Here is a 144,179-nt window from a genome sequence, read left to right as displayed (position 1 = left end):
CAGCTCCAACCCAAGTCCTCCTGGTTCCCAGTCCTGTCTTCTTTTCTCTACACTCTGCCCTTTTCCTATAGTCATTCTCTCCGAAACATGGCAGCTACCTAAACAACTATTCATTTAGCAAACATTTATTAAATATTTATTAATCTCCCTGCACTGGGATACAGAGATGAACAAGACACAATTCCCTCTCTGGTTGGGGAGCCAAACCAGTAAGTCAACATTAATAACACAGGTTAGGATGGAGATGTGACCAGGTACTGGGCAAGTACAAAGAAGCAGCAACTACTGGCTTGTGGGTGAGGGCAAACTCAGAGAAGAGTTACCCAGAATGTCTTTTTAGTGAAGAGCTGAGGGGGAAACATATAGGTGGGAGAAAACATGGTCTACTTAGGGATTGCAAATTTAGGGCACAGGATATTTAGAGGGAAGTTTGAGGAAGGATTTTAGGACTTTTGCTCTAAGGCAGTGGTTCTCAACTACATTTCAATCACCTGGATATCTTTTATGAAACCCCAATGTTTGAGGCTATACACCAGATTGCATCTACCAGGTTCTGGGCTGGTAGGATCCCAGCAGGAATAACTTTTATATTTCCCCAGGTGCTTATTTCAATGGGCAGCCAAGATTGGGAACTAGTGGTTTTCAAGGTGTGTTCCCTGAACCAGGGGCACCAGAATCACGTGGGAGTTTGAAATGCAGATTCTCTGGCCCCAACTCATACCAATCCCCTAATTATCACCCCACAAGTGATTCCAAACTATATGCTACAGGTTGAGAACCGCTGGCATCAGAGGGAGCTCAGCGCTGAGACTGAAATTGGGGAAACCTAATTTGAACAGGTAATAAAGAGTGAGATTTGAACCAAGCCACGGGCAAGGGGTGCACACAGAGGAAAAATCCATGAGATATTAGAGAAGTAGGATCGACAGACTTTATGCACATAAATGAAGAGGAGACATGACAGAAATAATCACAAATGCAGAAAATATCCATTTTTTCACTATGCCCTTAGTAATAAGTCAATCAGGGATTGAGTACTTTCTCTGTGCTGTGCACTCTGCTAAGGATTTATACATGTTAAGTCATTTTGGTCTTTTTTTAAGATTTATTTTTTTATTTATTTCTCTCCCCGTTCAACCCCCTCCCCCTACCCTCCCCCTGCCCCCCCCCCCCCCCCCCCCGGTCATCTGCTCTCTGTGTCCATTCGTGTGTTCTTTTGTGTCCACTTGTATTCTTGTCAGCAGCACCCGGAATCTGTGTCTCTTTTTGTTGCATCATCTTGCTGCGTCAGCTCTCCGTGTGTGCAGCGCCACTCCTGGGCAGGATGCACTTTCTTTCGCACTGGGTGGCTCTCCTTACAGGGCGCACTCCTTGCATGTGGGGTTCCCCTATACAGGGACACCCCTGCGTGGCAGGGCACTCCTTGCGCACATCAGCACTGTACATGGGCCAGCTCCACATGGGTCAAGGAGGCCCAGGGTTTGAACCTTGGACCTCCCATGTGGTAGGCGGACGCCCTATCCATTCGGCCAAATCCACTGCCCCACTTTGGAGTTTACAACAACCCTATGTGGTAGAGAATACTCTCCTTAGCTTTTGGATGAAGAATTGGAGAATTTATTCTTGATTCTTGAATTGAATTCTTGATTCTGGCCAGGGAGTGTCAGAGCTGGGATCTGAACCTGGGTCTATCTGCATCTAAACTCCAGCTCTTTCTTAAACACCACTCTATGATTAATTGTCATATGCTATTTAGTTAGAAATTTGGGGGGAAATTCAGAAAGGCCAGCTAGTTGAATTGAGGCGAAAGATATGCCTGGCATCCACTATAGTCTCACGGAAGGGATATGTGTGGGGACACTTCAAGAAAAGGCATACTCTATTGCTAACGAGGGCTTGCACCCTAGAAGCCTCGATGGAATCCCTAACCCTTTCTATGCACAAGGATTCCTTTGATATCTTTGATCTAAGGACTAAGGCCAAGCCAGGAAAAATGGCCTCCTTGCCATTTCACCCAAGCCTCAAACATTAATATTGACGTTCAGTCTTTTACTGCTCAAAGGGCAAAAAGATGCAAGACAGGAAGAGATGAAGGAAAAGCAACTAAAGGATAGAGTGTGGTTGACCCAATACATGATTATTTACATTCCTCCTGCTAAAATTTCAGTCCCTAATAATGAGGCCTAGGAATGTCCTTGACCCTAACTGACATTATCTTTCATTCTCAGGAAGAATCCTTGCATTTCTCTGTCTTTCACTCTACCCAGCAGCCCAGTGGTAACCACAGGAGCCTGAAACATGCTGAGGGTCAGGGAAAAGACTGCCTGAATTCAGAACCTGCCCAGGGTAATAAAAATTTGGGACTAACTATATATTTGCCATCAGATAGGCTGATAGCAGGTTGACTATCCATCATGCACAAGTACTGAGCCCATTCTATTTGCACTTCTTCAAAACTATTAAATATGTTTTAGACACTAAATTATAAAAGCACAGAAATATATTGGTTGATAATTCCTCTCATGAAAATAACTTTTAAGTATTAGCTCTTCTCCCATTCAGAACTCCACTCTTTATTTAGTATCAATCTTTAGTATTTATGTATTCAGATATCTTGGTTGGACAGGTCCTTGGGGATAAGATAGTTCTGATAAAGAAAGTTGGACAAAACTGCCTCCCCCTTGTATCTATTTGGGTCTTCTGTTTTGCATAGGGGCTGAGAAGCCTCCTGGAGAAAGTATTTGAACCTGCCCACTATTGAGATTCAAGTGAGTATGACCGTGTCTAATGATCCGGGGAAGCCCCAGTGGAGACCAGATGGTAGGGAATGAAACTATGAGAGTAGAAAGATTCTGACACAGAAAGCAGTGCTGGCAACATGGCGTGTACATTGGAGGGGAAAGGGGTTTCAGATACTGTGTGTTCTTTGATGCCAAAATCCTCCTAAAATCAACCATAATGGAGGCCTGGATGCTCCCAGGGAAACACGATGGCATTTATGCCTTATAAAAGCCTTCACTGTTACGCTTTAAGGTGAATGACATTGATTTGAGATCCTTAGCAAAAGGTTAACACAGTAGGAATGTTTTTCTCACTTGTGGAGAGAGGAGATGAAATCGAACGATCCATTTCCAACAAGAAATGAGGCCATCGTTTATTCTGAGAAGTGCTGCTCTGAAAGCAAGAATCACGTATGACTGTCCCACTCCATTTTAATCTCCAGCAATAAGGACTGTCCTTCCCACCCCATAGGCATTCAATAAATACTTTACCAATAAATGACTTTACCAAAAATTCAGATTTTCTTCATAATGTAAAATCCATTAAAAAAGAAAAAAGCAGCATGTTCTTTTTTCAAATCGGACAGTTAACCAGTCCTCTACCTTGGCAATGGCAAAGCTGGGCACTGCTGAAATACTTCCTGCAACATACTTATTACTGACATTTACGTTTTTCTCTCTTGCAAACATTTCTGAAGAAAAATCCATGTCAGAGACTGATTTATCCTCATTTACATCTAATTCTCCCCAGACTACACTCCATGAAGGAGTGTTAGAAAAGGTTAGGGCATTGGAGAAATGTGAGGACTAAACAGCCCTGTAAATAGAGGGTTTTATTAGCAATTAGTCAAGTTGAAGAAAAGGACAAAGAAATCAAAGGCTTTTTTCAAAAGGCAGTTAAGAAATATCCATTGTGACTGAGAATTACAAATGCAAAGAAAAAGGATTCTCCTCTGGGACTCAAGTTCTTGCACACAAACCAAGCCAGAAAAGTTCTAAGGTAGCACCTGAACAGGTGAGCATGACAGGAGGCCACTCATCAGAGCAGTCAGAAACCAGAATATTCTGGGCAATTCTGACTTCTCTGAGGAGGTCCATCTTCCTTTTAGTTAGCACCATCTCAGAATAAAGTGCTCCTAAAGCACCTGCTGGAACAGGTTGCATTTCCTATGGGTCTAATAAATAAAATAGTGAGAAACTGGTATTTAGGAGCTTTCTAAGAGTCTGAGCCAACCAAGGTATTTAACGAAAACCAAACTGATCTCAAAACAACCATTCCTTAATTTGCACACAGACATTTCCACAGAGTGCTCAGTGGATAGGATGATAGAATATACTGGTGCTGAACTCCTATAATTTCTACTTTTTGACTCAAAAAAAAGTTTTTTACATCTCAGGACCCCTCTAGTCCCTTCCTTTGCCATTGCACCTCAGAGAAAGTCTCTCTCCATTTTCATACCCTCCCCCGGTAGGAGACGGACAGCTCTGACTTGTTTGATGCTTACTAGCCCGGGGGTGAGGGTATGGGGGCAGGTACTCTGTTGTTCTGGCTCCACGTCAGTCTTACACAGGCCTATGCTTCTGGAGCTCAGGGATGGGGTCTACCCAGTGATCCTGCCCCTTGCCTAGCAATAAAGGGCTTCTGATGAACTGGGTAACGGGACATGTTCCTGCCCCTCTCCTGTGGATAGAGAGGTGTTTTCTTCTGTTCCCCTTCCCCAGCTTCAATTGGTCTTCCCCTCAGTCCCCAGGGTGCACAGTTTGCTGCCCCTCCCCCAATGGCTTAAGGCTCTTGTGCTGAAGGTGAGATAGCTCAGAAGAATCTGAGCAAGGTTTTGTGGGTTTGTGCCTTTCCCACAGTGGCTGCTGTCTCCTTCTTCCAGGCCTGTAACACAAGAGAGATTTGGAAATCTCTGCTCAACCTTCCTCATGAGCACCCAGTGAGGTCTGAGAAGAACCTACAAAAGGGTCAAAGTTTTCCTTGGGTCTATGACTCACACTGGTTCTATACTTTATATTAGCCCATTCTCAGATATTAACAACTCGCATATAAGTTTAGCTGAATTCTCTGTCCAGGCTATGAGGTATCTGGTATCTGTATAGGTAAGCAAGGGCTCACATTTCATTTCTCGTCTGAGATAACAGTTTTTCCTTAGCTTTATGGTTAGTTGGTAGCCCTGCAACCTCAGTTTTGTGATAGTTTCAAAGAAAGTTGTGATTTTGCAAATTATCTGGTTTTTTTGTCATCATAAGGGTAGGAGCAAGCTCTCTCCAACTTTCGACATTCTACGCAGAAGGTGGAGGTCTCTCCATTTATTTTTTTGTTTTTGTTTTTTCAGGAGGTTCTGGGGATTGAACCCAGGGTCTAGTACATGCAAACGATGGTACCACTGAGCTATATCCCCTCAGCTTCATTTGGTTTTTTATTTTTTTAGGAGGTACCAGGATTGAACCCAGGACCTCATTCATGGGAAGCAGGTGCTCCACCGCTGGGCTACATCTGCTCCCCAATGAGAGTTCGTTTTTTGTTTATTTTGGGTTTTTTGTTGTGGTTTGTTTTTAGAAGGTAACAGGGATCAAACCCATGAGCTCGTACATGGGAAGAAGGCACTTAACCACTTGAGCTACATCTACTCCCTTCCATTTGGTTTTAATTTACCTTTTTTCCAATGATTAATGCTGTTGAGAAGTTTTCCATCTGCATAATGTCATTTGTATCTCATTGTTTTGTGACCTGTATAATCAAATCTTTTAATTTGGTTTTAGTCTTTACTATTGAGTTGTAAGAATTCTCTATATATTCTAGATACACATCCTTCGTCAAATATATAGTTTACAAATAATTTTTCCAGTCTCTGGCTTGTCTTTCTGTTTCCTTAACAATGTCTTTTGATGAGAAGACTTTTTTCCAACTTTAATGAATTTCATTTTATCAGTTTTTCTACTGCAGTTCATGCTTTTTGGTTCCTGTTTAAGAAATCTTTGCCTAACACAAGGTTGTGAAGATATTTCCCTATGTATTATTTTAGAAACTTTATACTATTAGTTTTTATATCTAGGTTTATGATCCATCTGGAACTAATTTTTTTGTACGATGTGAGATGGGGTTTGAGGTCCATATTTTCCCTGTACATGTATGCAGTTTTTCCAGATGCATTTGTTAAAAGATTTTTTGTCCCATTTAATTGATTTTGTGTCTTTGTCAAAAATCAGTTGACCATATATGCATGGATCTATTTCTAAATTCCCTATACTGTTAAATTAATCTGTTTGTTGATCCATAGCACCTTGTGCTGTTGCTTTAAAATAAGTCATGAAATCAGATGGTGTAACTCCTTCAACTTTGTTCTTTACAAAGTTGTTTTATCTATTCTAGACTTTTGGCCTTTCCAAATAAATTTTACCATCAGAAGCAGTTCCTTGTTGGAATTTTAATTGGGATTGCATTGACTCAATAGATGAATTTTGGAAGCTTTCACTATTTCCTAAAATATATTTCCTAGCTCTCTGTAGAGAAAGAGCCTCTAAGCAATGATACCTCAGTAGCAAGGAACACACCTAGTATTCATATATGGTTTCTAAATACCACTCACACTATAAGGAAACACAGTTTCTTATAGCTGTGTTTGATACCTTGTCTCAGGTGGTTAAAAATATAAGAACCTGGATCATCCTGTTTTACGAGAAAGGAAGGATATATTTAAAAACTAATAGAGACACATCAAAGGACATAAGAGCTAGCTTGAAGAGTCTCCTTTGGACTAATTTGGATCATTTGCAAATAAAAAATTAATGACAGTAATGGATTATAACATGGAGTCTTAAAGACGAATATCATGGTGATATCCAAAAATGAGGGGGAAGAGAGATTAAGGGGAAGCTCTTTTCCATAGAAGAAAGTCTGGCAATAAATACAGAAAGAATTATAGAATTAATCACCATTTCCAAACCCCTACTTCATAATTTTTTCAAGCAAATATTGTCAATAAATGAATGAAATCAACCACTGGATGAAAAGTTAATAGGAAACAGGATATTCACATGCTTTCAAAATATCGATATACATTTATGGTTACTAAGGGGGGACAGGTACTTTACAATGGAGAAATCTCACAGATACCACCTTACTGTCATCATTGATGTGATATTCTTGACAAAAATGCTTAACCTAAATCTAAACATGAGAAAATAGAACAATCTAGAATGTGGGGCATTCAAGAAGACACCTGGCCTGCATTCTTCATAAAAATCAATATGTGGAGAGAGATAAAGCAAAGTTGTAATAATTGGTTAATTTAGTAAAGAGCACACTGGAGTTCATTGTACTCTTTTTTTACTTTTCTGGAAGTTAGAAAATTAAAAAAAAAAAACAAGCTGGTTGTAAAAACCGAGTATATAGAGAGTCATTTGGGCAACTCCCCCACTTAACAAAGGAAGAAGTGGAAGTTACCTTCATGGGAAAGCACTGATAAGCTGGCCTTTTCTTTAGTAACGAGGTCTGGATGGTTGAAAAGAAGGATGAGCCACTCAGGAGTGAATATTATTGTTTTGAGAAGTCTCCTTTTCACTTCCGAATTGCTTCAGTGCCACTTTAGAGAGTAGTGATATTCTCATTAGCTGCTCAAGTTCATCCAGCACTCTGCACTCACTCTAGGTCTGATGTTAGCAAATCTTTCTGAAACGCACGTACCTAACCACATGCCTGATGCTTACCAAAACGGCTGTTTAAACCCTCCCTTTCCTACAAGGAAACTTAAAAGAACCCCAGCGAGGCTCAGTGAACCATCTATCTGATATACAGAGGATGAAATGAGAAGAGTAATTTTATTATTCCCATGCCACAGAGTGGGAAAATGAGTCTCAGATGAGCAAAGAGAGAAATAAACTTGGTAAATGTTCAGAAGGCAGAAAATAAAATATGATCTATGCTATGGCATACATACAACCCAAGCTTCCTCAACTGAGTAACACAGGACCTCTAATACCACACCATCCTCAAACCCCATTGAGCTATTTCTGGAATTATCTTCCATGAGCTATGGAGCAACACTGATATATTCTTCCACTCCTAGCCCCACCCTCTCCATTGTTATAACATGGATGTTCTTTCTAAATCTACAGACCCTTAACGGACCAATGTGCCATTACTCCCATTAGTTTCCACTGAGGTAAAGTCAAGCTGTGTTCCACAAAGAATAAAAATGCTGATATTTCTCATTTTCTTAGGGCAAGCTCACTTGCCATTCAGTCCTCTGATTTTTCACACTGGTCTACAAAATCATTCCCATGGTAAAGCCATTTCTAATCAGTGCTTTCTGTAGCTGGGCTTCCCAAACCTTAATGCACATACAAACTACCTGGAATCTTGCTAAAATGAGGATTCAGGTCTGGGGTAGGAGCTGAGACTGCATTTCTCACAAGCCCCCAGAGAGGCTGACACTGCTGGTCCATGGACCACACTTTGAATAGCAAGATTCTGTAATACTTGGTACCTCTGTTCCTCGCACATAGTAGGTATCCAATAAACATGTTTTGAAAGGAAGGCTGAATTTATTGAATGTTTCTACATTAGTAATATAGGGGAAAAAGCTTTATCAGGACATCTACCTTTCATCATACTCATTTTTGTTGGAGTTATGTGGCTGGAGTTATGTGGAGCGTTCTTAGGTGAAAGCACAACTTGGCCTGTGGAGCAAAACAAGGGAGAGCTTTAATAGTTGGGAGTTCTATCCATTCTGCCCAGCGGTCCAGTACCCTGGAAACCTGTTGTTCCTACTTTCTGAGGCATCCACTCCTACCCCAATAACAGTCACTGGCCAAAATTGGCAGATTTATTCATTGCGTGTTCTATATTTCCCCCAGTTACAACGCTCACACACATACACACACACACACACACGCAAGCACACTCCATGTAGTTCAAATTACTCCTTCTGTTTTTGTAATGAAAATGTGTAATTTTACACTATCAAATGCAGACTATTAGCAGAGTTACTGCCTTCTAGCCTAGCCCTAAATCAAAACAGAACAACATACACATCCTTCGCCCTTCTCTGATTGTCAGAAATAAAACATAATGTCAGTGGAATCTGACTCCCTACACTTGTCTTTTTTAATAAATATGTAATAATCTCTCGTTTTTATTTTATTGCAATATTATTATCTTCAATTATAGGCTCCATGTCTGCAAGAATCGCTCACTCTTGGTGCAGACTTCTGTCCTAATGGTCAGAAATATAGTCATTCAGCTTTGCAGAAGACAGGACCCTCAAAAATGTTAGTGGCAGGAAGCCTACTCATGGTAATCTGCATATGATCCTACTTACGTGATTTAATATTTCAGTGCCTCAGTTCCCTTTTCAGAAAAAATAAACAGATTTAACTAGAATATCTCAGAGATCCCTTTAAAGCCAAACATGCTATGATTCTAGATAAGTTCACAGAAACAAAAGCATTTAAAATATCTGGTCAGGATACGTGATTGCAACTAACAAATAACTATATATGTACATTTTTCTAGTTCTATCATATTCTAGATCTTTCAGATTAAACAGATTAAAATAAATACCAGCAGACCAGGTGTAGCTCAGTGGTTGAGCACCTGCTTCGCATGTACGAGGTCCTGGGTTCAATTCCTAGTACCTCCTAAAACTAATTAATTAATTAATTAATACCACACAGGCCTAGGTGTCAACTTGCATGCTTTCCTCACTTTGCCATGGATTCTCTGTGTGACTTTCAACAAGAGTTATAGACACGCACCCACACACGCATTCATGCACACACATACACAAACACACAAACCCAGCAGCAGCACCCATCATATTTCTGTTTCCATTGACCCATTCCCCTCTTCAATAATGGCTTTTTTCAGACTTGTGGCTTAGAAGGGTTGTTTATTTGGTTTTGGGCTATGATTTACTTTGTTTTAGTAATAAAAGCCTTGTTTCAAACAAAATTTTCGGCAGAACCCCACTATATGAAAGACGTTAAAGTAAACAGTCTGATTAAAGCATGGACGGCAACCTGATGAAGTTCATTTCCTCCTACGTCACCTCACTGCTGGAATCCCTCATGGAAATATTCCACGGAACCATTGCCCACTTTTAGAGGTAGGGATAGTTTTTCTTTTAGTAATTGTGGGGGTGTCTAACAGCTTCAAGACTAAGAAGACTGTGTCCCTCTGTAAGTCACATTTATTAAACCTATTTCTATCTGCTGGAATCACATTGTTTAAAAAAGTCAACTCCCTTCTCCACTTGAAGCCTTTCCCACATGGGCTAACATTACTCCCCCCGTCTTCTCTTTTTCAGGTGAAATTTTCCCAGTGTATTTGGCTTTTGTGGCATCACTTTCAGGTCCTCCATGGTCTTACTCAACCTCTTCAAGTCAAGCTCCAGTTTATAAACATCACTTTAAATATATGATACCAAAAAAGAACTATGCTCTGACTACATATGTGACTTACACAGCATTCTCAAAAAAAAAAAAAAAAAGCAAAACAGAGTTTGCATGTTTCATTATCCTTTTATCTAGCGCTTTCGTCTCCTCTCGATGTGGACACCAGAGATGGAAGCATTCTCAATAGTAAAACTTTACAAAGAAAAGTATGCTATCTATTTAGCACATAATGGCAAAGGTCTATTTCGATCTTTGTAGTGCATTTCTAGATCCATCTTTCAGATGGAAAACTGATTTCTCAAAAGGTTTTTTCACTCATCGTGAAAGCAGATTTACCATTTTTAGATTTCGGTTTCCACTCTGGGATATGCACACAGTCGTGATTCTTGTTCCACCAGGCAATCTCACTTCTATGATAGAGAATTTTCTCCATACTACTTCGACTCTATTGTCCAAGCAATCAATATTCCTTATATGGATTACAGTACATATTATCTGTCAGTTACAACAACAAGGAAATGAATAACTCCACCGCCAACTGGAATTTCTAAGGAAGTGAGGGGTAAGTGCCTTGTTTCCACACATCGATGTGATGTGTTGTGATGGTTAGGTTCATGTGTCAACTTGGCCAGGTGATGGGGCCCAGTTTTTTGGTCAAGCAAATCCTGGCCTATTTGTACTGTGAGGACATTTCATGGACTTCAGTCATCGGTAAATTGATTGCATCTACATCTGATTACATCTACAATCAGCTGAGGAGATTGCCTTTGGCAATGAAAGCCATCTCATCCAATCAGTATAAGAGAGTTCCTTAAAAGGAGAAGGGATTTAAGCAGTCAGAGCGAGAATTCCCATCTGTACATCAGACAGCTTCTTCTGGGGAACTCATCAAGGACCTTCATCGGAGCTCCTGGCTTGCTCCCTGCCCAATGGAATTTGGAGTCATGCATCCCCATGGTTGCATGGGACAATTTTATAAAATCTCGAAATATTTATAAATATCTCCTGTCGGTTCTGTTTCCCTTGAGAACCCTAATACATGTGTGTAAAGGAATAACACTGTAAGATATTAAAGATCTGTGTGTTCTTTCTCCTGATAGCACATTTTTCTTTCCCCATCTCATACTCAGATGGTGGGGCTAACTTTTTGTCATTGAGTCGTTGAAGGGGATGTGGCAGACAAATAAGAAGTCTTTCTGACTTTAGTTTCCAAAGACTGAAGCACAAAAGAGAGTAGAGGGCACTACTAGCATAAAGCAAATGTTTGGGAGAAACATGAGTCTAGCAACAGTCTCCCCTGTCCAACTAAGGAGAAAATTTTCACCAGGTTAAAACTGAGTGGTACCCAATGCCTCAGGAACTGCTGTAATTATACACTCGCTTCCTTTCCTCAAAGCTTTCCATAGATGTGTCATTTTTCTCTCTTCTGAGAGTGACTTCCTCCTGTGTCTCTTCCTATCTCTCCACCTCTCACACAGCTTTTCACTAATAATCAAAAGATTCATCTACAGAGTAACAAGTACATGGACAGTTTTACTGTGGAGTCAGCAGTAAATGTGTGTGCTCTGTAAGGCTGCTGTGAGTTCATCCTTTTCCTCTCTTTTCCTTTGCTCCCAGCAGGAGACGCAGGGCTATTGGGACAGAGGGACCTCTTAAGCTGGGCAGCTGGTGTCATTCTCACCGGTCTGTACACACAATTAGGGCAGGGTTCCCAGGTGAGTATGGGTTTTGGACCAGCAGGTTCCCAAACAGCCTGGGCAGCCTCCAAAAAAGGACAGCATCATAAGTCTACAGAGTAACCTCTAAGAAAAACTGTGTATGAGCCATTTCATGCTTTTGTTTTTTTAAATGAGAAACAGAAGGAAACAGGGGAATCAGATGTGGCCCAAGTAATCAGGCCTCCACCTACCATATGGGAGGACCCAGATTTGATCCCTGGGGCCTCCTAGTGAAAAAGAAGAGGAGAAAGCGTGCCCGCATGGCAAGGCAGTGCCCGCATGGCAAGCCAAGTGCCCAGGCGGCAAGCAGAGTGCCCATGTAGGTGCCCATGTGGTGAACCCAGTGCCCACACGGGTGCCCGCATGGTGAGCCAGTGCCCACACTGTGAGCCAGTGTCCATGCAAGTGAGTCACACAGCAAGATGATGATGCAACAGAAGAGAGGATGGGGAGAGTCAAGGTGAAGCATAGAAGAGACCAGGAACTGAGGTGGCACAATTGACAATGCTGTAATCAGCTCACAATAGGTTGGCTCGAAGGGAAGGCAACGCAGAACTTACAAAATAAAGGGACAAAGAGAGAGACACAAGAGATAAAGATTGGACTAGGGGACTCACAGCTTCTGGAACTGAGAGCCTCGACCCTAGTTTCCACCTCGTATTTATTGGAAACTACCAAGCAGCTGTTTGCTATTAGAACTAGACCATCATCTCTAATAGGGAACAACTGCAACATCTACAAGAGAATAGGTGTAACATTTACAATAAGGAATATGTAAGCCAGTTTCCCACAACATGACAAGGAACCTCTCTCCGCATCAGAGGTCCTCAGGATTGAATCCAGGTGAGTCCTAGAGGAGAAAGGTGAGAAGACAAAAAAAGAGAAATAGATTCAGAAGACCACACAGCGAATGGACACAGCAAAAACAGCAGGGCGGGGAAGGGGGAGGAGAAGAAAAAAAAATTTTTTTTTTTAAAGTGGTGGAGGAAAACTTAAAAATAAAATCAGTGCATTTTCATCTAAAAAAAAAAAAGGAAGGATATCATCCCAGATTCTGTCATTCCAAGAAAAAGAGGGGAAATTTCAAGTTTCTCAGGTGTTTTTAGAGTAACTACCCTGCCATCTATCTACAGGAGTAGGATCCAAAGAAGACTTGACTCGTGGAATGTGCACTAGGAGGTCCGAGAGGGCCCCGGCAGAGGCGGTAGTCTCCAGTGGTGGTGGGCTGTGCTGGGGTCACGGGCAGAGTTGGTGTCACCATGGATGTGTGACAGCCACCTTGTCTCTGGGTTCCACATGTAGCATCCCTGTCCTCTACTCTTGGCCCCACAAAACACAGAGAAAGAAGCTTCTTGAGAACTGTGACATTAACCTGTTGCTGTCTGCTCTTTTAAGGAAGTGGGGGAACAGCTAGCAGAGTTTCAGTGTTTCAACCCTGGTATCATCTGGGGAAGGGACAGTTTTATTGAGAAATGCTTTACTGTTTCTCTATAACTTTAGCAACTCTCCTTCTTGTCTCCACCCTCAGAGCTTACTTATCATTTTTTAATCTTCTCGAATCTTTACTCCTAAGTCCCTTCTCAGGGCTGCTCACTTGGGGTCACCAGCATTCGTCTGACCCATATCCCTCACCTACTTCTCTTCCAATGAAGCACCCACTGCTGGACCTGTAATGAACCATGCCCCAACTGCAGCTCTTCTCTGCCCCCCACCCTGCTTTCACTGCCAAGCTGTCCCTGGATGCATCTGGGTCTGCTGAAGCCACACAAATTCAAATCTGCCTGTACGGTTTAGAAATACCTCCACTCACACCTAGTCCCATTGCAGAGAATTTGTCAAAAGAAAAAAAGAAATTTTCTTTTCATTTTGAAAATTCAATAGAACATCCTGGATGCTGTTAAAAACAAGATGTGGGAAGCAGATATGGCTCAAGCATTTGGGTACCTGCCTACCACATGGGAGGAGGTCCCAGGTTTGGTTCCTGGTACCTCCTAAAGAAAACAAGCAAGATAGCAAGTTGATATGGTGGACTGGCATGATGAGCTAATGCAACAAGATGATGCAACAAGGAGATACAATGAGGAAACACAATGAGAAACACCAAAAGTAGGAAGCAGAGGTGGCTCAAGTGATTAGGCACTCCCCTCCCAAATGGGAGGTCCTGTATTTGGTTCCTGGTGTCTTCTTAAAAAAAAAAATAAGACAAGCAGACGCAGAGAGCACGCAATGAACAGATAGTGAGTGCAAACAATGAGGGGGAAGGGGAGAAATAAATAAACATAAAATAAATCTTGAAAAAAAAAAAAGATGTACCCTTCAGGTGTACCTGCCTTCAGAATGACAGTACTTTCTCTTTGAGAAAAGAAAGGAAAAACAAAAAGGTCCAAAAAAAGTCAGTGGTGGGTGGGAGGAGAGGGGATATGGAAGAGGCATTTGTGAGAACAGAAATGTCAGTGGGATCAAGCATGAAGGAGAGGGATTTCATAGCCAAGGGCCAGCAGAAACCCTGTACGCCTGTGCATTAACCTGACCAGAGGCCACACAAGTGGTCTATTCCCTTTCTCATTTCCTGGTTTAAGGTCCTCCCAAACATCCGATGGTTCTCACTTGGCACATTTGAAAATCTACATTTTCATATGTTTAAATACAATTAGGTAATCAATTTTGGCAAAAAATAAAAAGGGTCCAGCATAATCCATACAAAATAAATACATGGTATTTCTACATGTTGGCTTCTCCCTAAGTCTACAAATAATTTTTTTTCTGATTATAGAATTATGCTCATTATAGAGAGCTTGAAAAATCTTTTTTTTTCTTTTTTTTTTCTTTTTTTTTTTTATTGACTTTGTAATAATATTACATTAAAAATATATATGTGAGGTCCCATTCAACCCCACCCCCCCACCCCCCCTCTCCCCCCCCAACAACCCTCGTTCCCATCATCATGACACATCCATTGGATTTGGTAAGTACATCTTTGGGCACCTCTGCACCTCATAGACAATGGTTCACATCATGGCCCATAGAAAAATCTTTTAAAATATCTACTTTATTTGTTCTAGGATAACCTACAATCTCACAATCAGAACTATTAAAATAATAATTACAATATTGGTATATATCTTTTGATATTTTTTTCTATGAAAATCATAACATAATTTGGATCACATTGTACAGTATATCCAGTTATGGATCCTACATTGTCACTTAAAATATTATCATGATCATTTTTCTTTAGCATGAAAACTTGTTCAGAAATCCTATTTTTAATGACTGCATTAACAATGCCATCATACAAATACCTTGCAATTTATTTTAAAATTCCCCTACAGTTTTCCTGTTTTCATTTGCTATTTCAAATAACATTCTAATTTAATTTAGATGTAGCAATGTAGGTCTGATCTTAAAAATTAAGATTCCTGGGGATTCCTCAGATCCTGAAACATGAATCTATATCCTTATCTCTGATTATTTTTTAAGACTAGATTTTTCATAGAAAAGAAGTTATTGGATAAAAAGCAAATGAACTTTTAAAAAGATTTTTGATGAAAGCTGTAGCAGTTTGATATGGTTATGAATTCCAAAAATAGATTTTGGATTGTTTTTGTAATCTGATCTATACCTGGGCATGATTAAGTGATGATTAGGGCTTTAATTAGGCCATGTTATTAGGGCGTTGAGTCCCCACCCCTTGGTGGGGGGGGGGTGACTCACAAATACAAGGCATGGCAAAGGACAAGGTGAGCATTTTTTTATATTGGAGTTCGATGCTGAAGCCTTAAGCTGGAACCCCAGGAAGTAAGCCCACAGAAGAGAGAGAAGCAAGCCCCAGGAAGAAAGGAACCCAGAGCCCAGGAAGAAGCAAGCCCTGGGAAGAGAGGAACCCTGAAACCCAAAGAGAAGCAAGACTTTGGGAGGGAGGAACCCAGGAAGCTTGAACCCTCACAGGCGTCGGCAGCCATCTTGCTCCAACACGTGAAAATAGACTTTGGTGAGGGAAGTAACTTATGCATTATGGCCTGGAGTCTGTAAGCTCCTACCTCAAATAAATACCCCTTATAAAAACCAACCAATATCTGGTATTTTGCATCAGCACCCCTTTGGCTGACTAACACACAAATAACATGTGTAATCTTAATTTTCTTAATAGCTACATTTTAAAAAGTAAAAAGAAATAAATGTAATCAATTCTAATAATAAATTTCATTTAGCTCAATATATCCAAAATATTACTATTTCAATATGTAAAGATGAAAGAAATGACTAATGAGATATATTTTTTGGTACTACATCTTTGAAATCCACTGTGTATTTTATACTTAGAACACATCTCAGTTTAGACTAAGCACATTTCAAGTGTTCGACAGTCGCACACAACTAGTGGTTACCAGATAAGATGGTGCAGAGCTAGAGGTTTAGAGGAAACATTTCCTTAGAATGATTGTAATAAATAATTCTCGCTATACAATCCCAGAGGTGTTGACTATTTAGTACAGCCTTCCAAATCATGTAAAATAATTCTACCATTCTAGTCAAATATTTTTAATTTTACCAAATTCCCTAAGTTCTCCCAAGGAGCTTATTTAGCATTTAAAACATTTTCAAGTTCTTTTCATTACAACATTTAGTCGTAATCCACGCCAAGCACAACACTAGTCTATAAAGGTACAAAGAAGAGAGATACTGAGCTGGGAAGGAATCCTTTGCCTTCAAGAAACTCAAAACCTAGCAGGGGAAACAATTGTTATCAACTGTGAAGGAGTATCATCAAAACATTACTACTAACTATAGCCAATATCTTACTTTTGGTGTATTTTTCCCTCAACCCATCCTGTTAATGACACGCTGTATTAGTATTACACACTTGCTATTGTTCAAGAAAGAATGTTCTCATATTTGTCCCCAAGGTGTTGGTGGTAATGTATGAGAATCGTGTATGATGATATGCATGTTTGTTTTGTAAGCTCACAACATACACTATATACTTATTGTTTATGGATGTTCACGTGTAAATGATAAATTTCAATTTTTAAAAGTTAAAAAAAAACTAGTGGGGGAAACAGGTAAGTAAAGAGCTTGTTACTTTTAATGAGATAGTTGCTGTAATAGGAGCACAAATAGATTTATCAAAACATGAAGCATCTACCTCTACCCAAGGCTGTGTTTAAAACTCACTGTTTTTATGCAAATGAACGCAATAGTCTGTGTATAAACTACATTGTGAAGTGAGAGTCCAGGTAGTCAGAGAGACAAGTAAAAGCCATACTATTTCTTCCCATCTAAAAAGTATGTCAATCTTGAGGTTGCTGGACACCTCCTTACCTGCAGGGCTGATTCAGTGCTTCTGCCATAATAGCATAACCATTGCACTGCTGTCACTTCCAGTCCTTTCTGTGATCTAGGTTCTCCAGCACTTCCCTCGCACAGGAACTATCTTTCAGAAATTAGTTCACTGAACTTTGTATCTGCTTTGAAACCAGCAGCAGCAGTGGGAACAAGTGGGACAGATTCCAGGTCCAGGTGTGCTGCCGATTTAGCAAAAGATTTCTAGTTCTTTCTGATGGACATTTTCTTTAGGTTTTGAATCTGTGTTTTGAAATTTTTCAAGTAGAAAGATATCATAAATAGAAATATATCATTTTAGGTCTCATTTTATTTTATTTTATTTTTTAAAGATGTATTTTATTATTTATTTCTCTCCCCTTCCCCACCTCCCCCCGGCTGTCTGATCTCTGTGTCCATTCACTGTGTGTTCTTCTGTGTCTGCTTACATTCTTGTCAGTGGCACCAGCAATCTGTGTCTCTTTTTTGTTGCATCATCTTGCTGCATCAGCTCTCCATGTGTGCGATGGACAGGCTGTGCTTTTTTTGTGTGGGGCAGCTCTCCCTGCAGGGCACACTCCTTGCATGTCGGGCTCCCCTACATGGGGGACACACCTGCGTGGCATGGCACTCTTTGCGCATGGCAGCACTGCGCATGGGACAACTGTTTGAACCCTGGACCTCCCATATGGTAGGCAGATGCTCTATCATTTGAGCCCTGTCCATTTCCCCATTTTAGGTTTAAAAATCACCAAACTCAAGGAGAAGAATGCACATTCATTAAATATATTCATATAAGTATAGAAGTCTTGGAAAGGCTGAACAGTTCCTGATGGACTTTTGGTGGCTGGTTGACAGATAGGGCAAAGTTCTTGGGAACTGTGGGGAAAGATGCAGCTACCTCTATCAGGGCCACACGAAAGAAAGAATCAAAATCATTTTGCCTAAAGAAAAAAAATCCTTTTGCCTCTCTCCAGGGAAGGGGAGGACATGTGCTTTCTTGGGACACCGTGCTTGGCTGTTCAACCAGCCACCTTCCCCAGCGTGGAACAATCACAATGGTCTGTTCACTTGATTTGCAGACAAATCTAGCGGATCCACTTAAAAGAGATAAGTTTTACCCAATGACAAACGAAACAGAAACTTTTCAGAACTTCTACACAAAAGTCTGCACAGATGATACCATCAGAGGTTCAGGGAGGCCAGGTCTCCACCGAAGCATGGAGCTAGTGACAATGGGGCCAGGCCAATCAATGATTCTGCCAGTGCAGTAAACTCATGCCCTCCTTGCCACTGCCCCGGTGCCAGTGAAACTGGTTTGGAATCTCTGGCCATGTGCCAGCAGGTTCACCAGGTACAATGCTGAAAACAAAACAAAAAACCACCACCTTCCTATCTGCTGTGAATTTTAGTCAGTTTTCCTTGGCAAGCCTAGGCTTTCGAGTTGTCTGGGGTCCATTTAACTGCAAGCATCTTAAGGCTAAGGAATCTGTTTATCCACTGCTGAGTCCCTAGGGTCTGAACTTTAGTAGTGACTTGGCAAATATCTGATGAATGAATGAACGAATGAATGAAGACAGGGAACCAGAAGCGATGACTGAAAGTTTTTCCTTGGTGGACACCAAACCCCTTTATCTTTCCTTTTCCCTCTCTTGTGGTGTAATAGAAATAACACAAGAGAAATAGGGACTTTTGATTTGGCCAAGTTGGCAGACTGCAATTACCAAACACTTCCTGCTACAAACACAGGGAAATTACGGAAAAGAATGCAACATTTTAAAATGTTTTTCTGAGCTCACAAGGGAAAAGGATGGCTATCCTCTGGTCCCAAGACACAACGGAACTGAAGATTAAATTTCTAAATGCATGAGCTGTTGCTGCAATTGCCCAGGAAGAAGAGTAGAGGGGCACTGGTATTAATGTATAAATGGGGCCAGGGGAAGGGGTCTTGGGCATATGCAAGAATTGTTAGAACTGAGAACCCTGTAAAAAGCCAACTCTCTACAGGAAAACAACCTACATAAGATGGTGGACTAGAACAACATTTCACCCACTGGCACAGGGAAATTTGCCTCTGCCTAGTTTCTAGCAGAAAGAGAATCTTCACCCAATCAATTAAAACCCCAGTTGTGCTCCTCAGTTTAGGATTTGAATTTATCACTATCTTCCTGGTCAAGGAACTCCCCAATTGAGAAATTAACATAACATTGACTCTAAGCAGACAAAATACCTCTGGGCCAAGTAGAGAAGCATAATAAAGCATTCTACAATAAAAGCTGTTGTGGATTTCTGTAGCTCTAAAGATGAGCTAGCAATCCAAATTAATATCTATGCAAGGAAACAATCCAACAATAACGAGAATCAACTAATGGAAAAAATCTGAAGGACTGAAACTCCAAGAATTTCAGATAATAGGACAATCTAAAAAGGATTATAAAGTATGCATATTTTAAATTATTAAAGGCATAAAAGAGATAATCAAAACTATAATAAAAGCATAGACAAATTTTAAAAACAGGCAGATTTGGAAAATATTTTTTAAAATACATAAAACTTCTTGAAATAAAAAATACAGTAAATGAAATGTGAACCACCATAATAATCTAAGCAATGGATTAGAACAGATAAAAAGGGTACTGGTGAATCGGAAAATAGATCTGATAAAGTTGTAGAATACAACACAAAAGACCTAAATGAATAAGAAGGAAGAGATGAGAAATATGAAAAAGAAGTTCAAATATTTAGAGGAAAATTGAAAAGTCCTCTGTATCATTAAGGATTCACCTACTTAACTTGGGCCAACTCAACCTTTAACTTTCCTCAGCCTCAAACAAATTTATCTTGTGCTCAACTCCAAACCGGAAACATTCGGGGAAATATAATTCAGCTTAGCCATATTGACAGATTACAAAGCTACCGCAACTTTGTACATACATCTAATAGTGCAGCAGGCTAGATAGGGAATCAATAGACAGATCTGGAACCTGGCAGAAAAACTGCTGCCATTGACCACGTGTTCTTCATTACCCCATTGGCTGCTGGAAGACCGTCACAAGATTCTCCCATTCAGGGTGAGATTCCTCTGAAAGCCAAGAGAAGCCCCAGATATTCTCCAGAGGCCTTATCATTGGGCCATCCAGGGGGATTGATGGGTGGGGTAACCAATCAAAACAGCAAACAGCTGGAATTCCTCCCATGCCATTAGCAAAGGGCAGAATTATTAACAGTTCAAAGGCAAGCGTGAAAGCAAACTGGCCCGGTCCCTGTGCCTGCTCCTGCCCTATTCTGGCCTTATGGCCCCTGCCTGATCAACATGCAAGTAAACCTGGGGATTTATAATCTATAATGAGGAATTGTAGTCTATAAATCAGCCCTCTTTATTACTTTTCAGACCTTTCCTCTCTATCTGGGACCCGTGATCTGTTTTTTATGCCATTTCTCCCCACACACACACCTTAATAAATTACTGGCCTAATCAATGTGACTTGCTCTTGAAATTAATTTCTTGCAGCTTAGTCAAGAACCTAGACAAATTCCAGTAACAACAGGAATGCCTAAAGGAAATAATAGAGAATGGGGGAGAGGCAATATTAAAGAGATTATGGTTGATAAATTTCCCAAGTTGGTGAATTAATGAATCCTCAAATTCAAGAAACATATTAAATCTCAAAGGTAAAGGAAAGATGACAATAAAAACATCCAGCAATAAAAGACAGATCATCTAAATTGGACAACATTTAGATCTACAGAAGACTTCTCCACAGCAACAGTCCCTACCAGACTGTGGAATAGTGGAATATTATCTTCCCCATCTGTTAATCTAGAATTTTATGGCCAGATAAATTATCACCTAAGAGTGAAGACAAAATAAAGACATTTTCAGATAAACAACATTAGGAAAATTTATGATTTCTAAGCCTCACTGAACAATAAAAGTAGGTCTTCAGGAAGACAAATTGAAACCAGAAGGAAGGAGTAAGATTCAAGAAGTCATGGTAAGCAAAGAAATTTACATATGGGTAAATCTAAATGAACACTGATTATATGAAACAATATAAATAACTGATTTGGGTGGAAGAATGACCACCTTGAGAGAAATGAAGTTAATACAGATTTAAAATATTAGACAACAGTAACAGGTATGAATAAAGAAAGGGGATTGTCACAGTGAGTTGGTCTAAGATCCTTGTACTGTGCAGGGGAGTGCAGCCATACTGATGAGCTTTGAACTTCCTTAAGTCAAATGTGCATGTGAAAAGTCTAAAGATAGCCATTAAAAGAACAGAACAGAAATAACTTCAAAAACTGAGATAAAGTATATATGCCTAATGAATGAAAGGATAAGAAGTTTTAGCAGAGAAATAGAAAATACATGTATAAAGGAGAATTAGGGAGCAGATGTAGCTCATGTGGTTCAGCACCCTGGTACCTCCTAAAAACAAACAAACAAATGAAAAATCCAACTCATTGGGGAGTGGATGTAGCTCAGTGAGTGGATGTAGCTCAGTGGTTGAGCGCCTGCTTCCCATATACAAGGTCCTGGGTTCCATCCCTGGTACCTCCAAAAAAAAAAAAAAAAGGATTAAATGGAAATTTTAGAAGTAAGAACTATCAAACTTGAAATAAAAATAAATGAATGAATGAACTTAAGAGCAAATGGAGGGAAGCGGTTGTGGCTCTAGTGATAGAGCATCCACCTACCATATGGAGGGTCGAAGGTTAGATACCCAGGGCCTCCTGACTCGTGTGATGAGCTGGCCCATGGGCAGTGCTGATGTGTGCAAGGAGTGCCGTGCCACTCAGGGGTGTCCCCCATATGGGGTGTCCCATGCACAAGGAGTGCACCCCACAAGGAGAGCCACCCCATGTGAAAAAAGCACAGCCCACCCAAGAGTGGCACCACACACACGGAGAGCTGATGCAGCAAGATGACGCAACAAAAAAAGCAACACAATTTCCCGATGCCACACAAGAATGCAAGCAGACACAAAAGAACACACAGCAAATGGACACAGAGAACAGATAATGGGGGGGGAGAGGGGAAAGAAATAAAATAAAAATTTTTAAAAAAGAGCAAACAGAAGAAACAAAACAGTCATTGTTTTCAACCATGTACAAAAACCACAGTATTGCTTTTAAATTTAAATAAAAAATAATATCTTAAATTTTTTTTTAAAAAAAGAGCAAATGGACATGACAGAGAAGTCAGTGAGCTGAAAGTAGAAATTTAGAAATTATCCAATCCAGATAAGAAGAGAGAAAAGAGACAGAAAAAAAATTAACACAGCCTCAGAGACATATGGGACAATTTCAAAGGAGCTATGATGTGGGTAATTGGTGTCCCAAAAGGAAAAGACATACTGATTTGGGCAGAAAATATATGAAGAAAAAATGGTAGAGAACTTCCCAAATTTGGTGAAAAACATAATTCACAAAGACAAAAAGTTTAGCAAACCACACACAGCATAAATGTGAAGAAATCACACATAGGCGCATTATAGTCAAAGTGCTGAAAACCAAAGAGAAAGAGAAAATCTTGAAAGCAGCCAGAGAAAAATGATACATTGCAAAAAGGGAAACAATCTGAAATTTTTATACTTTTCACCAGTAACTTTGCAATGCAGAAAACAGTGGAACATCTTTAAATTTCTGAAAGCAAAAGAATATCTGTCAATCCAGAATTCCACATCCAGAAAAAACAAATACATCCCTCAAAAATAAAGGTACAATGGGGAAGGGGGTTGGGAGGCAGTATATTGGAATCTTGTATATTTTTATATGTGTAAAAGATGGGGATCAGTTTGTTTTCACATAAAGGTAATATAAAGCAGGGAAGAAGAAAATATTAATTTATGTAACCTGGCAGCCTATTGCCTCAATCTCCCACTCCGGGTTAAGCAGGAAAAAAGAAACCAGCTTAAACCACTCCTATAGCCAGTAAAAAGAATGCACAAGAAAGAGCTAAGTCAGTACCAATTCAGCACTAAATTCTATTCCTTATTTGACAAAAGGAGCAGGTAAAAGCCAAAACAGTTAGAATGCGACGGGGGGGACTGTTAATCTTAAACTGGGGGACTTGCACGGGAAAGTTAGACCTCTCAGGTAGGCTGTAACCTCTAAAGAATCCAATCTATGAAGAAACAGGAAGAGCTTGCGTGCTAGGCTTAGGGGTATAAATTGTGTCAGTTTCCTTTGTTCTGGTTGTGCACCCCTTCTTGCAAGATTGAAAATAAATTCTTTTCTTCTTCACAATGGGGTAAGTCTTATTTTCTTCCAGACGAAGATTTCTTTCTTGCATATGTAAAACTAAAACTTCTCTAATTTAAAAAATCACAATAACTAAAAAAAAAAAAATTATGCTAAGTGAAATCAACCAGACACAAAGTACTACATATGGTATGATTCCTTATGTAAAAAATGTAAATATAAATAAATCTATAGAGACCGAATTAGACAAGTGGTTATGTAGGGCTGGGGAATGGACAGAGGGATTGAGAGGTAACTGCAAAAGGGTATAGGGGTTTCCTTTTTGGAGTAATGAAAATGTTCTAGAATTGATTGTGGTAATAAATGCACAACTCTGTGATTATAGTAAAAGCTATTGATTGTACACCTTGGGTGGATTGTATGGTTTGTGAATTTATCTCAATAAAACTGCTTTAAAAAAAATAAAGGTATAATAAAAGGAAAATGAAGATAATACAAGTTTTGGTTTGCTCAAGGCTGCCAAGGCGAAGGACCAGAAATGGGTTGACTTTTTTAAAGAGAAACTTATTAGGGTAAAAGCTTACAGTTCCAAGGCCATGAAATGTCCAAATCAAAGCATCAGCAGAGGTGCTTTCTCACCAAAGGTCAGCTGCTGGCAGATGCTGGGTCCCACCACCTGGTAAGGCAAGTGGCAGCCAATCTCAGCTGAGGTCCCTGCCTTCCCCGCCAGGCTCACTGTCTCCTAGAGCTCGGCTGTGTGTGACCACACGTGTGGCTCTTTCTTGGGCTCCTCTCTCAGCCTCAGCTGCTCTGCTTTCTCCCCAAGTTCAGCTGTAGGCATGAGGCATAACTCAGGGCTCCTGTCCTCAGCCTTGAGCTGTGCTGTGGGCCCGGTGAGGGCCTCTTCCCATGGCTCTGTGCTCTGCTGATTCCAGACTCAGCAGGATAGATTAAAAAGTACGACCCACCTATATGCTGTCTGTGAGAAACATGCACAGATAGACTGAATATACAGACACAGATAGATCGAAAGTAAACAGGTATAAAATTATATCCATGCAAACAGTGAGCAAAAGAAGGCGGAAGTGGTGACATTAATATCACATAAAGCAAACTTCAAGAAGAAGAGTATTACCAAAGATAAAGAGGAACACACCATAATAACAAAAAGGGTCCCTTTGTAAGGAAGACAAAACAATTATAAAAGTTCATGTACCCAATAACAGGGAGAAAAGACAGTTCCAAAATCCTCATAGGAGATTTTAATACTCTCAGCAACTGATAGAGCTACTAGACAAAAAAAAAAAAAAATCAAGTTTTCTTAAAATTCCCTAATATCTTTTTCCTCTTACTGACTAGCTCAGATGTTGAGAAAATTATAGAATTATTATATATGTAAGTACTTTGAATATGCTGGAGAAAAGAGTTTTATAAATACAAGTAATTTCTATTCATATATGAAGCTGTTCAGCAGCTTTTCCCACCCTTGCTCTCCACATATTCTCTACGGAGCACCTATTTCCCTAAACAACATTCTAATGCTGAATTCATAAAACTTACCAATAACTCACTCAAGCCACAGAAAGGGGCAAGCATAGCAGAATGCTGCCATTTACATCTCATGATGGGTAGGGAGGGAAATCATTGTTTACTAAAAACAACACCCGGGGGGATTTTTGCTCACTAATCACCCTCTTGCCAGTCTAAGGCTATTTTCAATCCTCTATAAAATGCAGCCAGAAGCAGCTTTCAACTTGTAAAGTAATTAGACCATCTTTGGAGGTTCTAATCTCTAAGAAAAGCTTATTTAGGATGGCAAACTTAGGAAGTTTGTAAGACATTACCAGTGGAACTCTCCCCATTTACATGCTGCTGTCCGGAGAGCTACTGGAAGTCACTGGCCAATGCCAAAGCCTGCCCAGGACAGGCCAGTAGCAACTGGCGAGCATTCCTCTGAAAGGGGAACCGTGGGCTCAGAGGACAGCTACGGACACAGAGTTGCTTCAGTCCCAGCAGAACTCTGGCGTCAGAGGAGGAGATTTTTTAGAAAGCTCCGAGGAGGCAGGACAGCTCCATAAGAACTGAAGAAGCCGCTGTTCATTGTCTTGCTTTTTTAACCCCATACCCTAGGCCAGTTCTCAAGTGGGAGAGATTCTTTCCGAGGAAATACTTGTCAATGTCTGGAGACATTTTTGGTTGTCATGACTTGGGGGGAGGAAGGGGAAGTTGGCGCTACTGGCTTATGTAGGGGCTAGAGGCCAGGGAAGCCCCCAAGCATTCTCCTATGTACAGGACAGCCCTCTGACTCTGGCATAAATTAATGCCAGTAGCCTCAAGCTTGAAAGACCCTGCTCTAGGAGAACCAAAGTCTGATATCCTCACTAGACTGCCTCCCTGGCATCCCAAAATCATAACTGGCAGAAAGGTTTTTAAACTCAAGTTTCCAACCATCTACCCCTCAAACCACATAAAATTCACTATTGCTTTATCATATGAAATGGAAAAACAAAAGACAAAAAAATTCTTCTCCCAAAGACCAGAATATGTGAATGAATAAATGACCTAATGAATTTGGATTATCCCAGATTTCTCAGTTCCAAATTGGAAGCCACATTGCCTCTAATCTCAAGAGAATCTCAGCCCAGATAGCACTGGAAGAAGGTACTTAGAACAGGTGCAATTTCGCATCTCCATAAAAACTGCTAAAACTCTCCTGGTGTCATTCTCAACAATGGCTTTCCATTTGCTCCAAATACCAAAGGCCATTGGAGAGTTTTGACAATTTCAGAAGTCTACCTACTTCCTCATCTAGCAGAATTTCAGAAAGAGGCTTCCTGTCTACGATGGGTAATTGTGGTTGCCTGAAGGCCTTGGGAGAACTCTTGTGTGACCTCTCAGTAATCGTTTAAGTCCAAGGTGAAAGGCTGTTAAGAAAGCAGCAGATCTCTTGTGGGACTGAGACTCTCATCCTCACTCTTGCTGTGTGATCCCAGCGTCATTTCTCTTCCAGACTCAGCTTCTTCCTCTCCCCCCCCCCCCATCTGCCCATTACATGTGAAATAAAACCAAACAGCCTGGTATTCCAAGCAATTCTCAGTCTGAACCCAGACTCCTAAGCCGCACTGCCTTCCTAGCCCCCCATCCATCTTCCCACCAATCCCTCTCTTCCTTTTCACTCTCTGGGTCAGACTCTTCTTTCTCTTTGAAATCCTTCTGCTCTCCTTTCCTGGTGTATCTACCACCTGTCTTGAGTCTCCAGGACAAGGGTGCTCCTTTCTGTCCTATGGCATTTGCCACACTGAAACTTGTTTCTGTTGTTCCATATCTTTCTAGCCTGTGAGTGTCCTGTAAGGCAAGGGGTCTCAACCAACTTACTTACCTTTGAATTCCTGAGGGCCCTGGCAATATCTGGCACCCCACAAATACTCAATAGATACTGGATGAGTTTATGAATAAGTGAGTAAAAGTTCAAGTGGTTTCACATTAGAGGCTGGGACAAGGGAGCACGCACCTTTGCACGCCCTTTATAAAAAACAGACATAACAAGCAATGTGGATAGCCGGACAAAGCACTGTGGAAGCTGCACCCACCAAAAATACCAGACAAGTGGACATAAAGTCATCTTCTCTCCTTTCAAAGAAGGTCTCAGCTACAGATTTCCGAAAGGAAGGTCGGATGGAACGAGACATAGGCAAGGCTGAAATCAGTAAAAAGTAAGATCAGTAATATAACTCTTCCAAGAAACTGCTTCCCAGTTTATCAGCGTGGTTTTTTTTTCCCCTTTTTTTAATCAATGAAGCAAGTTGCTAGGGCAGGAGGGAGACATGGGAGGTCAGGTTAGAGCTGGGGGGGGAGGAGAGTGGGAGGGGTGGAGGACACCGAGTGTCTGCCGTCTCACGAAGTGGACAGCTGGCTCTGGCTGCATTTTCAGTGAAAACACATCCCAGTGAAGACACCACGTCTGGAATTACGATCCACCCCGTGATCTGTCACTTTTCTATATACGCACAAGGGAGTGGAGCGGTTTCCATAGAGAGAAACTATCACAGCCCACTTAGGAGCAATACAAGGAACGAAGGAGCCAGAGCCCCCGGCGGAGACAAGTTCAGGGTGATGTTCCCGGGACCCACCTCGGGGTCCTGAAGCTGCTGCCTGCCTCACCAAGCAGTTCCACTCCAGGGAAGGACATTTACAGGTAAGATTTGGGCTGGAGACTGATTTATGAAGGATGCATTTCTGGACAGTTTGCAAGTGCCCCTGGGTGTGAGCCCAAGAGAGCAAACATAGTGCTGAACTCCACAGTCTATGTTTTCTAGGAGGAGAAATCGAGCCCTATGGGATAGATTTCTTAGGGGGGCAAAATGATCATCCTTTTGTTAGTATAGAGAGACCTGTTTCGCAAAGGGTAATAATAGATCCAGAGACAGAATGTGAACTTACAAATCAAGTTGTCTAAACAGAGTTCGATTGTGAACATGAAAAGCAGCCCTTGGTGATAGTTTACAAACCAGGGGGTGATGGGGAACAAAGAAAGGACAGGATATTATTCCCTACCACCTGCAGAAGCAGGGAGGACACTTGCATTTATTGTCTGCCGTGTACCAGAGTCTGCCACCTATGTCATCTCCGTTCATTCTCCCCACACACCTGAGGCAGGTACCATCTCTGTTTTACTTAAACAGAGAGGTTAAATGACTAAGGGCAAGTAAGGGGCCGAGGGAGTTTTTGAGCGCAGGTCCTCCACCTCCAAAGCCCAGAGACCTTTCCACCTGGATATGCTGGGGAAGCTAGAGGATGTGTGGTGAGGGGACGGCAGGAGACAGATCTTTACCACAGCTAAGAACTACCTGTGAAGGGGGGACCATAAAGATGGATATTTCATGTCTAAGAAGTGCCCAAGTTTTCTGAGAGATCTTGTTTGCAATCTTTTCCTCAAGCATAGCTATCTAGGGAGAGAAAAGCTTCTGAAGGTGGATTAAAAAAGAAAATGTATACAGATACTGTAAATAGCCAGTGTTATCTATACTATATCAATTTTCTCCTGGTTGTTCCTTGCACTGCAGTAGACGTGCCTTTCTATTTGCTTTTAGGGTGAACTGCTCAGAGGTTCTAAATAATAGACCTCTAAGCGTATGGATGTTACACTTAAACACTTCTACAGCTTTTCAAAAGAAAAAAGCTTATCATTATAACACTCTTTTGAAATGCCTAGAGGTTTCTTAGATTCTGCAGCCACTGGCCTACAAGCCATGCCTGTAGGTATATCCTTCATTTTTCAATTCAGTTTCTTAGCATTTGCAGACAACCCAGACAAAACAGGGAATAGGTTTGCCTTCCTTCCTTGAAAACTGGGGCTAGCTTAGCAAAGCTGTGGAATCAGACGCTTTTGCCTCCTGGTATCACTGCCCCATACTCTTTACCCTTCCAGTATCTTCTCCCTGGTGGGTCATCTGAACTTTAGACAGGTCCCTCATTGCCTCACATTTTAGGGCTTGGTTCTGTCTGAGAAGTAACTGTTTATCTTTAAAACCCTCTAGAAAAAAGTAGTTCTATAGGAACCTAAAGGAACTGTTGAGTTTTGGGTACCAAAAAGTGAAAAATATAGATGCAGAGCTTTCCTAGGCTCAATAAATGTACTTATGATGGTGATTGCTTTTTTTCATGGCAGTTAGAAGGAACTCTAAATTTTTGTTGTTTTACTAAGGCTTATGGTAAAAAAAAAATTTTTTTTTAATTTGTTTTTAAATCCAAAGAATGTCAAGAGAGAAACTTGTTTAGGAATTAGATTGCTAAGTGGGGAACAAAGGTTGTCTTTTCTTTGTTGAGGGTTTCTATTTCTAAAAAAATCCTAAAAGGAAAATTTCCAGAAAGAGATCCAACCCTGCCTATCCTCTTTTGACCCCCTCCACCTCTGCAGCTACTCACTTTGATGGTGGAACTATCTAGGGCCACAATGACCCCTTCTATTTTAGACCATTTAGAACTAAAATCAACACAGGGATTCTAGATCATGTACTATTACCTATAGTTCTATTTACTTTATAATTTTCATCAGTGCTAAGACTAAAGGAGGCACCATCCCAAACCCTACCCCATGCTAGAGCTGAGAGGGTTTGCAGAAAGAAAAATACCTGCTACCCTCAGAACCACAGACCCTTTTTACAAATAATTTAGACTCTGTTGGCATCCTCTCCACAGTTTCTTGTCTGCTGCAAGATGTGGGATTTTAAAATAAAGTAACATTTTTAAAATATTTTTTTTTTACAAGTTGACTATAAAACATGCTAAACAGTGAATAAAAAGTTAAAAGGGATCTCCCTTCCCCATCCCCAAAGGATTATTTTTGCAACTGAGGTCAGATTCTTGGTGTTTGCAGGGGGGGAATGTCCAGAGGTTTGCCCATTGCAAAAGAAGACCTACTTAATTCTATCTTGGGAAAACTATAAGAAGTTATTTAGGCAAGCCTGCTTCAGAAATGCTCAAGGGATACCAAATATATAAATCCTTATAAAGGACTTTTCTTCTACAAAAGTGATAGCCTATGTATGCAGAGAGAGTACACATACAAAAAGAGAATTTAAAAGAAGTTGTTTTGCCTCGGAAAATTGGTTTAATTAAGTGCCAAGGAAAAGCATGTCTACATACTAATCTGAATTTCTACAGGTCCTTCAGTTTACTTTAACAAATATTTATTGAGCTTCGTACATAAGGCATGACAGACTGCTTCAGATTATCCTCATCATCCCAAGTGGTTCAGCTGAGAGCCAAAATGACCCAGAGGGACCATCTCTGAGTAGGGAAAAGTTTGTCATATTGTAGCAAAAACAGAGATGCCAATGACACCCAACGCTCAAAACGCCTCAAGTCTTTAAGTGGTTAAGGATATAGAGGCAGGTCAATTCACACCAACAGAGCAGCCAGGGTGAGCAGAGATAGAGCCCCAAGACTGAACCGGCAACTAAATGTATTCTGAGTTATTTGCAGTTATTGGATAAAATTCCAGGAGGTAGAGGACCAATGCAGAAAACTATCCTGGGCAGGTGTGAAAGAGGAGAAGGGGAGAAAGTGTTCTTCTCAGTGCCTGTGGGCTGAAGTCAACCTTCTACTGAGGGGGCAAAGCCAGTGGAGGGAGGGTGAGCTATGAGGAGAGCCCAAGGACAGCGCCAAAACTGGATCTCAAGATCCCTATTTTAACTTACACTGAGCTCTTCAGTGAAAGTTACATTTAACTTACTGAACTCTTCTTCATTGGAAGGAAATAGAGAAACCATTTAAATCTCCTGGTCCCTTGTGTAGGGGTGCCTGTTGCTTTCACAGGCAGAAGAGGAAAACAAATAGAACAAAGAGATCCTCTAAGTCAATCTCATAGATAAAGGCACTGAGATCCAGAGCATTTGGGGGACATGCCTAAGTCACAGAGCTTGTTTGTGAAAGGAACAGGATTGAGAGGCAGGTATGTGAAAGGAATAAGGGGACAAAGGAATAGAGGGATGGAAAGAGGGAAGTTTCCCTACAACTTTCCCTCCAGGGTTAACCCTTTCTCTTGTGAATTGGGCTTTGGTTGTTTAAATCCTTTCAGGATTAAGAAGTCATTCAAAACTGTTCCCAAGCTTTAAGATGCCTTCAATATACAAGGCAAGTAAAACAATGAATCATACTATATTTATCTAGGAACAGCACAATAAAACTGAAAGCCTGGTTATCAAATGCAATGTTTAAAGAAAGAAGAAGTCCATGTTTTCCACAGAGGCTGTCAACACATACCACTGGTAAAATGTTCTCTAGAAACTTTGGCATACAATTCTAACAAACTCAGAGATGGCCTCAAATTATGATCCTTGGCCAGTAGCATTAGCATGACCTAAGAATGCAGTAGCAGTTCAAATTCTCAGGCGCTGCATCAGACTTTTTTTTCCCCCACTAAAACAAAACTAATTCAAGTATATCACTCATACATGCACATTAGACCTTTTGGTTTGGAAACTCTCAGGATGGGTTCAGCCATAAAAAGGAATGAAGTTACATGCTACCATGTGAATGAACCTTGAAAGCATTACACTCAGTAAAATAAGCCAGATACAACTCAACAAATATTGTATGATTCCACTTATATGAAATATCTAGAATAAGTAAATTCATAGAGACAAAAAGTAGAAGTTACCAGGGGTAGGAGTAGGGGAAATGAGGAGATATTGCTTAACAGGTACAGAGTTTCTGTTGTGGGTGATGAAAAATGGCAGGTGATGATGGTAGCACAATGTTGTAAAAGTAATGCCCCTGAATTGTACACTCAAAATGTTTGAAATGGCAAATATTATGTTATGTATATCATATATGATATACATATTACCACAAGAAGAGAGGGAGGAAGGGAGGGAAGGAGGGAGAAAGGAGGGGAGAAACGCTCTTGGGATTGGGGTCCTGTAATCTGTGTTTGAACAAACCTGCCACATGATTCTTAAGCACTCTAAAGTTTGAAAATCACTTACTTAGATTAAAGTAAAGACAAAATTAATCTGCCTAGGGTGGGGTGGTGAGGGTGGTACATAGCCAAGAAATACAAGCCAGAAATACAATTCAACAAGGATATTGGTCTGCAGGATCAAATTACTAGATCAAATTACCTGGTTTATGTATAATAAATGCACTTCTGAAAAGGTTGTACATAAATCAAATCTTATGCTGAGAGGAACCGCAGATTATTTATTAAATGCCTGGTTATACCAAGAGCTTTCACATATTGATCTTTCACAATAACATTAATAAGGCAGCTATTATTATTCCCATTTATCAGATGATAAAATCAAAATTCAGAAAGGCTAATGACCTGCCTGAGGCCTTCAAACAAATAAGAAGCAGCATGGAATCTGGACCTAAATCTATCTAACTCTATGGTCTGTGTTGTTTCGCTGCCTGGTGTTACATGCCCAAATGTAGCTAGTCATAAATTTAGATTATTTAAGGGAAGGATCATGTATTTCTTTATTAAATGTTAGAAGAAAATAAGCTCCAAAATTTTATAATGAAAAACAAATGAACAAATAAAACAGCCTGTTTTCTTAGAAAAATAAATTAAAGAAAAAGAAGATACTAGCTATAATGGAGAGTACCTAAGAAAGCAACAGATTTCTACAGAACACTTGCCAAGTAAATAAGTGTGTGTATGTGTGTGTTTGTCTCCAGAGTAAGTAAAAAGCAATGATTTATGTGATCTTCTTTTAGAGAGAAAATTAGCCCAGTTTTTTGTTGTTGTTGTTGTTGTTGTTTATTAAGGGTCCAGTCTAGTCTCCTTCTGTTCACAATATAAAGAAGTTTGGAAGGGAGCTTGAGTCTATTCCCACTCATTTTACAGGAAATGACCTGCCCCAAGGTCACCTTGACAATAAGCTGCAGAGCCAAGCCTGGAATCAGGTCTTTGACTGTCAGCCCTGTCTTGCCACTACCTTGCACTATGACTGAGGAAACAAGATGACCCAGTGCCAGTCAAGCACTGCTAAATGTTCAGTGGAGGGCGTCTATCAATTTATCTAATTTATTCCATTTTTATTACTTATTCAACACTAAATAAAAAAAGAATTATCCCTAATGTCGTAATTAACCATATCCATTTTGCTTCCTTTTGTGGAAGCCAAGTATGTCTTAGGTAGCAAAATAAACTACAAGCTGTTCACCCAAACTGTGAACAGTTCAGCCTTTCACTACTTGTGTGTCAGGATAGTCCAGAGGATATTTCATTCTGACAATACCACTTGAGAAAGAGAGTATGTCAGGGTGTCAGCACATCGGAATAGGCAGAACAGTTGGCCATGCTTACTGTAGGAGGAGTTCAGGTGAAACCCCAGGCATTTTTGACCTCACGTTTCTTTTCTCATGCATGAGGAAGTATGCCAGTGAAGTCAATGAGCCTCAGGTCCTTATTTTAGAGATGGAAGGAGTGTGTGCCCACCAGGCAGGCAGGGGGGATTGAGGGGCTCGGGCAGTCCTAGGGCACAGGAGGTCAACTCTGCCACTCCACAATTTTCCTAAGGAACTGTCCCCACAGGCCACCCTCACTGTCATTACAATCTCAAACAAAAGTGTGCAAAGGAGACTGGGCAGAGGGCATGAGTGGTTCAGTAGGAGCCTTTCTCCACTGCTGGGAAAAGCCATTCAAGGTTCCTGTCTAATTGATGAGTGGGCCAACAACTTTGTGTAAGAGGGAAGGTTTGGTTCAAGTATCAGACCTTTAAAGCCCCAACAGCCTGAGTTACAGGAGGGCCACTGATCTGGACATTTTCATTGGCACATGTTTCATACCCTTTAAGGCTTTGTTGTTCCCTTTATCTTTCTCTCTTTTTTAAAAAATAGAAGAACAGATTCAAACGGTCCCTATAGACTACGATCCTTCCATATGGTAGAGTATCTCCACCTTGCCCTGGAGACAAGTGTACAAACCACTCTGCACTTGGAAATACCGATGAACAGGCACCTGGAGAAGGCCATCAGTTCATTCCCAGGAAAGCACTCTCCTGGCCAGTAGTGCCCTAGGTTGAATCTGAGACAATCACTTTCATTCAGTCTGACTTATAACCAAGGACACAACATATTAGAGACAACAGATTAGTTTGAGGACTGAAGTTCCATGACTGGAGAGAATACAGGTTTTCTCTGTGAGATATTTCAAAGTCTCACATGGAATCAAACTGGCTTTGGCTTCATTACTTCTACAGGCAAACCAACCAAATTAACAGGCCTGATTCTTCTTAAGAAGAGAAGCTATGCTGGCTAGCAGGAGACTAGTCTCAGAGATCTGCCTCAGGACCAATGATTAGATAACCAAATGCAAAGCTTTAAGCATAGGTATGCATTGAGCCAGCCTTACTAAACGAGAGAGGAGTAAAAATTTGCTTGGCCACTAAAATAAACCAAGTTAGGCTGCTAAGTACTTACTTGACATATTTGTTATTCACTTTGGGCCAGTGGCTACCTACAATGCTGAAGTAAATAAAACCCATAGGTACTAGTACAGAAATCATTATCCAACTTTCGTATTCCTCAGAACCTCCTGAGAGCTTGTTAACCCACAGATTTCTGGGGCCTAGAGTTTTTTATTTACTAGTTCTGGGGCAAGACCGGAGAATTACTTGCATTTCTACCAAGTTTCCAGGTGAAGATGATACTGCTGGTCGGAGAACCATACTTTGAGACAAAGTGTAGTAGAACATTAGCTACTGGATTTTAACCTAGGTCCACTGGACCCCTGAACCCCTCATACACCCTTTCTCACATCACTATTTTCTACTACAGGGAGAGATGCTGATGCCAGCCCACTTCCTGCTGCTCCTGCTGCTTCTCCTAGGGGCCCCAAAGGCAGGCCTCTCCCATAACTTCTACAAAGCCGAGTCCATCTTCAGCTGTATCAACACAGCCCTGTCTGAGGCCAAGAAGAGCCAACTGGAGGATGCACCCCTGCTGAGCAAAAGAAGCTTCCACTACCTGCCCAGTCAAGACCCATCTTCAGGAGAGGAGGATGGAGAGGAAGAGGATGACAAAGAGGACAGGGAGAAAAGGACCTTCCCTAGCTCTGGTGGTAGGGGCGGGGCTGGAAGCACCAGGTACAAATACTTGTTGTCCCAAGCACAGCTCAGGGAGAAGCTGTACCAGGACAAGGCCAAGAGTGACCAGCACACCAAGTTCACTCTGTCCCTCGATGTCCCCACAAACATCATGAACATCCTTTTCAACATCGCCAAGGCCAAGAACTTGAGAGCCAAGGCAGCTGCCAATGCCCACCTGATGGCGCAGATTGGGCGAAAGAAGTAGAGGTAGAGACAAAGCAGAAGGGCAGCACATCAAGGACAGAGGGTAAAGGCGGGGGTCAAGGTGGAGGACGAGGGGAGACCAAGGTTTTGCCAATCCAGTTGATTTGTATTTTGAGGGATCAGTTCAGTTTTGTAGGCCATTTACTACTGAAACCCTCTGATCTTTTCCTGCCTCCAACCCAGTTTCCTTTCTCTCTGTAAATATACACAAAAGTGCAGTATTGTTCAACTTTTAAAGATACAAGGCAGTTAATGTCTCTCCCTGCATTCTGTGTCTCCTTTCTTCTTTCCCATGACAAGAAGCAAAGTTCTCGCATGCCTCTCTCCAAACTACTCCCTGTTGACACCTTGGCAGAGAGGAGAGCAATCAGATATCCTCTGCTTTCCACGCACCAGCCCCAGCTGAGACAGAAAGCTGAGAGGATGCGCCAGTCGTCACCTTGTCGCCAAACCATGCCCCCCCAACTTCTCACCCACTCCCATTAAAACCAATGGTGTCTTGAACTCCTGGCTTATTTCAGTTCAATTAACACATTATTATGTAATAGATATTCTTTTCGAAAATTTCAGAATAAAAAGAAGACAATCTGTCTTATAATGGTTAGTAGACTTCCCAAGAGTCAGAAGAATTTATGAAGGACTGTGACTAAATTTGCACTGAGGACCTTCCTTTAAAGCAGATATAAATTTAAAAATAAATATAACTTTAGCTGTTGTCAGTAGAGAGATACTGGATTAAATGCTACTAAAGGAGATGGTGAGCTTTCCTGCAGCCAGCTGCATTCAAACCTCTAACACCGGATTAAGGAAAGCTAATTTGGGAGATTATTGATATCAACTTCCAATCTCTCGCAGGAGGCGATTGGTTCTTGGAGGGCTTGGGAGGAATAAAGGCGAGACCAAGAGGTTGAGAGCAGTCGAGCTGGCAGTACTGTGTTAGCTGTTGTTACCAGATCTAGAGACACTTTCACAGCCTAACCTTGGATCTGTTTCAGAATTGGCATCTGGGCTAGTGGGAGAGGGAGCTTTAAATTACCCCCCTCAGACATCCCAAACACCTGCATGGCTCTCTAGGGCCTGGGGCCATTAATTCTTTAAGAAGTTCTCATTGATCCCACAGTCACTGCCCAGCTCTGTGCTGGGTACTGAGGGAGGTACAAGACATAAGAGGTAAGACCCTGCTCTACCTGAGCCAGCAGCCTAAGTGAGTAGAAAAAAAACACCAAGATTCGAAACAGAATCAAACACTGCCAGGGTAAGTGATGAACTGCAAAGTGATTGCAATTTGTGTAAATATATATACACTAAGAATGGACATCAGCAGGAATTCTGACGGCCTCCTGGTGGCAAAGCCCAAGGACCAGGTTTCCAGAAGAGGATCTCCAGTTCTACTACCTCCTGTGTGGTGATAAATTAATAAATTAATATACCAAAAGAAAGAAAGAAAATGAACTGCGGAGTGAAATACAGAATACACACAAACCAACAACTACCACCACAACAACCAGGAGCAAAGTCAAAAAATGAATGTCAAATTTGGGATCATACATGCTACTCGTATCAAAGACAAATGGCTTATTGATCAAATGCATAAAGAGCTACTAAAAAGAACAAATTTAGGAGAAAATTAAACAATGGACATGAATAGACAGATCTCACACATAAACACGCAAATACAAATGACCCTTAAATATTTGAAAAGATGGTCAACGTCATCCATAATAAAAGAAAACAAATTAAAACTGCACTAATGTACATTACTCACCTATCAGATTGTCAGAAGTCTGTAAGTCTGACAATATGTTCCACTGGTGAGGTTAATAGCCTCCCTCTTCCACTGCTGGCTGGTGGGTGTATAAACCATAGGGAGACAATTTGGCAATACTTATCAAAATAATAAATTCATTTTATCACTATTCCAGCGATCTTACTTCTGGCAGGCCTTATTGAGAAAAGTTAAAATTTAAATTAAAAAAAAATGTTCCAAGTTGAAATTTTAAAAATATTCCATATCCTAAAAAGACCAATGCTCAAAAAAGTGATGCAATATGCAACTGGAAAAAAAAAATCGCATGATAAGAGTAGAAAAATCCTAGCCTGAGATTCTGTCCAAACCTGCTAAGGATGATAAGTCCCTGAGCAAATTCTTTAATGTCCCTGAATGGTGATGTTCCAGGAACTCTGCTAGGTGCTTTAGGAATATTATTGCATTTTATTCTCACAAACACATTTCAACGTAGCTATTACTTTTTCCTTGTTGAAAATGGAGAAATGGTTTCCCAGCTACTAAGTGGCAGTGTCAGAATTCAAACTGGGCTCTGTCTGGCCTCTGCTCCTTCCTCCATGCGGTTCTGACCCACCGTTTGTAAAATGGGCATGAAGAGGCCAGCCCCGCTGTCTTAGGTTCCAAGGGCTGCTGTAGCTGAGTCCCCCAAACACGGAGGCTTCAACCAACAGAAACCTATTAACTCCCAGTTCTGGAGGCTAGAAGTCTGAAATCGAGGTGTTGGCAGGGACATGCTCCCTCCGAAGACTCTAGAGGTGAGCCCTTCCTTGCTTCTCTAAGCTTGTGGTGGATGCCAACAATCCTTGATGTTCCTTGACTTGGTGGCAGTAAAACTCCAATCTCTGCTCCATCTTCCCATGGCCTTCTCCCTGGTGTGTCTCTGTATCCAAATCTCCTCTCCTTTCTCTTATGCAGATACCAGTCATTGGATTAGGGCCCACCCTAATCCAATAAACCCTCACCTTAACCTGATTGCATCTGCAAAGACCGGGTGGTCACATTCCCAGGTCCTTGGGGTTAGGACTTCAACATATCTTTGGGGGAGGATCACTAGGTAACCCACTGGACGTTCCTACCTATTGGGGCTATCATGAGCCTCAAGTGAACCATGAATGTGAAAGCAGTTAGCAAAGCACCACACAAATATTCAGGGTTAGGATTAGTATGTCCCCAGCAGGTGAGTCTGTATTTAGCATGCTTTCAGAGCCTCGGAGGTGATTTCAAGTGGGAGCGTAATCGCCCGGTTGATGTATTAGGGAGAACTTGCAAAAGCTGTAGCCTGCCAACAGCAGCTGGGAAAGCACATGGTTCCTGCTGGATGGGCAAGCTCAGCCATCCGCTGCCTGGAATCAGGCCCTGAGATGGGGATTTGAGGGCAAGTTGTGCTTCTAAACCTGTGTCCATAATGACATCAATATCGCATGGAAAGTAGAGGTAGCCACGTCCAAGGATCACCACCACCTTTACCCACCACTCCTGATTTCACTTTTGGTGGGACAAAAAGGAAGAACGGACTCTGAGACTTATTTCTGGAAAATGAAGAAACTCCTGATCCCCACTGCCTTCTTCTCAGTCGGAGAAGGAAAAATACATACACGGAGAAGAACCAGCCTCACCAGACACCAGAATCTAACAATCCAACGAGTTGCTATGGCTAAAGAGTATTTTATTAGAGCACAGCAAGCATTGAGTGGCACGGAAGAAACTTAGCACACAAGGCTTTACCTTTGTGGTTGGGAATTTTCATGAGTCCTTGATGCCTTAATATAATGATTTGTCATTTTGCAGAGGCACAATTTTGAATTACCCTGCCAGGCAGATGTGCACAAACATCAGGTGAGCAAGCCTAGTTTATTACCCAGCATTTGTGTCTCCAAGCAGACTGGGTTCTCTCTACTAATTGTTACAAATGCCCCTTATCATGAAAGGCCTGCAGAGGGTTACTTAGGTGTTATAAGATGTGTATCACTCATTTTGAGAGGAAATTGCTGATGAACAGAGCAATGCACAAAGGTTTTCAGCATATTCTCTCTGTGTTCAACCTAACAAAGAATCCTAAAAACAAGTACCAACAGCAAATGAAGCTGTCTGCTTCATGAGAGTAGAATAATCTTGAAAGTTGTAACCAAATATTGGGGAAAAATGGGAATGATGATCAGAATTCAAATCGGATGTTCTACATAATTCCAAGAAATGGGAGGGAGAAATATCCATGTTCAAGGATATTTAGTGTTAAACTAAAAAGACATTGACATGGATTAAGAGCCAAAGAAATCCAGACTCCAATCAGATGTGTAGCTAGCTCTGATGGTAAGACTCACAGATGCTAATCTGACTTGAAAATTAGATAAAAACAAGGCTCAAATCTACGAGTCAGCTATTGGACCACTGAGTGAACCACTGGGTTCCTTTTATAGACTATTGCTAGAGTTCGGCATGTCCCATTAGAGTCACCAACAGAAAACCAGTCACAGCCTGGTCAAAACCACTAAGAAACCTCAGCAAGCTGAGAAGACAAACGAGAAAAAATACATAGATAGATAGATAGATAGATAGATAGATAGATAGATAGATAGATAGATAGAGATATAAATATAGATTGTAGATGTAGATGTAGATATATTTTGGGACAGTAACTCAAACCTATGAGATGACAAATTGTTTTTAAAGTATAGTATATTTAATTCCAGGAGGTAATACAAACACACACAAGCATGTATGCATGCACATACCCATTGCATGTCCTGACTGATCTCACTTTAAAATCACAAGACTCATCAGATATGAACTCTTTATACTGTCCAGAACTGATCAAACATTTCCATAACAGTCACATACCTTCGATCCTAGTTTGTCACTCATTTTCTTGTTCCTCAAATTTCTAATATATCCTCCCCCAGCCAATCTCAGCTGATGGCTTTGCTTCCTATTTCACGAAGAAAACTGAATACTTCAGAAGTAGAATTTTACAACAATCTCACCCGCATCTGTCTACCTAACAGCTTCTGTACTCATGTACTCCTTTCCCTCCTACTAAGGTGAGTGAATTGTCCATGCTCCTACTTCAGGACACCCATCTCTTATGCATTAAGTTCTCATCCCCTCTTGCCTACTTAAAAACATTGATTCAGCAACCTTTCTTCCTCCTACATTATCATTACCCTCTCCACTGCATCATTTGTATCAGCATACAAACTCATTTTTACTTCTCCCATATTAAAAACAAAATACAACAAAACAAATGACCCACTTCTTCTTCCAGATAGTACCACTTTGGAGCAAAACTCTTTGGATGGATGACATCTCTGAATTCATTTTTCTCTTACTCTTCATTAAACTCCTATTAGTTAAGCTTCCATTCCCATCATTCCACTGAAACAGCTCTTGTCGTGGTCTGCCATGACCCTTACATTGCTAAATTCAATGGTCAAGCCTCAGTGCTCGTTTTACTTGATCTATAAGCAACATTTGACACAATGGACCACTACCTTCTACTTGGTATAGTTTTGTCCACTCTGTTTTTCTCCTTCCTCAATGGTACAGAGTCTCAGGGAATTGAATCTCAATGCAAACGTACAAACATTCACATTATTGGTGTCCCAGAAGGAGAAGAGAATAGAAAAGTGGCAGAAAGAATATTTGAGGAAATAATGACTGAAAACTTCCCAACCCTTATGAAGGATATAAATATCAACATCCAAGAAGGACAATGCACCCCAAACAGAATAAATCCAAATAGACCTATCCCGAGACATGCACTATTCAGAATGACAAATATCAGAGATAAAGAGAGGATACTGAAAAGAGCAAAAGAAAAGAAAAGCATCACATACAAGGGAAATCCAATCTTCATCAGAATCCATTGAGGAGAGAAGAAAGTGGTATGATGTACTTAAGGTACTGAAGACAAAAACTGCCAGCCAAGAAATCAGTATCTGGTGAAGCTGTCCTTCAAAACTGAGGGTGAGATCAAAGTCTTCACAAACAAAAACCAATAGAATATGTTACCAAAAGATCATATTTATAAGAGATATTAAAGTGGGTTGTATCAGTCAGCCAAAGGGGTGCCGATGCAAAAATACCAGAAATCTGTTGGCTTTTACAAAGGGTATTTATTTGGGGTTGGAGCGTACAGTTGTTACCAGGCCATAAAGCATAAGCTACTTCCCTCACCAAAGTCTTTAGCCACGTGTTGGAGCAAGATGGCTGCTGACTTCTGTGAGGGGCCAGGCTTCCTCGGTTCCTCTCTTCCTGGGGCTTGCTTCTCTTTCCTCACAAGCAAGCTCCTCTGTATGCTTATTTCCTGGAGCTCCAGCTCAAGACTCCAGAATCAAAACTCCAACAGCAAAACTCCAACTTCAAAATCTCCAACTCTGTCCTTTGCCATGTCTTTTATCTATGAGTCCCCAGTGGGTGGGGACTCAACACCTTACTGATGTGGCTAAATCAAAGCCATAATTATAATTTAATCATGTCCAGGTACAAACCAGTTTACAAACATAATCCAATATCTATTTTTGGAATTCATAACTAAATCAAACTGCTACAGGGGTGCTGCAGTGTGAAAGTAAAAAGCAAGGGTGAGAGATTTAGAAAAAAGTTTAGAAATGAAGATTATTAGGAAGGGCAAACTAAAGGATAAGAAGAAAGACAATATAAGATATGACAACAGAGAACTGAAGGACAAAATGGATGAAGTAAGTAATGCCTTTACAGTAATAACACTGAATGTTAATGGATTGAACTCCCCAAACAAAAGACATAACTGATAGAATGGATTAAAAATTATGAGCTGTCTACATGTTGTCTACAAGAGACCCACCTCAGACATAAAGACACAACCAGGTTAAAAGTGAAAGGTCAGGGAAACGGACTTGGCCCAGTGGTTAGGGCGTCCGTCTACCACATGGGAGGTCCGCGGTTCAAACCCCGGGCCTCCTTGACCCGTGTGGAGCTGGCCCATGCGCAGTGCTGATGCGCGCAAGGAGTGCCGCACCACCCAGGGGTGTCCCCCCGTGTAGGGGAGTCCCACGCGCAAGGAGTGTGCCCGTAAGGAGAGCCGCCCAGGGCGAAAGAAAAGTGCAGCCTGCCCAGGAATGGTGCCACCCACACTTCCCATGCCGCTGACAACAACAGAAGCAGACAAAGAAACAAGATGCAGCAAATAGACACAGAGAACAGACAACCGGGGGAGGGGGGGAGTTAAATAAATAAATAAATCTTTAAAAAAAAAAGTGAAAGGTCAGAAAAGGGTATTCCATGCAAACAGGAACCAAAAAAAGCTGAAGAAGACCAAATAAATGTAAAATAATAACATTATATTATATGAACAATAATTACCTAGTGCAACTGGCAATTTGTTCCTATGATTTGTATTCCATAATTTTTTACATACATAATAAACTCTTCCTTTTAATTGAGGAGGACTGGAGAAAAGACATTTTTGGATACTTCATTTTTCTTTAACCATTTCTTATTCATACTCTTTAATTAAAATAATCTGTCTGGATCAATAATGATTTAGCATGACTACTGTTGAGCAAGATTTTGAGTTTTTCTGTCTCATAAAACTATGCAGCAAATTGTTATATGCTGTAATTCATTCAAACGAGATGTGAAGAATTCCCAAATAGGAAATTGATTATCTAGAAAGAATTTTGGCCTAAATGGAAATTAAATAACTAAGCCAACAATTTATTTCATTCTTAGAGATTATTATGAGCAATAGTTAGAGCTGTAATATAAAAATTAGAATTATGTTATAATTAATTTCTATTATATTTGAATTATTATTTACATTTATAAATGTTTGTTGCTATGCTATTTTTTTTTATAATTGAATATATTTTAATATATTAAATCTAACCTGGCCTTGCACTCCCTTTTAAAATTTGTAATTTCTTTCAATCTATTTTCCTATTTATTTTATAATTTTACAACCAAGAACTTTTTAACAACTAAAAAAAAAGCCATTGATTATACACTTTGAAGAGATATATGGTATTTGAATATATATCAATAAAACTGCATAATAAACAAATAATAGCTAGGAATAGCTATGTACAGCAGGGGATACAGAAAGATTAAGAGGTAAGGAATTTTCTTGTTTGTCTGTTTTTTATTTATTTTATTGAAATCATGAAAATGCTTTAGTAATGATTAAGTGATGAACACACAACTATATGATTATACCAAATACCATTAATTGTATTTAGGATAAATTGTTTGCTTCATTAATATGTATCAATAAAATTGATTTGTTTTAAAAACAAAACAAAACTGCAGTCCCTTATCCCCCTTATCCTGCTCAATTACTTTCCCAAATAACACCTATTACTGTTTAACATGCAATATAGTTTACTATTTATTGTGTTTTTTGTTTGTCTACAAAGCCTGCTCCCAACCCAACTACAATACAGACTCCATAAGGCAGGGATTTTTGTTATTGTTGTTGTTGTTGTTTAATGTTGTATCCCAGTGACTAGCACGATAGATGCTCAATAAATAATTGTTGAAAGAGCAAATCAAATAAAACTGTATTGTAAGAAATCTGTGCATATGGCATTTAAAGTATGGTATTTTTAATACCTAAGAGTATTTGGCCTAATAGAATAGTATTCAACTTTGTATTTATAATTTTAAAATATGTAAACTGAGCAAATAACTTACACTTGTGATATTAAGTAGACATCTTAGGATTTTATAGACAATTTGGGAATATTTGAGAATAGTTAATCACCATAATTAGCGTTATTTATTAGATCTTAAAAGAATTACTTAAGATACTTAGGAAGGCTTGTCAGACAATTGAAGTCCATAAAAGAAAACAGAATATATTAAATTTATAAATACAATCTAAAATCCTTGAAAGTTTATCTAAGACTGTAAAGAGGACCAAAAAATATGTATATTACCTTTAAAAGGGAATATTTACATGTGCTAGACTTAACGATCAATTTGTAAGCTGAATTAAATATTTAATTAGGATTTTAGTGTAATTTTAATAGATTAACTATTAATTTTTAAAAACAAAAGAAAAACTCTAGATGGTCTTTTCTAGGCACGCACACACAGGTATGCACAAAGGCCTTCCAGGACATCAAAAACCTGTTTTTTTTAAGCATTTCAATAGTGCCCTCCAGCGTCTGAAGAGAGAAACAGCACATGAACTTTAAAGAAAATCTTTAAAGACTTAGTAAAAGCCTAATAAAAGTCCAAATCATTGTGAAGGATGTGAAAAAGGAAAAAAAAAATTATATCAATGGGAGATTTCAGAACTTCTCTCAACTACCTTTAAATCCTGGGTGGGAGCAAGTGAGTGATATCTGACTGCTCTAGTAGCTCAAAAGAGGGCACACAAAAGAAGAATCCCAAGAGACTTCATGGAGCAGGTGACATTTGAACTAGGCTTTGAAGTAGGAATTAAATGGCAAAGTTGCAAAGGGAAAGAAGAAAGTAAGTAGTGAGAATGAGGACAGGCATAGGTAAGAGAGAGAAACATACATTTTGGAAATGATGAGTCGTTTAGTAAGATTGAAATGAATAAGAGAACAGTGAAAGATGGAACTAGTTGGGGCAGGCTCTAAATTCCATGCACAAGAGTTTAGACTTCATGCTTAAGGCAGTGGAGAGTCTTTGCAGCTTTGAGTAAGGGAGTAAAATGATCCCAACTGTGCTCAGTCATAGGGTAATGTATAGGATGGATCAGAAGGACAGAATTAAAGGCAAAAAAGCACTTAGATACTAGTGCAATGGTTAAGGGGAGAGGATTTGATGACTTGAGCTAGGATGGCTTCATGAGAAGGGGGGAAAAAGGAGCTGATTCCAGAAACATTCCAGAAGTAGAATTGATAGGATGTAGAGAAATAGGAAAAAGTTGAAAATAATGGTGTTACATTAATGTAAATTGTTAATAGTAGGGGAAACTGCACTTGGGGGCATATGGGAACTCTGTACTTTCTGTGCACTTTTCCTGTAAACCTACAATTGCTCTAAAAATAATGTCTATTTTTTCAACTTAAACAAATGTTTATTTATTTTTAAAAACTCAAAGCAAAAATTATCTTTATGAGATCATCATTGAATAGAGCATACTTTTTTCTTCTTTAGGAGTCCACAAGAGACATTTTGAACTAACAAACCTCTTAGCCTGAAGGTAACAAATTGGTTTCCTGGCCTATTAACAAAGTCACAGTCAGGGTGCTCACATAACTCAACATCAGTTCCAAGCAACTTTTTTTTTAAACAAATCAATATTATTGCTACATATTAACAAACCATACAATTCATCTAAAGGGTACAATCAATGGCATTTGGTATAATCACAGTCGTGTGTTCATTACTTCAGTCATTATTATAGCATTTTCATTATTTCAATAATAAAAAAAAAGACAAGAAAATTCCTCACCTTTCAATCTCTGTTTCCCTTGCTGTACAGAGCTGCTATTTCTGACTATTCTTGCACAACTGTTTATTTAGTAAGCAGTTTTAATGAGATATATTCACATACCATGTGATCTATCCAAAGCGTATAATCAAAGGCTTTTAGTATAATCATAATGCTGTACATTCATCACCTCAAAAATTTTAGAACAATTTCATTACTGAAAAAGAAAGACTTGGGAAACGGACTTGGCCCAGTGGATAGGGCGTCCGTCTACCACATGGGAGGTCCGCGGTTCAAACCCGGGGCCTCCTTGACCCGTGTGGAGCTGGCCCATGCGCAGTGCTGACGCGCACAAGGAGTGCCCTGCCACGCAGGGGTGTCCTCCATGTAGGGGAGCCCCACACACAAAGAGTGAGCCCTGTAACGAGAGCTGCCCAGCATGAAACAAAATGCAGCCTGCCCAGGAAAGGTGTCCCACACACAGAGAGCTGACACAACAAGATGATGCAATAAAAAGAAACACAGATTCCTGTGCTGCTGACAACAACAGCGGACAAAGAAGACGCAGCAAATAGACACAGAACGCAGACAACTGGGGTGGGGTGGGGTGGGGTGGGGGTGGGGGGGAGAGAAATAAATAAATAAATAAATAAATAAATCTTTAAAAATAAAAAAAAGACTCCATGCCCCTTAGCAGTCCTTCCCCAGCCCTACATAACCACTAATTTAATTTCATCTTATAAATTGATTTATATTTATGTTTTATATAAATGGAATCATATAATATATAGTACTCTGGTCTCCTTCACTTTGTATAATTTTTTGGTCTGATATTTACATTTTGTAGTATTAACCTATATTTGCTTAGCTTCAAAGAAAAATGGTCTTATATATGCATTTTTCAAAAGTCTGTTTTTAAAAATGATGTTACTTAGAACCTACTTAAGTGGGAAGATGATGACATAAATAAATTAGATAGAGAACACCAAAGGAAGAGCAGGTTTCTTAAGAGGAAAATGGTAAGTTTTCTTGGGCGAAGATGTAAAGGTAGGCTAAGCATCTGTGAGAACAGGTCAAGCAAGGTGGTGGAAATTCAGGTTACTTGGAAGCAAAGCAGGTGGGGGGATGGAAAGTACAAAAAAATAGTATAAGAGACATTCAGGGCTATGTGAAAATATTTGACATATGTATAATTGGAGTTCCAGGTGGGGAGGAGAGAAAAATTGGTTAGAAACAATATTTGAAGAAATACTGGCAAAGAATTCTCCAAATCTGACACAAGACATCAAACTACAGATTCTAGAAAGTCTATGAAGCACAATAGGATAAACACAGCAAAACTCACACCAAAGCACATCATGTTAAAATACCAAAAGGGAAAAGACACTACTTTCAAAGGTGCAACGTAAGACCAACCTAGTACTTTACCTGAGAATACAATTCCCCCTGTCAACTTTTGCCCTATTGTATTAGTCAGTCAAAAGGGGTACTGAAGCAGTGTCAGAAATCTGTTGGCTTTTATAGCATTTATTTGGGATAAAAGCTTATAGTTACAAGGCCCTAAAAAGTCCATCTCAAAGTTGATTTCTCACCAAAGTCAGTTGCCGTGTGTTGAAACAAGATGATTGCCAGTCTCTGGAGGGTTCAGCCTTCATCTCTCTCACCTCCAGGCTGGCATAGGGCTTGTTTCTTTCTGGGATTTCTCAGCACTGCTAACTATCAGGCAAATGGCTCATCTCTTTTTCTGGGGCCACAGGATCAAAGCTCTTTCCTCTGCCCTATCTATGGAGCTCTCTCTCTCTTCCTGTGTATCTTCTTCTGTGTCTTCTTGAGCGAATGCCCTTTTATATCAGACTACCAAGGGGGCAGGGACTTAACCTGAATTACACCCTACTGATGCGATAGAATCAAAGCCCTAATCCTAACATAATTTTTTAAAAAGATTTATTTTATTTATTTCTCTCCCCTTCCCCCTGTTGTCTGCTCTCTGTGTCCATTCGCTGTGTGTTCCTCTGCATCCGCTTGCATTGTCAGGCAGCACTAGGAAGCAGAGTCTCTTTTTTGTTGCATCATCTTGCTGCATCAGCTCTCCGTGTGTGCGGCGCCACTCCTGGGTGGGCTGCAATTTTTTCACATGAGGCGGCTCTCTTTACAAGGTGCACTCCTTGCATGTGGGGCTCCCCTATACGGGGGTCCCCTGTGTGGCATGGCATTCCTTGTGCATGGCAGCACTGCACATGGGCCAGCTTACCACACAAGTCAGGAGGCCCTGGGTATCAAATCCTGGACCCTCCATATGGTAGGCAGATGCTCTATCAATTGAGCCACATCTGCTTCCCAATCTTAACATAATTTAACCAAAGATATCTCAGATGAATCTAATACAATCAAAAGGCATCACATCCAGAGAAACATACCAGTTTACAAACATAATCCCTATCTTTTTTGGGGTCCATAAACAATCTCAAACTGCCACAACCATCATCTCTGCCGACAAAGCCTACTGTGAGCAGTTCTCAGTGCTAGACATCACCACTGCTTATTTTGATTTCTCCAACCAGCTGGTCAAATGTGATCCTCAGATTGGGCAGTACCTGGCCCGCTGTCTACTGTACAGAAGGGATGTGGTCACTAAGGATGTGAATGCAACAATTGCAGCCATGAAGTTGAAGAATGCTATTCAGTTTGTAGATTGTTGGTGCCCACCGTAAAACCAGTGGGATACCAATCAGCCTCCATCGTGGTGCCAGGAGGGGACCTGGCCAAGGTACAGTGGGCATTCTGCATACTAAGCAGCACCACAGCAATCACACAGGTCTAGGCCCACCTGGGCTACAAGTTTGACCTCATGTACACCAAGTGGGCATCTCTGCATTGGCACATTAGAGAAGGCACAGAAGAAGGGGAGTTCTCAGAAGCCAGGGAAGATTTGTCAGCCCTGGAGAAGTATTATGAAGAAGTGGGGTAAAGTTTCTGATGCAAGTATGACTGGTGAAAACCAATGTGAAGTTAACATATCGTACTTTCTTTTCAAACCATTATATACTTGGTAGATAGAGTTTCCTTGATTAGATTTTTTTTTCAAAGGAATGAAATCAGACAAAACTATGAGCTCCACAACAAATTAAATGAGGCAGTACTAACAATGAACCTATTTCCTTGTCTATCAGTGTTATTCAGCAACTGCTCCCTGTGAACTTGCTAAGGTTTGGAGTCCTTTATCCTACTGGGTCACTCCTGTATTTATTATTACTATGTTGTTACTATATACACAGGTATATAGTACTAGATTGGTCTGGAATTCAGATCCACATTCCGAGGCCCTTCAAACCAGAAGGAAGCAGTAATGGAAGAATCCGCATGACCTATCAGCCTATTGATGTCATCATAAGAAGGGCGTTCAACATCAGGCTTCCATGGCACAGGTCATAGACGGCCTCATCGTCCACCGTGAAGGCACAGTCTGAGTACTCCGTGGTTGAATGGGTGGTGAGGATGGAGTTGTAAGGCTCCACTACAGCAGTGGAGATCCTGGGGGCTGGGTAGACAGAGAACTCCAACTTATATTCTATATTCTATGGAGAGCTGCTCCATTAAGAGAAATGTAAATCCTGATTCAGTGCCTCCTTCGAAAGCTCTGGAAAATCAAAACTCCGCGGAATCCATTGTACTACTTTGCCCGGGGGAAGATAAATGGAATTTGAGAACTCAATCAAATAAATCCACAAACAGCAGTAATGGTAGGATACAACAAGCTCCCCCCAAAACATTTTCAGAAAGGACTTCTTTACCATTAATCCTACTGCAAATGGGTCTATTTTGAAATATACTTGGGTGGTACTTCTGGAGTGGGGGGGGGAGGAGCTCCTTGGAATTTCACTATAAACAAAGAGTAAACATACAGCCGTCTGTCACTACTCTTCATGAATGCATCTGTATGTGATCTAAAGCAATGCCTTTTTCAATAACAAAGAAAAGGAAAGGACCAAAGAAATATTTTTTTAAAGATTTATTTGTTTATTTCTCTCCCCTTCCCCCCACCCCCCACCTCAGTTGTCTGTTCTCTGTGTCTATTTGCTGCGTCTTCTTTGTCCACTTCTGTTGTTGTCAGCTGCACAGGAATCTGTGTTTCTTTTTGTTGCATCATCTTGTTGTGTCAGCTCTCTGTCTGTGCAGTGCCATTCCTGGGCAGGCTGCACTTTCTTTCGCACTGGGTGGCTCTCCTTATGGAGCGCACTCCTTGAGTGTGGGGCTCCCCTACGCGGGGGACACCCCTGCGTGGCATGGCACTCCTTGCGCGCATCAGCACTGCGCATGGGCCAGCTGCACACGGGTCAAGGAGGCCCGGGGTTTGAACTGCGGACCTCCCATGTGGTAGACGGACGCTCTAACCACTGAGCCAAGTCCTCCGCCAAAGAAATATTTAAATGAATTTTTCCTTCACAGTTAGATGAAGTGTCTATCCCTTTATGCTCAATCGACTCTATGCTGGTTTAAAAAACATGGCTGGTGATTGTACTAAACACCAAAACACTTACTAGGCAAAGGATTCACCAGGCTCAGGTGCATAAAGGTGAATTGACTGTTGGTGAGTAAAGTAACTAATTTCCAGTAGGGAGTGTCTCCTGTAACTTTACAAACAGTGGTTACTCTCTAAAAATGTGGGAGTTCCTGACAGCAAGATAAATCCCGTCCAGTGTCCAGGGTAAATAGAGGCTACGGCAGTAAGTGAGAAGGCTTCTTGCGTCCTTCCTACATAGCAAAGCGCATTCAAAGTCAAATTTAGGACACATCACCAGCTGTGAGCATCCACCCTGATGCTCCAAGGTGAACAGGCTGGGTGGCAATGGAGGTGATAGTGGGTGGTGGTGGTAGGTGTTCTGCTACAGCAGATGTATGATAACCTAGGAGGAGTCTTGCTGATGAATCAGAAGCGCCTTAGGCCTGGCCAAATCTAAAGAGAAGAGGAGCCACTGCAGCTTTCAGGTCCTTTCCAGCACAAGGTAGATGGTCTCTGACCCCACCAAGTAGAGACCTCAGGCATAATTGTTTGCAGCAGCTTCCTTTCCGCTGAGGCTGCTCAGGGTGGAAGAGTAAAGAGTACTCCCCATCCGAATCCCATCTGCAGAGGGTGGGACGAGGTCAGTGCACTCGCCCAATTCAGCTCTTTAACCTTTTGCCAATACTTTCACTGTCCTGTACCGTGACCTCCATTCTTTCCCCTACAAAGTCAGCTTTTAATAAACACAAAAGTGTATTGATCTTCCTGGCAATTAGAAGACTTATTCAGCTCTTTGCTTCTTTAAAAAATTTTTCAAATATTCTACTCTTTATAAACAAGTAATGCCAAATTTTCCAACTCAGCCAGTAGCATCCAGCAACTGGCTCTCAAATCCAAGAAAAGATTTAGTGTTCTGCTACAGCAGATGTGTGTGAAAAAATTAACACGATTTTAATAGTTTCATCATAAAGAAAATGAAGGCTAACTTCATCTTCCCTTTGGGTATGTTTATCATGTTAATTACCCTAAATGACCACTGAGTGATTCTTTAAAGTTGGAAAAGGACGGTATTGTCCTATTCACATAGAGTAGTATAATCTGATAATTCCACCCACTGATACTTGATTTGTTTGTTTTGATTATGGATGGTTGATTAGCCTGGAGTTTAAACTTTCATTACCTTTAAGAGTTGGTTCCAGGTCCATAAAGAGTACATGCTTCCCAGCTCTTTTCTCACAGAAAGTATTGAAAGATGTATTTGTATGCTGCATTTTAGCATTTGCCAACTGATCCTTTGTACTGTCAAGAATGATGCCATTTGGCTGGATTCCATAGTCCAAGCAATTGAGTTTCCAAAAAGCACCCCCAATCTGGATGCCAGCTTGGCCAATGGGAATGGAAAGGCATTCCCTCTGAAATAAGCCATAGTAAATTATAACTGAATGGGCCTTCTTAGATGAGATGACCTATGTTACTCAACACTTCTGGTTAAAAGTCAAAGAAGCCAAGCAAACTTAAGCCAACAAGAGAAATTTAATATAAAGCTAATTAAAAATTTCTCCTGGGAAACAAAGGCCAGGGTAGAGCTAGGCTTCAGGAACAATTGAAACCAAGGACTCAAATCCATTAAAAGGTTTCTTCCAACTAGATAAATTAAGCAACTACTGTATACCTGGCTAAGAATTGGGTTGAGACTACATATTCTGGGTTGACTCACCCAAAATAAATTTAACTAGTTATTTAAAAGAAAAAGAAACCAAAACCAATGGGTAGCCTTGTCACATCTTAAAAACTATTGCAGTTCAATTTAAAATCTTAGCTTTTTGTGCCTTAAGATTTTATATTTACTATTCATCTGGTCTATGAATAAGGATGGATATTCTAATATTAAAAGTAACAGAAAATTTACCAAGGAAAAAAGCAATAGATTTAACAACCCAAAAATATAACACTTCTATACCACAACAAACACACACTAAAACTGGGCAAAAGTTTGCAATAAGCACAATGAAAGGTTACATATAAATCAATTTTTATGACTTCAGTTTAAATAACACCTGAGACACCTGTTAGATATTATGTACACAAACAACCTAAACAAAGGGATTACAAAAGGAAGAAATAATCTTAAATGCAAAGATTTAGCTACAATGGCATTTACTGCGTTATATTTATAAGAGCAAAAAACAAGAACCAACCTACTTAACCATTCACCTATTGTTAGGCATTTAGAGGATGGCACATCAATTCAATGGAAAGTTATGTAGCCCTTAAATGTTTACCAAAAAAACTGTGTGAAACGGAAAGTGCTTATGATAAAATATTAAGTAAAAAACGTAATTATATAGAATATGAGATTAAATACATTTAAAAATAGGCATAGAAAAATCTGAAAGAAAATGTATCGTAATATTAACTGCTGTTAAATCTGGGCAGTAAATGATTTTTTTTCTTGCTTAAACTTTATTGTTTCCCTCTATCCTCACCAGTCTGTACCGCCCACTGTATGAAAACCCTAGGAGTATAGATTTCACTTTTAAATCAAAATTCACTTTTTTTTTTAAGGACAAACGCCTTTTTTGGCAATTTGAAACAGACATAAATGTATACTCCTCCAAGAGGTGGAAAGGAAAAAGCTAAAGTTAAATCCTAAAAAATCTAAAGTGGCATCAATGGCTGATTTTAATAATGGTGTGTTTTGCTTGTCAGTGGCCCTGGAGCAGGTGAATGGAGGGGGCCTGCCCTGTAAGGAGCCTATTTTCTGCTCTCTCAGTTTGACCTCATAAACTGACAGGCCACCCTGAAGTCTTCCATGGCTGCACTCACCCAACGTCTGAGATCCCACCACACAAAACCCCAACTCTCCTAGGTCAGTCACTGGCCGGAAACCTCCCCACGCTCAGGGAGGGAGCTCTGGCCGGTCACACCCCCGCCATCTGACGAGAACTCTGCTCATTCTCAGCGGCATGTAACTCTTGTATTTGACACCATTATTCAGAAGGAGACTGCCTTGCTTTATGAGAAGTTAAAAATCACTACTTATGTAGTAATTCCACCTGGTGTCTTCTCTCCATAGCTCAGTCTCTTGTGTCAAAGGCTGTAAACTTAATTTAAAAAGCACTCTGCTTACTACCAACTAATTTTTGAACCTCTATCTGGTACATAAAAATCAAAACAATACAGTCATTCTAAACAGGCTGTTAACACCTTTTTCTGCGAGGCACACTCTTCATCCCTCTCGCCTACTGTTGGACTTAATCTAAATACATCAACTATGGTGATGAAATCAACACATGGTTCCTTAGAGTCAGGTAAAACTAAAAAAAAAAAAAAAATGGTGCATTTCTATAACATGACAGTTTCTCAATCTAAAAAGTTTGCATGCAGATTTCTTTTCACCAGCAACCTTCCTTAGCTGTTTATAGCTGAGTCCTCTAGCCCACTAAGTAAAATCGGAATGCACACATGGTATTTGCTCACAGTATTCACAGTAAAAACAGTCCCCAACATGACAAGCCAATTCATATCGGTCTTTTATCCAAGCGGTTTAGACATCAGAGTGATGCTGTTCTTTCTGAACTCAGCAGGAATATGTAGCCAAGAATCAATCTTGGCCTTCCTGGTTTTAGATGCAGTTAAATTTATAACATAACTGTCCAGGGGTATGCAAAGCTTGCTTTACATTATTCATCTCCTAGCCTTTCCTTCCTTTCCCAACTATCTATGAAAACATTAGTCAGTCTATAAAACACTATAAGATCATAAAGTGCCAACTAAATATTAATACTGATGTCACAGTGTATTAATAAATGCTGAAAAGCTTACTTGAATTACTAGGAAAAGTATAATTTTTTATTAAACTTTTTATTTTGAGATAAAAGTAGATTCGCATGCAGTTGTAAGAAACTATACATAGAAATCCCATGTTTCCTTTATACGTTTCCCCCAATGGTAACATCTTGCAACACTATAGTAAAACACACCCAGCAGTTGACATTAATACAATCAAGATATACTACATTTCCTTTGCTACAAAGATCCTTCACGTAGGTAGGCGTAATTTTTATAAGCAAAACAGTATTTAAACATACTTAAAATGCCCAGTGGTATGAGGATCAAAGCTGGAAAATCCATGGGAAAACTTGCTTCCATTTAAGAACTAAAAATACTAAGATACTAAAGATTACTGTGACTCACACATAAGAGACTAAAAGGGGAGATGAATCTAAAAAGGTGGTCCCAAAATAGAAATATTGTAGGTAATTATATTTATTATCACACTCGAAGAGCCAAAGTCAGTAGAGGACAAAAACAGTATTCTGCACACTTTATCCTGCAATACATTTATGAGCTTAGCAATGGAAGCAAGGGTCAGAAGTCCTCAAAACTCTGTTCTTAACGAAAAGTGAGGCAATCCATTTGTACAGAAAACCAATACAGCAGGTCTAAAACAAATGTAAAACCAAAGGAAGGTTACTGCTTCAGTGCTTCAATTAAAGGCAGTGAATGATTCCAAATCAACTCAGCTTTACCGTAAAAGAAGCAAAACTACAGATGAGTCAATTAGAACTTATTCAAATCTGCTTCAAACTCACAGGGAAGTTGAAAGAAACAAATAACTCTGTAAAATCATCTTTTCGTATTAAGAATTTATTAAATTGTTCAGTGGAGGAAAGGGTCAAAAATGAGAGTAAACTTTGCTACAACAGCGAAGCAACACTGTCCGCCATCTGCAAACTGCGGTGGCACTTACCATGCTGATCTCAGTGCTCACACTACCCTGTGGAAATGAATGATAAGCATCCCATGGAAACTTTATCCTACAGCCAGGAAATGACTATACCTGAGAACTTTCTTCAAGCAGTATAACCTCTTTTTAGTTCATTAAGTTCTCTAGTCTCAAAGTAGCTGTGTTGAGCTGAAAAACCTGTGATAAAGTTTCTGCACAAATGTAGATAAGTAAATTAGAGCTTATCCAAATCTGCTTCCAACTTATAACTATATTAAAAATCCTCCACTGGTAAAAGATCTTATTAAGCATCATTTGGTGGGGGAAAAGGAGAGAATATGAGTAAAATTTGTTGCAACATGAAATCATGTTTTTCTATTGCATGAGTAATTGGTGAATATCTTTGGCTTAAATAATTTTCAAATGATTCCTAGATGCAGTTGAGCAAACCAAGCAAGTGCCCTTTTTAGCTCTACCTCTTGGGCCTCTACTACCAACACTTCCAAACGTAAGGGGATTTTCTAGGAGATTTTCTTGTTTTCTCTGGAATATACTCTATGATTTTTTTCCCTTATGTGTTTGTTAAAACTTCCTTTATATTCTACTATGCGGTCAATTCTGTAAATGTTTCTAGTCTTCTTTTGAATTAAGTTTTTTAATGTGGTAATTTTATTATTTAGTAATCAAAAGGCATCTCTGAAGATGGAATTGTCTGCTTTTAATTTACTAAATACCATTTTAAAAGTCAATAAATTCTGGTATATTGCATTGGCAGACTTTAGCAAACTCAAACAATTTGAGTATCTCATATCTGGTTCACTGACAAACTGACTATTTTTCATTAATGTTTTTAAAATTGTTAACTTCATTTGGAGCTATGATTAACTTAGATTTGCAAGGGATTCCGAAGAAAATTAGAAAACTCTCCTTGGTAATATAATTTAAGAAATTAATCTCATATTTTCAATAATTTCTTTTTTCTCTGAAAATATGTCTTAAAGGAATAAAATGTCCACAAATAATAATTATTGAAATTTCGAGTCTGGAGAGGTCTCTTGGTGATGGTCCTCAGGTCCTGAAAGAGAGTGAAACAACTTCCAGGTGATAAAGTGTGATGTTTACAGTTAAGAATTTCCCTTTTTTCAAAGTTCCTTCATATGTATTTTTTTTTTAATATGGACTATCAGTTCATTGGAAAAAACTACTTCTTTCAGCTCTGAGAAATTATTCCGAGTGACGGATGGTCTGACATTTATCATGACGTTTTCTTTGATAATTCTCTGTTGGCAGCCCTGGGTGCCACAATCACTTCCATTGTCAGTCCCACCCTACTCACCCTAGCCTTCCCTTTCCCTTCCTCCAACCTCCTCCCCCATTGCTAACATAATTCCGCATTTTAAACCTTCAATGGCCTCTTAGTAAGATAGTTTAAGCATGAAGGATATTAATCTCAGTCTATTTCTCCTTAATAAGGCCTCTTTCTGGCTCCACAATTTTCTTCTGAAGTTTCATTCTTTTTTCCAAGAGCTAATACTCCAGTTTTAGATTTTTTTAAATTTCCCTCATCAAAATATCTGAAAGCAAATCAATTTAGTTAGAAAGAAAAAGAAAAACACAAACACCACATACGTACCCAATCATTAACCCAATGGTAACAGATTTTAAGGGACAAACCTGATTTCCAATATTCTACACAATTGTGTCTATAAATATTCTTCTGTTTATCAGACAAGATGACTGAATATTTTTCTTCAAAAAAGTTTACCCTAAAAGGAACCTTCTCATTGGTAGCTTAAGACAGATCAGAGCTTCTGTAGCTTTAACAACATCTTTCTGCAAAATATGAGTCTGAGGCCTTAATGAAATAATTGAAATATTTACAATGCAGAGTGGTAAATGAGAGTCTTAAAAGCAGGAGAATAAAAAGAAAACAGAACTGGCAAGAGGACTTGTGCATTCCCAGGGTTTTTCCTCTAAAAGTTCAGTTCTAAATGGTTGGTACATACCAATATGACCACACTGATAATTAACAAATTGAAGTACTTCCATTCCAGTTGGTCAACAGCTGCTGTTCAGAGACCCCTGAAGTCTCTCCTAGATCACCCCAGTTGCACTCCTGGGGACTCCCTTGCTATATCCCTTCAAACCATCAACAAAGGAAGCCTCAGGGGCCAGCTCTAGCTCTGATTGGTGAGTGTTTGTCCCAGTGAGTGCTGAAAATCCAACTTCCTGGCACTGGCTCCCCTTAGGAACCCCCAAGGGACAGCTAGTGCCTTCCCCACCCACTGTAATCTTGGGCAGCACCAGTGGTCACCATTAGGGACCCACTAACTAGTCCTCTGGAACTCACGTCATCTCCCATCCTTGTGCATCTCCTTGTCCAAGCAAGATCAGATCCCAGAGTCCTGGCACCCCAGCACACCCTGGCACACCACGGCACACTTCCCAACCTATAGTCTCCTACCTCTGGCAAGCAGTCTCTTTATGATTTCCTTAATATTCCCCCAACTCCCACACTTGGCAAGTGGAAAAACATCAGATTTATTTAAAAAAATAATCCATTTGAGTACAGGAGTTATCATTACCCACCCTACATACCCGCAGTCTACAGATGAGGGAATGGAGGTTTAGGAAGGTTACATATATTAAAGCTGAAACCTAATCAATTTTTCAACCCCTGTCCTGAAGAGGGGGGTGGATTGCACAAGCTGAGAAAAAGAGGATTCAGAGAACAGTTATCAGTCACTTATTTGGCATTGCCCTAGGCAGAGTAAGACACTAAATTTGGGGTCAGGGGTCCTCAGGCCAGCAGAAAGTTTACTTCTTATTGAATCAAGACACTGCACCAGACTTTCCCATGTCTCCAATGACCAACCCTCCAAATAGTCCACTTTCCTTTGCTCTGCTTTCTATGGTACCAGGAAATTTTCTTGAATGCAAAATTGTCTTCTAGTCATTATTACTCTTGTATCTAGCACAGGGCCTGGCAGATATTATAGTAGGAATTCAAAAATTACTTGTGAATAATTGAACAAAATAGTAAATGTCTGTTAACTGGAAAGGGGTGTCCTAAAAACAATAGTGTTCTGATAACTGGAAAGAGATGCCTCCCACTGTGATCCCCCACAGTGACACTCTGGATTATCTGTCACCAGGAGTTGGTTCTCATAAGTCCCCAAAGGACTGGCCACCTCTGATAACATCCTCAAAAACAGTTTCAGGACCTGCAGAGCTGAGGACACAGTGATTTGGAGGATGTCACCAAAGTATTAGGTTGAAAATATGACACCACTGTTTCTATAGGTTAAAAAGGGTCAAATGTCAGCAGTTTCACATGGTTCCATCTATAGGCATGTATCTTGTCAAGCTGTGTCTGGGTGGACCCCAACTCCTTAGGCCTCATTTTGTATCATTGTATTCTAACTGCTACAAAGCAATACTTCTCTAACTTTGAGGGAGGGAAGGATAAGATGGAATGGGGTGGTTCTCATGTAAAGGCTTCTTACTCTCTAATTTCCTACCATTAAAAAAAGAAAAAAAGTTTTTTTCCTCATGATATAAATGCAAAACAAGTCCAGTATCTCATTATTTTTTAAAACGTAAAATATGAGCAAGTAGAAAGACGAAAATTTTAGAAATACCCAAAGTCTGATAACTTAGACACATTTTAATACGTTGGCTTCATATTTTCCTCTGTGTAATTTTTTGTAATCCATAATTCTGAATATGCTGAATATACCTCCATATTTACATTTTTATATAAAATTATACTATCCTATTGTAATAGCCTATTATAATACTTTATTATGCACTTTATAGATAATTTTTATTGGCTGAAAATATTTCCAATGGATCAACCATAATTAGGCATTTTCCCATCGCCATTTTTTTAGGTTATCTTTAAAATTTTTTGACATGAAAAACAATGCCCTTAATATCTTCAGGTATAAAGCTGTAGATCTTTATCTTATATGACTCTCTCTCTCTCACACATACACACACACTTCCTGCCACCCCCTTTTAGGATAAACTCCCAGAAGTAGAATTATAGTACCAAAGAACAGGCTATTTTTAAAGGCTTTAACATATGTCAAGCAATTTATAATTTTTTTTAAGTTTATCAACTGTCTCTCTTTTTTAAAGGACCTTTCCTTATGCTGTGAATTTTGCTGCCTTCTTATAAGCAGAAAATAAATGCACTTTCACTCTGCTTAACTAAGAAGAGACTGTTCGGTTTTAGGAGACCTGAGGACACAATTAGATTTCACTGGTTCCCTAGAGACAGCCCTGAGAACACATTTCCATTATCTCTGGTAATTGGAGACATAGCTCACTTGAATAATTTAGCGTGCATATATGATCAATAACCAAACCGCGTTTTAAGACTAGAGGATTTAGCGATGGAATCCGATTTAAATCCAAATCCACCCACAAATCTGCGGGTTTTTGCAAGTTCCACTTTACAATCTTGCCTTTACCGCTTCTATTTAAACATCTGGGCCGGAGGCGGGACTCCAGGCCTCCTAGCAACCCCTGGCTGGTCCCTGATTGGCTGGTCCCTTCGCAGCCGCCATTTTCAAACCCCGGATAAAGGTGGCGGCGGTGGCTTTCCCCTGACAGGAACGTTTCTCCCTTCCAAAAGCTGTCGGGCACGGTGCCCGTTCTTCCCGGTCTCCCGGGCATCCGGCCCACCGCCCCACCCCTCTTTTCCACGCCATGGAGCCAGAGCTGGCGGCTCAGAAGCAGCCCCAGCCGCGGAGGCGAAGCCGCCGGGCCTCTGGGCTCAGGACTTCGGGCGCCACTCAGCCTTCGACAGACACCCCGGCGGGTCCAGACCCGGACAAGGGGTAAGTGCCCGGAAGCTGCGGCGATGTAGGAGCCCGGATTTGATTAAACTTTCCACTTCAGCCCCCAAAGAGCTAACTTCCAACCCTCCAAACGCGGGGGAAAGGGGGTGAGTGGGCCGCAGGGACGGCAAGGGAGTTGTCAACAATCTCGACTCCCTTCCCCAAGAGTGAGCAGGGGCTTAGAAAAGGTGACAAGCGTGCGGTTCGGAACAGGTATAGGCAGGAGTAGTGGCTGGTTGCTAAATTCAAGCGACTAGACCGAAACTCCCCAAGACCTCGTGGGTGTGGGGCGGGGGCGACTTCTAATAGACGACAAGGTTTTGCCTAAACGCGAGTGTTCAAATGAAACGTTTTGCAGAGACCAGAATCTTTCTTCGCGAGAACTGGCAAGGTTGGTGTCTAGAGGCACAGCTTATGGTTTTCCGGGTAAAGAGATAATGGTCGCTGACATTTTAATTATTAACAAATTTAACATTCTTCCTTATATATTCATTATGTGAGTCTGGAAAGGGTGGTTGCGTCTGACAAAGCAGCAGTGCAAAAAATACTGAATACATTGCTTTCCCACCATCATATTGGAGTTGGTGGGCTCAAATTCTTGGTTGTGCAAAGTTGGTCAAGTTCCTTAACCTAAGATTCTATCCTCATCTGTAAAATGGGGATTATAATAGTATCCGCTTCATTGTAAAATTCAATGAGCTAATGCTTGTAAATGCTTTGCATAGTGCCTGCTATGCTTACTAAATGTTAGCTGACATTTGTCAGTTTTTATCTATAAGATTAATAATTCCACATCTGCTCCATCTTTTCAGAAGTCTCTGTGGTCCATTTAACAGTGTTGTTTCACATATACTTCAGTGCCTTAGCTTAAAGGAAAAAACAAAAACACAAAACAAAAAAAACCACCTGATGAAAACATTGGGGAAAAACTTGTGCCTGGTTTTGTTCATTTCATTCTTCCTGTCTGTTATGGTGATGGAGATGGTTATTTTCATTCTTTAATTATTGTTTAGCTTTCTCCTTTGTGTCTGAAGTATCTTTAATTTATTTAACACCCATTGTTTCCAACGCTGCCATTTCTGGAGTACCTGTTATTTATTAGTATATAGGTGTATCAGGAGTGTGCCCTTACTGTTAAGTATGTTTTATTTGCAGTAAACTAATTTCAGAGATTTCCTTTTGAAAACTACTGCCCTCCTTAATTTTTACATTCCTTTCTGTTTTACTAAATACTAAGTTTTCTTTGACAATTTTGGTGCTCATGCGTTTGGGGGGACAAAAGTAAAATTAATCTGTCATTACATCAGAAAGATTGTTTATAACCCATGGATCAAATGTGCCTTAATTTTTTTTTCATTTAGATTTCAAACAATGATAGGATTGCCATTTTAATGTGTCACTGGAGTTCTACTTATTTGTAAATAGCCTGTTGCTCATTCAGAACAATTTAAGAAACTACAGTGCCTTAGATAATTTACATTCCAGTCATGCCTGAGTATGCTGATTTCTTTCTAAGAAATAGGAAAACACCTTACTTTGATAAGCAAAGCTTTTATAAACCTCTTTAAGTTACTCTGCAGAGAGCTAGTCTTTTTCACTATATACTGATTTTTGTTAGTTTGAAGTTTAAGGTAACCTTTACCTGAATATATCTTTCTGAAACTTTCTATATACAGATTCCAGCCCATATTTAGGAGGTAGTGAAAGAGAAGACTGGTTAAAGGAAAAGGGGAATAGAATTTCAAAAGGATCAAATGGAGACAGGGTTAAATTCAACTACACTGATTAATATTTATTGAGGCGGCAGACTTGGCCCAGTGGTTAGGGCGTCCACCTACCACATGGGAGGTCCGGGGTTCAAACCCCGGGCCTCCTTGACCCGTGTGGAGCTGGCCCATGCTCAGTGCTCATGCACACAACGAGTGCCCTGCCACGCAAAGGTGTCCCCCACATAGGGGAGCCCCACGTGCAAGGAGTATGCCCCGTAAGGAGAGCCGCCCAGCACGAAAGAAAGTGCAGCCTGCCCAGGAATGGTGCCGCTCACACAGAGAGCTGACACAACAAGATGACGCAACAAAAAGAAACACAGATTCCCGTGCTGCTGACAACAGAAGCAGGCAAAAGAAGACGACGCAGCAAATAGACACAGAGAACAGACAACTGGGGCCGGGCGGGGAAGAGGAGAGAAATAAATAAATAAATCTTTAAAATATATATATATTTATTGAGCCCTAGCCCTATGCCAGACATTGTTGTAGATACTGGGAATGCTAGTGAACAAAACAGGTAAGTCCCTGCTCTCATGAAACTTCAATTCTGGATTGGGGAGAAAGACAATAATCACATAAATATATGACATGGTCATGCTGTGAAGAGACTTAAGGCATGATAATGGGCATAGAGATGGTGAGAGTGAAGGAGGAAAGTATTGCGTTTTTAAAAGATGATGAGGAAAACGTTCTCTGATGATGATGGTGACATTTGAGGAGAGACCTGAAGAAAGTAAGGAATTAAGCCATATCAGTTTTGGGATAAAGAGTGTTTCAGACTGAGAAGACAGCAAGTTCAAACTCTGAAAGGGAATCCTATTTGGTGTTTAAGGAATAGCAAGTCAGGGTGACTGGAATGGAGTGAAGCAATGGGGAGAATGGTAGGGATAAGGTCAGAGAGATGGCTGGGGCCAAAGTATCTGGTAGACTATTGTAAGAACTTTAAATTTGACTTAAAATTTGGGATACAAGAATAAATCATGTGATCTATGTTTTAAAAGGATCACTCTGTTAGATGGCAAGGATAGAAGCAGAGAGACAAATTAGGAGGCTCTTGCAGTTGAGATACCGTGTGAGAGTGGTGGAGGTGGTGAAAAATATTCATATTTGGGGTATATTTTGAAGATAAAACTGACAGGATATGCTGATCGATTAAATGTGGAGTTAAGAGAAAATGAGGAGTGAAGGATGACCCTAAGATTTGGGTCCTGAGAACTGGAAAAATGAATTGCCATATTCTCAGAAAGGAAAGACTAGGGGGAAGTTTGCTTTTGGATATGTTAAGGATGAGACTCTTCTTAAAGAGTTCATCACAACAATTTTTTTTTAATATCTTATTGAAGTATAACATTTGCATGAAAGAATGCATGAATCAAAAGTATTTAGTTCAGTGAAATTTCACAAAGTTGAACCCTTCTGTGTAATTAGATATAAACTTGGAAGTTATCCATTTTTTTTAGTGACTGGGAGGATTAGTTTAGTGGCGCGTCTACCACCACCACCACCACCCACACAGTGCTAAGCTTCTCATGTTGCATCTCAGGAAGATACCACTTTGGTTATGCCCAGGATCACTCTGAGATGAAGGAGGTTTTGGAAGGGCTGACCACATTCAGCTATTAAGCTCCATTAATTGTGGTTGATGACTCAATTGTTTTCAACAACACCCTGTGAAATAAATTTGTTGTACAGTCTAGTACATTCAAATTGTGGATCCTTTGAAAGAATAATTTCTGAGGTCATACATTGTTCTTTGTTCCAGCCTCAAGAGGACTCCTCTCAGCTGACTTATTCAGGGTTCTCTCCTGCAAATTAGGCAGCCTGCAGTTTAGCTTGTAACGTGAATCTCTTCACAATGCCTTTCATCTACTCTTCTACTATATATATATTTTTAACAAATCAATTTTATTGATACTTATTAATAAAACATACAGTTCATCCAAAGTGTACCATCAATGGTATTTAGTATACTCGCATAGTTGTGCATTTATCACTTGTCATTACTAGACCATTTTCATTATTTCAATAATAATAAACAAAAAACAAACAAAATTCCTCACCTCTCAATCTCTCTATGCTTCCCTCACTGTACATAGCTGCTATTTCTGGCTATTCTACCCAAAGTGCATAATCAGTGGTTTTAGTATAATCACAATGTTGCACATTCATCATCTCAAAAATTTTAGACAATTTCATTACTCCATAAAGAAAGACTCACACCCCTTAGCATTCCTTCCTCAGACCTATGTACTACCCATTAATCTCCTTTCATCTCTACAAATTGATTTATATTTATATTTTATATAAATGGAATCATACAATATGTAGTACCTTGTGTCTGGTCTCCTTCACTTAGTATAGTGTTTTTTTTGTAAGATACTAACATTTTGTAGTATTAATTTGCATTTGTTCAGCTTCAAAGTGGTGTTATGTGTGCAATTCTACCCATATTCATATTTCACATAATACATTCATATTTCACATAATATATTTAGTTCATAATAGGGCAATCATACATTATTTTTCCTTTTGTGTCTGGCTTGCTTCACTGAACACAGTGTCCCCCATGTTAATTCATGTTGTCATATGTTTCATGACTTCATTTCTTCTTACCACTGCATAATATTCCATTGTGTGTACACTCCACAATTTGTTTTTCCATTCATCAGTTGATGGACACCTGCATTGTTGGTGTCCCACTTTTGGATATCATGAGTAACGCTGCTCTGACCATTGGTGTGCAGATATCTATTTTTGTCACTATTGTCAGTTCTTCTGGTTATGTACCTAGCAATGGTATTGCCAAGTCCAATGGCAAGTCTATATTCAGCTTCCTTAGAAACTGCCGAACACCTCCACAGTGGCTGTACCATTCTATATTTCCACCAACAGTGAATAAACATTCCTTTCTCTCCACATCCTCTCCAACATTTACAGTTTTCTGACTTTTTTTTTTCACTTTTTTTTATTGAAGTATATCATTCATACATGAACACTTATAAACAATAAGTGTATGATGAAGATTGTGAACTTACAAAATAAACATACATAACATCATACAGGGGTCTTTTTTTTAAAGATACATAGATCACAAAAAATAATACACTAAAAAAATACAAGATGTTCTCATATACCCCACACCCCACCCCTCTCCTCCCACATCAACAACCTCTATCATCATTGTGGCACATTCATTGCATTTGGTGACTATATTTTCGAGCAATGCTGCACAGTATGGATTATAGTTTATATTGTAGTTTACACTGTCCCCAAGTACCTTCAGTGGGTTATGGCAGTATATATAATGTCCAGCATCTGTCCCTGCAGTATCATTTAGGATAACTCCAAGTCCCAAAAATGCCCCCACATCACATCTCTTCTTCCCTCTCCCTGCCCTCAACAACTACCATGGCCACTGTCTCCACATCAATGATACAGTTTCTTCAATTGCTAGAGTCACAGTAGTTCTACAGTAGAATACCAGTAAGTCCATTCTAATCCACATATTTTGTTCCTCCATCCTGTGGATACTGGGATGGTGATGTCCATTCCACCTCTAAATCAAGAGGGGGCTTAGATCCCACATGGTTGATGAAAGTGATTCTCCTGCTTGCAGTTGTAGGCACTCTCGATTCCCTGGTGTGGTGGTTGACCATCTTCACTTCCCTGTTACCTGACCTGGGTAAGTCCAATGAACCGCAGAGTAGGAGTTGCAACTCTGCTGAGGCTCAGGGCTCAGCTGGCACATGGCCAGTCCAGAGATTCAAGTCTCCTGAGTATACACCAACCCCAGTGTCAACCACAGGTTCAGTAAAAGTGACAGAAGAGGCATGTGTAGAAAGGTCATATCTGAATCCAACTCCATCACACTCAGGAACACAAATTACAAAGTAGGCCCCACTGAAAAGGCACTGAACTCCAGAGCCATCTGCCATGACCATAGAACCTGTGAGTCTCCGTAGCCCTCAGGAGCACCAGTACCTGGGGTTGTATCTACTTTGGCGGTCTCTTAGATCCTGCTGAGACATGCATAAGCACGACCCCTCTGATGCCTTCCCAACTCTTTTGAAGACTCTTAGCCATATAAACTCATTTGTTGTTACCATTATCCCCCTTTTGTTCAAGGTCTTTTTCTAATCGCGTCACCAGTTAGTGATTGATGGCAATGCCTCAGTGCCAGGGAGGCTTGTCCCTGGAAATCATGTCCCACGCTCGGGGTCATACATCACCCTTAATAGCAGCTAGTCTAATAGGTGAGAAATGATATCTCATTGTAGTTTTTTCTTTTTAAGATTTATTTTATTTCTCTCCCCTTCCCCCGCCCCACCCCAGTTTCTGTTCTCTATGTCTATTTGCTGCGTGTTCTTCTTTGTCCACTTCTGTTGTCAGTGGCACAGGAAACCGTGTTTCTTTTTGTTGCATCATCTTGTTGTGTCAGTTCTCCATGTGTGCAGCACCATTCTTGGGCTGACTGTACTTTCACTCTGGGCGGCTCTCCTTACAGGGAGCGCTCCTTGTGCATGGGACTCACCCTACACAGGGGACACCCCTGCTTGGCACAGCACTCCTTGCACACATCAGCACTGTGTGTGGGCCAGCTCCACACCGGTCAAGGAGGCCCAGGGTTTGAACCGCAGACCTCCCATATGGTAGGCGGACGCCCTAACCACTGGGCCAAGTCCGCTTCCCTCATTGTAGTTTTAATTTGCATTTCCCTAATTGCTAGTGACATTGAACAATTTTTCATGTGTTTCTTCGCCATTTATATTTCTTCTTTGGACAGTTGTCTTTTCAAGTTTTTTGCCCAATTTTTAACCGGATACTTTGTCTTTTTATTGTTTAGTTGTATAATCTCCTTATATATCATGGATATTAACCCTTATCAGATATGTGATTGCCATATATTTTGTCCCATTGAGTCGGCTGCCTTTTCACACTGTAGAAAAGTCCTCTGAGGTGCAAAAGTGTTGAATTTTGAGGAGGTCCAATTTATCTGTTTTTTCTGTTGTTGCTCGTGCTTTGGGTGTAAGGTTTAAGAAAGTACTGCCCACCACAAGATCTTGAAGATTTTTAACTACATATATTTCTAGGTTTTATGGTTGTTTTATATTTAGTTAATATTTGTATAAGGTGTGAGATAGGGGTCTTCTTTCTTTCTTTTGGATATGGCTAGCCAGTTCATCCAGCATCATTTGTTGAATAGACTGTTCTGGCCCAGCTGGGTGGGCTAAACAGCCTTGTCAAAAATCACTTGACTGTAGATGTAAGGATCAATTTCTGAGTGCTTAATTCTGTCCCATTGATCAATCTGTCTATCCTTATGCCAGTACCATGTATTATTTGACCACTGTAGCTAAGTAATATGCTTTAAAGTCAGGAAGTGGAGAGTCCTCCAACTTGGTTCTTCTTTTTTAAGACATTTTTGGCTATTCAGGGCCACTTACTCTTCCAAATAAATTTGATTATTGGCTTTTCAATTTCTCCAAAAAACAATGTTGGGATTTTTATAGGGATTGCATTGAATCTGTAAATCAGTTTGGGTAGAATTGACATCTTAATGATGTTTAGTCTTCCAATCCATGAACACATAATGTCCTTCCGTTTAAGTCTTCATTGGTTTCTTTTAGCAATGTTTTGTAGTTTTCTGAATACAGATCCTTCATGTCCTTTGTTTAGTTTATTCTTAAATATTTGATTGTTTTTAGTCTCTATTATAATTAGAATTTTTTTTCTGATTTCCTCCTCATCTTCTTTATGAGACACCAGGAACTTCTGCTTCCTGCTTTATTGCGTCTCTCATTATGTTTTTCTTTTTGTGTCTCTTGTTGCATCATCTTGTGTCAGTTTGCCATGCCTGATGGTTGTGCCAACTCGCTGTCTTCTTTAAGAGGTACCGGGAACCAAACCACAGACCTCCCATATGGTAGGTGGGAACTCAGTCAATGGAGCCACATCCATGTCCCTGATTTCCTCCTCAGATTTCACATCGGTATTGTATAGAAATGCTATTGATTTGCGTGTTAACCTAGTATCCCACCACTTTGCTGAACTCATCTGTTAATTCTAGTAGCTTTCTGGTAGATTTTTCTGGATTTTCTAGATACAGCATCATGTCATCAGCAAATAGTGAAAGTTTTACTTCTTCCTTTCCTATTTGGGTGCCTTTTACTTCTTTGTCTAGCCTAATTGCTCTAACTAGAACTTCTAGCACAATATTGAATAATAGTGGTGACAGTGGGCATCCTTGTCTTATTCCTGATCTCAGCAGGAAAGCTTTTAGTTTTTCACCATTTAGTACAATGCTAGCTGTAGGTTCTTCATATATGCACTTTACCATATTAAGAAAGTTTCCTTCTATTCCTATCTTTTTGAAGTGTTTTTATCAAGAAAGGTGCTTTATTTTGTCAAATGCCTTTTCTGCATCACTTGAGAGGATCATGTGATTTTTCTTCAATTTATTAATGTGGTTTTTATACTAATTGATTTTCTTGTGCTGAACTACCCTTGCATACCTGGGATAAAACCCACTTAAACATGGTATATAATGCTTTTAATGTGCTTTTGGATTCTGTTTGCAAGTATGTTGGTGAGGATTTTTGCTTTCATATTCATTAAAGATATTGGTCTGTAATTTTCTTTTTTGGTAGTATCTTTATCTGGTTTTGGTGTTAGGGTTATTTTGGCTTCATAGAATGAATTTGATAGCATTCTTTCCTGTTCAATTTTTGGAAGAACTTGAGCAAGATTGGTATTAGTTCATCTTTAAATGATTGGTAGACTTCACCTATGAAGCCATCTGGTCCTGGGCTTTTCATCTTTGGGAGGATTTTGATGACTGTTTCAATCTCTTCACTTGTGATTGGTTTATTGAGGTCTTCTATTTCTTCTAAGGTCAGTGTAGGTGGTTCATGTGTCTCTAGGAATTTGTACATCTTTTCTACATTTTCTAGTTTTTTGGCATATAGTTGTTGATAGTATCATCTTATGACCTCTCTTATTTCTACAGGGTCAGAGATAAAGTCCTCCCCTCTCATTTCTGATTTTATTTATTTGTGTCTTCTCTCTTTTTTTCTTTATCAGTCTAGCTAAGGGTTTATCAATTTTGTTTATCTTCTCAAAGAACCAACTCTTGGTTTTGTTGATTCTCTAATGTCTTTTTGTTCTCGATTTTATTCATTTCTGCTCTGATCTTTACTATTTCTTTCCTTTGACTTGGTTTAAGATTAGTTTGCTGTTCTTTTTCTAGTTCTTCCAGGTGTGCAGTTAGGTCATCAATTTTAGCTCTTTTTTTCTTTTTTGATGTAAGCATTGAGGGCTAAAAATTTCCCTCTCAGAACTGCCTTTGTGGTGTCCCATAGGTGTTGATATGTTGTGCTTTCATTTTCATTCATCTTAAGATATTGGCTGAATTCTCTTACAGTTTCTTCTTGGACTTGCTGATTGTTTAAGAGTATGTTGCTTAATCTCCATATATTTATGAATTTTCCCTTTTTCCATCCATTATTGATTTCCAGCTTCATTCCATTATGATCAGAGAAAGTGTTTTGTATAATTTCAACCTTTTAAAATTATTGAGACTTCTCTTGTGACCTAACATATGGTCTGTCTTGGAGAAGGATCCATGAGTACTCAAAAAGTATATATATCCTGTTTTGGGGTGCAGTGCTCTATGTGTCTGTTAAGTCTAGTTCATTTATCATATCTGTTTCTTTATCCTTTGTCCAGATGTTCTATCCAATTCTGAGACTGATGTATTGAACTCTCCAACTATTATGGTAGAGACATCTATTTCTCCCTTCAGCTTTGCCGGTGTGTGCCTCATGTATCTTGGGGCACTGAGGTTAGATGCATAAGTATTTAGCATAGTTATTTATTCTTGTTGAATTGTCCCTTTTATTACTTTTATTAATATTACATTTTATTATTACATTTTATTACTGTTTATATTTATATACATTTATGTATATTTATATACATTTATATTTAAATGTAATATACTATTACATTTATATTACTATTACATTTTATTAATATGTAATAGTCAGTCAAAGGGGGCTGATGTGTAAAATACCAGAAGCCTGTTGGCCTTTATAAAGGGTATTTATTTGGGGAAGGAACTTACAGATGCCATGCCATAAAGCATAAGTTACTTCCCTCACCAAAGTCTATTTTCACGTGTTGGAGCAAGTTGGCTGCCAATGTTTCTCTGAGTGTTCAGGCTTCCTGGGTTCCTCTCTTCCAAGGTCTTGCTTCTCTCTGGGCTCAAGGTTCCTCTCTTCCCAGGACTTGCTTCTTTCTAGAGTCAGGGTTCCTCTCTTCCCAGAGCTTGCTTCTCTTTCCTCTGTGTGCTTACTTCTCAGGGCCCCAGCTTAAGACTTTAGCATCAAACTCCAACACCAATTCTCCAACATTAAAAACCTTCCAGCATCAAAAAACTCCAACTCTGTCCTTTGCCATGCCTTTTATCTGGGAATCCCCACCCACCAAGGGACGGGGACTCAATACCCTACTGATATAGCCCAATTAAATCCCTAAGCATAATTTAATCATGCCCACGTACAGACCAGTTTACAAACATAATTCAATATCTATTTTTGGGATTCATAACTATATCAAACCGTTATTAGAGTTTTGCATTTAAAATCTATTTTGTCTGGTATTAGTATCGCTACTCTGGCTCTTATTTTGGTTACTATTTGCATGGGATATCTTTTTCCAACCTTTCACTTTTAATCTGGTTGTGTCCTTATGCTGAGATGCATCTCCTGTAGATAACATATAGATGGCTTGTATTTTTTTTTAACCCATTCTATCAGTCTGTGTCTTTTGATTGGTGAGTTTAGGCCATTAACATTCAGTGTTGTAACTGTAAAGGCATTACTTACTTCATCCATTTTGACATTTGGCTTTCTGTTGTCATAATAAACTATAGTCTATCTTTTACCCTTTCTAATAATCTTCATTTCTACACTCTTCTTCAAGTCTCTCGCCCTTGTTTTTTTTTCCTTTCAAGCTGCAGCACTCCCTTTAGAATCTCTTGTGGTCTTTTGGTAACATTCTATCAGTTTTGTCTGTCTGTGAAGTCTCTGAATTCCCCTTCATTTTTTTTTTTTTTTTAATATTTATTTTTATTTATTTATTTCTCTCCCACTGCCTGGGCTCACTTTCTGTTCATCTTCCTTTCTCGGAGACATGGGGAACTGAATCTGAGGCCTCCCATGTGGGAGGAAGGCACCCAATTGCTTGAACCACCTCCATTCCCCATTTATAGCGTCTCTTGGTTGCATCGTCTCACTGTTTCATCTTTTTGCATCAGCTCACCGTGCTAACCCATCACGTCAGCTTGCTGTCTTGGTCATTCTCTCCAGAAGGCACTGGGAACCAAACCTGGGACCTCCCATGTGGTAGGCAGGAGCTCAGCTGCCTGAGCCACATCCGCTTCCCTTCCCTTCATTTTTGAAGGACAGCTTTGCAAGGTATAGAATTATTGGCTGACAGTTTTTCTCTTTGAATATCCGTAATACATCATAACACTTTCTTCTCTCCATGGTTTCTGATGAGTGGTCAGCATTTAATGTTATCGAATTTCTCTTTTACGTAATGCTTTGCTTTTCTCTTGCTGCCTTCGAAATCTTCTCATCTCTGATATTTGTCATTCTGAATAGTAGGTGTTTTGAGGTAGGTCTCTTTGTGTTTATTGTGTTTGGAGTTCATGGTCTTTCTTGGATATTGATAGTTATGTCTTTTATAAGGGAAGGGAAGTTTTCAGTCGTTTTCTCAAATATTCTTTCTGCACCTTTTCCATTTTCTTCTCCTTCTGAGATACTGATAATGCATATGTTTTTGCATTTCACATTGTCATTCAATTCCCTGAGAGTGTGTTTCATTTTTCCTATTCTCTTTCTGTTCTCCTGTCTTTTCCACTTCAGATGTTCTATCTTCAGAATCACTAATTCTGTCATCACGCAGTTCAAATCTGCTCTTATATGCCTCTAATGTATTTTTAATCTCATCCATTGTTTCTTTCATTCCTATAACATTTGTTAATTTTTCTTTGCAGACTTTCAAATAGTTCTTTATACTCACCCAGTGTCTTTTTTTTTTTTTAGATTTATTTTTATTTATTTCTCCCCTCTTCCTCATTGTTTTGCACTTGCTTTTCTGTTTGTCTTCCTTGTTTCTTTAGGAGGCACCGGGAACCAAACCTGGGATCTCCAGTGTGGGAGGGAGGCGTCTAATCACTTAAGTCACCTCCATTCCCTGCTTTGTTGTGTCTTTCATTATGTTTTTCTTGTTGTGTCATCTTGTTGCATCAGCTTGCTGCACCAGCTCACTGTCTTCCTTAGGAGGCACCAAGAACTGAACCAGGGACCTCCTGTGTGGTAGGAGGAGCCCAATCTCTTGAGCCTCCACTTCCCCAGTGTCTTCTTAATATCCTTTCTCTCTCTCATCATATTTTCTTTCAATTCTTTAAATTTATTTAGGAGAGTTGTGTGATTATCATTGATTAATTGTCTTAAATTCTGAATCTCTTCAGGATATTTGGTTCCATTGGTTGGGCCATCTCTTCTGTTTCCTATTATGGCTTGTGATTTTTTTCGGATGTTTTTACATCTGATATGTTGGTGAATATATTCCTATGGCCAATTTCTCTCTCTTGCTTATTGTTATTCACAGCTCTTCTTTGATATTTGGTTCTACTTGTCCTAAGTCTTTTTAAAATACCCAATTGTAAGTTATCAGAATCATGCCAGGGTCTCACTAATGGCATGCAGAGTTTCTCCCAGGGTTGGGGTAAAGAGAGCTCTAAAAGCAGTTCTTGTCCATGTAATTTCCATACTGGCCAGCAGATGGCACTCGTTGGCACACCTTTCCAAGGAGGAATAGCTCTCTCTGTTTTCCTTTGTCCTTGCCTGCTCAGCCAAGATTCAAACCAGGCTCCACTGGCCAAATTCACTGAAGAAAAGCCCCCCAACTCTCCCTCCCATTTCCCTGTAACAGCTGACAGGGGAGAAAAGTCTGTTCCCCTCTCATTCAGCTATAATGAGCCAGGAATATCTCTGTTGCCTGCCCTCTCTGCCCCCTGCACCTGGGAAGTTTAGTAATTCACAGTTTATTGTTTTATCTTTTTCATTTCTCTGTCCCTCACCCTCCTGGAAGTTATGAAGCACTGTCCTGGTCTGCTGACTCCCAAAGCAGGTCCCTTGGGCAGCTTTTGGCTCTTCATTGTTTTTGTGAGCACTGAATCTCATCTGCCTAATCTGATTCCTTCTTCCCACAATCTTCCAATGTATCTTCCACTGTTTTCGAGAGTACTCTTAAGCTAGACTTTCTCCATGCTCCCTTGCAAATTGTCATCCCTTTGGTAAGAGATTAAGAGCCATCTGTTTTAAAACGTGCTTCTTCCTGCAGGCAGTTTCTGAGCCAGGGATCTAGAGCCGGGGACAAGTGGCAAGTGACTCTCTTTGAGTGATGCCCCTTCCCTAGGAGCTGAGTGCTCAGTGGATATGAGAGGTGGCCAGAGGTCCTTTCAGCTTGACTCCTTTGGTGAGGAACACCACCTCATGAACCAGGGCAAGGGTGATCAGGGCCCAGTCAAGCACACTGCACAATTTGTTCCAATAGTTGAGGCTGAGTGACAGAAGAGACCCCACCTCTCAACTGCACTCACCCAGGACTTAGTCTCAGCAATATGTAGCCGGGAGTGGGATGGGAAGCACTGACATCCTACTCCTCCTAGGAAGAAACCTCTTGATTGAGAGTTGGAGGGAGAGGAAACCCTGTGTTCTCAGCTACATCAGTCTAAAGTGGTTTCTCCATCTCACTGTGCTTATAGCAGGAAGGGGAGCAAGTCGTCTTGGTTCAAATACCAACCCCTGACCTTTCTTACCAAATTCTGTACATTTTCTTTGAATAGATGCTTTTTCATTTGCTATTTGTCCTTAGGACCATTTTCTTATTAGTTTCAATGAGGAGCATGTCAGCAGAGCTCCTCACTCTCATGCCCCAAGTTGATCCCACTCTTTTTTTAAAACCAGCTTTATTGAGATAGAATTTATATAAAAGTATGCAATTCAGTGTATTTAGTATATTTCAAGTTTATGCAAACATCATCAGAATCAGAATCTATGTTTAGAACATTTTTTATCAGCCCTAAAAGAAACCACAGGCCCATTAGCAGTCATTGCCCAGTCTCCATACTCCCACCTCCCAATCAGCCTGAGGCCTTCACAAATCTGCTTTCTGTCTCTACATTTGCCTATTCTGGACAGCATCATTGTCTTTAAATGTAAACTAGATATATTGATTTATTATTTTTTAAGTCAATAGAAAGAAAAGAACAAAGAACACAGGTAGCTCACAGAAGAAGGAATATATGTGGCCAGAACAAATACGGAAAAATATTTGTGTTCATTAGTGATCAAAGAAATAAAAATTAAAACAAATAGGAATGATTTTTGTTGTTGTTTATGCTCATCTGATTGGCAGCTGTGCAGGTTTCTCTAGAACAGCAGTTCTAAAAATTTTTGGCCTCCAGACCCTTTGCAGCTCTTAAAAATTATTAAGAACCCTAAAGTGTTTTTGTTTGCATGGATTATATTTATCATATTAGAAATTAAAGCTGATAGTTTTTGTATGTATTTATTGATTTATTTTAAAGCAACAGGCCAATTACATGTTAGCGTAAGTATGATTTTTTGAAGCACAATTATTTTCCAAAACAAAATAATTAGTGAGAAGAGTGGGATTGTTTTTAAAATTTAACAAATCTTTTAATATCTGGCTTAATAAAAGAAAATCTTATTCCCATATAATTAGCTTCTGCATTTAATATGTTGTAGTATATTATTTTGGTTGAAGTATATAAAGAAAATATGAATACATACACTTGAAATTCTAAAAAGTAGGAGTACTTTAACAGCTTTTTCAGATCATTAGGGATATGCTTTTTTTAAATTTTTTTATCTTTTTTTAAAGATACAGAGATCACACAAAATGTTACATTAAAAAATATAAGAGGTTCTCATATACCCCACTCCCCACACCCCCCATTCCTCCCACATCAACAGCTTCTTTCATTAGTGTGGTAGGACATGCTTCTTTGATACTACTCCAGAACTCAACAAGTGGTAGTTACTTAATAGTTGGTTGTAATGTGGAATCTGAAATTATATCAATGAGCTTTTCATTCTCTGTTTTGTTAAAATCCATTTTTCATCATGCCTGTATTAATCAGTGTTCTCCAAGGATACAGAACCAACAAGACGATATACATAATGTAAATATCATGAGATTTATAATGAATTGACTCACAAGTCTGTGGGATTGGCAAGCCAGAATTCAAAGGACAGGCCATTTTTTGGGAACCCAGGACAAGATGGCTGGCTAAGGTAAAATAGAAATTCTTCCTTCTGACTGCTGAAATCCTAAGTTGCCCTTTAATGCCTTCAACTAATTAGGTGAGAGGGACATCTCTCATAGCTGAAGGTAATCTCCTTTGTTGATTGTAGATAGAATCAACCATAGATGCAGTCAACTGACTGATTTAAATCCACAAAATGCCTTCACAATAACAATCAGACCAGTGCTTGCTTGATGAAACAACTGAATTTGGTAACCTAGGTCAGGCTGGGTGACCCAAACTTTCATTCCTGAAGTTTTGGGTCATTAATAGTCTTGCCTGGATTGGGTTGTTGCCATTTTCCTTTGGCTTTAATCACAGAGCATGTAGTACTAAGAGATGCTCCAAGAGATCTCTTGTATTTCAGCAAACTCTTTACCTCCATTGTGTTGTAGCAGTCTTATTTCCCCTTGATGATTAGGATCAGTCACCCTGGCCAGAACAGTAATTCCCTTCTTTGCCTGTTGACTCAGAAGCATGAGAAGCTCAAAGTGACCAGGTGGCAGTCTTAACTTCCAGTTCAAAGGAATCATTGTGTCTCCTGGTGGAAGCACTGCTCCTTTGGAACTAAGACCTGCAGATCAGAAGAGCTTACGGTTGCAGGGATAGGAAGCAAAAATTTTCCTAGTAGATCACTAGGGATAATAATGAATGTTGCCACTCTCTTTTCCACCCCTTGATTACTGGATCCATGAATCCCGGCTTTGGGAGAAACAGCACCAGAGAGTAGGCACTCATTTAGAGCATAAATAGCCTTCTGGAGAAGATTGTCACAGCCGTGCAAGTTATTGCCACCCAGTTGGCGCTATAATTGAGTCTTCAAAAGACCATTCAATCATTCTCTTAATCTAGTTTCTTCAGGATGATGTGTAACATGATAAGATCAGCAAATTCCATGTGCTTGTACCCATTCCTGTACTTCATTTGCCATAAGTGGGTTCCTTGATCCAAAAGCAATGCTGTGTGGAATGCCATCACAGTGGATAAGGTATTCTATAAGTCCACTGATGGTAGTTTTGGCAGAAGTATGAAATGCAGGGATGGCAAACTCAGATCTGGACTATGTATCTATTCCAGTTAGCCCCTTCATGATGGAAGTGGTGTGATAAAATCAACCTGCCAGCAGTTAGCAGGCTGATCACCTTGGGGAATGGTGCTGTATCCGGAACTAAGTGGGGGTCTTTGCTGCTAGCATATGGGGCACTTAGCAGTGGCTGTAGTTAGGTGTTGGCTTTGGTGGATGGAAGTCTGTGTTGCTTAATCTGTTCATAACCTTCAGCCCTATACCATGGCCACTTTGTTCATGAACCCATTGGGAAATGATAGAAATGCATGGAGAAAGGGAGCAACTGATAGCCACAGAACAGGTCATCTTATCCATTTTATTAAAATCTTCCTCTGCTAAAGTCACCCTCTGGTGAACATTCACATGAGACATAAATATCTTCATGTTTTTTGCCCGCTCAGGATGGTCTTTCCACATACCTTTCCCCCAGACCTCTCTTTGTCACCAGTTTTCCAATCATGTTCCTTCCAAGTCCCTGACCATCCAGCCAAACCATCAACTACAGCCTGTGAATCAGTATGCAGCCACATGTTGGGCCTTTTCTACTTTCAAGCTAAATGAACCACCAGGTATATTTCTTAAAGTACTACCCACTGGGAGGATTTCCCTTCACCATTGTCATTCAGAGATATTTCAGAATGGGGCTATACAGGGCTACAGCTGTGCACTTTGGGGTGGTACCTGCAGAATTTTCTGTAAACCAGGCCCAAATTTTCTCCTCTTCAGTCAACTGATTGTAGGAAGTCCCCACGAGGCGCTATCAGCAAGCTGGGAAAGAGAAGGTAATGTGACATGAGTAGGAGCTACAGGCATTTGAGCTACTTCTTCATGTAATTTAACTTGTGCCTTCAGAGCCTGCTTGAGTCTGATCTTATATTTATATACCACTTCCATTTGATGATAGAAGGGATTTACAATGTGAAATGCATAATTAAATAAATAAAGTACATTTATGTTCTACCTTTTATAGAGTATCCTTTTCTTTTTTTTAATATTAGGAATGAGTATTAACTTTAATCAAATATTTTTGTTTTTGCATCTACTGAGGAGTTCATTTACTATTTATTTGACCTACTGATACAATATATTATATTAATAGATTCATATTATTGAGTCATGTATATGTTCCTAAGATAAATTCTACTTGGTTTGATGAGAGTTATTCTTTTAAAATACTCTTAATCTTTCCACTAATTTTACATTGGCCCTTTCACTTTAAAGATTCTGAAAATGACCAGAATCTAGACCCTGAAGTTTGGTTTTGTTTTTGTTTTTTGGCATACCCTCCTAATTTCTAAGACTGAATGACTAGTAAAGCTACTTTAAACAGTTTTGGAACTATGTAAAGATATCTTTTTATCTATTTTAGGTATTGTTTATACTGAAGTTTCTCTCTATTTATTGTTTGAATTTTCTTTTAACAGCTATTCCCTTCGGAGAGGTAGCTCCTTCACATTTTTAACGCCTGGCCCCCACTGGGACTTCACTTTGGTGAGTAGAAACCATAGTTTTTCCATTTCAAGGTATTAGAATCAATTCCTGGGTTGTCTGGCATACAGCTCCATTGTCTGTACTTCTCTAAATATCTTAATGTACCAAGTTTCTAGAGCAGTCTTTGCTAGTCTAGTTTAATCCTCTTCTTTCCTACTAACAAACTGAAAGGAATTTTTATTTCAAGTAAATTAAAAAAACATTTTTAGAAGTATGAACATACTTTATGTATGTATGTATAAACATTTTTTGAAAACTATCATCTTTATGAAATTCTCACACTGATTCCTACCAATGCTAAATATAATAAAATATATTATGAAACAAGCTGCATATTCTCTAACAGGTCTTTTTTTCTTGGTTGAACATATGAAAGTGTTTGGTTGCAGATAATATTTATAATGAGTGAGTTATTTTCTGCTATTAATCATCTCAGAATAGATGATTGCTATTATAATTAGAATGAGATTTTACATCACTTAAGACTTAAAAATTCATTTCTTCATTATTTATATATGTGTGTATATGTAGCATGTATAAAAAGAGCATGATTCTTATGCTTTTCTTATTCTAAGGAAATAGCAAAAATGGTTTTGTTTCTAGTTTGACAAAATGTTTAACATTTTGATGTGTTTAATATTATTTATTTAATTTGTATTCTGTTTTTTGGTTGGGGATTTGTATTCTAGATTTCTGTATCGTTATACCGATGATCCAAATGTAAGGGAACACCATATGATGTTGTTGACCTGGGTTTGAGTAGAGGTTCAGAGACAGGAAGACTTAAGTGAGAAAGAGGGATGGGGGAGGAAATTACCAAGCAAAATAGGATTATACTGAAGGAAAAAGCATACATATGCATTTATATAAAATTGTACATATGTAAGATGATGTGTATAAAGAAATATAACATTTTAAAATATCCCACTGTATTTTAAATATTTTAAAGTCTTGCTTTTCATATTTATATCTTTCATTCATCTGGAATTTATTTTTATATATATGTGGTATGAAGTAGGATAGCCAGTTACTCCCACACTCAACCTCCTTTTATTGAGAGCACCATTTCAATATGGTGCTTGTCATATAGTAGTTCTTAATATATGTGGGCCAGTTTCAGTACCCTTTATTTTGTTCTGCTGGTCAGTTATCTATTCCTGAATCAATACCATGCCACTTAAGTCTTAGCTAATACAATAAATTATACTCCCCCTAACTTCTACACTGCTTTTGTTGTTCCGGGCCCTCTGCCTTTCCACGTGAATTGTAGGCTGAGCACACAAATATTTTTGCACAAGTACACACAGAAAGATTCACAAATACAGGATTTGGGGCTCTTTTGTTTTTCAAAATTGTAATCATATTATTCATATTAGTCACACTTTTCTGTATCTTATGAATATGACCTTGGGGTAAATAAAGATTACTTGAGTTTGTGGCACTTCATTTTTTAGTTTTCCCACCATCTGAGTAATGTCTTTTTAACTCAATTTGAAATGTTACAATTTTACTCTCCTTTTTCTAATCAATTTTATTGAAACATATTAATAAACTGTACGGTTCATCCAAAGAGTACAATCAGTGGTGTTTGATATAATCAGAGTTGTACGTTCATCACTGCAATCAATATTTTCATTACTCAAAAAAAGAAAACACCACCCTCTGTCCTTCCCGTCATATATAACTGCTAATCTATTTCTGTCTCTATATTGTACTTACATTTGTCAAGATGGAGTCAAACAATATGTAGTACTTTGTGTCTAGTTTCTTTCACTTAGCATACATATTTCCTTTTTATTTTTTTTACCATTGATGGAAGAATATTAATATATTCTATGTCCTACAGTCGATAGTTTGCTTTTGGTTATATTTTTGCCCAAATATTGCCTTATTATTATCTTGTAACATTACAAACATTTGTTGTTTCAGAGAAAAACACACTTATATATGGACTATTAGTCGTACTCATTTTCCACAAGAGGTTTCGCCATGCCATACATTTCCCATGTTTCATTTTTTATTTGCTCTCCTTTTCGAGCATGTTTTTCTGGTGCGCCTGTATTCCCTATAGGGATGTTATTCTGCCCTTTTTTCTTTTTTTTTCTGGGTGTTACGTTGTTTAGGATTTGTCTTTGAGAATTTTCTGTTGTTAATTTTAATATGATTCTCATTTTCCTTAATTCATATAAGGAGTCATGGTTCAGCTGTTCTAACTTTATAAAGCTCCTCTTTCATCGTTTTCATGTAGTTTTAAAAATTTGGTGGCTTGCTTTCTGAGACTTCTTAGCTCCATTTATAGGAAATCTGTTTCTTAAAGATTTGAGAGACTCTTCCTATGAAATCTCTGAGCTTGTCTTTTTTAGTGTAATAATGCTTCGGCAGACCTGATTTATTTAAAATATAACTTTTAAGTTTGCTTTGGAGACTTCCAGAAAGACGGCAAATTGGAAAGACATGGGACTCTCTCCTCTCCCAAAAATATAAGTAGAAGACTGGCAGAAATGGCCTGGAAAAAATGTAATAGGGTTTAGGACATCAGGAGAAGGCTGGATACCACCTAAAAGAGAGAGAGGCAAAGGAACAGAATCTTGATGGCAAAAATGTGAGTTAAAAGCTGCCGTTGCCACTGCTGGCCTCCTCCCCAACCCTACAGACACTTTTGAATTCTTAAGCTTCAGGGCTGCTGGCTAGAGACAATTTCCACCATCCTTTCCTGACAAAAACACTTTAAAGGAGGCAGAGTAGAAGGAAAATTCCTACATAAGATAAAGGGCATATATGAAAACCCACAGCCAACATTGTACTCAATGAGGAAATGTTGAAAGCTTTCCCTCTAAGATCGGGAACAAGACAAGGATGCCCACTGTCACCATTGTTATTCCATATTGTACTGGAAGTTCTAGTTAGGGCAATTAGACAAGAAAAAAAATCTTCTAAATAGGAAAAGAGGGAATAAAATTCTCACTATTATCAGATGACATGATCCTATATTTTAAAAATTCTGAAATGTCTACAACAAAGCTACTCGAGCTAAAAAACAAGTTCAGCAAAGTGCCAGGATACAAGATCAAAATGCAAAACTCAGTAATGTTTCTGTCTGCTCAATAATGTGTCTGATAAGCAAATCAAGGGAGAAATTCCATTTACAGTAGCAACAAAACTACTCAAATACCTGGAAATAATTTAACCAAAGAAGTATAAGATCTATATTCAGAAAACTACAAAACAATGCTAAAAGTAATCAATGAAACGCTAAACATGGAAAGGCATTCCGTGTTCATGAATTGGAAGACTGAATATTGTGAAGATGTCAGTCCTACCCATTACTGATTTATAGATTCAGCAAAATACCAATCAAATTTCCATCAGCCTACTTTACAGAAATAGAAAAGGCAATTATCAAATTTATTTGGAAGGGAAAATGCAAATAGCCAAAAGCAGTCTGAAAAAGAAGAGCGACAAGGAAAAAATTCTCCCTGACCTTGAAACATGTTACAAAACTTCAGTGGTCAAAACAGCATGGTATTGGAATAAAGACAGACATATTGATCAGTGGAATATAATTGAGAGATAATAAATAAACCCTCACCTCTACAGCCAACTGGTTTTTAACAAACCTATCAAATCCATGGTAACAGGACAAAACAGTCTCTTCAACAAATGGTGCTGGGAAAATTGGATATCCATAACCAAAAGAATGAAAGACAACTGCTGTCTCACTCCCTATACAAGAATCAACTCAAAATGTATGAAAGATCTAAACATAAAAGCCAGGAACATAATACTGCTAGAAGAAAGTGTAGGGAAACATCATCAAGATCTTGTAATAGCTGGTGGTTTCTTGGATCTTAAACACCTAAAGTATGAGCGAAAGAAAAAATAGATAAATGGTTTCTCCTCAAAATTAAACACTTAGGCACCTCAAAGGACTATGTCAAAGGGTGAAAAGGCAGCTGACTCAAAGGGAGAAAATATTTGGAAATCAGATATTCGATAAGGGTTAAATGTCCATAATAAATATCATCTCTTTATATACAGAGATGCTACAACTCCACAATAAAAGAACAAATGACCTGATTTTAAAATGTGGAAAAGACTTGAAAAGACATTCATCCAAAGAAGAAATAGAAATGACGGGGGCATGGAAAGAAAGAAACCAAATGAAAAAAATGTTCAACATCACTTGTGATTAGGGAAATGCATATGAAAGTAACAGATATAATTTCATACCTATTAGAATGACCACTTTTAAAAAGTTGGAAAACTAAATATTGGAGGGGATGTAGAGAGATGCTGTTGGGAACGTAGAATGGTATAGCCACTGTGGAGGACTGTTTTGCAGTTCTTAAAGACAATGAATATAGATTTGCCACATATCCAACAATACCACTACTCATGTATACCCAGAAGAACTGAGAGCAGTGACATGAACAGACATCTGCACACCAATGTTCATCATGACATTATTCAATATTGCCAAAAGATAGAAACAACCCAAGTGTCCATCAACTGATGAGTGTATAAACAAACTGTGGTATATACTATGTGATGGAATATTATGCAGCTGTAAGAAGAAATGAAGTCGTAAAGCCTATGATAGCATTGATGAACCTAGAGGACATTATGTTGAGTGAAGCAAGCCAGACACAAAAGGACAAATACTGTATGATGGTGCTATTATGAACTAAATATATTGTGTAATCTCATGGAGTTAATAACTAGAATATGGGTCACCAGAAAATAGAACAGGTTAGAGAATGGAAAGCTGAGGGTTAACTTGTGCAGAATTGGTGAAAAGGATGTGTGTTAATCTTTGCAAGTGAATAGAAAAGATGAAAGCACAACATAATGTTTGTAACTAGCAGTTCTATTATGTGGGTATGACTGTGGTTTAAAGGGAAAACCTAAGGTCATGTATATTACTAAAAGGAAATTTAAAAAATATAAAATGGGACTGTATAGTATAGTAAAAACTTCATGTGAAATATGAATATGGGTAATATTGCATATTTAAGATCGGTTTTCTTTTTAAACTGAACAAATGTATTTCAGTACTACAAGATGTTAATATCAGACAAAATAAAAACATTATACTAAGTGAAAGAAACCAGACACAGCACTACATATTGTGTGATTCCATTTATATAAAAGGTAAATATAAATCAGTTTATAAAGATGAAATTCAATTAGTGGTTATGTAGGGCTGGGGAAGGATAAAGGGATTGAGAGGTTACTGTTAAGGAGTAGGATTTTTCTCTTTGGAGTAATAAAATTATTCTAAAATTTTTTGTGCTGGTGAATACACAGCACTGTGATTATACTAAAAGCCTTTGATTATACAGTTTGGATAGATCGTATGTATATGAATAAATCTCATTGTAACTCCTTAAAAAATAAATAGGGACGCGGCTGTGGCTCAAGCATTTGAGCTCCTGTTTACCATATAGAGGACCCAAGTTTGATCCCTGGAACTTCCTAGTAAAAAAAAAGAAAAAAAAAAAGGCATCCCAGATCTGCGCTGAGGAGGCACAGGCCCCCATGCGGTGAAGCAATGCACCAGAATGACAATGACATAGATAGATAGATAGATAGATAGATAGATAGATAGATAGATAGATAGATAGACAGACAGACAGACAGACAGACAGACAGACAGACAGACAGACACAGACAAGAATGGCCAGAAATAACAGCTATGTACAGCAGGGGAAGCATAAAGAGATTGAGAAGAGGTAAAATTTTTTGTTTATCTAGCTGTTTATTATTATTATTATTGAAATAATAAAAATGTTCTATTAATGATGGATGTGATGAAAGCATAACTTTGTGATTATACCAAATACCATTGATTATACACTTTGGATAATTGTGTGCTTTATTAATATGTATCAATAAAATTGATTTGTTTAAAAAATGTTTGCTTTGTGTCTTTTCTAATTTTAAGATTGTATTTATATACCTGCAATTTGTTTTTTCTCATTTAAATAATTTTGTAAGGGCTGTATATTTTTAAATTTCTAGTATTGTGTACCTTAATTTATATTTCACTGGTTATCCATATCACATGTAATCCAAAATGTTATTTTGAGATGTGGGAGAATGAAGTGTTACTTAAAGGTGCTTATTCACTATTAAGGACCAGAAATCACAGATATGTATACAGTTTTGCCTCTGCTGACCTCTATAGTACTTAATGGAAGCAATAAATGATTACTGGAGGATATTCCAGGGACCTGCCTGTTCATTTTCCAGTTGATAAATCCTGCTTCAAGTAGCAAATCTTAGTTACCTTGGACCATGAGAAAGGACTTTTTTTTCCCAGCAAAAACCCTTCCTCCATAGGGTAAATATTTTCCTTTTTAAGAAAAAAAAAACGCTTGCCTTTATGTATAAAACATTTTTTCCCTCTAATCAGTACAGATGCCATTGACTTACATAAGGGTTCTGTTGTGTAAAACTTTGTGTAAGTAAGTTTTTTAATAAGGTGGACTTACTTCATGGCAGATGATTTAGTCAGGATATTAGTTAGGTAGTGCATATGTCAGAGACAATTTATGAGCATCCCTTATCAAAATAATTTATTGTGAATACAGCCAAGGCCATCACTTTTTAAAAGTGATTTTTTTTCTAGTTTTATGGAGTCTTTGCATAACAGGGGTAAAACATATTCCAGAATATTAAAAAATGAAACCTTTTTTTTCTAGAAAAGAAAACGAAGAGAAAAAGACGACGATGTTGTAAGCCTTAGCAGCCTTGATTTTAAGGTAAGCCTTACTACTTTATCAAAGAAAATCTTTTGGAAATATGCAAATAGCATTTTACTGTGCTATGAAAATAATAAATGCTGATTTTTTTCTGCATTTTTTAAGTGCACAACTGAATAATATTGGTTCTTACAGAAACTTTTTGCTGTTCTGGTTGTTTGTTAAGAATGAGGGGGAAATTGCCCTCCAAACAATGTTAAGCTGTAACTAGTAGTCATAAACTCTAATTCCTAAAAAATCCAGGCTCAGCACATATATGAAGAAGGGACATTATGGTAGAAACTGTGGTGAGAAAGTAAGCACCAATTTCCCTCTCAAAGAGGCATGCAGGCCTGTTGAAATCTGCAGTTTTATTTGAAATCTCAATTTTAAATGTTGGATTAATTTTTTTCCAAAAACCATGCAAGCCAAACAATTCCTCTGCAAATCAGATGTGGCTCATGGGTTTCTAATGTGTGACCTATGATAAACTAAAACTAAATGCACACTTAAAAATTATTCTGTACCTTTTTATATAAAATTGTAGATAAGTCCAAAAACCTGTTATTTCAGGAATTACTCTTTTTGTCTGGTGGCAAATTTTACAGAAGAATCTTGGTTTTAGGGATCCAATTTTTTAAAGATTTTATGAAAGTTTTGTACATTTTTTAATGACAGAATCTACAAAATGTTTGATATCTTTTTTAATGGTTGCAGCTACTGCTGCTTTTTAAAGATATTTTCTAAAAATTAAATTTTTATAGATCTGCCCATCCAAGTGTTCACAAATCTGGCAAGTGAATTCATTCATTCTTTTAGTGCATATTGTCTTCAGAAAATTTATGTGTTTCAAGTGTTAGTCTTTTCGCAGAACAGTTTTAGCTGCATTTTAAAATCTGGTATCCACAGAAAAAATGTATGAAATGAGTATTATCGGGTATGTTTCAAATTAAATTAGTTGCAGAAATAAGACAGCCTTTGTGGTTTGCCACAATAAAATCCATGTTCAAATCTATTTAAATATAATCATCCTTTTCTTCAACTCAGCTTCAATATTTATCGATATGCAATCAGCCCTGTTCTGTCTTTCCACTCACCTACCGCTTCCCTGGATTATTTTAAAGCAAATCCTAGACATCATATCATTTCATCTGTCAATATCTCAGTATCTGTCTCTTAAATTATAAGGAGTTTTTCCCTTAGACACAATTAAATACCATTTTTCACACTTAAAGAATAAAACAATTCCATAATATTCAAATTTAGTGCTTACATATTTCCTTCATTATTTTATACATTTCTTTTATTTTGCTTTTGTTCATTTTGTCTGTTTGAATCAGAATCCAAACAAGGTCCACAATACATTATGATTGGTTTTATTTCTTAAGTATCTTTTTAAAAAATTTTTTAAAAGAAGCTTTAGATTACATAAATGTTAAATATAAGGGATTCCCATATGCCCCACTCCCTCCCCTCTGACACTTTCCCACATCAACATCCCTTATTTGTGTGGTACATGTGTTACAATTGATGAACACATATTGAACCATTGCTACTAATCATGGTTTAAAGTTTATATTATAGTTTACACTCTGTCCTGCACAATTTTGTAGGTTTTGACAAAATATACAATGGCCTATATCTGTTACCGCAGTGTAATGCAGGACAACTCCAGTGTCCTGAAAATGCCCCATATTACACCTATTCTTCCCTCTCCCATCCCTGAGAATCTCTGCTTTTATATCAATGATGAATTCTTCTATTGCTAGAAAAATAGTAAGTCTATATTAGAATAATAATGTCTACTTTAGTCCATTGTTCATTTCCCAATCTTGAAGATTTGGGATGGTGATACCACTCTGCCTGTAATTGAGAGGGAGCTTAGATCCCATGGGGCAAATGGATGGAACTATTTTGCTTGCAGTTGCAGACTCCATCTGTTCCTTGGAATGGGCGTTACCCATCATTATCTCCTTGTTAGTTGTCCTGGGTGAGTCCAATGAACTAAAGTAGATGCTGCAACTCTGCTGAAATTCAGGGCTCAACTGGTACATGGACAGAGTAAAACCTTAAGTCTCTGGGTCATTATTTATCAAGTATAGTGCTAATTATAGATTCAAATAAAAGGGACAGAAGAGACATGTAAAGTCTATGATTGAGTCTAACTCTGTTACACTGAGGAGCATAAATTCGAAAGTAAGGCCCACTGACAAGGTGCTGAATTCTGGAGCTGTCTGCCCTACTTATAGTTTCTGAATGTCTCTAGAGCCCTCAGCAGGCCGCCCGCTACTTGAGGCACTATTTACTGTGGCAGTAAATGAGATCCTGCTGAGACTTGAATAAGCATAACCTCTGAAGTGATCTTCCCACTCACTTTGAAATCTCTTGCCATAAAAACTAGTTTATATTTACCATTTTCCCCTTTTGGTCAAGGTCTTTTTCCAGATGCAGTGCTAGTTGGCACTTGGTAATAATCCTTGATGCCAGGAAGACTCATTCTTAGGAGTCATGTCCCACGCCAGGGGACATAACATTCAGACTTTTACATTTTACACCCATAATGACAAAGAGAAGAAATTGACAGAGGATGGTATTTCACAATTACCAGACAATGAATGTATATTGACTTACAACAATACTCTAGACTCTAATGATTATGATTCCTGGCTCCCAGAAAATATTACCAAAACAACTGGTGAATATCACAGAGTTGAGTTTCTTACCCAGTAAAGGAGAGTATGATTCAGTAATCTTAGTTGTGTCTCAGAGAAGAAGAAAGCAAAGACAGAATATTTATATTTTGGAATCTGGTTTAAGGCAAGTTAATTGGGGAGAAGAGTTTGATAACTATGGGTAAGGATCATAATAATATGATCCTTCTAGCATAATGAGGGATTCAAAGAACCTGGATCATCGTGTTTCACTAAAAAGATGTATAATGATGGGAAGCAGATGTGGCTCAAGTGTTTGGGCGCCCACCTACCAAATGGGAGGCCCTGGGTTCAGTTCTCAGTGCCTCCTAGAAAAAACAAGAAAAGACAGCAAGCTAGTGTGGCAAGCCGATGCAACAAAGAGACACAAAGGAAACACAACAAGAGACATAAGAAAGCAGGGAGTGGAGGTGACTCCCATATGGGAGGTCCCATTTAGTTCCTGGTGCATCCTATAGAGAAGATGAGCAGACACAGAGAACACACAATGAATGGACAGAGAGCAAACAGTGAGCACAAACAATGCGGTGGGGGGGGGTGGTGGGGGAATAAATCTTAAAAAAAAAAACAAAAAGATGATGTGTAATGTTTATGTGCAAATTGTGATGTTTATCGTTTTTGGGGTACCAGAATTTACTTGCTATAAAGAGGCTTGCTATTTCTAAATTATTATTAAAATGTCTAATCAAGGTTTTGTTTTACTAGCACTTTTTTCTTTCTTCTATATGATTTGTACAATGACTTAAAATGTTAAAAATATTTTTTTAATATTTGAGTCGTTTGGACCCAGATGCTGAAGACTTATTTTCCTAGTACTATATACTGAAAGTTAAGACATTTTTCTTGGGTTTATTTCTTCATGTATTTCTTCTAGGTTAGTCCTTTTTTCTGAACTTATTTTTTTCTTTTATTTCTGATTCTTGCCTAATTCTTATCACCTTTCTGAGTCTGATTTATGTTCTTTCAAAGCTAATTTTGAAATATTACATTACAGTTTTATGTTTCGTGGGCATATTTTTCTACCACTTTTTGTCTGTAAGGATGTATATTTTCCTGTATTATACCTTTTATGTCTAAAATCTTTTTTATGGGATGTGACTACTATCATTATCTGTTGCCCATTTTGATGTGAAAATCGTTTGAGAAGTGAGTCAGAGAGCCTTTCTAGCTTCATGACTCTAAAGCTCCCCTCTTCTGTTATTTTTTAGAAATGGCAAACATCTATATTTAGTATATGGACACCTACTTTAAGCTCTCCAGAATCTGTTTTCCTTTACCTTTATCTGAACTTTCTCTTTCCTTTCTTTTTATGGTCTCTCACCTACTCAATTTGAAATCTATTCTCAGAACTTTCTCCTTAGTGAAGGGCTTCTTCCTGAGAGAGATTTGAAAGTACATAAGGCTCAGGTAGGTGTGTTCTAGCCACTGACCACTTATAATCAAGGATAATTTGAGGAATTACATTGAAGAAGGAAGTCCTAATAAAGATTTGAGCACTGCTGCACCACATGGATAATGGTTTACATTATAGTTTACGCTTTCCCCCAGTCCACCCAGTGGGCCATGGCAGGACATAAAATGTCCAGCAACTGTCCCTGCAGTACCACCCAGGACAACTCCAAGTCCTGAAAATGCCTGCACATCATATCTCTTCTTCCCTCTCCCTACCCTCAGCAGCTATCATGGCCACTTTCTCCACATCAATGCTACATTTTCTTCCAATTACTAATCACAATAGTTCCAGAATAGAATATCAGTAAGTCCATTCTAATCCATATTCTTTTCCTCCATCCTTTGGACCCTGTGTCATTTTTGTTGCATCATCTTGCTGCATTAGTTCTCCGTGTATGCAGCACCACTCCTGGACAGGCTGCGCTTTTTTCGTGTGGGACAGCTCTCCTTGAGGGGCGCACTCCTTGCATGCATCAGCACAGCGCATGGGCAGGCCAGCTCACCACATGGGTCAGGAGGCCCTGGGTTGGAACTGTGGACTTCCTATGTGGCAGGCGGACACTCTTATCAGTTGAGCCAAATCCACTGCCCTCTTCTTTTTTAATGTAAGCATTGAGAGCTATAAATTTCCCTCTCAACACTGCCTTCTCTGCATCTCACAGGTTATGAAATGTGTTCTCATTTTCATTTGTCTTGAGATATTTATTGCTTTCTCTCACAATTTCTTCTTTGACCCACTGATTATTTAAGAGTGTATTGTTTCATCTCCATATATTTGTGAATTTTCCCTTTTCTGCCTGTTGTTGATTTCCAGCTTTATTTCCATTATGAGCAGAGAAAGTGCTTTGTATGATTTCAATCTTTTTAAAATTTATTGAGACCTTCTTCGTGACCCAATGTATCCTGGGGAAAGATCCATGAGCACTTGAGAAGAATTTAATCCTGATGTTTTGGGATATAATGTTCTGTATATTTTCATTAGGTTTAGTTCATTTATCTTATTATTCAAGCTCCCTGTTTCTTTATGGATCCTCTGCCTAGATATTTTATCCAGTGATGAGAGTGGTTTATTCAAGTCTCCAACTATTATTGTAGAAACACCTATTTCTACCTTCAGTTTTGCCAATGTTTGCCTCATGTAATTTAAGGCATCCTAGTTAGGTGCATATAAATTTATGATTGTTGTTTCTTTCTGGTGAATTGCCCCTTTTACTAATATATGATGTCCTTCCTTGTCTCTAATACAGCTTTGCTTTTAAAGTCTATTTCATCAAAAAAAAAAGTATAGCTAGCCCAGCTTTTTGTTGTTTTGTTTTTGTTTTTTTCTTACTGCATGCATGTGATATATTTTACCAGCTGTTCATTTTCCATCCATTTGTGTTTTTGGGACTTAGGTTAGTCTCTTGTAGACAGCATATAGATGGCTCCTATTTTTATTATCCATTCCTCCAGGTTATGTCTTTTGATTGGGGAGTTTAATCCATTAACACACAATGTTGTTATTGTAAAGGCAGTTCGTCACCTATTTTGTTCTTTGGATTTTATCTGTCATATCTTATTTTTACCGCTCTGTTTAGACTTTTACTGATATAATCTTCATTTCTAGACTCTCTTCTAAGCCTCTCTCTCCTGTCTTGTCTTTTTAGGCTATAGCACTCCCTATAGTATTTTCCTGCAAATTTGGTCTCTGGTTGCAAAGTCTCTCAGTTTCTGTTTGCGAAAGACAATCTTGCCATATATAAGCTTCTCGGCAGGTGCTTTTCTCTTGTAGTATCTTAAAAATATCAGACCACTGTCTTCTTACCTCCATGGTTTCTGATGCAAAATCAGCACTTAATCTTATTGGGTATCCCTTGTATGTAATGCATCATTTTCCTCTTGCTGTTCTCAGAATTCTCTCTTTGTCTTTGGCATTTGACATTCTGATTAGTATGTGTCTCAGAGTTGGTCTGTTCAGATTTTTTCGGATGAGAGTATGTTGTGCTTCTTGGACATGGCTATCTATGTCCTTGAATAGAGTTGGGAAATTTTTACCATTATTTTCTCAAATATTCCTTCTGCCTCTTTTCCCTTCTCTTCTCCTTCAGGGACACCCATGACATGTATGTTTGCACACTTTTTACTTTCATTTAGTTCCTCGAGACCTTGTTCGATTTTTTCCATTCTTTTCTTCATCTGTTCTTGTTTGGGTTTTTTTGTTTGTTTGTTTGTTTTTTAATCTATTCTTTTGTGTGCTCACTTTCAGGGGCCATTTTTTCAAGCTTACCAATCCTTTCTTGTGCCTCCCCAAATCGACTATTAATATGATTCCAATGTTTTTTTTAATTTCATTGATTGCACCTTTCATACCCATAATATCTGCTCTATTTCTATGTATGCTTTCAAATTCTTCTTTGTGCTCATTCAATATCTTCTTAATATCCTTAATCTCTTTAGCCATCTCATTGAATTTATTAAGGAAATTTGTTTGAACATCTATGATTAGTTGTCTCAACTCCTTTAAGTCATCTGGAGGCTTGTCTTGTTCCTTTAACTGGGCCATATCTTTCTGTTTCTTGGTGTGGATTGTAATTTTTTGTTGGTATCTTGGCATCTGGCTTACTAGAGTATTTATTCTGGGTGCAGTTTTTCTCTTTAGTTTTGGGCTTCCTGCCCTTTCTCCCTTGCTGGTTGTGCAGTAGGAGCCAAGGATGTAGTTGGTGCCATAAGCTGTGAAGGCTCAAGCTGCCCTCATTGCCCAGGGACCAATGAAGTATCTCTCTACTTTCTCCTTTGCCAGGGGTAGGGACAGAGTCATAGCTGTGTGGAATATCCAAGTCATGGAAGCCTAGACTGTAGCTGCCCAGAGAGACTAATGAAGCTTCATGCCCCTCTCTCCCCTCCCTAGGGTGGGGATGGAGCTGCAGGTGTGGGCAGCAATCTATGCAGTGTAGGTCCAAGATGACCACAGTTGCCCCAGGAGACTTCCGATTATTCAGTCTATGCCAATCAAATGTACCTGCACTTACCTCAATAGGCTGGTATAGGGCCCACCAGTTTCCCCCCTGTCAGAGGTAGGGCTGAAGCCTAGGCTAGGGCTGCAGTCTGATCTGGGTAAAAGAAACTGGTCCCTATGGTCACTGTGATTATCAATCAGCCTGGCTTCCCTCATGTTGGGGGCAGATTCAAAATGGTGGCTATCAGCCTCTTTCCGACTTGAACAGGTTCAAACTTCAGCTGTTCTTGGGGTTATACTTTAGTCAACTGAATTTACTAATCAGTAGCTGAAATCGGTGGCCAACTGTCTCTTCCTCCCCTGTTTTTGAGAAATAGAGCTTCAAATTCCAGCCACAGAATAGCTCCTGGGGGCGGCTTGTGCTGCCAAAATAGGATGATCACTGGCCTCCGTGGCTTGTCCGGTAATTTCCCAGAAAGGCTAGCACAGGTCCCCCCAGCTTTCTCCCTGCTGGAGGTGGGGCTAGGGCCTAGTCTAGAGCTGCAGTCTGATCTGGATGGAAGAAACCCAGTCCCTACCAGCACTGTGATTTTCAGTCTGCCCCACTTCTCATGCCAGGCACAGAGTTAAGATGGACGCTACCAGCCTCTTTCTTTCAGAACTTCAGCTGTTCTTAGGATTATATTTTAGCCTGCCGAATTTACTCATCAGTGGCTGAAGTTGGTGCCCAACCGTCTCTTCCTCCCCTGTTTTTGGGAAGTGGAGCTTTCAATTCCAGCGGCAGAACAGCTCCCAAAGTGGCTTGTGCCTCGAGTGGAGGATGGGCACCGGCCTCCGTGGCATGGAGTGCTGTAACTTCTCTGCAGATGGGCAGTCTCCTTCCCTTCCTTCGAGGATGTTGCAGGATGCTCTTTTGGTCTCCTGGATCCTCCAAACAGGTGCTTCAAATAGCTCCAGATAGCTCTGGGTGCTTACTAACTGCTCTGTAGCAGGAGCTGACTCTAGGAGCTTCTTCATCTGCCACCTTCTTCCTGGTTCTCTCTCACCCTCATTTTCGAAGTACAACTTTGCTTAATGCAGAATTCTTGGCTTGCAATTTTTCTCTTTCAGTACCTTAAATACATCATACCCCTTTCTTCTCTCCTCCATGGTTTCTGATGAAAGGTCGGCAGTTAATTTTGAGTTTCCTTTGTAAATGATGCCTTGTTTTTTTCTTGTTGCTTTCAAAATCCTTTCTTTATCTCTGATATTTATCATTCTGAATAGTAGGTGTCTTGGGGTAAGTCCATTAGGATTTATTCTGTTTGGGGTGTGTTGTCCTTCTTGGATATTGGTATTTACGTCCTTCATAAGTGTTGGAAAGTTTTCGGTCATTATTTCCTCAAATATTCTTTCTGCCCCTTTTCTGCCTCTTCTTCTCTGGGACACAAATAATGCAAGTGTTTGTGCATTTTGTGTTGTCATTCAATTCTCTGAGACTCTGTTCCATTTTCTACATTTTCTTCTCTTTTTTCTCCTGTCTTTTCCAGTTCAGATGTTCTGTCTTCGAAGTCAAATTCTGTCTTCAGTCAATTCAAATCTGCTCTTATGTGCCTCTAATATATTTTTAATCTCATCCATTGTGTTTTTCATTCTCATAAGGTCTGTTACCTTTCTCTGCAAGCCTTCAAATTGTTCTTCATGTGCTCCCAGTGTCTTCTTAATATCCTTTATTTCTTTAGTCATATTTTCTATAAATTCTTTGAAGTGGTTTAAGAGAGTTATATGATTATCACTGTATCTCTTAAGGATATTTGATTTGTTCTTTTGGCTGGGCCATCTCTTCCTGTTTCCTAGTATTGCTTGTAATTTTTTGCTGCTGTCTAGGCATCCAGATATGTTGGTCACTTTCCTCTGATGGTCAATTTCTCTCTCTTGCCTATATTTTTTTCCCCACAGCTTTTCTTTGATATTTGATTCAACTTATTCTCAATCTTTAAAATTGCCCAGCTTAAGTTTTCAAAATCAGGCCAGGGACTCACTAGCGGGATGCAAATTTTTCTCCCAGGAGTTGGATACAGAGTCAATAGTTTTTGTCTCTGCAGTTTCCAGACTGGCCAGCAGATGGCGCTAGTCAGCACACGTTTCTAGTGAGTTATTTCAGTCTCAGCTTTCCTGTGTTCCTGTGTTTAATCAGAGATTCAAAGTGGGCTCTGCTGGCCAAATTTACTAAAGAAAAGCACCCTGACCTCCGCTCCCTTTTCCCTTGAAACAGGTCACAGGGAGGAAGATACCTATTCCTCTCTCAGTTGGCTGCAGTGAGCCGGGTGTTTTATCCCAGTTTACTACGTGGGGGTGGGGGAGGGGAGCTTTTCCCTGCTGCCACAGGTTCTTGTAAATTCACATTTGTCATTTTGGCTTCTTTGTCTCTCCGTCCCTCACCGTCTGTGAGTTGTGTAGCACCGTCCTCGTCTGCTGACCCCCAAGGCAGGTCCCTTGGACAGCGTTTGGCCCTTTATCCGTAGTTTTTGTAAAAGCATTCAGCTCTGCCTGTTAGCCCATTGTCATCTTCCCACAATCCGAAAAACTACTTTTGATCCTTCTTATTAATGGGGATTAAAGAAAACACCTAGGCCAGATCAATAACCATATACCAAATGCTAGAAGATTTGTTGATCTGTTCCAGTGAAGATTTTACATTCTACACAATAACTAGCTGAGATTAGATGTACTATTTGAGTTAAGTTTACAATAATCCATTGATATTCACCACAATACCTCTGATTGTTATAGGAGGCATACACATGAATTGAAGGTGGATATATTGCAGACTGCCACTTCTGCATTCTGTAATTTTGATGATGTTGCTAATTTCTGCATCCCATCCTGTGTGTCTAATCTCTAGCACCAATCTCAGTATCAACATCTTCCAGATTCCCTCCCTCCAGAAATCAGAGTCTGAGACAAGGGCTAATTTACCGGTTTTCTATTTTGAGGTGTGATCCCAGAGAATAGGAATGGGGTATGAAACAGAGGCAACCAATACAAGTGTCTATTATTAAGCTGGTCACCACTCTGGGCAACTGGGGCGTGATCTTGCTAGGGACCCTCTGAAGAGCTGTGAATTGTATTCTCAAGGGACTGAAGAAGGGAGCATTTATCCACCAGTTATGTGCCCCATTAGTCAATGGTTGCCCCATACCATTGACTTTTTTTCCCTTACACTACCAGGCTACACATGTGTAAATATCACACAGCATCATCGAAGAAGCCCAGGGTAGAAAGCAGGAAATATACAGTGCAAGTGAAGCAATGTGCTGTCAGATTACAACTGCACAAAGCTGGTTGCTGTGGCGATGATAAAAGTAAAAAGTGAGCTGAGAAGATATAAGGCTGGGCACAAGACAATATTGTGTTGTTTTTCATTTTTGGCCTTACCTGAATTTCAGGAAAAATGGGAGAAACCCTACTCAACATCCAGTTATGTAAGCATAAGTGATTTTACATTACACTGGAAATTATTTGTTAACCTGTGTACCTGAGATAAAGACACCACTTAGAGCACCAGTACCCCACTTTATTTGCTGTTTGTCTTGTTATTGCAAAAAAGAAACATTGTTTTGATAATACCAAACCATTTAGCCTATCAAAGTACCCTGTTTATTGTCTTTCAATTAGTGTACTTAGTAGATGTGAATTGATCTATTCCTAAGCTAAATTCCTAGAAGAGCTTGGAGACAAATTTTTCATCTAAAGGATTTTTAAAAATCCATAACCACATACAGCTTCATTACTGTTTTCTTTCATGCTAGTCCAAATGTAACCACTATTTTTGTTTTTTTGTTTTTTACTTATTACTAGATATTTTGGAACTCTTTTCTCAAAAGTTCCATTTTGTTACTATTTCAGTGTTTCCTTTTTTAATCAGATTTGAAATTTTAACATATTTTTAGAGAGAAATACAGTAGATATTTGTGATCTTGAACTCCAAAGTTTTAAAATGGAACACAGTTTTTTTATGTTTAGAAAAAGTCCTTAAAATTTTTTCTGTAAGCTGTGGAATCTTTTTTATATACTTGTGTGATTTAAAAATGTTTAATTTAGTAATATAAATTTAAAAATGTTTAATTTAGTAATATAAAGTATGAAAGCTACATAAAGGCTAAAGTTACAAATTTTATTATCATCCATATTTTGCTACAGATAAAAAGAATGTTTATGCAATCATTTATATAAAAGGTCCTTACAAACCTTACAAATTTAATTACAAAATGTAAGGAACAAGTTGACAACTGCATTTCACAATATTTCATGTAGAGGGCAGCAGAGAACTTAGATTTTGTTTACCCTTTGTCCGTAATATGCCTTTCCTAGCCTAATTTACAATTGCTTTCTATTGTTCCAGACAAAAGTAATTAAATATATATATAGACAAAAAACAGGCAATGATTATTTTTGTGCTCTAAGTCCCAAACCATTTTTTCACATTAAAAGAAGTAGCCTTAAAATGTTATCTTTCTCTGTATTTACTTCACTCATATTTTAGGGAAGAAAGCATTAAAGCTTCCATATACAAGCTGAAGAACAAAATCTTTTACTAAACCTGGTGTTTGGGAGCCAGTAGTTCTTTGACCAAAACCTGGATGACTTTTATAAAGCTGCATTATTATTTTTAGATAGCCCACTTAGGTCTTTTTTTTTTTTTTTTTTTTAATCTTTTTGTGTTTCTTTTTTGTTTGTTTTTTAAGAAGGTACCAGGGATTGAACCAGGACCTCATACATAGGAAGCAGGCACTCAGCCACTGAGCTATGTCCACTCCCCAACTGAGAGTTGATTTTTTCATTTGTTTGTTTTTAGGAGGTACCAGGGATCAAACCTGGAAACTCTTATATTAGAAGCAAGCGCTCAACCACTTGAGCTACATCCGCTCCCCTCTTAAGTTTATGAATTTTAAGTCTTCTACACAAGGAAAAGACACTTAACCAATCTGTGCCCAGTTATGCCATTTTAAGTAAGCCATATAAATAATTTCTATTAATAACATGATAATTAAAGCACTACCATCGATTGAAATAGGATTTCTTTGAAAGTTTAACAACTTAAAGTGTTTTATTATTACATTTTTACTTACTCTACCTTAATCCAAAACAACTTTATGGCAACTAATTTCTTAGGCTTCTTTGTGGTTTCTTTCTCTATAAAATATTGGCATTATTCAGCGAACACTGGCTTAGGACCCAGTAGACTTAAATTTTAAACCCAGTCTGCTGTTAGCTCACTGAATGATAACTAACACTTTTACTGAACAGATAGTATATATCAGAACATGTGTTAAAGGTTTTTCGTTTATCATTTTATCTGGAAGGTGTGTTATAATAGGAATTGAGCAGACCAGATTCACATCTCTATTTAGGGAAGCAGCTGTGGCTCAAGCAATTGAGCTCCCATTTACCATATGGAGGACCCTGGTTCCATCCCCAGGACTTCTCGGTAAAAGAAAAAAAAGAAGATGAAGAAGAAAAGAAAAAAAAGATGTCTCAGGCCTGTGTGATTTGGCACAGGTCCCCATGCAGCAAAGCAACACACCAAAAAGATGATGCAACCAGATAGAAAAAAAAATTTAGCCATTGATTAACCATGCAACTTTGGACGAGTTTCTAAAACTCTCTGAGCTCGGGTTTCTGTCCAAGGAATATGTACTTCAAAGTGTTGACTAAATAGGATAGCATGCATAAAGCTCTTAGCACAGAGTAGGAACTCATTTTTCCCTTCTATTTTTCACTACCATACTTCAAGAAAACTGAGAAGGGTAGGTCCATGATCTCAAAAGACCTTTTCATTTTGTGAAACATTGCTAAATGTTCTGATTTTATGGAACATTAATTGCTAAAGGCTCAAGATTCTCTCAGGCTTATCCCTCAGGGCCAGTTGAACATCCACCTGCTCATTTTCCTTTTTTAGATTCTATCTACAGTTGTCTAAATTATATTTAGATCACAAATCTGAATATTCAAAATTAAGCTAAGATTTTACTGTTGATAAGGCTGGGATTTTTGTGGCCATGGCTTTAGGCCCCATTAGGCTCATGTAAGCTTTCTGTTTGACACGTCTGTCTTTACTTCTTGGGTCCTCAGCTAAAGGAGAGATGAAAAATGTCCCTTCTCCTTATTTTGACCTTCCATCAGAACTAAGTAGGAAAACATTTCACAATATTTTGAGAAAGACATTGGATAAGAGACCCATATGAATTCCCTAACAGATTCTTTACCTAATTCTGACTGCACAGTCCTTTATTCTCTTAAAAAACAAAGTGGCCATAAAGTTTTGGCTTCCTTAACACAAGGCTATGTTCTAGCCCAGACTCTTATTAGCTCTGAGAACTTTTATAGTAATATTAAGGAACTGGATTCATAATCTCACTTCCGCTTAATACTTTAGAAAGGCATCTTTTACAGTCAGCCACTCTTAAGGCCAACCACATCACACATATTGCCCAAGGGTGATCAGGTCGTAGAGGATAGATGAACAAATATAAACAATCTTCATTACTTAAAAATTAAATTAAAAAAATACTCTTAAAGCAGACAGATGAATTAAAACCGTGTATACAAAGCACATTGGCGGCTACAGAAGGGCAGCATCGATCCTTCCTGCAAGTAACACTATACTGTCCCACAGACCTCAATAAATTATTTTTTATAGATTATTTATCATTAAAAAGTCTGTGCCCGCTAATTCTTATTCTGCTCTATTTACTCTTCAATCTCTGCAGTTTACCTTCTGTCTTTATGCCACTGAACTTGCATACTTGAGGTCACCATTAACCTTGAAATCACTATACATTCATATATCTTTTCTTATCCTCCTTAATCTCTTTACTGTAATTAACACCTTTTCTTCCTTTGGCTTCTTGAAATTACTTTTCCTTCTTACTGATCCTTTCGCACAATTCTTTTTCTCTTGGCAGTCCTCCAAAGTTAGATCCTTGGACTCCTGTCCCTTTTGTCCAGATTTTCTCTTCCAGGCATCTCATTTATACCCAGGCTTCACCTCTGACCTCTATGTGGCTGACTCTCCAATCTAAATCTCCTCCTGGTGTTCCAAATCCCTGTCCAACATTTCTAACTACTAGCTGAATATTTTGATTTGCATGTTCTTCCACCACCTCAGATTAAATATATATAAAATGAAATCCTGCATTTTCTCTAAAAATTGGTTCTTCCTTATTTCTTTATTTTCAATATTGGCTATCCCCCCAGCTTTAAAAACTATGACTTCTTGAATATATTTTCTTTGCATATATTCTTTTTCTTTCCTGCTCTCCCTATCTTAGGCAGAGTTCTTGGTACCTAATTATGATTTTTATATTATGTTTACAAACCACCTTAAGCACCAGCCACATATGTCTTCTTACAACATGGCTTCCATGATCTCTCTTACCTGCTTAATAACACCTCATCTTGTTTTTAACCACAGCCTGAAACCACCACAGCATTCGCTCCCTCTTTCTCTTTTAGTCAAGCCCTGTACTTTTCCTTTGCGCAAACCTATAAAAATAACATGCCCTTCAAGGCAACACTAACATTTTGCCACCTCTTTCTGCTGTCTTTCCTACCACATCTTAGCCGGGAAAACCACCAAAAGTGGTTTCTCCTTCTCCTGAACTCCTGTAGCACTTGCTATTCAACTTACTTTGTAATTTTCAAAAGCTATCTTATGTTAGTCATTTCTTCATGTTGCCTTTCTTTATACAATGGTCTGATAGCACTCCAGGACCAGATATGAAACCACTTGTTCTTTTGTATCATCCACAGCATCCAGAAGAGTAGAGTGCCTTTTACATTGTGTATTTCTCTGCTCTTAATAAATCCTAAGAATAGAAGTGGGTTTGCTAATTACTAACATCATATCATTCATAGCAATATATACTTGTTAAAATTCTACCTTTCAGGGTGTATATGTGGCTCAAGCAGTTGAGTGACTGCTTCCCACTTGCGAGGTCCCAGGTTCGGTTCCCTGTGCCTCCTGAAAAAACAAAAATAAACAATAAACTAACTCAGGAAAGTTGTTGTGGCTTAGTGGTTGAATGCTGACTTCCTGCTTACAAGGTCCCAGGTTCAATCTCTGGCCCCCAGCACCTCAAAAAAAAAAAAAAAAAAAATCTACCTTTCAAAATAAAATACAGTACTTTGTGTTAAAAAAGAAAAAAGTAGGCCTTTTGACCTTATTAGGACTTTATCAAGACCGTATAAATACTGGTTAATTAAAATAGGACCCACATCCATTAGAACAGAAATCACCTTTTGTGTATTTTTATAATATCTAGCACACAGATAACAATTTTTAAAAGCATACAGAAATCTGCCTCTTAGTCCAAAAAATACTTTATAATCGGGAAGTAGCCAAATTATACTTTACCTATAACTCTATGAGAGATTTACTTCAGGAACAGAGTGAACTGAAGCGTGCCTACTATATTTACCTGCTAGTCATAAGAAAACATGGATGGGAACCATTTTATAAAGATTTAGATAATCTTACAATTGTGAATAGGCTTGCACTTATGTAAAATAAAAGCAAGTTCCCTGGATAATTAGGTTTTTCTTTATACAGGTATTAAACTACAAATTACTATTTTCTTACTTGAAGTTATCAAGGTATCCGTAGTAAATTCCTTACTAGGTAAAAGAGTTTAATAGGAAAAGTATCCCTGTTTGTGACTAAGTACTAGATTACAAAATCTAGATAAGCAATTAGTTCTCCTTTGGGAACGTTCTTTTAAATTAGGAAGAGACGTTTCTGCCGTACATTTTAACCCAGCTTTCTTTCCCTTCTCTTACTAAAGAAATTCCAAACCTATTGATAAAAGAGTTTCCTTTTCCACAGTGAAAACTGAGAAGCCTAGGTGTGCTGTAGCTGCCAGTTAACCAAAGTCACGTGACGCCTTCGGTGCACGCCCCGTAAAGCAGAGTTGGAAGTTTAGGCCCCGCCCACAGAGCCTTGAGGTCTGCGTGCTTCTTGCTCCAGCTCGCAGAAGCAATTAGCTCCACCGCAAGGAAGAGACATGGGCAAATGGCTGCCAAGTGTGGCGGAGAACTCAAAAGAAAAGCCTGTGTGACTTTGTAGCAATTGGTTGTAGGGCTGACTCGGATGTGGATTAATTTCAGAGATTTTTTTAAGGGATACTTGGTAAAGCATGGTGGCACATGATGAGCTTGGAGGTCTCCTACCAATTAAAAGGACTATTCGCGTCCTAGATGTTAACAATCAGTCCTTCAGAGAACAAGAGGTAAGACTTTAAATTAAAAATTAGACAAAAGAAATGTTTTCTAACTCCATGGGAATTTTAAGATGTTTAACAAGTTCTTAATAATATAATTTTAAACTTATATTTGGCCTGGTAATTGAAATATGGTTGCTGAGTGTTAAAATGTAAGATTGATCATAGGCAGGTTTGAAGTATGTTTAGAGCTATTCTGTAAGTTTAAATAGTTTTATACATAGCTTAGCTTGAGTATACACACAAAAAGTTTTAAATGTATATACTACTCAATTTGTTACATTTTTGGTGGTTAATATAGTTTGTTTTTTAATTTGCATTTGTATTAGTAATTATATAGGCTTAGGAACTGCCTTACTGTGTAAAAGGAAACATAATCCAGTCCTTGCAAGTTAATGCTGGTGAACAAATTGCCGCTGAAGTACTATTTGATCCAGTGTGTATTTTTACTTTTTCTTTCCACATTTATTAAGTCGTATGTTAAGATTTTTAAACAAATAAGTCATTATGTAGATACTTCTGTCCCCCTTGCTTTAATTATGGTTTTTAAACTTTATGAACATGTATCAAAATAATTAAATGATTTTTATACAATTTTATGTAATCTTGACAGTTAACACTAGATGGTAGTGTATTTGTGCTATATACTGCAATGTATTTACTATATAGTATATACTTACGTTTTAGAAATGGTGTATCTGTATTGAATTAACTCTGTACTTCTTGATTTTGGTGATGTATTCACAGGTATATATATATGTCCAAACTTACTGTACTTTTTAAATGTGTCCATTTTTTTTCTGTATGTCAGTTATGCTTCAGTAAAGCTGTTTATCATACATACACACCTTTTTGGTAGTTAAAATAACTGCCATCTTTAAAAGGCAAGCTTTTATTTCCTATGGTTTGGCTTTTTTCTTTTTTCATATGTTCCACTTTTCATAAAGTTTATACAAAGCATTTCCTTTCAGTATTGCAAGTCAGATACATGATCATCACTGTAAATACTAAGCCTGATAATCTTTTAGACCATCAACAACTGTTTTTTTTTTCCTGTTTGGTATTAGCCATGAGCCATGCTCCAGGAATACTTTCATTCAAAAGATTGAAAACACCAGAAATGGTTTGAGTATTTCTGTTCTTCTTCCTACTAAATAGAAAAGGAAGAATTATGTAATCATAGCTCATTTTTATCTTTTTAAAAATCTTTTTACTTTCATTCTTCTTTTTAAAGTTCTTGCCATAGAGGCAATAATGTAAGTGTCTTGATTCGATTTGTGTAGGAGACGCTCCTAAAATATGTCCTCTTCAGTGATATCATTATTAAAATAAAAAATCTTTTTATAAAAAAGCTGAGTTCACAGCAGGATTTTTCCATGTTATTGCATTTATGTGCAGTGTGCATCCTGGTAAAAGATTTTAAATTGATCTTAACAATTTTCTCTTTATACATGTCCAGAAAATACTTTAAGGTAGAAAATCTGAACTGCCGGCAGATTATTTAAATTAAATAAAAGCCCAGTCTCTAAGCAGGTTTCCTATGATAATGCATGATTGCCTAGGAAATGAGATCATCTGATTAAAGGTTAACCTAAATAAACAACATGAATTTACGTTACAGGGTGTTGGTTTTCTACCCTCTCAAGTGAACTTTAGTCCTTGAAAGATTACCTACAGTTAGAAATTTCCTTGAACATGTAATACTTGCTGGTATTCTTTATTTCCATAAATTTGCAGATTGTCTTTTAAGGAGAGGGTATCGGTTCAATATCTGTATCTATTCTTTAAGCTTCTTATAGTCACCATAATACCATTTTCAGCACTGTAAAATATAAATAAATAATAACAAAGCAGCACAACTGTAGTATTTCTTACTTGTGGTGGCAGTAGGGCAGATAGACCTCCTGCTCCTCTCTTCCTTCATCAGCCCCAAATATTGGACCTGTATTGTGTGTGTGTGTGTATGTGTGTGTGTGTGTACGCGCGCATGCTCATGCACAAGTTGTTTCAGTTCTGCATAAACATTGTTTTTATGCCTTTTGACAATGCAAATGTTTAGGTTCTTAAAAACCAAGCCCAAACCAATATAATTAAAGTGGTTCAGTTGAACCTCTAAAGAAAAACTACATTTGGTTGTAGTTCACATGGACCAAATCCTAACTTTATTTCAAGAGACAAGGTTTTACATCAACCTTATAGGTGACTCATGAATATATCTAATCTATTTCACTTTTCCACAAAAGTTTCCCTGGTTTTTTTTTTTCAAATACTATCCCTATCCTAAAATTAGTAGTGTACTCTGCTATAAACCATATTCATTATTACACCTTTACATTTCCACTATATTTTTGGGGTTATTCTCTAAAAGTATCCATACTTTTGAAATATAAATGCTAAAAGCTTGTGTAGTGTCTGCCAAGTATTCTTCACATGTACTTTTTTAGTAAGGCAAGAAAGTTACTATTGGATACTCAAAAGCATGTGGGAAAGGTACAAGGTCTTTGTCACCCCAAATATTTCCTGTTTTATTCCCACACTTTCTTCTCAGGGCATTTTAAACTAAATAAATCCTATCCTTTGTGGAAAATGGAGCTATAGATGACTTTTTAAAGGACTCAGGTTAGCATTTAACCACCAAATACTGCTTAGCATAGTATCCTGCCACCCTAAAGAAACTGCATAAACAAAATCCATATTTGTTTCAGAAAAATGCATTAGAAATACTTGTATTTACATAATAATCTAAATCCGATCTAATTCTATAGATTTAATTTCAATATCACATAATTTTGAATTGTTAGGACATTAGTTGTACAGTAACTGACCTTATAATGATAAGAATTACCATTAATTTGACTTTATAATAAAGTGAAAAACATTAAAAATTCCTTTCCACCCAGTTAATCTAACTCTTCCTTTCAAATTCACTGGAACACTTCTGCAAAGACTTTTAAATTGAAATTAAATGTTTTGTGGTTTTCTGAGAAGGGAGATTTCTTACACTTGAAACAAGGAAGAGGAGTTAACCTCTTTCTAAAAAGAGGAACAGAACTTTCTGACATCTGCTTTGTTTCTAGTTAATGTTGGCATATCTGACTTTGTGAGGTAATTATATCTCCATTCAAACAGAAGACTCTTTGTACTATCTTTACTAAACAGAAAGGAATGCTTATATAGGACCTTCTGCACATGCATGTGTCACTTCAGTCTTGCACAGATGGATTTTGTAAAGGCATTCACACATGTCCTTGGCCACACAGTGGTCAGAAATCTTGAAGGTTTCTTTTTCAGTTCATTTAACATTTGCAGAGTAGTGGCTTTACATTCAGGGTTTTACTTTGGAATTAATTTGAGGGGTGGGGAGTAGATGGGGTCTAAAACTACCTCTCTTGCAGGCCTTCAAAATTCTGAATTCTTTTGGTTATCTACAAAGTGTCCTCACTTTAGTCATTCACTTTCCTTCTGATACACACACACATACACATACACATACATTTAAGACCTTTAGTAAATATAAGTTTTGCCCCTTTGGCTATTTGAATTAAGTTTCTTTTTTTTTCAAAGAATTTTAACTCTTTCTGCCACTTTATTCTTAAGCTATTCTAAGGGAATCATTTCTATTCAATTTCCTTATCCATTATTTAATGTTTGACATTAACTATTTGATTATCTTGGTTTGCTTTCTTTTAAAAGGTCAAATTTTATATGGATTTAGCCATATCAAAACATTTTAGGAAAATGTTTCTTCTGTTATTTTTAAATGGTAATTTTTATATAAATTTTAAAAATATATCATTCCAAATTTTCATCAAAATTATTTTGCCAAGTATGCTACAATTGTCAGAGGCACCAAATACAAATAAATAATCATACTCTATAAACATTTAAAAGGATAGACATGTTTTATGATGTGACATTCTTCATTTCAACAACTATGAGTCATTTAATGGTATGCGTCCATTTTCCTAGCAGTAAAGTTAGACTAATGCAATTTGTATGAAGTTTTAAGATCTTTGAATGATAAATGATGTTTGCTATATTAATATTTTAAAGCAATACATGCAGAATAATAACTCTTTCTTCTGAATTTATATTTTTTTTTCCTTTAAGTTAATAAATGAAATACATGAGGGAAGGTCTAATTATTTAATCCCAGTTTTTAAGTAGTAAGTGGACATAGCCCTAAGAAAGAATGTTAGTAAGAGCTAAAACTTAACTGTATGCCAACTCCTGTTCTGAACCCTTTAAGCCTATCTCATTTAATCCTCATAACAGCTTTATAAGGGAAGTTCTGTTACCAACGCCATTTTATAGATGAAAAAACTGAGGCCCAGGATACCCTAGCAACTAGTGCTAGAACCAGGATTTGAGCCCAGGCAGTCTGGTTCTATAACTTGAATGTGATTTTTAACCACAACACTCTTTCTGCCTTTGCTTGAACACCCCATGACATGGACCTCACTGCCTTCAGAATTCCCATTCAGTGTCAGTCATCTTTATTTAGAAGTTATTCCCCAATTGAAATATTTGAGAATGATATGATGTCTGGGATTTGCTTTAAAATATCCCAGTAGGGACAGAGATAAAATAAATTGCTATATTGGAAACTGATGAAGCTGAGTGATGGGTACATGGGATCCATTATGCTATTTTCTACTTTTGTATATGTTTGGAATTTTTCATAAGAAAGAGGCTTTTTTTTTTTAAATAAAAAAAAGGTATTCTCTATATTAAACTAAAAAAATTTTACAGGATTTCAGAATCAAATTCTTTGCTTTAATTTTAGCTTTTCTCCTATGTAATGGTAAAATTTTTATGTTCTCAAATTGTTTTTCATATATTTGGCCTTTCTCATATCATTTATTATTTAATAAGTTACTGCCACTCAATAATGTTCTTACTGTTTTAACAACGAAGAACAACATTCACTTTCAGAGTTCCATGCTTCTATATTTTTTGATGTACAAAACATTATTTTGTTAGAGGGTTTGCCTTTGTCCAAACTTGTTTGAAATCATTGAGCCCAAGCACACATTTACTATAAACTGTTTTTATTTTTACAGGAGCCAAGCAATAAAAGAGTTAGACCACTAGCTCGGGTCACATCCTTGGCAAATTTAATATCTCCTGTAAGAAATGGAGCAGTCAGGCGCTTTGGTCAAACAATACAGGTAAAAAAATTTTTAGAAAGGAATGTAGAGGTAACATGGTAAAGGGCTTTATATAGAAGCCTAAAATTCTTATTTTCCATTGAGTTGCTGAACAAACAGGTTTGCCCTATTGTACTTAATCATAAGTTTTCTCTTTGAAATATGCTGGTAGGCTTAGATAGCTTTTATTCCCAAGAACTAATTTTGGATGAAAAGTATTTTTGAATGTTAGATTAGATAGATTAGAGCTTGGATAAATATTTTTTGAAGGATTGAAAAATCTTCAGAACTTTGTTTTTAATTTGTCTTTCTTAATTACTGCCTTATTTTCTCTTTTGTTTTCCTCTTTTTTTTAAAGTCATTTACCCTCCGTGGTGATAACAGATCCCCGGCTTCTGCCCAGAAGTCATATAGCAGATCAACAGTCCCAACACCTACCAAAAGAAGAAGTAGTGTACTATGGTCAGAGATGTTAGACGTCAATATGAAGGAGTCTTTAACAACCAGAGAAATCAAACGTCAGGAGGTAAGCTGACTGGCATTTGATATCAAACCTTATTTATTGGGTTATGCTGAAAAAAAAGGAGAGTCCCCATTTTTTAAACATGTTTGCCAAAAGAGCAGCAAACAAATGCCTTTGGCAAAATTGGCTTATTTTTGTATTTGAACAATAATCCATAACACATGCTAAGCAATACTTAATCAAATTAAACTCTAATGGGGTAAAATTATAAAACATCTATCAACCTCTTATTTGATATTCCACGTTGAATTAGAGTTTTCAGACTGAACCACTTTAAAAAGCACTGTTCAAAACATCAGTTAACTAATGTAAATATCAATTATATATAAAAATTTTCCTTTCTCAAAGGACCTATGATGTTTGCTGATTTTTTTTAGGCAATATATGAAATGTCCCGAGGTGAACAGGATTTAATTGAGGATCTCAAGCTTGCAAGAAAGGTCAGTGTATAACTCTTTGCTTGCCACAAATTCTGAAGGATTATTTTCTTACCTTTACAGGTAGAAAACTAGAAACTAGTGGCGAATACTTTATGTTTTACGTGAGGTTTAGATGTCTTCTAATATGAGTGTTAGTAGAAGAGTCTTTTTGGGGTTTAACATATATTTCATTTCTTTTTATGTGTAGCAAATAGAATCCATTCTAACTTTTATATAATTAGTCACATTTGCATTCAAATATAGATCTCTCATCAAGTTTTATTTGCTTGATCTCTTGTGTGTGACATATTTTTCCTCCTCTGATAGGCCTACCATGACCCCATGTTAAAGTTGTCTATTATGTCAGAAGAGGAACTCACACATATATTTGGTGATTTGGACGCTTATATACCTCTGCATGAAGGTTAGAAATGTTATTTAATTTTCATTAGTTTCTGAACAGCAGTAACTTAAGTAATTTAAAATCTAGACTTCTATTTAGTGCTGGGTTATTTTTTCAAATAAACCCATTATTTGGTATTTCTGGGTTTTTTTATACTTCAGATTTATTGGCAAGAATAGGAGAAGCAACCAAGCCTGATGGAACAGTAGAGCAGATTGGTCACATTCTTGTGAACTGGGTAAGTATCAAGTTGTTTACTCTGTATAGTTTTTTACAGATATAGTATACTTTGCAATTTGTGATGAATATCAGAACAAGTTGATTCATTAACTGGATTCTACAAACAACTGAAGGTATTGAAATGAAACAAATTTATATAGGTATATGAAGTTGTTAACAGTCTCTTTTAAAAAAAAATTTGTTTGTGAAAAGTATAGCTTTGTTTTATAAAGATGTTCCTCCCTGCACACAATTTCCATATTATATGCCATTGATTATCTCTTTGCCATTTGAGTGCCTACCAAATAGTAGGTACTGTTCTAAAAGCAGGAGATTCAGTGATAAAAGATCTCTGCCCTTGGCATTTATCATCTAATTAGAGATAGTCAAGTAAATAAGCATTCTCATGTTTTTGATGAATGAGATAGAGGAACATTCAGATGTTATGGGAATATAGAGACTAGCATCTAAATGAGACTAGGAAAGTAGAAGTCATAAGTCTTCCGTCGGATTTAGCCAAGTAGAGAAATTGGAAAAGGGCATTTGGTTATTGCCCCAGAATACTATCCTACTCCCTTTATCACAAGCATGGAAATTTTCAGAGCTTGCTATAAAACTCTCAGGAATAGTTAGTTAGGAGTTTTGTGTTTCATGTTCACAGGCTTATTAATGAACTAAATCATAATAGAACCATACTTTGTTTTCTTTTATTACTCTTCAGTTACCAGGCTTGAATGCCTACAGAGGCTATTGTAGTAACCAGTTGGCAGCCAAAGCTCTTCTTGATCAAAAGAAACAAGATCCAAGAGTCCAAGACTTCCTCCAGCGATGTCTTGAATCTCCTTTCAGTCGAAAACTAGATCTTTGGAGCTTCCTAGATATTCCTCGAAGTCGCCTAGTCAAATACCCTTTACTGTTAAAAGAAATTCTCAGACATACTCCAAAAGACCACCCAGATGTTCAGCTTCTGGAGGAAGCTGTAAGTAGTCCACAAATGAATCTTATGTTTTTAAGTTTGTACATTAGGTTACCTTAGAAAAGGTATCAAATGGTACTCTCAAATCTCATATACATTAAATCTAATCATAGTGATGTAAGTACCCATTGCATTAGTGCACTGTGCACTAAGCAATAAAGAAATGTGTGTTGAATTTAACAGACTATATATTTCTGTTTTAATCAAGACATTGCATTCTAATCTGGTCTCTTCTACTAGCTGTAGATTGAGCAAATCACCCAGTTTTGCTGGGATTATTTCTTCATCTGTAAAATGAAGGGACTGACTGAAGTAACTGATTTCTAAAATTCCTCCAAGCTTTAAAATTCAGGTTTTATTTTAATGTGAAATAAGTTAATATACTGAAGTTGCTTCATCATTTTTTTTGACAATTTTTAGGTATTGATAATACAAGGAGTTCTCTCCGATATCAACCTAAAGAAAGGTGAATCAGAGTGCCAGTATTACATTGACAAACTGGAATATCTGGATGAAAAGCAGAAGGATCCTAGAATTGAAGCAAGCAAAGTATTGCTTTGCCATGGGGAGCTGAAGAATAAAAATGGACATGTAAGCGTATTTGAATACTAATGTGAAAAAGCTATTGCTTTCTTCTTGCCACATTATTTAATTTCTTCACATAAATTATAAAGCAGTCTTGTGAAATAAATTCAACACATATCATGAGCTAAGATTACTATTTTTTATTTTATGTTCTCACTTTTGATAAAGCAAACTGGTTTTCATAGCTACAGAATAAATAAGATGACTTCAACATCTCAGTGGAGAATCAGAATATTTGACTTTTTAGTTTTGAAGCATAAGTCAACTTTTTTGACTAGTGGTTCCTTTCTAAATAAATTATTAGTTCCATAATGCAAAATATATCCTTCAAAAATGTATTTTGAACAATTTACTTTCTCATGATGGAAGCAGTTTTTAGCACTATTAAACAAATTGCTGAAGCAGATTGATTTTTTAAAATCTTCATTAAAAAAGCAGCTGCCAGAACTCAATGTAATCATGGAGAATGGTATTTTTCTTTCATTTTCAGTTTTTTAAAAACCCAATTTATAACTTGGGTTTATTTGGGAAAAGTTCAAATCTAACATTTCTGATTTCTGTTGTTGAGGTCTAATTATTCTATAAAGGCTTAAATTTATGTAGGACAAAATGGAACTATTTTACCAGCTTGCGTTTTTAATCCCTACTTTGTTTGAAAGCTGCAGCATACAGCACTGGTGTTTCGGGTCATGTTACTTAGAGTCAGGTCTTTGTAACATATAGTATTTACCTTAGCTGGTGCTTAATCTAATGTTACACCCCAACTGTCTATAAAAAACTGTCCAGAGGAAATAACTCTTTGTGAGTTGATAACAATCTTTATGAGGTTATCTGTAAGGTAGATCTTAGTAAAGACATTTGGTGAAGTTAATAATAATGTGAATTCAAGTGATTTTAACAATGTTTCAGTTAACACAGAGTTCCATTTTTAGAAAGCTTTTGTTTCCTATTTCCAGAAGCTTTACATTTTCCTGTTTCAAGACATCTTGGTTTTGACTCGACCTGTTACACGAAATGAGCGTCACTCTTACCAGGTTTACCGGCAACCAATCCCAGTCCAAGAGCTGGTCTTAGAAGACCTGCAGGATGGAGATGTGAGAATGGGAGGATCCTTTCGAGGGGCTTTCAGCAACTCAGATAAAGGTAAAAATAAAAACTTTAAAATGGCTTAAATAAGTTCAGAGCCTAAATGATTTTAATTTTAACCTTTAAGAATTCTGTCTCCACACAACTAAAAATGAAATACATCCCACCCTCCTGTACTTGTGACATTATTGAGCTGCCAAGTGCTTTGCTACTCTAACACCAGTAGGTGTATCTAATAAGTGATGTCTGAACTTAATTTAATATAGCTGCCTAATAGACTTTCCTACTGCATGAATACCAGCACCCATATTAAAATTGTATGACCATTAGAATAACTTTTTTAAACTTTTTGGTTTTAAAAATAAGCTTTTTCTAAAAGTCTGATTTCCTTTTTTAAAAAAATTTTTGTGTTTCAGCTAAAAACATCTTTAGAGTTCGCTTCCAAGACCCCTCTCCAGGCCAGTCTCACACTCTACAAGCCAACGATGTGTTCCATAAGCAGCAGTGGTTCAATTGCATTCGAACCGCTATTGCCCCTTTCCAGCAGTCCACCAGTTCCACAGAGCTTAAGGATTTGCCAGAGCTCAGTGAAGAGGGTGAAGAGAACAAGCCGTCTGTATCCCACATCAAAGCCCAGCGAAGAACATCAACAGTTTCTAGTGTTATACAGGTAGAAGTCGATGAAAATACTTCAGAATATAGTTCCAGTGTACACACAGCAGAAGATACCAAGAGTGTAAAAACACACCGAACACAGTCTGGGTTCCGAAAAACAAGGGACAAAGCCCAGTTAAGTGGCAAACGGAAAGAGACTTTGGTATAAAGAAAGCTCTGTGTATTAACTGGTGAAAGACTGTTAATTTATAAATGTGTACATTTTTGGTTTTTGTTTTTCTTGTTATGTGAGCATGGGAACACTGTAGGGTTACTTTATACCAGTCTTAATATTTTCCATGTTTTTGGTTGTTGGATTTTTTTTTCCCCCAACGGCAGCTAAAGGTATACAGATTACTGCTAAAGTACAGTCTTTTTTAAAATATCATTTTCTGGGTTCATTTAAAACATGCAAGCCTGGTATTTTTAAATCAAATGAAATATTTATAAAATAGATTATCTCCTAATTCTGAATCCATCATGACTTATAAATACCAACCAATTGTGATATTTACAATATTTGCCAAAATGTAGAATTTTGCAGATACTGGTATTTTACCAGTGTTTCTTCAGTAAATCTTGCATGCAGAATTTGAAATTTTAACATTGGCACCTAGAATCTATGTGAAATATACATGTATAGTATTTCAAAATTTACGATGAAACATAATTTCCTTGGAAAACCATAAAATTGAAGTGTTTCTGTTTTATCAACTGGAATGCTATTTGTTTTTCACTCCATATTCCTCATTTTCATCCATTTAACCTGCCAGTTATTTAATTTTTTTTATTGTTGTAAAGTAGTTTTTTAGTATTTGCTTTTATTTTTTTACTTTGATACCTTTTCAAATTGGCATGTGTTTAAAATATTTTTCTTCTTTGATTAAAAATGTGTGTGTGTGTGTATGTATTATATATTTTCCCCTTTAAATCATATTAACTTTACCAAGTGAAACCAAGCCATACTGTTTTTGAGCCAATTAAGAAAATTGCCATTTTTAAAATATAGCATTTTGGGGCAGTGAACACAGATGAAATGACTTATTATATTCTAGACTACTGAAAGAAAACCGTCTTAAGAATTTCTTTGAAAGTTTTAGTGTCTGAAAAGCAAAAGGGAAAGCAAATTGATGGGCAGTAAGTTAAAAAAAAAAAAAAAAGAAGGAAAAAGAGAGTAGCTTTGTCTTAAAGTAAAAATGTCTGGTTGTACCAGAATGTGAAAGAAGATAGTTATAACAGCTATAACTTGAGGGTGTATAGTAAGTTGTAGAAGGCTTGAGAGGAAGTGAACTTTATTTGCCTTGGTTTATAATACTTGCAAATAATGAGCTTGAAAAGAAACAATGAAATGTGTTGAAAATTTGACAATAACTAAATTTTGGTGGATTTATTAGTAAGATGGAAAAAAAGACTGGTGAATCTTTTACTGCAAAATGATACATGGAAGATATATAGAAAGTGAAATTAGAATTTAATTTCTCTGTTAAAAATAACAGTTCATTGTCTTTAAAAGGGGTGGGGGGGTGGGGTCTGGACCAAATGCCCTAAGTCATGGCATGTTTATAATGATGTCAGTTCAAGTAAATGTTGACTGTTATGTGAAATATATTTGACCAATGGAAATGAAAATTGGAAAAGACTGTAAATAGATCACTCCAAATGATTTCTCTGTATAAATGAATTATACAATTAAAAAAAAAAAGCACACACAGAATCACCTTAAAGGTTTCTTGGCTGATGGATATTTTGGGGGTATTTACAGAAATACATTGGTGTGATAGAGGATGTAATGGCAAGCCTCACACATTTATAATAATCATTAATATTTAAACCTGTGAAATTTGTTGGTTTGTAAGAGAAAGGATCAACTAAGTCAGGTCTTTTGAGTCTTATTTAAGCATTTTAGGAACACAGTAATCAAAAATTGTGTTGAAGGCAGCTGCACATCTGGCCTTTTTCTGGATGATAGTAACGCTAATAGCAAAGCATTTTGATGCATTTGATTAATTTCAGATTTTCAGTTCTAACTTTGAAACTTCCAAACTCAAAAGTGTACATTACACTAGTGGGTAGGATCTGCAAAATTTTAACCAATTTTAACCCCAAGTTAAAATTTCATCATTTCTAAGGGTATTATATAGAATATCATTCCTTCCAAAATCGATTTGGTGATTTTCTAAAATTACAGAAGCAAGTCATAGTCCAAATGTTGCTAAGGAAATAACATTTCATCTAAAACTCTGTAGCTTCCTTTGGCTCTCTCAACAAGGAAATTAAGTGGGATGTTCCCAAATCACCCTGGCGCTGTCTATTAAAATTAGCATCTCATCTTCAAAGATGTTGAACTACTTTAATGCTAACTAGATCTACTTTGTGTTTAATGCTTTTCTGAATATACAAATCCAGCACAATATTTGGTTTTTTCAAATGTGGGGGAAAAAATAAGTGACTAGTTAAAATGTTATGTTAGTTTTGCAAACATTACAAAATGCTTAGTTAAGGCTTCCATCTATAAATCTTGAAGACTGAGATACACAAAGACCTAAAGTGGACATCTTATAGTTAAAAGTCCTAGGCATTCAAAGTAGATGATATCAGAACCTACAAACTTGGGCTTTTCTTAGTTGGCATAAAAGAACATCTATGAAAGAACAATATCTCTTTGTTCCCTGAACCTAATTCCTGTGTCATAGGACATATCCTGTGTCCTTGCTGATAAAATCTCCCTAGATGAAAAGGAAGTCCTGGGTCCACAAGAGTTTTGATTTATTCTACACATTGGAGCAATCTTTAGAACCTACTGCAAGACTTCTGTATGGATGGTTCCTCAAGTCAAATTGCCCTTAATCCTGTTTAGAACATAAGCATTCTGAAACTCTAATAAAAAGCTCTGAACCCTCTTCCCAGGGGAAAAAAAAAAAAATTGTATCTATAAACATACATGTTCACACAAATTAGGGTTTTCAGGGATATTCCCCAAAACTATCTGTGAACCCCAAGTTGAAATTTACTATCTTGTTGGAAAGCAAGAATTTGCCCTTTTTCCTGTGGATTTTCAAAGAATTTATACCATACCTGTTTGATAAATAGTAGCTGGAAATTATCATCTTCCAAGTTTTGAGTGTCACATTTGTGATTGTAATTTTCTTCAGGATAATATAAAAATATTGAGCACACTTTTTGTAAAGAACTTTCAATTTGGTATCACATAGTACTAGTTTCAAGCTAGTTACTCTAAGTTCTTTTTTTTTCTTAATCTTTTTAATGTCTTTTCTCTCCAGAAGTACCCCCTCGTCTGTTTCCCAGAAAATGGGTTACTCATAAGATACTATCAATGTGGACTTTATTAAAACCAAGCTCTGGGGAGCAAATATGGCCCAAGCTGTTGAGTGCCTGCTTCCCACATGGGAGGTCTTGGGTTCAGTTACCAGTGCCTGCTTAAAAAAAAAAAAAAAAGCAAACGAACAACAAAAAAAAACAGGGGAGCCAATGTGGCTCAGTGGGTGCACTCTGGCTTCCCACATACAAGGTTTCAGGTTCAATCCCTGGCCAAAAAAAAGAAAAAACCAAGCTCTTGGACATGAAGCATGAAATGACACTGTCAGATAATTGGAGGTAAACGAACATTTCTTGTAATGAATGGAGTATGAATTTAAAAGTACTTAAGATGGCCAGAGCACCAATTAGGATAAAAAGTACACCAACTGTGTTTCAATCCATTGCTTCATAATGATTCTTTAAAAACTTTTGGTCCCCTTTCGACCCTTTGGAGTATAAGAGGAAACTAAACTATTATTGTGAAAACCAGTAAAGGAAAAGAATCAAGCATTTACCCTACACTTTCCTCTGTAAACTATGCCTCAGGGTAAACAAATAGTTAATGAAGGCAAGATTATAGCAATAGCTCAGCCAATAAATGAAGATGGAATGATAGAATATCACCATTTTGTAAGCCCTGGTGCCTCCTGATGACAGTACATACCACCACCTACTAAGTAGTCTTGCTAAGAAAATCAAATCTGATTTGCAGTAAACGAAGACATTTCATAGTTTCTTCAACAAAACAAAAATTGAAAAGAAATGAGAGCGAGATGGAGGGTATTTTCGTTTCCTTTAGCTGCTAAAACAAATATCATACAACGGGTTGCCTTAAGCAAAGGGAATTTATTGGCTCACAGTTTTGAAGCTAGGAGAAGCCCTCACTCCAGGCAAGGTGATTGCTTTCCCCCAGAAGATATGGCTTCCAGGGATCCACAGTCTTTGGGTTTTATGGCACATGGCACAGGGCAGCGTCTTCTTTCTCTTCCAGGTTCTGCTGAACAGCTTCTTGCTTCCCAAGGCTTTTTCCTTCCAATTCTGAATTTCATTCTGCTTATAAAGGACTCCAGAAATCCAAATTGAAGTCCAAAATTATTCCATTGGCCACACCTTAACTAAAAGTATCATCTTAAAAAGGTCCTGTTTACAATGGGTTCACACTCATAGGAATGGATTAAGACTAAGAACGTGTTTTTCTGGGGTGCATAACTCCAAGCCCCCGCAGAGGAGGAGCCCAGGACTCTATAAGAGACATACCAAAGAATTACAACTTATGGGCCTTACTTGAATCCTGAGTTGAACAAACTTTTAAACTGAGACAGTCATGGAAATTTTAATACTGAGTGGATATTTGAAGGCATGTAGCTACTGATATACTTTTATGTATAACAATAGTATTATGATTAGGTCCCTTTATAGATATGGAATATGGCTAAAAATTACGGGGCACGAAAATGGTTAGGGATAAAAATTAAACAAGATTGGCCATAAATTGAGGACTGATGTAGCCAGATGAGAGACATCTGGGAATTCATTCTGCTACTCTCTTTGTATATGTTGAAATTTTTCATTAAAAAGCAAAATGGTCATTACCAAGGCTTTTAGAATGCACTTTCTGATTTGCTATGGGGTTGACCATTAAAAACAAAAACAAACAACAACAAAAAAACCCTTCCCACTAGGTTTTCTATTTGCTACCTTGCTAGCATTCAGCCTATTGGGAACATTCTAAAAATGAAAAATAAGCAAAAGTTAAAAAGGAAAAGAACTTACAGATATCCAGTAAGCTTCCAGCTCCTTAATATCTTAACCCCCCCAAACCTCCAGTCTGCACTTTTAAAAAATAAAGGCAAAATGTTTATGAAATGCAGCTGCATTTGCTATCTACTCTCTTACACAGAAACTCACATCTTTCACCTAAATTTTACACTCACTCTCAATTAGGGCTTGGCAATTATATTAGTGTAATTTGGATTCTAGTTGTCATTAATATGACCCATTTTCCTTCCTCTATTTTCCTTTTTCCTGTATTTCTCCCCCTTTACAATTATTGTTTTCCTCTCCCTTCTCCTTTTTCTCTGTTACACAGATATTTATATCATAACCTATATGAGCAGAGGCAATGAGAAAGAACGTTTCCATTTCTCCCAGTGAAACTGGTCCTGAGAATTTTCACCACAGCCAGTTTCTTAACTGCATTCCCACCCTTTGAGAAAAGATAGTATTACAGTATCTAGTAATGTTTGTGCCCTTGAGTAGATCAGAAAATAAGGGCAAAATTAGCTAGATTCCAAGAATTCTGATAATCTCCCGTAGAATTCAGGTTTCTCAATAGCTGCTGCTAGGGTTGGTAGGGGCGGCTGCAGGAGGAGTTGAGTGAGAATTTTGTTTCCCTCTTTCACTGAGCAGGGCAAGGAGAGAAAAGAATCCGTCAAGCTAGACCTGGGAACCAGTACAGATCATTTAGTCCAATTCCCTCTTTCCCAGTTGCGGAACCTCAAGTCCAATCGTGTAAAGTGACTTGCCTGAGACCACACAGCTTATCTGTGGCAAAGCTGAGATTAAACACATCCTTGTGCCAGTCCTGTCTTTGTTCCACTCAAGACGTTGCCTCTTGGTTACCAGTCTACCTTAAAACTTGTCTTCATTCACCCGCCTGTTATTTGGCTTCCAGAGATAGACCACTTGGAAATGAGTACAGCATACATACAGAATATCGGGGAAGTTAGTGCCTGGTTTCCTATGGTAAGAGGCCTGCAGGCTTACCTTCTATCTTGGCACTTTCCATTGAATACGGGGCCAGTGTTATCCTGTCCACGTCTCTGGACAACTCTATAGAAACTGATTTAATTCTATTCCAGAGGCCAGAACACTGTTCTCAAATTGAAAACCAAAAATAAAAGCCCTTTCCATCCACAAGACACTTTATACTTTTCAAAAACAGTTCTTTCATTTACAAGGACTCCGGGAGGTAGGCAGAATGGGTACCATGTTCCTTGTTATGCAGATGCAGGAACTGAGAGTTAAGCCACTATTCAAGATCACCACAGTCCTGTAGCAAGGAGGTGACAGAGATGGAACTAGAAACCAGGGCTCAGACCCCAGGTCCTGCTTTCTTGCTTTCTCCAATCACATTGTTCATGACTCTTGGGATCCCAGGAGATCTGCAGAGGGAAGTAGCAGTGTTTTTAAACAGGATCTGTTTTAAAACTGGGAAGTTGGTAGAGGGAGGCTACCTTCTATGCCGTTTTCTCTAGCCTTGTCCCCTCCTTTCCAGAACTGCCAGTCAGGAAGTGCTCTCTCAGTTTGAAACGGTAGAGAGTGGTGCAGGGAATGAACCAAGATGGAAAAAAAGATTCCTCCTTCTCAGTCTTAGCTAATATGAGATTTAGCCTGGGTTCTCCAGCTCACTTTTTTTTTTAAAGATTTATTTTTTATTTCTTTCTCTCCCTTTCCCACTCTGCGCCGCCCCCCATTGTCTGCTCCCTGTGTCCATTTGCTGTGTGTTCTTCTGTGTCTGCTTGTATTCTTGTCAGCAGCACTGGGAAACTGCATCTCTTTTTGTTGCGTCATCTGGCTACGTCAGCTCTCTCTATGTGTGGCGTCACTCCTGGCCGGGCTGCACTTTTTTTGCACGGGGCAGCTCTCCTTGCAGGGAGCACTACTTGCGCGTGGGGCTCCCCTACGTGGGAGACACCCCTGCATGGCACAACACTCCTTGCGCACGTCAGCACTGCTCATAGTCCAGCTCACCACGTGGGTCAAGAATCCCTGGGTTTGAACCCTGGACCTCCCATGTGGTAGGCGGGCACTCTATCAGTCAAGCCACATCCGCTTCCCTCCAGCTAACTTTTAAAAGGATGCATTGAGCTCCCTGGCTTATGTTGAGGAGAACTTATAGTTCCTGAAAATCGGGTCCCAGCCTGCAAACTAGGGAACAAGTACTTCTAAACTAGTAAGCAAAAGCTTAACTGGAATATTCTAACCCCTGCCCTTTCTTCCTCCTCAAACACCAGACTTCTCCGGAAGCTTCTGTGAGACCCTTTATCCTCAGATTGGGCTATTACCTAGGGTCCTTTGTTTTTAGTTAGCCTCAACCAATGTGATATGATGGCTCCCTAATCCCATTACGCAGCTAACTGCTAAAATCTAAGGCCCAGCTCGGCTTCTACCTTGAGATTCAGGTTCTGCTGCCTGGTCCCCACCACTCTCCTGCCATGCACAAGCCCCTTCCCTCTTGCCCCCAGCAACATGTCCACCTCAGCCCTGATGGGTGGAGCCTCCTCTAGGAGGAGCACGAGCTGCTCCTGTACTAGAGGACTCTCCCTCACCTCTTGCCACCCCACCCCTCTCTGTCCCAAATATCAGCACTCTCCTCACTCATGGGGAACTCCGACTGCTCTGCTAAATCTGTCCTGCTCCAGCAGGCTCCAGCTCTTCAGCCAAGCAAGCCCGGGTTCTCCCCAGGCTACTACCGCTCCGGGACCAGCCTCATCCACCTGGGCCGCTCCTACGGAAGAGCTCACCCATCGCACTGGCCCCACCCAATTTGAGCCCCAGGATTGCACTGTGGCCCTTTCTGCACCATAGCTCCCCAGCTTCCTGTACGGAATGTTGACTAAACCCACCGTGCCTCCCAGCCCCAGTGGCCTACATCTCTTCCAAAGTTAATTCTCTGTCCTCATCAGAGTCCATCTTCCAGCAGTACGTGCCTCTTTCCTTCTTGAAACACCTTCTCCTCCAGACTTCTGTGCCAGCACATTCTCCTTGTGCTCCTCTACCTCCCTAGCATCTTCTCTCCTTTCCGCCCCTCCTCCCCACTTCCTCTTGCAGACCTCTAAATGCTGGAAGGCCACGAGGCTGTTTTCCCTTCTGGGAAATCTGATCCATTCTAATGGGCTTTACCATCACCAACATCACATCCCAAGGCAGCTCCCAAAGTTAGACCTCTGGTCACAATGGTTCCCCTGAGCTCCAGACTCACTATCTTCCAATTGAATAGGGAGTCTATTACATTTCACAGTAACCATGACCCAAAAGAACAATTGCTTTCCATCCCCAATCCTCTTCTCCCCTAACCTTCCCCCATCTCAGTAAATGGCATCACCATCCATCCACTCATCCTTGATCCCGCTAGTTCACTCACACCCCACGGCCACCCCATCTGTCAGCACCTCACCTCAACCTCCGCAAGGTATGCAGAATTCTACCACCTCCCACCACCCGGAAGAAGTTATGAGCTGATATAAGCTCCCTCCTCCCCGCTACACCCCATCTGGGGTCTCGCCCTGGAGGCAGTGATTTAGGAAATGTCCTCCTCGACCTTCCCCTTGGTCAATGTGTCCGCTCTGAAGGACACATCCTTCACGTGCACGTCCTTGGCATGCCCCCTGGAGCATTCGCCTTGAAAGCCTGACTCTTCTTCCTCATCCTCTGGATGCAGAATCTCCCTTAGTAGTTATAGACCTAGAGTGGGACGCTGTGCTTCAGGCCCCCAGAGGGACAGGCCTGGGTCACCTTGCTGAGTATTTAAAGTTGGTGACTATACATAGAGTATGCAGCTATTCCACTTTTGTTCTCCATAGGTCTGGGAGGAAGTGTCCTCTTCGTGGTACTTTTGTTTTTCTGGGTCTGGGTAATTTCGTTTTCTTTTCTTTTTTTTTTAGGAGTTACCAGAGATTGAACCCAGGCCCTTGTACATGGGAAGCAGGTGCTCAACCACTGAGCTACATCTACTCCCCAATGAGAGTTGGGTGTTTTGTTTGTTTTGTTTTTGTTTTTAGGAGGTACCAGGGATCGAACCTGAGACCATGGGAAGCAGGTGCTCGAGCACTTGAGCTATATCCAGCTTGGGGAGAGATTCCCCTGGCCTCTGCGTCTCTCCCTCCTCTCCCCTGCCTCTGCTGGAGTCAGCTGTGGGAACTCCCCCCTCTCCACTGTGAAGTCAGTCCCCACAGCTGCAGCTCCAGGCCCCTCCCCAGGAGGGCTGAGCGATGAGCTCAGGAAGGCTGGGGCTGCACCTCCTCGGAGGGACTATTGCTCTCTCCCTTCAGGCCCCATTCTCTGCAGCTCCAACTACAACTGTCAACTGAACGTGCCTTGAGAGGTGACAGCCAGCTCCCCCTCCACTCCTGGAAACTGCTCCAGGGCTGGAAAAGTGTCTGCTATCTGCCATCGCTGACCTTTGCTAACCATCAGCAGAGGACTTGCCTGTCCTCTGCCCTGCCAGCCCCAGCACGCCTCAGCCCCCAGGGCCCCACTAGGTTCTCTCCATCTTGGGTGGTTTCCAGGTATGAGCTCAGCCCTCCGTTCCTCACCCAACCGTGTAGAGAAACGCGTGGATTCGGGATGACTGGGGGAAGGGAGGTGGACGCAGGGAAGAAATTGAAAAGGCAGAGAGGGCCAGAGGTGTCCTAGGGCTGCCTTTCTTAGAGAGGGGGCTGAAGGGTGGGACTCGAGCTTTCACGTTTTCTTCTGCTTTCCCTCATGTTTCAAAGGCTCAGGTAACTACCTCTCCATGCGCGGAGGGGAGGAGGGAGTTCCGCACAAAATCTCTGCTCCAGAGGATTATATAATCTAAAACAGGCGGCAGGGAAACAGGCCTCAGGACAAATTCTGAACAGGCTCACAGACTAAACGTTTCAATAAATAGCTTCTCTTTTTCCATAGCATCAAAGGTCCGCGTACATTTTACTGGGTGGCAGATGTGGCTGAAAACTCAAAACAGTCTTTAAGCTGGGGGTGATAGGGCAGGCTCGTGAGTCACGCGTGTTCTTTTCAGACCTGAGCGCACAGACCTCAGTAGGTAGTGTACTTTTCCAAAACAAAGGAAAATGACACAGTGGCATATAAATGCACACTCGTGAGCCCACTCCCTCTGAGAGCAGTTGGGGAGGGGGCCTTCAAACTATTAACGTATGTTTGCCTTCAGAGAAGGTCCACGAAATTATCCTTTCCACAAATGGAAAATACGTCCATCATTCTCGGCTGTTCTGACATTATTATCAGATCCTCAAGGCCTGAAATGCCGAATAACTTTTTTTATTATGTTTTTATCATTGTAACCAATAGGCGCGGGCATTAATGTTCACCTGCCTAACAGAAGTCTTTCAAAGGATGGGACATTGTCCGTTGGTTTTGGAAGGTTCTGGAATTAGAACACATTAGAGAAGCGACATCCTAACCCTGGCAATGCCCAGACCCTTGAGTCCCCCTGACAAGCCAGGCTGGCTTGTGGCTCTGTGCTGTCGCTCATAGGGTTTCTTCCCGTCTGGAAGGCCATTCGGCCTTCTCTCTCCTCTCCCTCTGCCTGGTGGCACCAAATTTATCCTTCCAGTCTCAGCAAAGCACCACTTTTCCAGGCAGCCACCTCTGGTTGGCCCTGCAGAACCATCATTCTCTCTACGTGGTCCGCCCCCATGCCACCCAGGCGTCATTGCTTCCTCTGAGATACTTATCACCTTCTCCACTGGTCTATCCATAAGCTTATCAGCCTTTGTGTCCCCAACACTTTGCCTGACATGGAGAATGTGCTCAAAACTTGTTTGCTGAATGAACCATAATGGTCGTATCATTTTAGCTCTGCGTTAGCAGGAGTCAACACAAGCTGATCAAGGACACAGGGACTGGTAGATGTGAGACAGTCCTGGGGAAGCCAGCCTTCAAGATGGCCCCTGGAGATCCACACCTCCTGGTGTCCACACCCTTCCCACAAAGCAAGGGTGGAACTGCATGGTCTAGAGAACAGAGAGGCAGCGACAAGATGTGACTTCCAAGGTCAGGTGATGGAAGACATTGTCCCTTCTGCCTTGGATCACCTACTCTGGAGGAAGCCAGTTGCCACTGTTGTAAGGACAGTCAAGCAGCCCTGTGGGGAAGTCCATGGGAGAAGGAAGGTAGGCCTCCTGCCGACAGCCAGCGCCAGCTTGCCTGGCAGGTGAGGGCGCCATCTTGGAAGCCAATTCTCCAACCCCGATTGAGCCTCCAGACAAGTGCAGCCCCACCCAGCTGACCACTGGACTTCACGGAAGATGCTGAGCCAGATCTGCTCTGCTAATGTGCTCTCAGGGTAATGTTTATTGTTGCCTTAAGCTTAAATTTTTATGTAAGATGTTAGTTATGCAGCAATCGATAACTAATACAAGTCCTCAAAGCTGGCTAGGTTGTAGCTTCCGTGGACAGAAGCACAGGAGAAAGCCAGGCCAGCAAGGGTTCACTGGTGCCCAAAGATTTGGATTAAACCAGAGGAGACAAATAAGGGTTAATTTCAGGAAGAGAAACCAAGGCTCATTTCCTGGGGCCCAAACTAGAGGCCCAAAGTCACATAAATATTCATCAGGCATTGCTTGTGGCCAGAGGCCCGCAGCCTGCCCCCTCCGTCCCCGATCATCGACCCTAGTGGGCAGAAGCAAATAAGCCAATCTTGAGTCCCCATTTTACTCAATAGCTCTTCATTTTACAGTGGGGCAAACAGATCTGGGAAGAGAAACGACTTATTGATGGTTATACAGCTGGTTGCAGTGGCTGCAGAGAGAGAGTCCAATTCATATTATCAGTAAGCATGTTACTATACAGGCTCTGGAATTAGAATGCATTTCTACCCACAGATGGATGGAGCAGCATTTTTGCTAGCTCTCTTTTCCTCTCTCTCTCCCCTTCCTTCCTCCTCTCCTTCTCTTCTTTCCCTCTCCATCCCCCGTCCCCAGCATTCTCCCACACACAGAATGTTTCTGATCATCCTAATCCCTGATGCATAACAGTGAAAGATGTGCCAAACACGTGGACATTTTGCTTCAACAACACTACCGATAACAAGTATCATTTATTTGGCATCCACTACTTTCCATACCACCCACCCCCATATTGGAAGGTTCAGGAAAACTTCATAACCACAGGCCTCCAGTCTGTCCCTTTGCTTCCTGGCTCTGTCTTGCACTGAGAGGGACCTCGGGTGTGCCCTGGCCCACACATCCAAGTTCTGTCCATAACCCCTCTTCTCCCTCCCCTCCTCATCCCCTACAAACGCCAGCCCTTGGGCCTGATGTGTGAGTGGCAGGGACCCCATCCACAGCCAGAAGCAAACACAGGGAAGAGGACTGAGCAGGCCATGGACGTAGCCATGGGGCCATGTGGTCTGGGAATTCTAGGGCTCCCCATACCAGGAGAATGATCTAGAAGTGGGGACGGGAGACCCGACTGGCCTGTCCACTCGGCCCAGAAGACCCCAGACTCCTTGTGGGGAGGAGAGGGGTTGGCAGAGGGCCACTTTGCCCAGAGCAGGGAGCCCAGCTTTCCAGATCAAAGGAGAGGTACATTTCCAATCACTTTAAATACGACCTTATTTTACTTAGGATTAGAATGTGGAGACTGAAAGCTTCAGTGATCTGATCAAGTTCACTCAGTCGCAGAGCCAAGACGTGCACCTAGTTCAGTCTGACCAGGAAGTCTTGGGGTCACTGGTCCTGGGGACAGAGCCTTCCTAAAAGTTTAGGCTAACAGTATGGGGTTGTGGCCTGACCAATGCCCCTGGATGGGAGAGGGAGGAAAAACTAAGTGGTTTCCAAGTGGGTGGAATTGCATTTGGAACCCTAATGTGTTCTGGACAGGACCAGGCTCCAGCACCCCTAAGCCCTGCAGGGCTATCTAGCCATCCTTTGAGGCCACTACAGGATGCAGGGAGCAGCCACACTGCTCGGTGGGGAGCCTGGAAGGAGTGCTTCCAATGAGGTTGTCTTAGTTTGCCACGCTGCTATGACAAATATCACACACTGGTTGGCTTAAGCAACAGGAATCTATTGGCTCAGTTTTGGAGGTAGGAAGTCCAAAATCAAGGTGTCAGTAAGGCCATGCTTTCTCCAAAGTCTGTAGCATCTGGTGGTAGCAGATCTCTGTCACAGGGCCATCTCTCTCTCTGGTATCTCCTACTTCTGGCTCCTACTTCTGTGGCCAGTCTCCTCTGCTTTTAAGGACTTCAGTCACATTGGATTAAGACCACCCTCAATCAGTTTGGACACACCTCAACTAATAATAGCATTTTCAAGGGTCCTATTTACAAATAGGTTTGCCTATTTTTTGGTGGGGGGACATATGTCAGTCCCCAACAGAGGTTGTCCTTGGATTCTGCCCCAGCTGCAGGTCCCACGAGGCCCTTTTGATCTAACTCTTGTGTTTTCTGAAGAGCTTAAGACTGAGCTGCTTCACCTTGGCTTTTCTAAGGTCCTTGGCCTGGAAGGTTCCGAGAGGACTCACTGTCTGGAGCAGGAGCTAGACTGATTCTGCTGAGGGTCCCAAAGGAATGGCCTCAGCCTGCCAGGAGTCTCCTCCTCCTGCGGTCAAGGGACATAGGAGAAAGGCCACCAGGCCACACTGAGAAAGTTGCTTTAGTGGATTGGTCGTAAAGCGAAGTCCGCAAAGCCCATGCTCTTGAAGATCCACAATTGTCTGGTTCAAATTTCATGGATGTGGTGGCCGACATGAGGCATCAGTCATCACTCATTGGTGCAAACTTTAATTCTGTGCATTCATAAAAATGCCTTGTTCATAGTTAATAACTTTATCGCTATAAATATAACTACATTTCTGTTATTTTGTCATGAGGGAATGGCTGGAGACTTATTGTCGCTGAATGTCGGGGTAGAGTTGGAATGGTCTGACCTAGACTCACATAGGCTGCATATTCTTGAAGTTTCCTTTGATAATACGGACACACACATGACAGCAGACATCTCAAAGAGAAGCAGTGAGCCCCCAGGCCCAGAGCTTGAGGCCCACGGGACTGTCAAGAGGCCGGGGACAGATGTAACAAGCAGGGGCTGCAGACATTAGCCACGAGCTGGAGTTACAAGCACAGACGGGTGCTGGGGTTTGTAAGGGAGCTGCTTGGCCCACAGCACGCTCTCTCATGCACCCCAGGGTGAGAAAGGAGCTGTGGGGATTTACTGATTGCGCTGGGGTGGGGGATTCTCCTAGGAAAAGCCAGAAGTCCAAGGCTTTATAAGTTGTTGTTGTACATTTGACCTTGGAAAATAAATTTATACTAATAAATAGCCACTCCTCTCTGGGGACCTTGGCATATGATTCTATTTTTAAAAAGCATTTCACTGCTAAAAGTTTGAAGTTCACTGGACTAGCCAGCTGCATGACCAAAACTAAAGGAATTCACATGATCTTAACGAAGATTTTCAGATAAAGTCCAGGCCATCAGACGTGAAAGTATTTCAGTCAGGACCCTTACCCGGGGAGTGCTCCCTGCTTGGATCTACTTTAACACCTCCCAGGGACCCTTCAAGGCTGACCGATTCAAGAGCACCTCCACTCACACACAGCCCCACCTACACACATGCAGGCGCACACGTACACACTCATGCACACACACACAGCATTCACGCACATATACACACTCATATATACACATGCAGGCACACGTACACACACTCATGCGCACACACACAGCGTTCACCCACATATACACACTCATATACACATGCAGGCACACACGTACACACACTCATGCACACACACACAGCGTTCACCCACATATACACACTCATATACACACATGCAGGCACACACGTACACACACTCATGCACACACACAGCATTCACTCACACATACACACTCACACATACATGCAGGCACACACGTACACACACTCATGCACACACAGCATTCACTCACATATACACACTCACATATACACACATGCAGGCACACACGTACACACACTCATGCACACACACACTGCATTCACCCACATATACACATTCATATATACACACATGCAGGCACACACGTACATACACTCATGCACACACACAGCGTTCACTCACATATACACACTCATATATACACACTTGCAGGCACACACGTACACACACTCATGCACACACACACAGCGTTCACTCACATATACACACTCACACATACACACATGCAGGCACACACGTACACACACTCATGCACACACACAGCATTCACTCACATATAACACACACATACACACATGCAGGCGCACACACACACCCACAAAATGCACACGTTCACCTACCCACATATACTCACTCAAGTGCACACATATCTACACTCATGCACACACACACGCCAACAGCACTCACATACACATACACACATGCAGGTGCACGCACACAAATGCACACACACACGTACACATGTGTACACATACTCACACGTGCTGTCTCGCACTCCTCCCTCCCCCACCCCAGCCCGCCTCCCTGACAGAGGCTCTCTGTCCTCAGGTGAGTTCTCTTGACTGGGTGGCCTGTAGCCTTTGGGGATACGGCCTGGGAAGCTGTCCCCAGGGGTGGACTCCTCGCCTCGAGTCTGCGCTACCCTCTGTCTGAGGACCCTAACTCTCGAAGGAAGTGGTCCCTCCCCTTTCCTGCCTGCCCTTCCAGAGCCCACCAGGAAGGCTGTGCATTTCACCCAGGAGACCCCTCCATGAGCCACATCTGGGCAGCTCTAGCTTTCCCACAGGCTTTGTCAGGTGGTCCGCAAGACCCCTTAAACCCATCTCCCCACCCCGTTCTTGGCCTGGACAGGGCTCCCACCTCCCCATCGTTGCTCAGGCTGAAGTCTCTGGAGACCGAGGCTCTCCAGGGCGAGGGCTGGCCAGCCCTGACCACTTTGCTCTCTTGCGGCTGGGGCAGCACACCTGGGAAGAGGTCCAGAGAAGGCCCCACCCTGCCACGTGACCCCAGGGAATCAGCCTGCCCCTCGGCCCCTGCACACTAGGCTTCTAGAGGGAGAAACTTCTAGGGCGCCAAGGGGCTTCCAAAGGTGAGTGAGGCCAAGCCCAGGGCCCCAGCGCTGACCAGGCGTGGGGCGACCCTGTGCTTCTGTATCCTGCTCATACAGAGATCTCTCCCCACGTCCCCCCTAAATCTCTCCTGCAGCCTTTTAAGCTGACCTTCTCTCTCCAGCCTCCCTGGGCCTGGCCAGGCAGAGCTCTCTCTGCTTGCCTCACTTCAGCCCAAACAGGACAGATTCAACCGTCTTCCTGCTTCTCCTTTGGGTGGGATGAAACGTCGTGGTTAAAGTCGGGTTACAACCACAGGTTCTTTTCTCGAGGAGCAAAAAGAGACGCTTTCTCTTTTCTGAAAATCTCTACTGAAATGGATCCGAATATTTGGGTCTGTAATCTTCACAAGGTCCTTTCTGTGGCAGGGGCTGGACTTTTCCCTCTTGGCATGGCCGTGGCCGCTCCTCTGGGCTGTGTGTCCCTGCCCGAGGTAAGCCTCTGTGCCAGGAAGGGCCCCCAGAGGGGGGCACGGGCTGGGGAAGGCTGGGGCTCCCCGACTCCCTGTCTCCCCAGGCTTGGGGCTCTGTGAGCACTCTCCACTGGGCTGGGGGGGGCAGTCTATGTAGGTTAAGTTCTCTTCCAGTACCCCCCACTGTTTCTATTCTCTCCCTCCCTTCCTTTCCCTCCCTCTCTCTCCTCTTCCCCTACCCCCACCTGGTCTGTCTCTCCTTCTGACTCTTTCTCTCTCTCCCTCTCCCTCCCTCTGTCTCCCCCCTCCTTTTCTCGTCCCCTTTCTCTCCCCCTCTCCCTCCTTCTCTCCCCCCACCCTCTCTCTTTCCCTTCCCCACCTCCTCTCTCTCTCTTCCTCCTCTTTCTCCCTCAGTCTCCCTTCCTCTTCTCACTCTCCAGTTTGCTTACACCCTGTCTCCATCACACCCTGTTTTTCTCTCAGGTTCTACATGGGGAACCCTGGTCAAGCCTGTCCTCGCTGAGGCCTCGTCTCCTCCTCGGTAAAACAAGGGGTTTAGTGCCATCCAGTCTCCAAAAATTCAGGTATTGGAGTCCTACCCCTACAATTTTGCATATCGTTATACTTTATCACCTCAATACTTTTAAAATCTACACTTCCTATTTAGCAAATGCCTTTTAAGTGGGTGCTTTATGTCCTCACTACAAATGGAAAACCCTTCCCTTGCTATAAACAGAAGGAAACGGGAACAATAGACTTAAATCAAAATAATGCTCCTCAGTTGGGCCCCGAGAGACGCTTTTGCCCCTGACAGGGAGCCTGCTCTCTCCTCAGCTGGTGGAGCTCAAGCTCGAGCAAACGCTGGGTTCTGAGAGCCTTGTTGCCCCTTTCAGAGCTTTATTTACTCTTCTCTGTTTCTTTCCCCCTCTCCTTGCTGCTTTCTGTGCCCCTGCAGTTATAACCCACACGTAAGCCAGGCCTCGGGCCTGCAAGCGCGTGTTTTCAAAGGTGCTCTCTGCCACAGCGGCCCACGGGGCCGGCCTGTCTGGGAGAGATAAAGGGCTGTTTCCAAAGCGCCTCCCCACTGGCCCCCGACAGATAGCCCAGCACTTCCTGACAGGAAACGGCCCTTCTGCCTCCCGGAAAAGGGAAAATGCAGAGAGGGAGGTGGAGCAACCCCAGGGACTCGGGCCAGGGCTCTGATCAGCAGGAGGAAAGAGCGCCACGCGGCCCGGAAAACTAAAGCCCGAGAAGACACACAGCCCCCAGCCCTGACCTTGGCACTTGCGCCGTGTTTTACCAGGTTCAAAGGGCTTTTTGACTCTTGATGGTGCCTGTGGAGAAAGAGATACTGCAATCTCCATTTTACAAATGAGGCTCTGCAGGGCTGGCTCAGCTGGGTCCACAGACACAAACCATTACCTTGAACCCTCTTCTGATAGGAGCTCTTTTTTTTTTCTCTCCTTCCCGTCGCATTCGAGCTGCTTAAACTGCGGTCAAGGTCTCTGCCAAGCCCCTATGATGAAGCGTCTGCTTCTTCACCACCACCTCCGTCCCCTCCTTCTCCATCGAATGGATGGCCCGGACCCTTCCAGAACTTGGGCTAAGACCTCCAAGGGCACCAACGAAGGTGGTCTACGGGAAGAGGAGGGGAATCTGGGTCTGTTTCAGGTCACTGCCTGCTGCCTCTGAGGCTGCCCGCCCACCCCTGGCCTGCCTCCCACTGGTAGCGCTTCCCCCAGTTTCCTCTCCTCACGCTGGGCGGGGGCCCCTGCCTACCTCCCCCGCCCTTTCCTCCTGCCACAGCCCCCAGAGGGCAACTGAGTCTCGGTCAGACTTAAGTCCTGCCAATCAACCCCACTGCAACCTGACTCAGGCGAGCCCACTGTGAGGGGAGACCCTTGAAGGACGCTGTGGTGGATGGAGTACGTACCCCGATTTGGGCATGTTCTTCATCTTAATCCACCTTCCTGTGGGTGTATAAAGGATCTCTTGAAGATGTGTGAATGAGGATTACTGGAGTCCTTTCTGAGCAGCAAAAATTCAGACATAGTCAGAGAAAGTCATGGAAAGAGCCAGGAGCCGGAAGCTAGAAGTCAACGAACCCAGAAGAGAAAGGAGAGGGCATCACCACGTGGCACGAGGAAGGGGTACAAGCCAAAGAGCCCCTAGGATCTCAGGCAGCCATGACCAGAACGTTACAGACTTGGGGGAGAAGGCGTCGCCTTGCTGACCCCTCAAGTTGGGACTTCAAACCTCAAAACCATGAGCCAATAAACTCCCCTTGTCTAAGTCAATGTGGTATTGCGTGGTATTTGTCACAGCAGCCTGGCAAACTAAGGCAGATGCTGAGGGCTAAACCTGAGCCTGCAGAGTCCTGTCCTCTGCTGAGGTTCTCTGGTTGCCCTTTTCAGAGCCCAAGCAAGAATCCAGAGGCCCTACCTCAAGACTCGCCTTCTCTTACCCAAAAGCAGTAAGTACGGCTAAGCTGAAGATAGAAATCTAGGCTCGGCCAAAATTCCTGACTGGCTCCTTCTGGGCCTCAGATTTAGTGACCTCGGTGGCCTGGGGAGTTTCTATCTTCACCAAACACCAGCATCTTTTAGCCGGAGGGGTCTTTAAACAATTCTAGTCCTATGGCTCTCAACTCTTCCCACTTATTTTTTCCCTATAAGATTCTTTCTACCAAACAAACCACAGTTGTGGCCTGAAGGTTTATTGTTTTCCCAATTTGTATTGATGAGGGGCATGAGAGCGGCCCGTCAGACCTCTGGGCAGCAAGAACCTGAGGGAAACCCTCCTCAACAGTCATCACATTTGGAAGTAAGTGCTTGACATTTCCAGAGCTGCCAGTAACAAATTACCACAAACGTAGAGGTTTAAAACAGCAGAAGTGTATTCCCTCACAGTTCAGGAGGTCAGAAGGCCAAAACCAAGGTGTCAGCAAGCTTGGTTGCTTCTGGGGGCTCTGAGGGAGAAGCCGTTTCCTGCCTCTCTCCTGGCTCCTGGGGGGCTGGTGATCCTTGGCCTCCATCTTCAGTCACCTGCCGTCTCCCGAGTGACCTCCATGTCTGACTCCCTTTCTTTTCTCTTATAAAGACAAAAGTCACCCTAAAGCCAGGATGAATTTTACCTCAAGATCCTTAAATGTACCTGCAGAGACCCTGTTGCCAACAAGGCCACATTCACAGGTACTGGGAGTCAGGGCTTGCCCCTGTCTTTTTGGGGAGATGTAATTCAACCCACTCCACCACTGGACTGTAAGCTCCCTGTGGGCGCAGGCTGTGTCTCTCTTGCTCACCATTCTATCTTCAGTGCCTTAGCTGTTGTTACTCAAAAAAGCATTTATTGTATAAATGAATAAAGTTCTACTCAAAGGCAAAGAAGCTTGACCTTGTTCTCCAGTGTGTGTAAAGGAGGTTTCTGATATACTTTCTGAAATACAGTAGAAGACTATTTCTCTGGGAGAACAAGAAACATAATAACAGTTATTTAAGGGACTCTTAAAATGAGCATCTATCCCGGCATCTGTGCCATCTTAAATAGCAGAGCACAGCTGTGAGGTAGAAGGCTGGGGCTGCATAATCGCCTGGCCAAGGAAGGTCTGTGGATGAGGTCCCATGTGATGCTCTGGAGCTAGGAACTCCTGAAAAGCATGATTTTAGACTTAATCCAGCCCTGTGGGTGTGAACTCTTATAAATAGGACCTTTTGGTGAGGTTATTTCAGTGAAGGTGTGGCCCAAATGGATCAAGATGGGTGTTACTCCTATTAGTGAAGGCTCCGTAAGGAAGCCACAGAGAGAGGAAAACTAGAGGGAGCACCTGAAGCTGAACAGAGAAAGGAGAGTCCAAGAGACACCACCCTGTGACAGATAAGCCAAGGACCAAGCATCATTTTCATCACAGTCTTCTGGGAGAAAGCCATTGTCTTGATGACTCCTCGATCTGGGACTTCTACTGGCCTCGAAACTGTGAGCCAATAAATTCCCATTGGTTAAGCCTACCCAATGTGTGGTATTTGCTTTGGCAGCAAGGAAACTAAGACATCATGGCTGTCCATGATAACAATAGTGATTCCTTCATATCAAATGAAGGGTGCTCACGCAGTTTGCTTATTTCTTCCCAAACCTCTCGTCCTAAATTGCATACCATACCTACATACACCAAATACATTTTAAAAAATAATAATCATTAGGATTGTTTGTAGTTGGCCACCTTGGCATTAGAAACACTTTTATCTGGAATGCACATGTCACCTAGAACCAGCCGGGGTAATAAACTCCTGTGTTGCAGCCAGCTAGTGAAGGCTTATCACATTCCAAACCCTCAGTTGCTTCTTTCCTCAGACTTCATTCTCTTCTGCAGCCCTCCCACTCAGACCAGCTTAAGGTCTTAGAGCAGTTAGTTGGCTTCTCAATAGGTCTTGATCTGGTTGGCCACGTATAGAGTGGTGGGGAGAGAGATGGGTGCTAGGTTGGAGGAGTGACAGAGTGGGTGCTGTGAAAGAAATGTCAAAATTGAACCACCACAGCCTTGTGAAAAACAATTAAAATTATTTTATACACAATATGGGATGATTGATAAAGTTTCCTGCAATTTTAAAACTCCAATGAAATGTGAGAATTCCATCTCTAGGTGACTTTTACAGGCATCTTGAATTTTCTCAAACTTGATGTGGACTTCAGTTCTACTGGAAAGTATAACTTATTTACAGATTTTTCTTAAAAACAATATCCCATACATTTCTATCGCAGACTATTCTGTTGATTGATACAGGATATAAATAGTGGTGTGCTGGTACATGTTTAATAACCAGCTCTCCAGAAAAAGGGGGGAAAAGGTCCTGTGTCATAGCATTTGTCAATTTCTGTGGTGTAAGTACTCCTTCCATGGCCTATTTCAAGCTACCAACATGTTATCACTGATCCACTTGATTTAATGTGACCATACCATGCTGTTGGGAAGAGGTGTGTATAATCAGTTTCACAAGTCAGTGTGAGCTGGTTCTCTGGCACACCACTGCATTTAATAAATATATCTCACGTGTCCTGAGTTGTTCATAGCTTAGTTTTTCCTTTTTACGAAAGAAGAACATGCGTATTGAAGAAGAATCAACCAAGGAAATCCCCTATAATACCACATTGTATAAATAACTTTGGCTTACTTTTTGGTGAATAGTTTTCTAGTATTTACATACACACATATTTATATATTTTAACACAAATTTGACAGTATAAGAATAAGCAATTTTCCATATCACTATTCTTTTAAAATATTATTTTTAATGGCTTTTTGGTTTGTTCTCATATGGATATTTTATAATTTATCTAACTGGTACATCAGTGTTTGGTTGATTATATTACTTTCAAGTTTTGGCTAACTTTTAAACCACACTAATAAAAAACATCCCTGTAGCTAAATCTTTGTGCATATCCAAGGATAAATTCCCAGAAGTGGAATTGCTAAGTCAAAGAAAACGGCATTTTGCCCACCAAAAAGGGTGAATTTATGGTCCTAACAACTAGATATTAAATTCTATTTTCCCTCACCCTTGGTCAAAATTATTGAAGTTCAAGCAAATAAAAATTGACAAAGACTTTTATGTGTTTAAATATAGAAACAATGCCATTGTTGTAATGTAATGGCATCCAATAATAATAAAGTAAAAGGGAAATGACAGGGAAAAGGGTAATGATTGCAAATGTTTAGCTGCTTAGTCTTGGGAATTATAGTAAACTCATTGTTTCCAATAAGATAAGGATCTTTAGACCCTCTTGGAAATGGTTGCTAAATTAGAGAACCACTGAACTTCAGAAAAGGAAAGGGCAAAGTCCCAGCAGCCTAGCCAGGCATCCAAGGCTTAAACTAAATCTGCTCTACCCACTTGCTGATGTTTTCCTGGTGTCTGATTTCCAGAAAGTAGCCTTTCAAAGAGGCAGTATCCGCTGTCTTCGTCTGTTCTGTTCCAGGCGGAACACCCTCCTTCGGTCCACTCTTCCCGATCACTCTGCCTTAAACAGATTCCAGTGTGTCTGTCCCTTCATTCAGACATGAGGTGCCCAAAAGTGAAAACAGTGGCCACCTCCCTGTTGTTCATTCATCCAACAAAAGGCTGGGATAACGGCCCGGAGCGAGACAGAGTCCAGCTGTCTGGAAGCTCACGTGCCCGTGGAGGGGAGGTGGACAGGGGATAGAAACAAAGAAGACTCTTGGAGAGTGGTAGAGGTTCTGCAGCCAGTTAAGCAGGTTCCGGTGATAAAACGCCTGTCACCTGTCACGGTGACAGCTCTATTGTGTGGTCAGGTCAGCCTCTCTGAGAGGCTGGCACTTCTGCTGACATCTGAATGACAAGTGGGAGCCAGAATGAAAGAAAGACCTGCTAAGACAAAGCCCTGAGGCAGCTGCAGATCACCCCTTCCCCTCTCCCCCAGCCCAAGGCCCCACCAGCTCCCTGCCACCTGGCCCCACCCTGGCCCCTCTCTCTCCCCAAATCAAAGGCATCTCCCCAGCAGGACCAACCCAACACCACCCGAGATCATCACACTTGGAAGGAGGCCCATCTTCTACAGGCTACTGGGATATCTTTAAAGACAGAACTTTCAAAACTGAATTTTAAGGATGTTGAGAGAAGAGAATCTGGCCCTTCCCAAAGGCAAGGGTCTGCTTCCCAGCAGGAAAAATCACCATCCCAACCAGAGAGTGCCTGTAAAGGGGGTGCTCAGCAACCCAGAGCTGGCGTGAGCCCTAAACTCTCCCATGAGCCTGCAGCACCCTCTCCCCAGCTGGTCTGCAAGGTCTCCGGGGGCTTGAAGACCCAGCTGAGGCGGCCGGGACTCCAGAGTCCCCCGTCAGCACCGAGTCCCTGATGCTCCCTCTCTCCTCCAGATTCCTCCTGCTCCAGCCCGACTCCCTCTGGATTGCAATCCTTGGAGCTTGCATTTACCTCCCCTATAGGGAGCCTTTTAACGTCAGGCATTGTGTACTGGTCTTTCTAGCATCCCTTAATATATACTCTGAATGTTTGTTGAAGGAAGAAAAGAAGGGAAGGAGGGAGGGAGGGCTGACTTCCCTGGGATGGGGATTGTTTTCTGTTTGCATTTGGGAATAGCTCCTAATTTCTTGCCTCTTCTTCCCACAATGCCTAGGCCAGAGATCCTTGGAACCACCAGCCCCTGGCCGGAAGGATTGGGGTTGGGGTAGATGTGGGGTCTGCCTCTATCGCCCTGAGAATAAGGTTCAGTACCTTTTTTTTTTTTTTTGAGGTACCGGGACTGGGGATTGAACCCAGGACCTCGTATGTGGGAAGCCGGCGCTCAACCGCTGAGCCACATTGGCTCTCCTGAGTTGGTTTTTACATTTGTTTTGTTTTTGTTTGTTCTTGGGAGGTACCAGGGATCAAATCCGGGACCTCACATGTGGGAAGCAGGTGCTTGGCCACTTGAGTCACATCCACTTCCCCAGAGCCTTTCTTGAGAGCAGGTTATGACCGAGAGAGTAGGACAGCTCTGGGCTGGCTGGACGTGGGGAGGCAGTGGGGGCGCCCACGACGGCCCTCCCTCAAGCCCCACTTGGCCGGCGCAGGCCTGGAGGGGAGGCGTCCTGGGCTTTGCTTCTCTCCAGCAGCTGTAGATGAGCCCAGGGCTCCTGGGCAGGCCGTGGGGAGTTCAGAAGCAGCACACGCTGCCCCGTTCCCAGCCGAGCCCAAGGGCTTGGCCAAGGCTTGCTGTGGCCCTGGGATTCTGAGAACTTCGACTTGTTTTCACCGTGTGACACAGCGGGAGGCCAGATGTGCCCAGCGCTGGCCTCCTGGGAGCCAGCTCCAGAGAGCTGCCCCCGAGAGCAACACCGGCTCCCACAGGGGCCGACATTCAGTGCCCTTTCTACCTCCTCAAAAACCCTCCTGCCTCCAGCTCAGGAAGACCTGGAAATCAGACCCTGACAACTCTTCACAGCCAGCGGCAGCCTTCCCTGCCCCTCCCCTGATCCTACCAGCCCCGTCCTTCCTGTGCCAGCTGCCCCCACCGCCAGGTCAGCTTAGACAACGGGGTCATCTCCTATGGGCACCCCATACTCCAGTACATCCTGCATGTCATGTCAAAATGATCTTCCTAAAGTATGAACTTGACCACCTACCTCCTCTGGTTGGAAAACTTCCATGAGTCTCCATTGACCTTCCGGGGGCGGGGGGCGTGGGGGACACTAATGGCGAGCCTTGCATAAAACACTTAGGTTGCTCCGGTGCTAGGCATGGGCTCGTTTTGGAATGACACAACCATCTGAAGTAGGTATTGACATCATCCCCACATTACAGCTGACGAGACTGAGGCACATAGACTGTCACTGACTTGCCCCGAGGCCATACAGCCACCAACTGGCTGGGCTGGGATTTGAAGAGGATCCTTTGCCTGGCAGTCAAGGCCGTAGGGAAGCGGGGCGCAGCTTCTCCCTTTCCCCATATCGCCCAGTGATCTAATTCCTTCTCCAAGCAGGGCGGCCTCTCCGAACAGGCATTGCTTGTTCCCACTTCTGTGCCTTTAATCATGTAGCTTCCTCCTGGAACCCACTCATGGGGCACTCTCACCCCCTGTCCTGGCATGTGCTTTTTTATACAGATGTCTTATCTCCCTTAGAGGCCAGAGGCGTGGGGTGTCCTCAGAGACCCAAAATCAGGCGGGTCGTGCCAGAAACCACTTGTGGAGTGACCGACGGAATGAATGAACGAATAAAAGCCGCTATCACCACCCCTGAGACCTGCCACGCCGTCAGGGGCAGCCACAAGGCTCCAGATGCAGGCCAGTCCAGCTCTTCAAGAGCACTGGAATCTCCTTCCCCAGTAGGCCATCTTGGGCAAAGTGCTGCCAGGCAGACGGGTCCCTGGCTGGGGAGGTTCCTGGCACAACGTGTTTCCAGGCGGGCGGTGGGGTGGGTATGGAGGCTGGCAGGTCACCAGGCAGAGCTTTATCTTTTCCCAAAGCAATTCAGGCTTCAACTTGTCCAGCCGGTGGGCCTCCCGCCAGCGGAGGTCTGTGGAGCTGAGTGCTTGTCGCCTCCCTCCCTCCCCGTGTCCTTCCCATGCTGTCGTGCCAATCTACCCATGAGGCAACGGAGAGGTTGGGCGTGGGGGCACCTGGTATAGTCACGGTTTCCAGGGACAGGTTAGCGCAGTGGTTCTTAATCTTGGCTCCTCCACTTGGCTGCACAATCACCTGGGCAGCTGGAGAAGTGGGAGGTGTGGGGAGGGGGGGGTATATGGGAACCTCTTATATTTTTTCATGTAACATTTTGTGTGAGCTATGTATCTTTTTTTAAAAAAAAAAAGAGATAATAAATTTTTAAAATTTGTAAATTAATATGCCAAAGCCTGGGGCCCCTCCCCAGGGCCAGCTGCTTGAGAATATCAGGGCTGAGGGGGCTGGGGGATTAGGAGGGTAGGCCCAGGCATGACTGTTTTCTGAAGCTTCTCAGGTGTTTTTCGTGTGCATCCAAGGTTTGAGAATGGCTGGGTTAGAGCAAAATGGTGGGAGCAGGCTGAAAGGGATGTGGAGGGAAGGAGGAAGTGAAATGGAAGGCGGGGGCGGGGCAGGGACGTAAAGACTACCTGCAGTGGAGAAAGAGATGAGATACTGCAGATGGTAAACAACGGCAGATAAGCGAGTAGGAGCTTGCGGAAGGAGGTAATTTGGCCGCTTTCCCAGATGATAGAAGCCCGGGTGGGGCTGGATGAGGTCATCTGTCTGGGCAGGAGCCGGGAGGTAAGGTGCTGACTTCCTAGGCAGTAGGCTATGAAGGCCTCTTTTGCTCCCTCTAGAGGGAGCAACCCGCACCCCAGGGATGTACGGTTATGGCGGCCGTACTTTATGATCCCCAAACGCGAAGCACGGGCGACTTTACGGAGAGAATGGGACAGAATATTTGATGCAGAGTGTTCCTGAGCAGCGGAAACACACAGTCACTTCCCTTCCAGAAGCTACTCTTTAGGAATCTTTCTGGACTCGCTTCTCTCTTCTAAACGGGTCCAAGTGGCTTGACATCTGAATCTTCGCCTATCCTACAGGACTTCATGCCCTAGAATCTCCAGCTTTCTAGATCCGGAGAACATGGTTAGTGAACTGTTGGGACTTTACAGTCCTAGGAGGATTGTTTTCGCGGTTCACAGAAACAAGGGATAGGAGAAGAGCCCTCTCTGTGCAGTCACACATCCCAAGGCTCTAGAGGAACTTCTAGATTAGCCTCTCCTTATTGACAATGACTTCATGAGGATTCCTTGGAATCCTGCTGGCACCATGGAAGCCATCTCCTGCTGGGACAGAGATAAGGCCTCACCTGGAATGGGACCCACCCTGTCTCCCACCCTGGGAACCGCATGGAGGGGGAGGGTTTGGTACTGAATCATCCACACTCCAGGAGTTGACAGTCCCTGCACTCAGGAGCTTAAAATCCAGCCTAAGTGTTGATGAGTTCTATTATTTGGGGTCTGAGGAGGAAGACTAGACCTTGATCACAAGAAATTATAATACAAGGTGCACTTTCATACAAAAAGGGAGAGATCACGTTTAGTCATTCACTCCAAATATTGGGGATCTAATATGTGCCAGGCCCTGTTCTGGAAAGCTTTCTGGAGTTAGGGGCATTTGATATGGACCTTGAAAGAATTAGGATTTAAAAGATCCAAGGACAATTCAATGAGGAAATTCAGTGTTTATTATATAGAATTTGAAGTATCTATTTTGACCAAAAGTAGGATAATTCACCTAAAATCAATTTACTGACTAAAGGTTTGAGGGTGTTTTTTTAAAAAATTTTTTTGAGGGGGGAGATATTTTGGATTAGGTTAAATTAGTTGGAGTTTTACCAAACCTATTTCACTCTAGCCATTTCTAAAGGATTTATCAGTTAAGTTCTGCTCATTTGAATGTCAGTTTTGTGTGTAGTTCATTTTATAGATATTTCCCAAATACTTAAAACACAGGCAAAATAACGATTTAAATGAGTCAATTAATAAATATGCAAGTTAAAAGAAGTACTAAACAAGAGACTATATTGAAAATCTATTGGAAGAAAGAAATCTGCCTAATCTATAATAAAATCTTTGGCAATGTGAGACATCTACATCTTTTGAAATGCACCAAAAACTCTCCTTCTCCAAAATCATATCGCAAAAGTCCTAAAACACAGAGAACTTCAATCTTTGCCAGGTTATGGTGCAATGTTGAAGTAAATTGACTGCAACTAAAATAATTTACTATGCTAAAAGCTAAAGTGAACTAAACCAAAAATTTTCACTGGACAAGTTAAACTTCAAAGAAATGTTCAAAAACTGTTATAACATCTCATGCAATATGAATTTCAGTAAGTTTCATAAAGTGCTTTTAGAAATTACTATTTGGCAAATTTCATAATACCAGCAAATTGACCATTTGCTGAACCAGGCATTTGGCAAATTGATTTTCGAGGAAGTGACTTTCAGAGAACTGGGATTCCCTGAATTGACCTAAAGCCGCTTTGGCCCTCGGATGCATCTTTCTCCCTTCTCTGATCTCCTCAGTGTCCCAGCCTGAGATGTGGCTGCTTTGCCAAAGCTCCATGGGTGAAGTGGGACTCGGCGCCACCTCTCGAGTCCTCCAGGCTCTTCAGAGTCCACCCTGAAGCTCTTTCTATGCATCCTCTGTGTCAGACGGCAAGAGAGTCACTGGCACTCAGGACGGGCAGCTTCTAGAAAACGTTCCGCCATGCGAGGCCCGGCCAAGCCCCTCCATGGGAATTAACCAAACCCCTACCCCAGGGCCACTTACTCCCAGAGCCAGGCCCAGCCGGAATGTCCAATTGGAAGGTGCTCCCAAGGACACTTGGCCCGGCTAGAGGGCGAGGGCCGCTCTGCGTATTTGAATCACACACAAAACTGACATTCAAATGAGCAGAACTGAACTGATAAATCTACTGGAAATGGCTAGAGTGAAATAGCTTCGGTAAAACTCCAACTAATTTAACCTAATCCATTCTGAACAAGTGACTTCCTAGCCCGGATGCCTATCTGTTCTTGCCGGGCCATGGAGAAGCTTCTACTGCTTTCTTACGGTTTGGGCCCCATCAGAAGTACTTTATGAGCTTCACCAGAGAGACCATCTACCTCCCTAAGCACAGAGGACTCCTTCCTCCTTCCTGGGTCACACTTTCTTATAAATGGGAGTCCTGTAGGGCTGGCCTGTTGCCCAGCCCTGTAAACCAGTAGGGAGCTCTTCCTACCCGCTTTGTGTTCCCAGCACAGTCCCCTTTGCAGGGGGCAGGCCCCCTGCCCTTTCCTGCTCCCACGGCAGAGGCTTGCACCCTGGCATGGCCTGTCTGATGACAGGGTGGCTTGGAGCCTGGGGCCAGCTGGACACCGGGGATGCCTCTCTACCCGCAGGCAGTGATGGATGTCCTGATAGAATCCCAGCGTGCTGGCGTGCCCCTGTCACCCGCATCCCTGCTCCCACCCTCATATGCAGGGCGGCGTTGTGCAATCGGGGAACTTGTCCAAAACACGCACTGCTCAGAACAAGCGCTGCTTTGCTGCCAGGCCGGGGGCGGGATTGCAAAAGGCAGGCACAGCCCCCAGCCCACGTGCAGGTGGGGGCTCTTCCTGCTCGGCCACCCAGTGGCCCCGGAAGTCGTGGGGGGGGGCCCCCGATTCCTTCTGCAGGCGTCGTGTGAGGTGCTCTCTCACAGAAACTCCTGGCCCTGTGGCATCTGTTACGTGGTCCAGGTAAGGAAGCCAAGACGCTGAGAGGCGAAGCTCTTTGCCCAACGTTGCGTGGGTCGTAAGGGGCAGATCTGGGATTTAAACGCTCACCTGTGTCCTTCTAAAGGCCACAGGTGGGGCACACCAGTTAGTCATCGACATCAAGCAGCCACTCAAAGGAATGATGTGAGTCTCCATTATTTTTACAAGCAAAGGCAGCTGCAGTATAACATTAAATAGGACAGGCTACAGAGCCATCTGTCTGATACCATTTGGGGGGTAGGTAATGGGGAGAAGATATGTACAAATGTGTACAGACGAATGTACGGGCAAGAAAAAGGCAGGTACAAGGTTGTGTGAGGTTTCTTCTTTCTCCATTTGACCTTCTACTGCTGTCTAATTTCTTTTTCAGTGCGTTCTCTCTTCCAAATATCTTTTATAATCAGAAAATAAGTCAAGGTATTTCTGTTTGAAGGAGGAAACAGTGTACAGCTCTCTCTGCGCCCCTTGGGAATCCGTGACATCTGTGTTTGAGGGGGTGGAAGGTGAGCTCGAGGGCTTGGGTCCGGCAGCCCAAAGCCGGCACATTCTCCCTGGCTTCCCCCTCTGCTGTTTCCCAACCAGAGGAAGGCCTGCCTTGCTCCCCTGGGCAGCCCTTCTTGTCCAGCTTCTGTCCCAGCATCATTCAAAAACCAGCACCACATGGCATGTGAAGAAGGGCTGGGGAGAAGCCTGGGCTGATGCTGAATGCTGTGTGAGACTGAAAATGCCCCATGCCCTTTCTGGTGGTTAAAATAAGAACCATTGGACTGGAGATCGCTAAGTTCCTTCCTAATGAAATATGTCGATTCTCTCCCTCTATTTCCTTCTCTCCACACTGACAGAGAGCAACTGAGCACAGAGAGGGAACGTGGCCAACTAAAAGCCACCCAGCAAAGCAAGCCCCAAGCCCCTAGCCTGGAACCCAGGGGTCCTACTTGGCGGACTCTGAGTCCTGGCCAAAGCAGCGGGACCCCTGACCCCTTGTTTCTCGCTGCCTGTTTGGGAGCTCCTGCCCCCGCTTGCGCAGCCGCTGGCCCAGACGCTCCTTCAAGAGCAGCTGTAGGAAGAGCTGGTGGAGAGCTGTGAGGAGAGCTCAGGCTTGGTGGGGGGGTGGGGGGGTGAGGCCCGCCTGGAGACGGGCTCCCCCCTGCCCCAGGATCCCAGCTGCCGGCAGCACCTTCCCCTAGGCCTCCCCTAAGCCAGACAGGTGCTCTTGGGTTCTCAACAGCTGCTTTCGGGGGCCTTAGCCAGGAAATCTAAGAGCCTTTGTCTTGGTCAGAGGCTCTTACATTCTCATCTGGGAAAGAGAACTAAGATGCTGGAAACCAATAAGAAACCATTAAGAGCAAACCAATGGTTCTCCACATGTGTGCTGTGGAGGGGCAGAGGGCAGACTTTTTCCTAATTTCCCTGCTAGGCACCTTTCCCCTCCACACCATTCTAATATGGCCCAGGGAATGACTAGCATGGAGCAAGGTCCCCTAAATCTGCCCCTGGCCCCCTGACCCTGCCCACATAATGAGAGGGCATCTTTGCTGCCAAATTTCAGAGATGAGAAAGATCAGACTGGCTGGCTTGCCCAGAGACTCTGCTTAGGAAGAAGAAAATTTGGGGGGCTCATGGATAAGTAGGATGGAGAACAGGAGCACACAATTCCAGGAAGGGGAGGCAGCCAGAGCAGACACCTGAGAGGGCGGAGGTGAGTGAGCGGACCTTGTCGTAAAGGGTCAGGAATGGAGCTTCGAGAAAATTGCTAGGAAGTGATCCTGGAAGCAAGGCAGGAATGGGATTGGGAAACAGGGAGCTGGTGCCCACAAACTCCTGCCCATCAGGCAAAATTTCCAGGGACAGCAAGTGAGCAGGCCCCAACCTCTCCCCCTAAAAACTGCGGACCCCAGGGGCCTCCCTCTTGGGTGGTCTCTTTACTCAGCATCCACCCTTCCTGCCCAGGGGACCGGCCTGCCCCCATCAGATGACTTCCTCCAGCTTGTCTTCTTCAGATACCTTGTCTCTGCTCAGGCTCCAAGAGCAGAGGAGGAGGAAGCAGGGACTTTCTCCTTGAATTAATACTTACTGAGTGCTGAGGAACGATCACAGGCACCCTGGTGCCCTCAGGTGCAGTAAATAATAGACCAGAATGCATCCCATCTGATGGGGGAGAAAGATTTGGAAACCATGGGCTACTCTCAGTGAGGTGTTATTATGTGGAGCGCAGATTGTTCTGGATTAGACAGTGTGCCTTCCATCTGCCCCTGCAGCAGAGGCCTCGAGGATCTGCGAGGATGTGGGACATTCCCCTTCCCAGCCCACCCCTCCCCTTGCCACAACGAAAGTTCTTTGGAGATGAGTCAACCGGGTTGAAGGCCTTCTGGGCCCTGACTCAAGTCTCTGTCCGCAGCCCCATGCTTGTTGGTTTCTGGATAGGTTTTGGGTGCCCTAACTTGCCCCTTCATTCCCTTCTGGTCCTGATTCCACCAAACCTCCCACGCCTCCATCTCCACTTAGATGTGGCCAACTCTCCCCAGTCCTGCGTCTCGGGCATCCCTCAGTCCCAAGCAAACTGGGAAATCTGGCCATCCTAAACCCATAGTTCAGCTGCCTTGGTTGCTCTCTGGGGAAGAAGAACTGACCTGATACCTTCCCCACCCCATGGAGGTCTCCAGAGCCTGGTCTCCTGGCAGCTTACCCTGGGGGCAAGTCAACCTCAGCTTCTTCCTATCATATGTTCCCCTAGGCCATTGGGGCCAGTTCTTTGTGTAAGCTCCTGGGTAGATTTTGCTGGGGTAGAAGACCCAGTGGGTACCCCTCATAGCTAGGAAAAGCTAAACAAGGCAGCCTTCCTCTCCCCAACTCTCCCCAGCACAGATCAGACAAAACAGGACGAAGAGAAGGGATTGCAGCTATCCAAAAGAGCAATGCAAGCTCAGTTAGATAACTGGATCATGGGTGTTTCCCAGAGCCAAAGGCCTTCCTTTCTGGGACCCAAGAACTTCTGTCCCTGTGCCTTTTCCTTTTGAGGATTTGGATATTGGGCCACCATTGCAAACGAGAGCCTAGATTTACCCAACATCACAAATCTGAAAGGGAACCCCTTGTTAGTAACGCTGCTATAGAAAATGTCTTTTATTTTTTCCTGTCTTCCAGATTTTATCTCACCCTTCAAGTAGGGAAAAGGGAATGACCTGTCACCCAGTTTGTTAGTTGAAGGACCTGAGCCCTTATCCTCCAAAGTCAACCAATGGTATTTGATGTTTGTTGAAGCTCTTTTAAGTGGCATTTTAAAATTTCATGTTCTAATTGCTGCTTATTTATGTAAAATGCAATTTAAATTTTACATATTGACCCTGTATCTGGCAAACTTGCTGGACTCACTTACTTTTCTTCTAATAATTTTTCTGTAGATTCTTTTGACTTTTTCCAAGATAGAGCTGGAGGTGCAAATTACCTTTCTAACAAGGGAGGCACACAGCAAAATGCTAACACTGCTTACATTGACGCATGGCCTTTTGGGGAGGGTTATTTTCGTCTATGTGCCCCTTTATTAGGGGACACACGTCTCGCGCCCCGCCCCACCCCGCCACCTCAAATGACCATATCAAGTCCTAGAGCTGCCTCAGCTCTCTTTCCCTGTTGCTGCCCTCCTATTGCCTCAACCTCTTCTTCCTCCACAACCCATCGGTGCCCTTAGAAGGTGGAACGCCCCTCCCTGCCTTTCTCAGTCTTCTCTCCCCACCAGCCCTCCAACCCTGGACCCCCACTCCGGCTGGCCAGACCTGCGCTCGCCATAGCCCGAGCCCCGGAGGGAGCTGCGGCCGCACAACACAGGGCTACCGTGACAAAGGTGACAGTGTGGGAAGCTCACAAGAGACGGCCGTGACACGCGGGAAATGTCCGTGGGGGAAAAAAAATAAAGGGAAAGCATCGCCTATGTGGCAAGCCCGCCTGAGGGACCTGGCCCAGCTCCTGCCCTGGCTGTGCTCTGTGCTCACGTGGGGATAAACCGGCCCTGCTCTGCCATTCACCTGCCCACACATGTGGTGGAATTGGGTGTGGGCCGTGGGAGGGCAGGGAGAGGGCTGGGCACGCACATGCTGCAATAACTCCCCAGGTAAGTTGTCGATGCCTCCCTCCCCACCGTGAGTTGAGAACCCGCGACCTGGCCCGAGCTGGAACATGGTAAAGTAAATTATCACGGGTGGTTGGAACTAAAATTCCATTCAGTCTGGGGGAAAAAAAAAAAAAAAACAAGAAAAACCCCAACATAAAAAAAAAAACTAACTCATTTCACAAATGAGGAAACAGATGCCCAGGGGAATGAAATGACTTTCTCAAAGTCACACGGCTGGTTTCTGGAGATGCTGGAAAAATAATGCTTGTTTTCTGCGTGTCCCGTCTGAGCGCTCTTTCTGCCTCCCCTGCTGCCCCGCAGTCTATCTGACGTCGCCAGTGAGCATGCCTGTCCCTCAACCTCTTTGGGGCCTCGGTTTTCCCATCTGCAAATCGAGGCACTTGGGTTTGACAGTTTCTGAGAACCAATACGAAGTGACCCCT

General features: G+C 40.7%; 3 protein-coding genes, 2 long non-coding RNA genes and 2 pseudogenes across 7 annotated transcripts; 6 read left to right on the top strand and 1 right to left on the bottom strand.

Annotated features, from left to right (window-relative positions):
• The first annotated feature begins 34,720 nt into the window (after positions 1-34,720).
• UCN3 (urocortin 3) lies at positions 34,721-35,230 on the top strand. Its single transcript, XM_004477372.2, has one exon. It carries the CDS (start codon positions 34,721-34,723, stop codon positions 35,228-35,230), a length of 510 nt encoding a protein of 169 aa, XP_004477429.2.
• A 2,893-nt stretch (positions 35,231-38,123) lies between these two features.
• On the top strand, positions 38,124-48,369 carry LOC131274718 (tubulin alpha-3 chain-like; annotated as a pseudogene).
• Positions 48,370-48,624: 255 nt separating this feature from the next.
• TUBAL3 (tubulin alpha like 3) lies at positions 48,625-52,716 on the bottom strand. The gene is given in 7 exon segments (XM_058282328.1): positions 48,625-48,707; positions 48,710-48,820; positions 48,823-48,971; positions 48,973-49,038; positions 50,322-50,523; positions 51,083-51,314; positions 52,702-52,716. Coding segments are annotated over 7 exon segments (858 nt in total).
• Positions 52,717-59,196: 6,480 nt separating this feature from the next.
• Positions 59,197-111,492, top strand: NET1 (neuroepithelial cell transforming 1). Of its 2 annotated transcripts, XM_004477373.5 has the most exons (12): positions 59,197-59,478; positions 77,140-77,206; positions 83,911-83,970; positions 105,371-105,478; positions 105,816-105,983; positions 106,358-106,420; positions 106,727-106,823; positions 106,964-107,040; positions 107,743-108,000; positions 108,418-108,588; positions 109,539-109,725; positions 110,085-111,235. In XM_004477373.5, exons 1-12 carry the CDS (start codon positions 59,348-59,350, stop codon positions 110,489-110,491), a joined length of 1,794 nt encoding a protein of 597 aa, XP_004477430.2. In that variant the 5' UTR covers positions 59,197-59,347; the 3' UTR covers positions 110,492-111,235. The 2 variants fall into 2 exon arrangements, with proteins under 2 accessions (XP_004477430.2, XP_058138447.1); XM_058282464.2 differs by lacking the exons at positions 59,197-59,478; positions 77,140-77,206; positions 83,911-83,970 and adding an exon at positions 99,990-100,316 and having other exon boundaries at positions 110,085-111,492.
• Positions 111,493-115,223: 3,731 nt separating this feature from the next.
• On the top strand, positions 115,224-115,369 carry LOC111760216 (small nucleolar RNA SNORA32; annotated as a pseudogene).
• Positions 115,370-126,364: 10,995 nt separating this feature from the next.
• On the top strand, positions 126,365-129,164 carry LOC105744590 (uncharacterized). 2 transcript variants are annotated; one of them, XR_001117603.2, is made up of 4 exons: positions 126,365-126,436; positions 126,824-126,888; positions 127,351-127,451; positions 128,349-129,164. It is a non-coding gene; the product is annotated as an uncharacterized lncRNA (long non-coding RNA). The 2 variants fall into 2 exon arrangements; XR_001117602.2 differs by having other exon boundaries at positions 127,351-129,164.
• A 10,293-nt stretch (positions 129,165-139,457) lies between these two features.
• LOC139437080 (uncharacterized) lies at positions 139,458-143,927 on the top strand. The gene is made up of 2 exons (XR_011646630.1): positions 139,458-139,610; positions 143,365-143,927. It is a non-coding gene; the product is annotated as an uncharacterized lncRNA (long non-coding RNA).
• The last annotated feature ends 252 nt before the right edge of the window (positions 143,928-144,179 follow it).

The sequence above is a fragment of the Dasypus novemcinctus genome, chromosome 20 (assembly GCF_030445035.2).
Source record: "Dasypus novemcinctus isolate mDasNov1 chromosome 20, mDasNov1.1.hap2, whole genome shotgun sequence".
Lineage (NCBI taxonomy): Eukaryota > Metazoa > Chordata > Mammalia > Cingulata > Dasypodidae > Dasypus > Dasypus novemcinctus.
Note: the sequence above shows the minus strand (reverse complement) of the source record. Positions and strands in the feature narration are given on the sequence as shown.

Excerpts from the sequence above, each read along its gene's own strand:
- UCN3 (XM_004477372.2), top strand. The coding sequence starts at position 34,721 with ATGCTGATGCCAGCCCACTTCCTGCTGCTCCTGCTGCTTCTCCTAGGG.
- NET1 (XM_004477373.5), top strand. The coding sequence starts at position 59,348 with ATGGAGCCAGAGCTGGCGGCTCAGAAGCAGCCCCAGCCGCGGAGGCGA. Across the intron at positions 77,207-83,910 it reads CCCACTGGGACTTCACTTTG|AAAAGAAAACGAAGAGAAAA; the intron begins GTGAGTAGAAAC and ends TTTTTTTTCTAG. Across the intron at positions 105,984-106,357 it reads GAGAAATCAAACGTCAGGAG|GCAATATATGAAATGTCCCG; the intron begins GTAAGCTGACTG and ends GATTTTTTTTAG.